Below are 144,179 nucleotides of genomic sequence, written 5' to 3' on the forward strand. Positions count from 1 at the left end.
TGACCATCTGCTATAGTTTTGCAATATCTTTCCTAAAATAAAGTACCCAATACTGACACAACCCTTTAGATGAAGAGCACAGAGAACTATGACCTTTTTTTCTGGACACTACGCTTCTATAAATTTGTTGGCTTCCATCAGTGATGAATTATATAGAGCTTACAGTATACAAAACCCTCCTCCCATCTTTTTCAGGAAAAAAGACCTGCTGCCTATCCATACCTACCCCAGTGCTAAGTTTATGATGTTGAGTTTTTTGACCCAAATATTAACTTCATTAGCGAATTCCATTAATAGATTTGGACCTAATCAATTGATATTTTCAGTTCCCATTTTGTTATCCAATATCTTCACTACCTCTCCTAGTTTTATATTACCTGCAAATATGCCTTTATCCAAGTCATAGTTTAAAAATGTTGAATGGAATAAGGCCAAGGACTCATCCTTGGGGCATTCCACTACAGAACTATAAGCTAATATTGATTTTTTTTAGTGCTTACTCTTTGGGTTCAGTTATTCAATTACATCCATACTATCTAACTATCAATGTCTGGCCCACATCATTCCATCCTGTCCCCAAAGATGGCAATAAGATGCTTTGTCAAATGCTTTCCTGAAATTCAGGTACATGAAGTTTAAAGCATTCTTCTGATCTACCCATCTAGAAATTAAAAAAAAAAATAAAACAAAACAAGAAATGAAGTTAGCATAGGATTGCCTATTCCTGATGAAGTCATGCTGGTACTTCATAATCATTGATTTCTTTCTGACTACTTACAAGGCATTTCTTTAATAATGTATTCTAGAATTTTTCCAGGCCTTTGCTTCAAGCTCAGTGGCCTGATTAAGTATTTGGGCTTCATCCGCTTCTCTCTGTCTCTCTTTGACTCTCCCTGTCTGTCTGTCTGCCTCTGTCTTTGAAAATCAGGACAATGATCCATCTTTAGTTATATGGCATATCTTCTGTCCTTGACTTTTCAAAGGTCACTGATAAATAAGCTTAGCATTTATACCAGTCAGTTCTTTCAGTATCTTAAGATGTAGTTTGCTCAGGTTTGGTAACAAACCCATTGACAAAGTTAAATAGTCTCTCACTAATCCCTGACCTGTTTTAATTTAATTTCCTTGTTAACCATTTTGTTTCTGTCTTTCTCCGTCCAAAGCCTGTTTTCCTTAATGGGGGAAGGGAGAGGGAGGATACAGAAGCAAAATAAGATATGAATAGTTTTGCCTCCCTTCTGTCATTCATCACAATCATTCATTCCCTGATGAGAGCTTTAAATATTGGTACTATCTCCTTTTAGATCTTCCTTTTGTCCCAACTTAGATTTTAAAATACATTTTGTTGTCCTTAGCGTTATTGCCAGCCACCATCTATTTGGAGGTTTTGTGCTCTTGACACTATTCTAAGAACGGACCACGTTATACTCATCCTCAGTTTCTTGTCTTTATTTCCTCCTCTCCCCCTTTAATTTATATATTTCTCTGTTCCCCTATGTGGTATCTGGCCCCAAGGAAGTTTCCTGTGAAAGACCAAGCTGCGGATTACTCAGAGTTTGGGTGCAGGGAACACCAAAGGGTTTGGTGATGAGTCTATATCATAAAGTCCGTGACAGCTAATATCCTGTGAGCCAATTCTAAGACTTTCAGGCATGTTTGTATCAGAGGTTACAGAATTCTTATTATTAAACTTAAATTATTTCAAAATATATACCTATATATCATGGAATTTTCTAGCATTCAAATAAACATATTTTTAAAAAAAATATCACAAAGCATCCCTCATTTTGACTTTTTGTGTGATATAGTCTAGGTCACTAATTGTCTAATCTTAGTCCTCATTCTACTTCTGAAAGCCCAAAGACTTCTACAGGTTGACTCAAATGTAGACTTCTCTCCATCTGATTAAAAAAGGATGAGGAGGAGATTCCCCTGAAGAGGAGGAGAATACAGAAAGGATAAGTCTCTCTGTCCACAAAGTAAATGTCTATTCATATAGATCAGTGTGTTTTCAGTAAGGTTTGTTGCAGTGTTGCCAGTCAGCTTTTTTTTTCCTTCAGACTTGGTCATCAAAGAGAGAAAACATTGGTCTATGCATTAGAATAAGATTTCAGCCTATAACATGAACACACTGAGAAACACAAGTTTCTTAGCTAGCCCTCTTGGAACCTATGTTATTGTAGGAAAGAAGAGCAGCCAAGTGATCCAAACAAATATTGTTTTTGACTCACAAATCAGGATTTTAAAATATACTATTGTGTTTCAGAATTAACTTCAGCTGGCATTAAGAAATCATGTACCAAGATCAAGTAATTTAACATTTTGATTATGAAATTAACTATTCTATTAGCTAAATACTTTTTACAAAAATTTTTGTGTGACCCTTTTTCTCCTTTTTCTCCTAAATATTATTTCATTTTGACTTTTAAAATTCTTCTTGAGCTCTTCTAAGAAGGCTTTTGGGGCTTCATACCAGTTCATATTCCCTTTTGAGGTTCCAGATATGGGTTTGTTGACAATGTTGTCCTCTTCAGAATTTCTGCCTTGATCTTCACTGTTCCCATAATATGAATCTATCGTAGGTTTCTTTTTGCTCATGGTGTTTGTTTATTTCCTGGCCTTTAAAGAGATTGAGCTCTCCTGCCGGGGAGCAGAGAGCACTGACCCAAGCTTCTTGTGTTGGAAGCCTAGGGCTTTATGTGCTGGGGCCTCCGATGTTGGCAGTTGGAGGCTATAGGGTTCTGGCAGCTTACCTGATGTTGGGCTCACTGGAACTCTAGGGTAAGGATTGAGTAGTGTGGCTCCTAGAGATTTCTTTCTCACCGGGGCCTTTCCTTCCTTTCGCTTTCTTCAACTCCTTTCAGATGGAGGTTGCAGGGTGTTTATCCACCAGGGGCCGCTTGGAGCTCTGCTTCCCTTAGTTTTGCTGTAGAATGCTGAGGCACCTGGTCATTTTGCACACTGGTTTCCACCAGTTCCCCCACCTTCACTGCGGCACGCAGGGGTCCAGGTGTTGGTATTTGCCTGTTCCACCACTTGGGTTTCAGGATCTCCTCCTGGAATGCCGAGGTGGGGCTTTCTGCTAGCTTGCTGGGATGCCTCCCATTCTGTACTGCTTCTCTTCCCCCATGGCAAGAGGGGCCTTTCTGGTTAATCCCTCAAGCTATCTGGGCTACTGGACTGCTGCACTCCATCTTTCTTCTGGTTCAGCTGTTTCAGGATTTTCCTAGGGTGATATTTTCTGGGATTTCAGAAATTAATACGATAAAAGTGACTTACTTCTTACTCCACCATCTTGGCTCCTGGAAGCGCAACTCTATTATTTCATTTTGTATGGTTAAGTTTTAAATAAAATGATAAAGCCAATGAAGATTTAAGCATTTTCAGAAAAATCCCATCTTTAGGTTTGGACAAGATCAATGATTTTAATCTGTGGAAGAAACACCCTTTACCGACACAATTTGGCACCTGCTCTGTCCTTTATAGTCTTAGAGAGCTGCCTGGTCACTGAATGGGGAAATTATTTACCCAGAGTCTCTGAGCCAGGATGTGTCAGAGCAGAGGCAGGATTTGAATCCAAGTCCTTCTTACTTTAGTGTCAACTCTCTTTCAACTTCCATCTTGAGACAGAGTTTTATTAATGTACATACTATACCTATTTTTCAATTTTTATCATTTTATAATTAAATGAGATTATTCTTTTTTAAAATTCCTTTTATATATTTATATTGCTAAAATGTATTTATAACATTTTAATTTTAAGTTATAGTTTATTACACCTAGAATAAAAACAATAATAACTATAAAATGTTCACTGTGCTGTATAAATCTAAAGTACTCTATGAAAGGTGCTGTATAAATCTAAAGTACTCTATTGTTATGGGACAGTTTACAATTATGAAAAGTAGATTCAAATATTGATTCACTAATCTATAAGATCAGTTGTGCCCTGATTTTAAAAAAATGCATGAATGTTGCTCATTCTCTCTCCTAGTCTGCTTGTACCTCTGAAAGGGAAAACATATAAGCTGGGAGAGCCTCAAGTTGAGAAATGGAATATTCATGTCAGGAAGAAAGATACCTATACAACTTTTTTTTTTCTTTAAAGGATGCTGATTATGTGTACTTATTAAACAAAGCAAGTTTGTATTTGGTAAATTAGTTCACAGCTCATCTGGCAGCAGAGAGAGAAGGATTTCTAAATCTCCAGTGAGTGGTTGGTTATGACATGGCCTGGCTAAGACTAGGGGCCTGTCAGATCTTGTTTGGAAAGACCATGAAGCTCTCCCCTCTTTTGAATGGTGCACTTTAGAGCCTCCAGGGGATGGAGAAAGCAAGATTTGCCAAATTCTCCTCTTTTTTTTTCACTCATGGTAGCAGGGAGAATATAAACAGCAATAGTCAAGGCTTAGTCCTTTTTACAGGGTTTAGCTAGAGTCGAAGGCTCTTCAAAATGTCCCATGATAAGGTGGTCTTCAAATAAGACTGGATCTGAGAGAGACATATTTTAATCAGTTCTCAATGTTCATTATGACAGAGGTCAAGGAGAACTGTAATAGATTCAATTTACACATACTCCCTGGCATTTAATCAATAGCTGCAGCATGTTTTCTCACCAAACCATTTACTAGACCTGCAATAGAACTGGTTGATTTGAATTCTTCCTCTCTCCCTTCCTTGCTGATAGGTGATGATAAATTATAAAGTGGTCAAAAGGCAAAAATCAAAAAGGAAGAGAAGCAGGGGGCATGAATAATCCAGCTAGCTATTTCTTGAATAAATGTGAGTTTATTAGATTCACAAAGAAAATTATTTTATGATAGATACTAAGTACCTAGGATTGGAATTTGTCTTTGATAATCCTCTATCATATGGATAATAATTTATATGCATCTTTTGTACATATGCTTAACTTTATTCATTTTTTCATTTTTAAGAGTTTTTTTAATCCCATTAAGATGTAACCTCCATGTAAGTCAGGGCTTGCTATTATTGTACTTACAGTTCAAATTCACATATATTTAATTCATACTTAGTATGTGCAGAGGACTCTTCTAGGTGCAGAAGGAAATAAAAAGTTCAGATAATATCCTAACTTACAGTCTAGTATGGGAAATATGACATGCATACAGATTTTTAAAGATTTTCACATTGACAAAAATGATAAGAAAAAGTACTTACTTTTTTGAACTTTCATAATTCCTACTGTTTGCTTTGTACACAAAGGATTCATAGAGGTTTATTAACTGATACATTAACAAAAGATATAGTCATTTCAAGAACATTTAGATACTTTTTAAAAAGAAACGTCCTCCCAAATGTGTGGAGTAATAGAATGAAGGCTGCTCTGAGATTTGGGCCATCTGAGTTTGCCACTACTTAGCCATGTTACTTTGAACAACTTATATCACCAAATGGGCCTCCAGCAATAGAGCTTGCAGATTTTCTTCCCTAACATTTATTAAGTGTTTACTATGTCTCTGTGTTAGGCACAAAGTGGGGAGGAGAGAGGGAGAGGGATCCTGAGAAAACAAGCACACTCCTTTGCTCAAGGAGTTTAAAATGCAGTAGGAGAGAAAAGACAAATATATTCATGAATATGATAAAAAGTAAAATATTAAAATAAGTGAGAGCTATGAATAAAGTCCTATGGAAAATTACATTTAGCCAGTCTTACAACTAGCCCTTGGCACACTATTTGTCTTGGGATATAATAGATATGATCATGGGAAAACATGTTTGGAAACATAGGGTTTAGAGATAAAAGAGGCCTTTAGAGATCATTTTGTCCAACTCTCATTTAATAAATGAGGAAACTAAAGACTAGGGAAATTAACTGATTTGCCTAAATTCAACGAGATATTAAGCAGCAGGGGCAGAACTGTAACCCAGGCCCTCAGATTCCAGATTCAGTGTCTTAATCACACACTAAATTTGAGTTCCTCCTCCCGGTTTGCCCTCTTAGATATGCATAGTCCTGGCCAAGCTTCCATTCTTGGAGATGGCAGATTTATAGTCCCCTAATGTAGCTTTGTTTCCATGGGAACAGACCAGAACTAATCGATTTTGTCTGTAAAAATAATAATAAAAATACCCACGTGGAAAGAGAATATTGACTCTAATACATAATAGATTGAATCCACTACATTTGTGCATTTCTATATGCTCTGTCGGGAAGAGTTCTTTCATGTCCTGTGGTCAATGGGAGAAAGGGGTCTCCTACCCTTCACCTCAGCAATGTGCAAAATATCCAGGACTGCATTTTGTCAGATTCAGAATTGGTCTAACATTAATTAACCAAATATATTCATTTCTATTAGCATAATCATTTAATACACATTAAAATGATGCAATACATTATACTATTTGACTTATAATATGATATCACAGTGCCATCTAAGAATGGCAAAATGAAAGGAGACATTAAATCTATCTATCAGTGGTTATCAGCATACAGCACAGATGCTTTTTTAATGACAAATCAGAGTCTCAGTACAGTACAAAATGTCAACTATAGCCAGGAAAGGCAGGCAAAAATAGAATGTACTGAGTATCTTCCATCAAAACCTGTCTCATTTTCAGTCTGTAGTGATACATCAAAGACCCTGAAATACCCAGATGAAATCTTCATATCCAATGAATATAAGGTGCCTAATTGAAATAAAATGTTAAACAAGAATATTAAACTCAAACTAAACTTCTGCTGGGCAGATGGTGCACCAGACAGAGCGCTGGACCTGGAGTCAGGAAGAAGTGAATTCAAATTCATTCTCAGACACCTACTAGATGTGTGACCCTGAGCAAGTCACTTAACCCCATATGCCTCAGTTTCCTCATCGGAAAAGGAAGCTAAAGAAGGAAATGGAAAACCACTCCAGTATCTCTGCCAAGAAAACCCCAAATGGGGTCATGAAGAGTCAGATATGACCGAAATGACTGAACAACAACAGCAACAAATTTCTGCTAGCAAAATCAACCTTTTAAAGATACAGTGGTGAGCTAGAGGACAAAAGTGTTTATCCAATAATAGTAATACACTTGGTAAACCCTCAGATGGAATATATAATGGTGCTTTTAAATGTATTTTATATATTAAATATTTAAATATAAATTTGATTTATATCCATGAAACTTGTTTTGTAGCTAATAAATATGTTATATGATAGATTCTCACAAAATATTCTACGATGGTCTCATTTAAAAATGACGTACTATATACCCCATTCATCTCCTCTGGTAAGAGTACATTTCCATCTTCTTTTGATGGGGAAACTTAAGTTACTAAGTTACTAAGAGCTAAATGATCAGATTATGCAATTAAGATCTCCATTGGGGTAGTAGCACGTCTGATTTCATATTTCTATCTTACCCAATGCCAAGCACAGTGCTCAGTATACCTTGAAACTGAAATTAGACAAAGAATTACATCAAATTTGTTATATTTAATAAATTATAATGTATATTTGTTCATTTATAAATGGATGATATACCTATACATATGGATAATATGTATGTATATATGTTAGCAAAATGATTTTTACAAGTCTTAATGTTTCTCCAAAGAAAAAAGTAAATGAAAAGAGATTTTACAAAATGTCTAGTCATAGATATCAAATTTTGTTTTTCAGTCATTTCAGTGGTATCTACTCTTAATGACCCTTCCCAATTTGTGGTTTCTTGGCAAAGACACTGGAGTAGTTTGCCATTTCCTTCTCCAGCTCATTTAACAGATGAGGAACTGAGGCAAACAGGGTTAAATGACTTGCCCACAGTCACTCATCTAGTAAGTGTCTGAAGCCACATTTGAACTCAGAAGGATGAATCTTCCTGACTCTAGGCCCTGCACTCTATCCACTGTGCCACCTAGCTGTTCTCAAATGTCTTAATGCCACATCAGTGAACCCAACATGGGTAAAATTTATTACATTGTACCCTAGAAATCAAAAGAACTTGCTGTGGGGTGAAATCTACCTCTAAAAACAAACTGGAATTTAAAAATAAAACCAAAAATACTTCATGGCTACTTCAAAATGAACATCAAGAAGATACTTGCTGGTCACTAATTTTAGTGTGTGTGTCTCCCATTTAGTTTCCACGTCTTAGCAATCATTTCATTGTTCTGATAAGATTGTGCTCGTGCTCTTCTTTTGGAGAATCTAGCCATTCACTTTTACAGACTGACTGTTTTTTGGTCCTGAATGTACAAAGTTCCAATCCACTGGACTGAGCACCTGTTGAGTATTCTTATGTGCCCAGTATGGGTTAATAATTAATGTATGGAAGTCTAGTCCAACAAGGAAAAGTGCAAGGTATGGATGAGCCAGACTGTTATTTAGGTCATTCCAGTGCCAAAAAAGCACCCACCACATGTGGTAAGTAAAAAAACATGCATTCATGAATAAATACCTTTTTCATTAATGCTATGTGATGCAACAGACAGAATGCTAGGCCCGGAATCAGGAGGACTTGAATTCAAATCTGGTCTCAGACATTTACTATCTGTGTCACTGTGAGCAAGTTACTTAACCTCTATTTGCCTCAGTTTCCTCATCTCTAAAATGAGGATAATAATAGCACCTATCTCGTAGGGTCATTATGAGGATCAAATGAGATAACAGCTGGGAAGTGCTTAACACAGTGCCTGGCCCATAGCAAGCATTATATAAATGTGAGCTAATATTACTGTTGTTGTTTTCCTTTGAATGTATGATGCTGAATAAGAACAGGAGTTATGTTTACCATGCGAGTTTTGCAATGCAAACGATACTTTGAAAATTACAAACCTTTGTGTCAATCTCTCTATAAAAAGAGCCTTAAAAGAAACATTTTTTATATCAAATTCTCTAACCCCACAAAACTGGCTAGGTGCAATGACACACATGACTACTTATAAAAACAAACTCAAATAACCCAGATACTTCGATATGACCAGGAAAGTAAAGGTACATTTCCATGTTAATCAAGTTGCTTGGGTGGCACATAAAGCATGAGTCTACTCTCTTATTAATCATTGAGAGCTTTCCAAATTGGATCCTTATTTTATGAATATTCTAGGAGATCCTGGTTCAGTGAAGAATGATATTTATTGGGAAGAATTATTGTGAATGAATATTCTAGGAGATCCTGGTTCAATACTCTTGTCAGAATACTTTTACGTACATTTTCTCATTAGATCCTTACAAAAGCCTGTTAGCCAGAAAGGGCAACTATCATAATACATATTTTAAATATAAGGAAACAAAGGTTCAGATTTGTTTTAGTTTTCAGCCAAGGTCATATAGCTAGTTAGCCATGACCTAGTATTAGATCTCCCAATTAAAATACGTGGATAGTTGAAATGTGTAGATCACACCCAAACTTCATTTTAGCTTCTGGTACTAAAAATACCCCCTAATTAAAAATATGAAAGCCGTGTGTGTGTGTGTGTGTGTGTGTGTGTGTGTGTGTGTGTATGTATATGTATATGTATATGTATATGTATATGTACATATGTATAATATATGTATACATATGTAGCACAACTGCCAATTTGGGTCTGTTATGTGTCAATTTGGTTTGAATGCTAGTGACTAAAAAAAATAACAACATTCATTTCATGAATGCTGTGCCCAAGGCATGTCAGAGTTATAATAAGGATTTGCTAAATTCCTGATTGGTTTTTGAATGATCTAGACCAGTGGTCATCAAACTCTTCTGTTTCATCAGCCATTTTGCTAAGACAAAAACCTCTATTTCAATCATAGAACAAAAATTCCTTATTGGAATTAATGTAGCATATGATATTATTTTTGACATGGTGATATCTGGTTTTTAGCAAAAAATATATATGAAACATATACTCAGGCCAGAAACTAAAGACAATGACTTAATATAAATAGAAATTTTAAAAGAAATCAGCTTGCTGACCCTTGGCCTCTCAGAGAAATCACATTGATCTCAGCATCAGCCCAATCAATTCAGTGAGTAAATTCACCCATATAATTTAAATTTCACCTGTTTTCTTTCTTGTGGGGAACTATTGATCAGTGCGGGAAATAATAATGATAGTAGTTATAATAATAGCTCATATTTAATATAGTACTTTCTGGTTACAAAGCAGACTACAGGAGTTAAAGCTAGAAGAGATTTCACAAGTTATTGACTCAAACCCTCTTATTTTGCAGATGCAGAAATTGAGTCTCTAAAAGATGAAGGGGCTTGCCCAAAGAAAGACAGGGGATAAGCAGCAGGGATTGGAAACCAGTTCTTCTGATTCCAAATCTAGTGTACTCTGTGTTACACATATGACCTAATGTGAACAGAAGGTGAAGAACAGGGGAGAAAGGGAGAGATACAGGGTTGACAAAAATCAAGAATTGGCTCTATTTATAAGGTTTATGAGCACATATCCTTTACCAGAAGTAAATAACCATATTTCTGTATTTCTTGGCTCAAAAGCCAAGAACAGATGTCTTATGAAGTTGATTTATGGAGAATCAGATTGAACAGTAATAATGTTTACAAGTTAAAATTGTGGCACAGCACTAAATGCTCTACTTAATGTTTATAGTGACTATTTTTTTATTTACTGGCAAAACCAGATGAAGCATTAAATACCATCTTGGTTGATTTTTTTCCCTCCCTTTTTCATTACTTTTCTCCTAATTGGTATCTATTTTTCCCTTTTTATCCCCATAGGAGATTCTCATGCGAGAGGCTAAACGAAATTAAATTTGCAGGATGAAAAGATGGCACAGGCACTGCTGGTACCCCCAGGACCTGACAGCTTCCGCTATTTTACTAGAGAATCTCTCGCTGCTATTGAAAAACGCTCTGCAGAAGAGAAAGCTAAGAAAGCTAAAAGAGAACTCAAAGAGGATGATGATGAGAACAAACCAAAGCCAAATAGTGACTTGGAAGCAGGAAAATCTCTCCCATTTATTTATGGAGACATTCCACCTGGGATGGTGTCAGAGCCCTTGGAGGACCTTGACCCATACTATATCAATAAAAAAGTGAGTCATTGGGAAGGTTATCCTTGCTAACTCTTGCAGTTCATACTGCCTATAATGTTCACTTACACTGAGTACTTATTTTATTCCTGCATTTCTCAGCTTTGCAAATGCACCATAAGCATTTTTTTATGTTAAAGACTAGCATATAAGCAAATGGAACATTCATCAGAAGATTCTAGAAACAAAGTATAATCAGAATAATGATTTGTATAAAATGCATTATGAGTCAATGATTTTGTTACAATAACACCTATAGACAGGTATAAAATTCCCCCAAAATGCACTGACATGTCTGTATCTATATGAAATCATAATAATTTTAAATAAGTGGTTAAAAGAGGTTCATATCAGTGGAAATAGCAAAATGCATTTATTGGTATACTTACTAAGTTAACTCTGGAATACTTAAGTAACTCAAGCAAAATGCTGGATAACATCTCCAACTCTAAATATTTCTAAAAATATATGTTTCACATTTTAGAGTTTGAGGTTTATATTTTTAATGATTTCTTTGCAGTAGAAAACTACTTAACATTATAATAAAAAATTCACAATTTATACCTTCCTATATGAAAATTGGATGAATTTGGACTTAATTTTTCTCAAAGGTATTTTTTTTAACCTTGGATATATATTAAGGCCTACACTCACCCTAAGCCAACAACTGGTCAGTCTTTAATAACACTTTAAATTGAAAGGTCAAGGAAAAATAAACTAGAAAAAGCCCCCTGCCCCCACCCAAGGACTTTAAACTCTATTTAAACAATAATTATTTCTGTATTTACATAATGCCAAAACAACCACATAATTTATCAAAAACAGTCAATTAAAAGAAGAAAAAAGGTCAAAATAGCAATTTGGCATTTTGTAAGAAAAAAAATGACCAAGTGAATTTTTCATTTTTCACTTTGAAATGTTATTTATTATATTATTCAAATGCAATTTACATTTTACATGCATTTTCATAAGTACAAAAACAAATCTGGTCATAAGATGAAGACAAAAGAATAACTACAATACACTGTCAAAGGTCTGACCCTTGAATGCCTGGAAAATAATGGTAGCCATCCTGTTTTCAACACTTATGAGAGAGGAATTCACTATAAATACATATATAATTTAACCTCATGAGATTAAAATGACTAAAAGATGTAAAAGTCACACATATAAATAAAAGTATAGATATAGATATAGATTATAAATATATACCAGTGTTGGTGCTCATACCTCATCATTCAGTATGTTCTAGCCCTATGATTGGAGTGCTGGCATACTGGAATACTAGAGTGTGTAGTAAAGAAGTTGGTCCAAACTGGTCCAATCTGGTCTAAAACCAGTCTAAATTGGTTCAATCTGGTTTCAAACCAGATTAGTCCAGGCCGCTCCAATCACTGATTCAACTCATCACTACCTTAGTACACTTTGGCCATCTGATTAGAGGGCTGAGGGGGAAAAACATCCTTCTAAAGGTTACATTCAAAGAGGACTCTGAGGTCACTCCTTTTACTCAATTCCATCATTGCCCCAAGAAAAGTCATCAGGAAATATCCTTGGAAATTATGCCTGACTTTTTCCCCAGACATTAAATTGCCATTCGCCTTAGAAACTTTCAATTTAGCTTCATGGGGGGGAGGGGCAGAGGGAGGTGTGATTATATAATATAGTTTTCAAACATTTTCATTATATTGCATTGGGGAGGAGGAAAGGATAGTGCAGAAAAGAGTTGCTGGGAGCACTGAGAAATCATATGACTTGACCATGTTCCCACAGCCAGCATGCATCAGAGAATTAAACCTAGATCTTACTGATACCATTCTTATGTACCACACCAATGTCATTCTCTCCACTACCTCCCAGTAATAAGGGATGTCCTCCAGTTTTCATTAGAACTTAAGAAGTCATTCTCTCTACCTTCCCCCTTTCTTGTCTCCTGAAAATGCCTAATATTGTGAACTAGTAAAGCCCAAAAATCTATCTGGGAATTATTTCTTTTTTAAAATGTAACAAAATTCTATTTCCTTTCATAGACCCAGGAGTTGTTTGGTTTGTTAAAGTCTTGGGTTTATAAAGTTTGGTCAACAGAAGGAGCTTATAAAGTCCAGTAAAAGTGTCATTGGCCCATCAAATTCAATTCCACTGGTGACTCAGCAGATATTGGAAAAAGAACAAGAATAGAGACCATAAAGGGGGGAGTATTTCACAATCTATTCTTCCTTATCTTTTTCTTTCCTTTTTTTGGGGGGGGGAGTTAGGTAGGAGGTATACTGGGCTTCATTGTCTAAATCCTTTCCTGATGAGGTGAATGGCAACTAATTAGTAGATTAAACTAGTTCTTAATAGCCATTTATATTCTTACTCTAAACTCAACTTGATTAACAATGAATTTTATATTCAAATGTCCTAATTAAAATACAGAAAAACTGATTTAGATATTTGACTGTTAATACTAAATTGTTAATATTATGGATTTTGGGAAATCATTTAGCTGATTCTCAATTATAGTATCCTTTAGAGTTCTGTTACCTTAGTAAAGTTAATAAATGCCTCTTGGATAATCTCTTCATTATTGGAGAATAGTTTATTTACCCTTGTTACATAATTGGTCAAATTTGCTACGTGGAATTCATAGAGAACAATTTATTAGGCACTTTGCCAAAAAGTATGGTCTTTAAACACAATAGGACAATTAACAGAGAAACTGTTTTCTCAGCCCATTGGATTTGCAATGTAAATATTTCTATTTTAATAGTGCTTGTTGCCATAGAAAATGAATATATGGAACATAGCACTAAGAATCTTTAGTTAAAAGGTAGAAATATATTTTTAACTCATCCTAAAGATTTAAGCAGATGGATATGAATCTAAGCAGATTCTAATCTATTAGATCAAAATAGATGTGAAATAATGAAATCTTGAAGAAAAACTGCAATTGAATTCATACGCGTGTATGAGTGTGTGTATATAAATACATAGATATTCATTAACATATATATTTATACTGAGTTTAGAGAATTGCATTAAGTACTGTGGGTGAATAGGAAACAAAATTTCAAAATCTCTGCCCTGGAGGACCTTATAATTCAGGTCGACAAAAATATATATTTGAAATTATTTGATAAAAATTATATGTGTGATAACACACACACACATATGGAGTTCAGAGCACCAGGTATTATGAGTGAATAGGAAGCAGAATTTCAATATCTCTGCCCTGAAGAACCTTATAATTCAGGTAGACAAAAATATAAATTTGAAATGATTTAAGAAAAACTACAAAGCTCCATATCAACAAGTGCAAAATAATTTACTACAAACTGATGCTCCAATGCTGAAGAGACACATGTAGTGATTGTTTTAATCTGGGAAGGTTTCCTGGAGGCAGAACCTTTGTATTGACAGCATTCACTGTAGTCCCTTGCACAAAGTAGATGCTAAATTAATGTCTGTTTGGTTGCATTAGATTACTTGTAGGTGTTTTTCAAGGAGATGATGGTCAGGTAGTAGCAGACAGCCTGCTGGTCTGTTCTTGATGGAAGATATTGTTAAGTATATTATAGGAAGCTACTAGGAAAATGAATATCACACTTAAGGCAATGGAGAGGTACCTGGAGGGTGTGAGTAGAATATTACATAACAAATTAAGAACTTCTAAGAAAAACAGCAGTAAAAGATGCCATCAGGGAAGTATATGATAGAAAAAGAGTGTGAATGGGTCATGAGCTGAGGGAAAGGAAAAGATGTTGATATAGATAATCTAAGATATGATCTATTAGATTGTTAAGTCATTATTTGTAAATAAAGTTTCAAACTACAATGAAAATGTAAATTGGCTAACATAAATTGACTATATAATTTTTTCTTATGCATGCCTGTCTTCAACTGTTTATTATTATAATCCTTACATTTTCTTTTTTTATTTTTCAGACTTTTATAGTATTGAATAAAGGAAAGGCAATCTTTCGATTCAGTGCCACATCTGCCTTGTATATTTTAACTCCTCTCAACCCTGTTAGAAAAATTGCTATTAAGATTTTGGTACATTCATATCCTTTCAGAATGGCTGTTTTGGATTTTTATTTCTAAAAATGTGTTTGGTTTTTTTAAATGCATTTCTACATTAAATATATAGAGAGTGCCCTTTAAGTCAATGGTAATTAATTGATTTAATTTGTACTTGAACTCTTTGTTTTTTCTGCTGTTGATACATAGAGATGTTGACTGCTGAGACTATTATTGAATCATTTTTACAGTTACCCAAGTAAACAGTGTTATTCTTCATTTTCTCTCATCCCACATATCCAATAAGTTGCCAAGTCTTATCTCATCTACCTCCACAACATCTCTACCATCCATTGCCTTCTCTTTACCTCTTGGCTATAATCCTAGTTAGGTAGGATCACCTGTAATTAGGTCCTACTTGGTCTCCCTACCCCAAGGCTACTCCTCCAATTCGTCTTCCATACAACTGCCAAAGTGATTTTGTTTTTTAAACATGGATATGACCATGTGAGCTTAATGTTCAGTAAAAGCCAATGGCCCCCCATTACCTCCAGGGTCAAATATAAACTTTTATATTTGGCACTTAAAGCCCTTCACAAACTAACTTCACCCTATCTTTCCATACCTATTATATATTACTTCCCTTGACTCACTCTTTGAGTCAACCAAACTGGCCTTGTTAGAGTTCCCCATATTTAACCTTCATCTTCTGATTCTGTGCCCTTGCACATGATGGAGGGAGGGAGGGAGGGTGGGGGAGAGAGAGAGAGGAAGGGAGAGAGAGAGAGAGAGAGAGAGAGAGAGAGAGAGACAGAGATACATGTATAAGCATACGTATGTATAAGTATGTATACATACACACACATACATACAACTACCTATATGTGTGTATGTGCACATATTTATGTAGGCAGTGTGTATACCATCCAAGTTATGTGATATCCATATGAGTTTATCTAAAAGTGATTCATGGGGAGGCTTCATAGATATCCTTGGAATTTTTCCGACCTCTCTCCAAGGGAGACTTTGCTCCCTTTCAGGAAAGGAGTAGTAGAAGGGATTATAAAGCTGAATGCTCTGTTGTCCTAAGGACTAGAACCAAATCTATCTATCCCTCTAAATACTGCTAACAGATTCAAGCTGCTTTACTGGTCACTATCCCTTAAAGAGAAAGGCTCATAATAAACTTATAGGCTTGGCCCGTTAGCACTAAATGCTAGTTACACAAAGACTATCACAAAGAGTGACTAAGGAGTAAAGCCATTTATTTAAGCAGAAAGCAAATGGAAATCTAAGAAGTTATGCAGATTAGAATGTATGAGACAACTCTTTCTTTGGAAGCAGGATGTCTCAGATCAATCATGAGAGAAAAGCCTTGATCATATGCGGAAATTCCCAGAAGTCTCTAAGGAGGCAATCTGGGCATTAGGGACATGTTAAAGATAAAGCTTTCCCCTCTCTGTTCATGGTTTTCTTTCTTAGGAGAGAGTGGAACTGTAGGTGCCCCTTCTAAAAGTAGGAAAGAATTAGAATTCTCCCCTTTCTTAATCTGTTACACCAACTTTGCCCCTCACACTGGTATATGGCGGCATTAAGTCATCATTCTTGCCACCAATGAGGAGAGTCTTATGCACAAGTTTGAAGTCAATTTTACACCCATATGTTTATACATTGTCTCCCCTTACTGAATGCAAGCTCCTTGAAGGCAAGAACTGTTGTTTTTTGTCTTTATATCTCCAGCATCAATCCCAGTACCTGGCACATAAATAAGTAATTAATAAATACTTATTGAATAACTAGAAGTCATTTACTACCCTCCCCTCACTCAGTGATGTTGCTACATTGACCTGTTTCTCTTTTACAATAGGCCATCTCTAAATCTAGTAAATCCAGAGGTTAAAAAACAAGAGTTAGTTGATACTGGGTTATATAAATGAAACACATCACGTAAGAACAATACTAGTCTGTTTATACCTTTTATTACCTACAATAAGACCCTTAATGAAGTATTATTAACAAAACAATAGGTCAATTAATGAACATGCATTTATTAAGCACTTAGTAAGTGCCAGGCACTGGGTTAAGTACTGAGGATTCAAAGAAAGGCAGAAACAGCTCCTGCCCTTGGTATGGATTCTAATGGGGGAAATAACATGTAAATAACTAGATGCGTACAAGATATATACCCAATAGAGGGAAGGTAGACTCAGAGGGAAAGGCACTGGCAGGTAAGAGAACCAGTCCAGGCCTCCTGCTGAAGGTGAAATTTGAGTTCAGTCTTGAAGGAAATCAGAGAAACTAAAAGGTAGAGGAGAGGCACAAGAGCTTTGCAGTCCTGGGGGAGAGTCCGTACAACGGCAAGAAGATGAGACAGGTATGTTGTAAAAGAGAAACAACAATCAGGCCAATGTAGCAACATCACTGAGTAGAGGGGAGTAAAGTATAAGTATGCTGGAAAGGTAGGAAGAGTCAGGTTATGAAGAACCAAACAGAGGATTTTATATTTCATCTTAAAGGTAATAGGGACCCCCTGGAGTTCATTGAATTGAGGGGAGAATGAAGGTGGCATAGTCAGGCATATACTTTAGAAAAATCACTTGGGCAGCTAAGTGGAGAATGGACTGGAGTAGGGAGAGACTTGGCGTAGAGAGATCAACCAGAAGGCCAAAGAAATGATCCAGGCAAGAGGTGATAAGGGCCTGAACAAGACTAGTAGCTCCAGAATTGGAAAGAAGAGTGAAAGATGTCATGAAGGAAAAACAAGATTTAGCAACTGATTCAGTTTGTGGTATAAGTGAGTATGAGGAGCACAGTATTACTCCAGGTTTGTGAGTCTGGGTGATAGACAGGATAGGGATTCCCTTAGTACTAATAGGGTACTTTGGAAGATAAGATGGTTTGGGAGAGGAAGAAGAAAATAAATTCCATCTTGGACATATTTCATTTGAGATACCTATGGCACATCCAGTTTGAAGTGTCCAAAAGGCAGTTGCTGATGTGTGTCTGTAGCTCGGGATGGAGACTAAGGTTGCATATATAGCTTTACATATCATCTGCTCAGACTTACTGATTAAATACATGGAAGCTGATGAATTCAAGCGATGTCATGGATGTAGCCCATAGTGCTACTATGACTATTGTCAAAACATTCAATATTCAACAGTTGTCAACTGTGGATTCAACACCATGCTTTGGTTCTTTGTGGGGCACCAAACAGCCTTTCCAGAGAACATCTTACAGTTTAGTTGGAGGCAAAGCAAGAAGTAACAACCTGAAGCAACCAGAGAACAAGAAATGCTTTTGTGAGTGTAGTGTCATAAAATAAAAACTATTTATACAAATGTATAAGCTGCTATCTAGTGTACAGATTTCAGAATTGAGTTGAGTGAGTTTGAAAAAAATGTGCAGTTACATACCATAGTATTCAAGAGTAACACTGAAAAAGTTTCATTGTAACATGAAGTTTCAAGAGAAAGACACAAGTGAAGAGGTTTCAGAATAGACAGGAACAACTTATCTTGGAGGCAGTGGTGATGGATCTGATGACTTTTAGAAGTCTCTTATGCTGTGACTGGAGGGTCGGATATGATTTAAATTTCAGCATAAGGGATTTAGGTTAAACCTGAGAAGGAGATTTCTTGTAGAGAGTCCAAGATTGAAATCTTCTCTGAAAGGATTTAAAGAAGGGTAAGTAGGTGTCAATCCAGGCAGCTAGATGACATAGTGGATAGAGAACTGGGCCTAGAGTCAGGAAGACTCATCTTCTTGAGTTCAAATCTGGCCTCAGACACTTACTAGTTGTGTGACCCTAGGCAAGTCACTTAACCCTGTTTGACTCAGTTTCTTCATCTGTAAAATGATCTGGGGAAGAAAATGGCAAACCACTCCAGTATCTTTGCCCAAAAAAATGCCAAATGGTGTCATGAAAGAGTTAGACACAACTGAATAACAGGTGTCAAAATGTAGAAGAAGGTCATAATCACCTCATTTTAGGCAAAGATCTTAAGAATTCTCTTTAAACAATGACCAGAGTAATGGGAAATTTCAAATTTCCGATGAATCTTTTCCTCATTTGATTCCACATTTCATCTTGTCCAATATGTCCATTTACCAGTATTGGTAATACATGCGGTAAAACATCACATTTTTATGTCCAGAACAAATCCATCACCCTTCTTCTACTCTCCCACCTTTGGGGGGGGGGGAGTTGGCAGAATGACACAATAATCCTTTGCACATATAAGACAGTATAAAAAGTAACCAGCTATTGGTTCTGGCTTCTGATACTCCTATTTTTTTAAGGTGGAAAATAACTAGTTGCATTGGTACAGAGCTACAACAGCATTTATTTATGACATATTCATTATTTAATTCTTAATTGCACAGAATAAATCAATATATTTATTATCCAAACACTCTCAACTTTCTATATTGCAATCATTAATCTTTGTATGGAAATAAAGAATTAAATTATGCCCACTGTTCAACTTACATATTTAAACAGTATTTTATACTCACTAAAAGGGTCTCTTCCTCTGATAGAGCCATCTGGCACAGTTTACTTGAATGAAGAATTTCCACTGAATTTTAAAAGGGGTGTAGATAATCCAATGTTGTGGAGAAAAAAATGAGATTACCTTTCAAGAATTTGTTCTGGGAAGTATTTTTTGAGATTAACATTAAAATAGGAAATGCATATAATTTTTTGGGCAGTTAATTTTTTTTTTTAGTATTATACATAGGCAATTTGTCAGCATCCACATAGTTATTATTGTCCTTATTTTATTAAAGCTACTCATATTTATTCCTTAACTATAATCTACTTTATTCAGCATGCTGATTATGTGCACTATTCTGACCAACTGTGTATTTATGACCATGAGTAACCCTCCAGACTGGACAAAGAATGTAGAGTAAGTAGAAATGATTCTTGGAATATGAAACTGACTTAAAAATGTTCTTACATATATCTCTTTGTCTCTGTCCTCACTTATGGTTCCACTTTCTGAGGCAGGTTGAACATCCTTCCTCATAATTCCTTATCTGCAAAGGGAAGTTCCTTTGATATGTAAGAAGATATGGGGGTCATTAGGGAAATGTTCATTTATATGAGGTTGGGCTTTTTTTTCAGGACATTGAATTTTGGTGCTGAATCAATATTTGGTATGCTAAAAAATTAATGTAAATAAATATATATGTTTTTTAGACCAATAATATGTACAGATATAAAGTAAAGAGATATAAGAAGCAGTATGTAGGCTTGAACATGGGGTTTGGAGGGCAGTTTATCAATTTAGGTAAAGCAAGGTCTAAAGCTTCATGCATTTTAATGATAAGAAGTATTTTTCCTTATGGAGGTTCCTGTTAATGTCATGTTTTTAAAGGGAACATAAAAACAAAGAGAAAGCCTTTCCAAATACTGCAATGCCCCTTTTTAAGGTGTTTTTCCTGAGTTTTATTAGTCATTGACTACATCATTATGGTTAGAATTTATAAAATGTTTTATGGTTTGCAAAGTGATTTTATATATTTTTATCCTCACAATATCCCTGGAAGGTAAGTGGTACTATTACCCCCATTTTACAAATAAGGAAATTGAGACAGACAGAGGTTAAATAATTTGGCCAGGGTCACACAGTTATTAAGTGTCTAAGGCTGGACTTGAACTCAGGTCTTCCTGACTCCAGGTCCAGTATTCTATCCATGGTGCTTACCTAGCTATTTTATTTTTTAAATACTTTCTTTTCTCCCAATTACATGTAAAAACAATTTTTAACATTTGTAGGGTTTTTTTTAAGTTTTAAGTTCCAAATTCTATCCCTTTCTATCTCTCCTCCCCACCCCCTGAGACAGCAAGCAATCAGCTATATTACCTAAGTATTTTAAAGTGTTCCTATGTCTTATTCACAGTTCCTCATGCCATTAGATAGAGACTCCAAGATCACCTGAGCTGTTGATTTGTGCAATTTGTGTATATATATATATACACATATATGTATATATATATGTGTGTGTGTGTGTATATATATATATATATATATATACACACATACACACACACACACATATATGTTGTCAAGTCAGAAACCTTATGTGTAGGACTTGCCAGAAGATCAAACAAGAATTAGGCCAGCTGGTCTAATCTCCAACAAAACAACCCTAAACTAGAACTTCTCATTAGTAACAAACACATCTCCTTAAGTTCATTTAGCAGCAAAGCCCAGTATCTATTTTATAAGAGTAGTGTCAGAAAGAAAACAGGGGTCAGTTTAAAAGAAATGATAAAGCTATGTACAAATATAAAGTAAAGAGATATAAGAAGCAGCATGTAGGCTTGACCATGGGGTTTGGAGGGCAATGACACAAAATAAATGATTTAATGTGATGTGGAAAAGATAATAGAGCCACTTAGAGGAAGAAAGGGGGTAAGACCTTAACATTACAAGATACTTAACCTTTGTTTTCACAAAGGTGAGGCAAGTTTACCTAGATGTAAAAGCCCAGATCAGTTTAAGAAATTGTGCTGTCAACTCCACCAATACTCAAAGGTGCCCAACAGCTCATTCTTTTGTGGTTTCCTGGATATCAGGAACTCCTAAGCCTTGATCTATACATTTCTAGTCATAAATTCTGTTTCATTAGTCTGGACAGCAATGGCCTGAGTAGCAATTCTTTTTAAACGATTCCCTACTTTAACTGAGTCAATGCCCCAGCCCTTTCATTTAGGGTATAATGGGGAAAAGAATGTGTATCCTGAATATGGTATTTTTCCATTCAAAAACTCAAAGCATTTTCTCATCTACTGTTTTGTCATCCCTAAGACAAGTGAGAAGTTACTTAGAGGTGACTCATGCTTTAAGAAAACACAATATAAACTCATAAAAATAGATAAAATGTGAGTTATGGTCATTTTTCCCATTAAGAAAGGATCTTAGCTTCTCAAAAGGATACAACTTTCAGTCACTCAATAAACATTGATAAAGCACCTATTATGAGTAAGGTTGCAGTTCTAGGCAATAAGGAAAACAAAAATAAATCAAGACTATCCTTGCCCCCAAACAATCTGATAAAAGAGACTTCACATACACAAATAAACATAACACAAAGCAAAATAGGCTAATTGCAAAGGCTAAGTGAAAACAAAGAACAATAAGGGATTTAGCAATAACTTCAAGTGGGGAAATCAGGAAAGTATTCATGAAAGAGGTGGGGCCTAAACTGGACATTAAAAGGGAAGGATCTAAACAGATGGAAATGGAGACAGTATAAGAGGAAAACCCCTCCAGACATAGAAGACTGCTTGAGAAATACCATGTTGACTGGGATGGTGAAAATGGGGGAATCCAGTTTGGTTAAAAGTGTAGACTACATGAATAGGAGTATACAAGATAAGGCTGAAAAGGTAAGCTAGAACTAGATTGTAGATGAATTTAAATAATGGAAAGATAAATGGATTTGGAAAGACCTGCATTCAAATTTCACCCTTGCTATTTCTGTCCTTCCCTATCTGTAAAATGAGGAGGTTAGACTAAATGAGCTACTAGAGGTGACTCTAAATTTATTTTAGCTCTAAATCTATGGTCCTATGATTTTATGGTGTATGACTTGATCTGATATTGAATGGGAAGTCATTGAAATCCTGCAAGTTTACTTGAAGTAAAAGTAAGTGGTTGTTTACAGATCACTCTAGCTACTTAATAAGAGAGGGTTTAGAGACAGAAAAAATGTCAAAGTCAAGTGTTAATGGCATCTGCTAGTTGAAGTTTAATCAGTAAAGGAGATAAATGACCTCTGAAATGACCATGCTGAGGTTTAGAGGTTTAAGAGTGCTGGGACCCCAAAATCATGACATGTGGTTCCTGTCCGAATGAATTCGAAAAAAAAATATGCACCCCGAATGAATTGGACCCAAGCCTTCTTTCAGCCAAAGACAGGATTTATTAAAGACCCACCATATTGGCCAGACTCTTAAGGAATTTAAGCATTTGTATTGCTAATGCAAGCACGCTAGATTTTAAGAATCTGAGCCCTTGGCTAGATTTTAAGAATCTGAGCACCTTAATAAAGACAAAATGGACCTTATATACAGAAAGACTGTGGGAGGGATCTAGGAGTAGCCAAGTAGTTTGGGGTGACTGGAGGAGGCACCTAAGGATGATCTGGATGGGAGTGGCCAGTAACCTGGGGTGAACTGAAAGCCAGGGACCTGGACCGCATGGCCAAGGGAGAATGGAGTCTAGATAGGATTAAGGGTGAGAAGTGGCCAGGTGCAAGTGGGAGGTAAGAGAATAGAATTGAGAGATTGGGCTCAGCCACAAAGAAAGGCCAGTTGATAGGATTATAGCCTCAGGTGAAAGGCAGAGATTTGGCCTGGTAGAAGAGTCCAGAGTTTTTCCTTTTTGGGATCCAGATCCCAAAGACATGGTCTTTTCCTTTTAGGGATTCAGATCCCATCCTCATCAATCATGCAAGTGAACCATAAAATGATTCAATTTTTTAAAAAATCAGCTTAAATAAAACATTTTTGTCCCCATTTCAGTTCTTAAGAAAACGTGGCACAGGAAGTCTAAGTGATGTGTTTTGGGTCATATTGTTAGGGTTTGAACAAAAAAAAGTCTGAGTGTTTTGTTTCCCACCTAAGTGTTCAATTCCATTAATTTAACAAGCACTGTTTGAGTACTTCCTCTGTATGTATCAAGAACTGTAACAAGTCACATCAGGTAGTTTTTGTTATTGGGTTCGTTCACTAGAAACTCACAGTGTGCCCCGGGGACTGTCCCAGAGATGTCCTTAATCATTTATTCACCAAGTAACAGGAAAAGCATGGCATCTTCATTCATAGATTCAGTCATGTAGGAATGATGCAGGAACCTTAATATCATATTGATCTTTACCAAGCACAGCTTAAAGGTTTAGTCTCAGTTTATTCGATTCCATTCATTAAACAATTACTAAACATTCGTTATGTACAAAGCGCTGTACCAAGCAATTGACACAAAAAGAAAACTGACTCTTCTTCAAGTTACTTACATTCTAATAGGGACAAATCCATATCTAATTTACATTACAAGTAAGTGTAATGCAGCTAGGTCTCAATTAATGAAAATAATGATCCCCTGAAGTGGCAGCACTTATTTAAATTCACAATATTCAAATTTATAATTATGTAAAATATGGTACTGTATTGCAGCCCAACTGAAATATGTAATGGAAATTTAAATAATGCTACCATTTCAGGGAGGGAATTCTTACTCGCACCAATCAGGATCTAAAATAAATTGATGTTAGAAAAAACAATAGCAATTGGAAAGGGTAGAGGGGAGGGAAGGAATCAGGGAAGACTTTGTAGAGTAAGTACCACCTCCTTCCAGAATGTCCTGGTAGTTACAAACATCTTTAATAGCAGATCACAGAAATAATGACTCACTCAGCAAAGTCAGAAAGGAAATACACTTTACAAAATAAAAGATAAATTTTAGCCTATCTAGATCCTTTCTCTTGAATTGCATAAAATTACAGCTGTTAGAAATGTTCTCCATGAAAATGACAGTCTATTGAGAAGAAATATATTCATATATATACCTCCTATTCGCATGGGAAAAAAATAGAACAGTTTAAACAGTTGGAATTTCTCAATTCTTTCACACATTTTTTCTGAGCTCTTGTAAGAGCGAAAAACATAGAAATAAAATATTTTTGAGAATACTATCTTAACTACCATAGTTTTTCCATGTGTCAAGTAGAAATATAAGCAAAGGTGGTGTATATTTAAAAGTAATAAATCAAACTATTGGTAGGGTAATATATCTTCCTAATAGCTCACTAAACCAATGAAAAAACACATTCAGTTTTTAGGAAATCAAACCATTGTGATCTGGGGACATGGATAGACTGGGGACAAGAAATATAGTTGTTTTTCTATCTGTTTATTTGTTTTGTTTTTAAACAATATCATACTTAACAACAGGAAGTTTAGTATACTTGCTGTTTCTCCAATGTAACATTCCACGTCCTTTTCTTTCTACCTTGTGCTTTTGCACTGGCTGTCATTCATGCGATGAACATAGTGGCCCTTCACCACTGGCTCTTAATTCCCCTGGCTTCCTCAAGATTCAGCTCACATCCCATCTTCTACAAGAGGCCTTATCCCACCCCCAAATCCCAGCAGCTACTACCTTGACTCAGATAACCTCTCATCTATTCTGTACATATCTTATTTACATATTGTCTGTCCCATTAGAAGTGAGGGAATGGACTGTTTTTGTTTTTCTTTGTATTCTCAGGGGTTAGCACAGTGCTTAGCAAAAAGTGAGCATTTAATAAATATTTGTTGACTCACAGACTGGCTTTCTCAAATACCCCCATGAGAAGAAAAGCAAAAGAAAAATGTGGACAGTGCATAAAGGACAATTAGATGCTAAAATAAAGCATCAGTGGGAGAATATCAAGCCACTTGATAGGCAAAGAAAATAAATCGCAGGAAAGTTAAGCAAGTGCCTCCACAAGGATAGCAGCTGACCTCAAATAGTTAGGTTCCATCATAAGCTTATCTCAAAATGACAAAGCAGTCATCAGAAACTGTGCAATTTCAGACATTCACAAGCACTTAATAATTAGCTAATAGTGACTGTATTATTGAGTATTGCTTGCATACATTGAGTTTAAAGGAAGAAGGGATTGAAGGAGAATATTTGAAATGACATGAGATAAAAAAACAAAAAAAATGCTTTGAAAAGCTAACGGTGAGAAGGAGAAAGCAAAAACTGAAATCATTCTTAGATTGATCCTTGTGCTATGACAATTGGAGTTTTCCTTAATTATTCCCAATATATCTCAAAGCATTAATCAAAAACCCAGAACAATTTTAGTCAATGTTTCCACTCTAAAAAACATGTGTTTTACTTGATTTGTAAGGCCCAAAACATCATCTTTCTTTCACTTAATTGAGAAGCAGCTGTAAAGTCTTAATTAATGCCCTGACTCTTAATGATCAAAGAAAGTAGACTTTTTTCCCACAAGCATGGAATGTGCCTGATAAAAAAGCATAAAATTCAAGAAATTCTTAGGGAATTTCTCTCACAGGAAAAATTAGTATTAGAGAATCAATCTTTTTTTTTGCTGCATATTAAATTAAGGTGATATCTTTAAAAAATAAAAACCCTTCTAATTAAATTCAATGAGAATCATTTTTCCTAGGGACTATCCCATATTGAAGATATCTAAAAATAAGTCACCTTGACTTAAACTTATACTCATGCAAAATTGTTGGAGGGATGAAGAGATATGTTTTAAAAAGATAAAAACAATTTTTCTATAGAAATAAGGGGCAAGGGGTTTTTCATTGACTTTGATAACTATATAACTATAAATAATAAAATATTTTTTTGAAAAGAATGAATCATAGAATTTTAAGAGTTGGATAGAACCATAGCATTGATCTAGCTTGGCCTTTAATCTAGTGTAGCAATGAATTCTGTAACCCCCTGTCTGTAACCTGACAGCTTATCATCTAACCTCTACTTGAATAAATCCAATGACAGCGAACTCATAGACTTCATTAGGCAACTCATATCTCTGTTGGATAGCTTTAATTATTAGAAAGCATCTATTTATATTGAGCTAAACCCATTTTTGAAAATTGATGCTGATTAATCTCAGTTCTACTCTTGGGAGGAACATAGAACAAGCCTACTATTTCTTCCACATGGAAAACATCTAAAATATTAGAAAAAAATATTATATTTATCCTTAGTCTTATCTATTCTAGTCTAAACATCATCATCATTATAGCTAGCATTTATATAGCACAACAGTATTACACATTTTATCTCATTTTTTTCTCACAACAACCCTGGGATAATTGGTATTATTATTCTCACTGTACAGATGAGGAAACTGAGGCTGAGTGGTTCGGTTAAGTCACTTGCCCAGGATTCCATAACTAATAAGTATATGAGATTGGATTTGAACTTAGGTCTTCCTGATTCCAGGTTCAGTGCCCTATCTACTAAACACCTTCAGTTCTACCAGCAGGCCCTATGTGACAAGGATTGCAAACTCCTTTACAATCTAGGTTTCCTCTCTCATAAGGCATTATAGTTTGTACTTGTTCCTCTTGAAATATGAGCTCCAAAATTGAAGACAGTATTCCAGATGTAGCCTGAGCATTACAGAATAAAGTGAAGTTACTATTCTCTATTAGCAAAACACTATAATTCTATTAGGGCAGCTAGGTGGCACAATGGATAGAGTCCCTGGCCCGGAGTCAGGAAGACTTATCTTTCTGAGTTCAAATCTGGCCTTAGACATTTAACTAGTTATGTCACCCTAAGCAAGTCACTTAGCCCTTTTTGCCTCAGTTTCCTCATCTGTAAAATGAGTTGGAGAAGGAAATGGTAAACCACTCCAGTATCTCTGCCAAGAAAACCACAAATGGGGTCATGAAAAGTCAATTCTATTAATACAACAAAATTTAATTAGCTTTTTTAGCGCTATATGGTAACATGGACCTTATGATCAAATAAAACTCCTATATCTTTTATTCTTAAACTTCATAATTTTCCATACTGTACTCATGCAACAAAATACTTCAGTCAGTGACAGATTTAATATTTATTCTTGTTAAATTTCATCTTGTTGATTTTAGTCTATTGTTCTAACCCATCAAGGTAGTTTTGACTCCTGATCTTGTCATCTACCATAAAGAAATTAATCATTCATCAGATATTTGTTGATTTCCTACCACTCAAAGCCCTCTTCTAGGTGTCATATTAGGCATTTTCCCTCCAAGATTTATATTATTTGCAGCTGTGATAAACAGGCCTTTCATTTCTTCATCCAAAAATACTGAACAAGATAGGGCTAAGGTTCAGAGAGAGCCCTGGAATGCTCCATTAAGAGGCATTTCTTTAGATGGATGTCAACCTATCAGTCAACTCTTTTTCGAATAAGGTTGTTCAACTATCTTCAAAGGTCAACATTATTATCATCTGGCCCACATTTCATTATTTTATCCACAAGGATATCATTAGAGACTTTGTCAGATGTTTTCATGAAAGCAGGATATATTACGTGCATGGCATTTTTCTGATCTATTAACCTGGTAAGCATACTTTAAAAAGGAAATTGTCACTTTGTCATGACATTTTTAGTGACCCCTTGTTGATGCTCATGTATTTTCACATTCTCTTCTAAATGCTCACAAATCAACTTTAATAATCCTTTGTAGAATTTTTCCTGGAAAAGAGGCACTGCCAATGGTATATTGGGAACAGACTGTAGAAATCAGCATAATAGCTATGACATGTAACCCTTTCTTCAAATATGCCATGGGTGGCTCCCATCTGGGCAAGAATTATTTTCATTTCTCATTATTTGTGACTATTCACACTTCATAGGGGCTGTGTAATTAAAGGTCATAAGTTGCTGTGACTGCCTTGGCTTTCTTCTCTCAATTCAGGCATAAAAACTCTTTAGAGATTTGGGGGAGAATAACATATAACTTCCTGACTGTAACCTAAAGGACCCAAAAGAAAGAGTAGAGTCCTGTAATTGTTTTTTGGGTTCTTACATTCAAGTCTAGACTTGTTCCCTCCCTCTCAGAGTTTAAGGTGTAGGTTCAAAAGATCTTTCATAAGAGAAAGATGGCACATCAGAAAGTCAGTTGATCTGTTCACATCAGCTGACTGAATTGAAACATGTTGACTGTTTGGACTGGTATAGAAGAATAAACAGATAAAATTATGGGTAAGAAGTACATTTTTTTTCAAATTCAACTTTGTATTTAAAATTCTGTCTCCTAATTTGAAAAAAATCTATTGTAATAGTAAATGTCCAGAATTCATGTAATCAAGTCCTTATAAAATTCTTTGTGAACTTAAAACAACAGCAACAACAACCTGCTTAACACAACATTGACTTGTGTCCTCTAATGCTCAGGGAAACTCCTTATAGTGTCAATAACTAAATTCCCTTGAATAGAGCCAAAAAGAGACCTATAATTTCATTCTCTAATGAAAAGTATTAGTGTGATTTTGGTTTTTTTAAAAAATCTTATATTTAAAAACCATTATATAGCATTAAATTTTTCTTTGATGCTTCTCCTAGGTACACTTTCACAGGAATTTATACCTTTGAATCACTTATTAAAATTTTGGCAAGAGGTTTCTGCTTAGAAGGCTTTACTTTTCTTCGTGATCCATGGAACTGGCTGGATTTCAGTGTCATTTTGATGGCGTAAGTGTATGAAATGCTCACATAAACAGAGGCATGAAATTAATTTCTACATAAAACATACCAAGCATAGTTTTATCATCATAGGGATTTCTTTTTAGTTGATGTGACTGTGTATCTGTTGCATGCATTTTTGGAACACGTTCTGTATTTCAAAAACAAAATCTACTATGGAAGTTGGCATTATGTATCAGTTCCAAGAGTAACTGTAAGGAAGGGGCATTAACTAATATCCTAAATTCTTTCTACTCAACCATGTTAAAGTTATTTGTTGACTTCACCCTGTCCCAGTGCCACCAGCTAAATTTAGGGAAATAAGTTTGTTTCTTTAAGTTCTTCAAGTATAGGTTGAAATGAAAGGTAACTTCAAATGCTAGCAATTTCATTAGACTCCTTTGGCAAAGTGGTCTATGAGCCAAATGCAGCATTAATTACTTAGTATAAATTCTGCAAAAACCCTCAATAACTCTGATTTAATTCTACAGGTATGTAACAGAATTTGTAAACCTAGGCAATGTTTCAGCTCTTCGAACTTTCAGAGTATTGAGAGCTCTGAAAACTATTTCTGTAATCCCAGGTAAGAAGTTAACTGGTGTAAGGGATTAGGTCCCTTATATATCCAATTATTTCTTGCGTGTTATTGTGTTTGTGTGTGAACTCCCTTATACAGATATGTGACAGAGTTTGTGGACCTGGGCAATGTCTCAGCATTGAGAACATTCAGAGTTCTCCAAGCATTGAAAACTATTTCGGTTATTCCAGGTGAGAGCAAGGTTAAACACCGAGGCTGATTTTAAATATATCTAAGTTGAAAGTACAACTTTACAGCAATAAGCCTTTAAAAAAATCATATTAACAAAATGCAGTAAATGCAATGCAGAGTTTTAATTATAATGATTGCTTACATTTTTATATTTGTATTTATAAAGTCAGCCCCTGAGTTTAACAAAGTATTGCATGAGACAGCTATTTTTAAACCACTTTTCATTTATGGTATGAAGCTTTATCTTAAAACATTTAGAAAAAGCTTCAATGCTGTATGACTTAATTATTTTTTTTAAAACTTTATCATTTATTGAAAATGTTTAGGATTGAAAATAGAAATCTGTTTTTTAAAAAAGTTATCTTAAAAGTAGAAGAGATAATTTTTTTTAAAAAATTGCTTCAACATAACATTGGATTTTTAAAATGTTAATTTTTTTTTCCTCTAAACCACTGCCAGATAAAAAAATAATATATGGCAATGTTTAAGGGAAAGAAAACATAATAAAAAAAGAAGAGCTGAAATATAAAGAAAGAACAGAAAGATTTTCTTTATATGGTCCTGTGGGCATATAACCCATAGTAAACAAAATTTCCTGTTTTAAAATAAAAAGTCATAGTGAGGAGCCAGTAAGCGCAGTACTTAAAAATAGAAATTTGTTCTTCATTCATTTCCCAAACCTATAGATTGTTTGCTGGGCTTTATTGTCTCATAAGCTAAACAATCACTTGTGGAATGAAAGGGAAGGGATGCTCATGCATGATTAATAAGAAATTGTGATTTGTGGTGGTATTAATACGTTGTTCTATCATCCTCTCTTTGCAGGATTGAAGACTATTGTGGGGGCCCTGATCCAGTCAGTGAAGAAGCTTTCTGATGTCATGATCCTGACTGTCTTTTGTCTGAGTGTATTTGCTCTCATTGGGCTGCAGCTGTTCATGGGCAACCTCAGGAATAAATGTTTGCAATGGCCCCCAGGCAATTCTACCTTTGAAACAAACATTACTTCCTACTTTAATAGTACAATAGATATAAATGGGACATCTGTTAATACAACAATGAGCACATTTAACTGGAAGGAATACATTGAAGATAAAAGTAAGATGTGCTGCTATATATTAACCTATTTGTTGCCAAAAATTTTTACAAATGTCAATAGATGAAAAAGTGATGGTGGTTTTTAAAAAAAAAATCTGATGCCAATAACTTGAGAAATTTAGTGCCTATTCTAATGGAAAGCAAAGAGTATTGTAGAACAATGGAATGAGTATAAATGCATATCGTTGTTATTAGATAGCATAAAACTGACTTATGAATTAATCTATAAATATCTTATTCTTTTCATTAACAGGTCATTTTTATTATTTGAATGGACAAAGTGATGCTTTACTTTGTGGAAATAGCTCAGATGCAGGGTAAGGAACATTATTAAGAAGATTTTTTTATATAATAGAAAGCAAAAGAGACCAAAAATTACAAGGCTAGCTCTACACAAATGGAACTCCAAGTGTTTTTTTTCTGTCAAAGTCCCTAAAATTAACACCAGAAAGTCATTCCGTTGGCTTAAACCAGTGTCTCCAGAAGATTACAATAAACTGCATCTGTGGAATGGGAGTCTCTCCTTTCATTCATTAAAACCTTATATTAGTACATCTTGGGATTCACTACTTTCTACTTTGGAAAGCAGAGAATAAGGCCCTGAATGAGTATAGGGTATAGGATAGTCAGGTTTTAGAGAGATCTGTATGTGTTCATATGTGGTACAGTTGGGGCAGGTGGCAGAAGCCGGCAGTTGGCAAAGGCCTTCATCACCTAGCCCTTTCCTATCTTTCCAGTCTCCTTACTCCCCAATATGTACTTTTTGATCCAGTGACACTGGCCTCCTGACTGTTCTATGACAAGACATTCCATCTCCAGGCTTTCTTTCTGGCTATCCCTCATGCCTGGAATACTCTCTCTCCTCCACTTGAATTCTGACCTCCCTGGATTCCCTCAAGTCCTGCCTTCTACAAGAAGCCTTCCCTAACCTTGCTAATTCCAGTGCTTTATCTCTTTTGATTACTTCCTGTTTATGCTGTATATAGCTTGCTTTGTATGTGTATATATATATGTACATATATATATACATACATATATGTGTGTATATGTGTGTGTGTACATATATATATATATATACATATATATATATATATTGCCTGTTGTCTCCCTCATTAAAAATGTAGGTTCCTTGAGGGCATGGACTGTCTTTTGCTTCTTTTTGTACTCCCAGCACTTAGCACAGTGCCAGTCACATAGTAAGCCCTTAATAAATGTTTACTGAGTTGAATTGAAAATTAGGAAATGTCTTCAGCAGAAAAGATGACTTAAGCTACAGACCACAGCCAAAATACCAGAGTAGTAGGATTTGGACCAGCTTAATTCCCTGTGTAATAACAGTAGGGCAAAGGTTATAGAGCTGGAGCTGGAGGGAACCTCAAAAGTAATCTACTTATGAAATGAAGAGCCCTTCATTTTATAGCTCAGGCAACTGGGCTGCAAAACCTTCCAGTGAGCAGAGAGGTGACTTGACTTGACCACTAGATTAAAAAAACCAAAACACTCAATAAATTGAAAACAATTTTATTGTTAAACTTCAGCATCACAGCAGGGGCCATCTAGAAGCCAACTAATATATTTCATACCTGAATAAAAGTTTCCCTACAAAATACCTTTCCTTTCTATGTGTAGAGCTAACCTTGTATCTATTTGTTTGAACAGCTGTAGTAATGTTGGAATCTGTTCCCTCTGAAGGCAGCCCATTCCACTTGTGGACAGCTCTCAAGCTAGACTCCTATCGAAGTAACTAAGCTATCAACCCATGAGTAATAATGAGTTATTCTTAAAGCTTTGATTATTTATCACCCATTCTGACTTATTTGAAAGTAGCCTCAGTGTGCTCTTTATGAGAAGTCATGTTGACTATAAAAGAAAAAAGTGGATTAGTTTCTCCATGCTTCCATCTTTGAATAGAAGCTAAGTTTTATAATAACTTTTGCCAAAGAAAATTCATGTGATGAACATTTCACTATAACAATGGTTGAAAATGTTTTATGAGAGTAAAGGGGAGCAAATCCGTTATGAAAGGATACTCAGATTATTGAATACTTACATAATCCATTGAGGTTACACATCAATCAATTGAGGTTATCATACTAACCGTATCATACTAACTATTTCTCTCTATCATTTGTAGTCACTGTCCAGAAGGATATATATGTGTGAAAGCTGGTATAAATCCCAATTATGGCTACACTAGTTTTGACACCTTCAGTTGGGCTTTCTTGTCTTTGTTCCGACTAATGACGCAAGATTACTGGGAAAACCTTTATCAGCTGGTGAGGCTTGAGTAATAGATTTTTAAAATTTTATGATCACATAAAAGATGATATGTAACTGAAACTTTAATGTAACACTATTTGCCATAGAGTAGAATTTGGTATAAGGTGAGTCTGTTTTTCCCAATGTCAAGCCCAAATGTGTCTCTTTGAAATTTCTACCTGCTGCTCCTTTTCCTACCCTCTAGGACCGAGCAAAAGGCTAGTCCTTCTTCCATATGACAATACTTTAAATACTTGAAAACAGCTATTGTGTTCTTAGTCAATTAAATATTTGTACTCCAGTCAGTCAACTGATCTTCATATGGCATCTTCTCAAAGTCCTTCACTTTCCTAGTTGCCTTCCTTTGGAATCTCTCCAAAGAACAGCTTATCAGTAAATATCCCTAAAATGTCATGGCAAAAACTGAATATAATATTTCAGATTTGGTTTGGCCAGGTCAGAGTTAAATGGGGCTATTGACATCCATTTTGGATATTATGCCTTTCATTATTTCGTCTAAGATCACATTAACTTTTTTGAGAGCCAAATCATGATATTGACTCATATCGAGCTTTTAGGCCACTAAATCCCCAGATCCTTTTTTAAAAATATTAATTGCTATTCAGCCATACCTCCCCTATCTCAGACTGATAAGTTGATTTTTTGAATCCACCTTCCCCCATTTTTATATTATTTTTCAATTAATACACAATTATTTTCTTTCCTTCCTTCTCCCTGATTAAAAATAAAAAATCCATGTTAACAAATAATCAAGCAAAACTAATTTCCATGTTGTCTATGTCCAAAAATATATGTCTCATTCTGCCTTTTTAAGTCCATTACTTCTTTATAAGGAAGTGAAATTTAAGTTAAAGAAAGATTACAATTATCACCATCACCTTTCTTTTTATTAGACTAAGCCCAATAGCCTCATTTGTTCCAGAATAAAGTCTTATGAATAAATTGGCTGCTGACCTCCTAACGTATGAAAAGCAGTCTCCTATCTTTTATCATGACATTAAGACACTGTTTTATTTTTCCTCCTCTAGACACTACGTGCTGCAGGAAAAACATACATGATATTTTTTGTTCTGGTGATTTTCTTGGGTTCATTCTATTTGGTGAACTTGATCCTGGCTGTGGTTGCCATGGCCTATGAGGAGCAGAATCAGGCCACTTTGGAAGAGGCAGAGCAAAAAGAGGCTGAGTTTCAGCAAATGCTGGAACAACTTAAGAAGCAACAAGAAGAAGCTCAGGTATAGTTAGAGTTTTAAAATGCTTTATTTTAGTTCTTATATTCCTAAATGTGATTTTTGCCATACTAGACAGGTAAAATTAGAACATGACATCCTCTAATGTCCAAGAATTTTCATTAGAAAGCAACTGAATCCTCTTTAAAACATGAATAGCTTCTGAATTAAATTGGATTAAATTAATTTTGATGAAAATATTTACATATCTAAGGAAACTGGCTGAAAGTAATAATAAGTAAATTCAGTTAAGCTTTATTTTATGATGCCAAATGTTCTTACTGTCACTGATAGTGACAGTATCACTATCTGATTTTTAATTGAAAAAGAAATACAGCAAATATAAAAAGATACTGTACTGACTCTAGGGCAGGGGTTTTTTAACCAGGGATCCACAGACAACCCCTTCCTCATCAAGGAGTATGCTGGTAAATAAGTTTAATCTGGCTCTTAACTAGCCCATAAAAGCTAACTCTAGCACACACCTGGGTCCATAGATAGATTTCAAGGTGGAGGGAGGGGGTTTGTAAACTTGGATGGGGGGACAATTTTATTTTTCATTTCATTAATCTTTAACCGAAGTTTAGCATTCCCTTTAACAATTTAAAAACATTGATCTTAGAAGGGTTTTGTTGTCTTCACCACACTGCCAAAGGGATCTATGACATAAAATAGGTTAAAACACTGGCCTAGGGCCTAGATTAAACCAAAGTAGATTGGTTAAACATACAGTTTGAGAAAGGATGTTGGACTACATCTTATAAAGTTCTATAACCAATTTCTAGTCTTAGGTCAGTTCATTAAAATGAAAATAAAGCAGGCTAGGTTATAGGGGAAATAGTGAGGATAATATGACTCCAGGAAAAAAAAGTTAAGATATATACCAAAAATAAATTTCAGCTCAATGAACTACTGTTAGTCAATAAGCATGTATTAAGCACCTACTATATGCCAAGCACTGTGCTGTGTTGGGGATATAAAGAAAGGCAAAAGCCAGTCCCTGACCTCAAGGAGCTCACAATCTAATTGTTCTTTCATTCTCTACTTAACAGTATTCAAACAGATCATGTATAATGCTCACATCCCAGTGAATAATACTTCAACTCAAATAATTTTTCTAAAAGGTGTTTCAAGGGAAATTCAGTTATTACGTCTCCAAAGTACTGTCCAGGACTATATGCAGTTGTCTATTCCTTTAACAGTGCTGTTCTTGTATAGACAGAATTTGTCAGGCCTTTGAATGAATAATTTCATCTTCCTTTTCCTAACATCTTCACCAATAAATAAGGACAGTCCTGCCCCCTCTCCCTTCTATTGCTTCTTTGAGATTCTCAGAGAAAAATATGCTGTGTAATAGGAAACTTGGAAACAGCATAATTGAGTGGAAAGTGCCAATTTCCTTAGATTTGGACTTAGAAGGCCTGGATTCAAATACCAGATCTGTTTCTTGCCATCTGTGTCATTAGCAAATCAGTTAACCTCTAGGGGTGGTGTTGGTTGTAGTATCGAATATATTTTAATTATTTATAAATTTTACTTTAGCTCACTAAATGAGAACAAAATAATATGCACCCAAACAAACTGACACCGACACAGGATAGAGGTCACTTTATTCAAACTCTTTGGGGTCGCTCTATGGTATTTATATATGCATCTAATAATATGTAATAATATCAACATTTTGCATGTGATCTATAGTCTTAAATTATTGAGTGACACTATTACAAAATATGCAATAAAACATGGCGAGATTTACAATGTTGACAAACTTTATAAGTTAACATTTTGTTTCTGAAATACAGTCATTTTGAGGGTAAAACGTGGCACCATTCAAATATGTACAATCTTTAGAAACAGGAGCCTGCTATATCTAGTTGAAGGTGAAATGAAATTTAGACAAGCAGAATGTAAATAGTCAAATTACAATTTGGCAAGCAAAATTAAAGTTTGCATCTTCACAATTAACAAAAGAATGCCATTGGATTCCAGTACTTAATTAATAAAAAATGGATGGGCTTTCACTTTGTACATGCAAAAGTTTAAACAACCAGAAAATTCCTAGTAGTTTTTATGACCATACCACTACACACACTTTATTCTGAATTTTTAAAAGTTTCTTATTTTTCAAGTAAGAAGAGCAGAGTTCTGCTGCAATCCAACCAAACAGAAGTAGCCGATGAAAAAATCAGAGGTGTGTGACATATGAGATCATTTGAGATCCCAATTTGTCTTGCTGAATTATCATGTCTCACCACCTACAATACAGCACAATGTACCATCCAACCAATGATTTAACGTATCTCAGTTTCTCTTTAACATCTGCTGAGGGACAGCCATGTATTCATCATTGTTTAGACATGGAGGAAGACCTGGTATCAGCCCAGTGGATTCACATACTAAGTGCAATTTAAATAGATAAGGAAATGCAAAACCACAAAAGGAGAATAGGTAGTTATGTCCTGGGCAATTATATTTAGCCATTCAATATATGGTCTTTGAACACTTAGCATCATGCAACCCATTATCTCACATGTTCAGCAGCTTATATTGTTCTCAGAGGAAAAACATCTCATAAGAAGACTTTTTTTTTAATGGAAAAAGGTAGCTTATGAGACCTAAATATAAACCTACATGTAGGAAAGGGTCAGATGCTGTAATACATAGGGGAAATTTTAATAGCTGGATTTTACTCTGATTGGGAATTAATGGACTTATACTGTAATGATGTCAGAATTTTTAGAACATGAGGAAATTGTGAGAATAAATATTTTTTCTTTCATGATTATATATATAGTTGTTATATGTTATAAGAGCTAGAATTTAGCAAGTCAGCTAGGAAAGTAATAATATTCTAATCAAGATAGTACATTGACAGTGTTGCAATGTTAGCTATGAACAGATTATATAGATATGAGTGAATAAAAAAAATTAATTCAATGCTAATCACAAATCACTAGAACAATAGTTATAAGTAAGAGAGAGAAAAACAAGGGGAAAAGTATTATGTTGGAAGGGACCTCAGTGTTAATGTTGCCAGAGAAGCAATGCAGTCAGTCATTAATACAGAAATAGAACTGAAAAAAAGTTTGGCCAATGTGTTTTGCAGATTTCAATTAGTTTCCATATCTGTAAGCAAGAGTTTATTACTTCCTAAATTGCTTGCTTGTTGCCATTTAACTCTAGTGTCTTACACATTCTCTGCCTTTCATGTGGTCTAAAATAAGATTGTTTCCCTTCCTTATACATTTTGCGACAAAATATTTTCTATTCATATTACATTACATTAACATAGCCCTAATGCTAGGCTACAAATAAACCATGTCCTAGGACCTTTCCATTAATAATACAATACAAGCTAACAGTGCTTTTTTGCTCTTGTGAGATTGATGCTCTACCATCCACCTTCTGTTTGTTTTACTCTCTCCTGTAGTCATAGTTAAATAAATCACACTCATCTTTCCATGCTGAAAATATTTATCCTTGAAGTGAAATCATAGAATGGTTGCCATTTTTTCCCTAAGACCTGGCTGACTTTCAGAGGTGGGTGAGCTAGTCTTGGTTAAAAGAATCTGCCAAATTGCTTTGGGGTGCTTTGAACTGAAAGCTTAAGAGAGGGAAATATTATGGTTTCTTATAACAGAAGGAATTTATCTTAAGACACTGTTCTATTTTATCCTTTTATTAACTGCTAAATGTTTCAGAACTTGAACATTAATTGGAAACATTTGAAATACAATAAATAAACATGACCTAAATCCAATTTTTACTCAAGATTATGAAGACATAATTTAATCCAAATAAAGAACTAAGGATATCTCAGCAAACTGAGCAAAATGTATCCTTTCCTATACTTAAGGGCAATAATGCCATTCAGCTATTCACAACACTCAAAAAAGACAGTTATAGGAAGGGGCAGAACTATAAGTTCCATCTATCAGTGTTTATGACTATGGAAATCTCCCATTTGTGCTAGGCTGCCATCATGACTCCACCCAAATTCCCAGAGATACTTGTGAAATATCATAGGAAATTCATACTGTCAATGGCAATGGATGTAATAAGGGAGCATTTTCCCCATGAACTAGTCAGTAAAAAATAAATGACTGATTCAGGAAATATAGACATGAGACCCCCAAATCATATTACCTTGTATCTCACCAAACTCAAAAAGGAAAAATAAGGTTCACTATTGGATATGGTCAATTTATATAGAAAATTAAATATATAGAAATATTTTCAAATACAACTCATGAACTATTACAAATACTTGTTTTGATATGTCATAGAGTTTGTAAGTTAATTTTGTTATGTTTTAAAGTACTGCATGCTAAAGTGTATGATTTTGTGGTACAATAGGCAGTAGCAGCAGCATCAGCTGCATCAAGAGATTTCAGTGGAATAGGTGGGCTAGGGGAGCTCTTGGAAAGTTCTTCAGAAGCATCAAAATTGAGCTCAAAAAGTGCTAAAGAAAGAAGAAACAGAAGGAAGAAAAGAAAACAGAAGGAGCAGCCTGGAGGAGGTCAAGGACAGAGTGATAAGTTTCCCAAATCTGAATCTGAAGATAGTGTCAGAAGAAGTTTCCACATATCTGTGGATGGAAGCCGACTGAATTATGAAAAGAGATTCTCTTCTCCTCATCAGGTATTTACTCTTGTTAATTCCACTGTATGGGAAACTATAGCAATATATAATTGTGATTTCACTGTGTGGAAAAGTGAAAAAATGGATGAACCTACATTTTAATTTACTCATCAGTGTTTTTAATTCACAAAATAGCCATTTATTTTTTTTCCATTTGTTTAGCTATGACTGTTCCCATATTTTGAGAAAATTCAGTTCACAGGTATGAAGCAATTTGTCAGAAATGTCTACTTTGTAAGACAATTTGGTATCTCTTGACTTTTCTACTATTGTCATTTTGAAAATTGTAATCAAGATGTCCAAGTTGCCATAAAAATTCTACATTTGTCAAAAGTTGTAATTGTGAGATGAACGTGGAGCTGGAAGAAAAGTGTTTCTATGGATCTACCCTGTACCTTTAGAGAGAGGATAAATGAAAGCTGTGCTACTGTGCATTTCCATTATACCATTATCACATCAAGATGCAATGTACAGCTGCAATGTACCTATGCTTAGGAAGCCTTAGAGGGGAAAATGAAAATGAAAGATGTTTCCATTTTCCCTCTGATTTAATTGCTATCTACCAAAGCAACCAGTGCTGTAGGATATAAGATCAGTCTTAGAGGCAAAATAAAACATAGTAAATGTATGTCTGTGAAACTAGAATAATAAGTACTATTTGGGCTTTGAACTATTTGTGATGCTGTAGCAGGACTACATATCACATTGTTATGAAATAACATTCTATAACATTCATCTGCACCATGAAAATACCCATTACAGGGCTAAATTTAAAAAAAAAAAACAACAACGCAACACATGATCCTGCTCTGTCTACACATAGTACAAAAAATTCTTCTCCCTAAAATACAAGGAGATTGAGAATATATACAGATAGAGCCAAAGAAAATCAAACATTTTGCAACAATTGAATTAAAGTTGTCTTTTTATTCTTCTCTAAGTCCATAGTTATGGACTAGATTTTCTTGGTCTGAGTTTCTACAGGTTTTATTGGTTTGACAATATTAGGGATGAGAATATTTGGAAAAGCCTCATATTGAGTTTAATAATCGAGAGATGAGCAAATCGAGCTTGAATGAAGTTAAAAACCTTTTAAATATTTCCATATACAGGTACATATATGCCACAGAGTTGAAGGTTTACACATATGCATGTTTGTGTATATTTGCTCATACAACTCATATTTAAGTAAACAATTATTTCCATAATTGCTCCATTGTTAGGCAAGTAGTTAACTGATTTTTTTCATGTAATATTGAATTATGATTTAGTCAGTATAGGAAACTCTAAGAGTAGAAAGTTTTCGTCCAGTTATATCAGTTATTTGATAATGAATTTTATTATTGAAAGACATCATGTCAACTTCAAATAGTCTACCCTACTAGTTATTTCCACAGCTTAGAGGAAATGGGGTTCAAATAAGGCTGTGGATATACCTCACATAGCAGAGTCCATTACCAGGAATGTGCCTACAGCAAGCTTTAAATCAGTGAATTAAAAACCCTGAATAATCAAAAAGAATGCCTATATTGAAAAGAGTAGTAGAGAAGTGAGAATGAAATAGAAAAAAGTGAGACTGGCTGTTCAGATGGTTTGAAAACTATAATTTAGTCAGGAAATAATAGCTGATTAAAAACCTTATTTAAATTTTCCCACAACTTATCATTTATTTCTCTATTTCTATGACGGGATTTTTATTTAAAGATTGTATTCCTATGTTTAACTATCCTTGAGAAATTATTGGTCACAGCATTATCCTATGTCTACTTTTATCCCCTTCTTAAAATTCTTAAATTTCCACAACATTATCCTGAAATCACATGATGATTTATTTCTCATACGTTTTGCTATGTTAAAACAGTCTAATGTTTAAAGAGTAAATGATCTCCATAATTATTTGATAATCAGAATTTTAATACAGATATTGGTTCTGCTACCAACTACTTGTATGGTATTAGTTAAATCATTTAAAGCTTGTTTAGCCTTCATTTCCACATCTGTACAATAAGGCAAAGTGAGACTGATGGTATATGGTCTCTAGGATGATAAACCTAAACATCAAACAGGCATTTTGCTCATTCAAATTTAACTTCCTAGCATGTTTCTACCCACCTGGAAAAAAAAAACCTACTAGGCTTGAGATCTCATAATTCATGACTAATCAAAGAATTGCAAAAATACTTGTGCTATATTGGATCTTAGAAATAATCTAGTTCAACACTTTTATTTTACAAATAAGGAAACTGATGCTCCAAAGGTGAAGTGACTTGTCCAAAGTCACATTATTAATAAGGATCAGAGTGAGGACAATAAGTGAGGTCATCTGATTACAAGACAAGTCCTCTTTCCACATAATACTATTCTTCTATGACCCCTGGTACTTAAGCTGGATCATGAAGCAGTATAGAATATTGGAAAGAGTGTGGAGCTTGAAGACAAATGGGTTCAAATCCTGGCTCTGACACTGACTAGTTATATGATAAATTATTAGGCATTGACAAATTACTTAACCTCTCTGAGCCCCAGTTTCCTCATCTGTAAAATAGAGATAATAATGCATATAGTACTTAGCAAAGCTGTTGTGAGAAAATATGTGTAAAGTACTTTGGAAACCTTAAAACACTACATAATGGCAGTTATTATTAGATATCCAAAGAGTCTCAAGAAAAATAGCAGGAACTGAACTAAGACACAGAATTATAAAGATCTACATTTCTCAGTCTAATTTTAAAATACTTTTGCAATTGCAAGCTAGAGTTTTATATAAATCATATTTATTTTTTTTTGTCTCAATGATTAAGATTTAAAAACATGCTAGTTCTTAGCAGCAAAAAGAATGACTGGTGCAATTAAATAAGGAAAAGCTGCATGATAGTTTTACCACTTCATGATCACCTCTGTGAGTCTCAGGATTGAACACAATATTCCAGACAGTGTTCTGACAAGGGGAGAGCACAGCAATACTATCTATCACCTTTCTTTTATTTTTTCTTCCTTTTTTTCTTTCTCTCTTTTTCTTTCTCTTCCTTTCTCTCTCTTTCTTTCTTGATTACCTACACTGCTAATTTTCAGTATGTGTTCTAGTTGTCATTCAGTTCTTGGTTCAACGAAAGGAGAGCAATGAATGGGAAAAGGGTTATGAAAAACAGCAGTGAAATGGAATTTTTCTTCTCCCTCCCCTACCCCCCAATATTAGAGCCAATACTATGGGAATAGTGAAGACCAGAGAAAGGGGCAAGGATAGGAGAGTAAGGAGCCCTGAGGCAAAGATGAAAAATGCATCTGGGAAAGGAAGTGAAATGACAGAGAGCTCTTGGGGGGTGGGGATGGGAAGAAGAAGGGAAGATAGAAAGGAAAGGAAATTCCTTACAGCAGTGGCGAGTTCTAGTAGGGACAGGGATTCCTGTCCAGTGCGTAAGTGGGGCAAATATTAGTTACTGCCCATACAGTAATATGTTATGTGTTGCTCATAACATAAATTATTGAGTGATTAGGTGGAAAAGAGATATCATCATTTGTAGCAAGTGGAGTAAACAAAGATTTTGCATTGATTTATTTTTGAAATGTTGCAATAACACCATTTATTTGGGTGTTGCTAATGAGTGCATTTCATGAGCTCTAAAAATGATTGATTTAAAAAAAGAAAGTTCATAAAAGTAACAGGACAGACTCAATGCTAAATTGCAACCATTACCTCCAGAGCTAGTATTTGTTATTTATTTGTGAACATAGGTGATTGATGACATTCCCTGAATCACAGTTTCTTGTACTGTAATTAAAGAGATAACAGAAGAGACTGGTTACCTTTTTTTTCCTCTCTTTGCTAGAATCTATCTTTGTATTCTTTGTTTATATATCTATCTGCTTTACTTTTTCTTATCAATCTTAGAATTTTTAATGTATTTGATAAAGACAAAGCCTGGTTAGTCTTTTGTCTGCTATACCAGCCAATGTTTCTACAGAACAAGCAACACAGAAATACTACCTGGTTAATCAAATGATGAAAAAATAATAAATGGTGGTGGTGGTGGTGGTGGTGATGATGATGATGATGATGATAGAATTTACATAGCACTTTATGGTTTGGAAATAATTTTGCATATGTTATTTCATTTGATCCTCGCAACAACTGTAAGGTAGGTGCTATAATTATTCTCATTAAAGTGGAGTGACATTATGTGACTTGCCCAGGGTCACACAGTAAGTTATCTGAGACAGATTTTGAAAAGTCTTCCTGACTCCAACTACTAACTTTTTTCATGGAGTAGGATATACTGAATGGAGTTGACCATTACCCAGCTATCAGAAAAGTTGTATGTAGCTGTGGAAAGGATCTGATGTTCTAAATTCATAGATGGTCAGTCAGATATGGATAATCTTATGCACTTACTTTCTGTGTTTTCCCAGGTACACGAGAGTAAAATTAATTTCCATCTATATTCATAAAAGGAGAAAAGAAAAGAGAATAGTTCCTTACCAGGATATATGAAGGAGAGAGGGAAACCTTTAATAATTTCTAATTCAAAACAACTTATTAATGTTGTTTGGGGGTCAGGGAGCAGAAAGAATTATTTTCCAAGTTGCATTCATTCCTAGCCACAATACCTTCCAATTCAGAAAGAACTTTTTGCATCTAACTTTAGGTATGTTCCTCAACAGAATTTACCCCAAAAGGTGGCTTGTGTTTTAAATAAAATTGAGTACTCTACTCTATAATATGGCCACCCTGACCCAAAAGAAATGTAATTGAATAATTTTAAGAATTTAACATAGGTAGCATGATACAGAGCAAAGAGAACCCAGCTCTGGGACTTAACTATCTGTGTGACTATGGGCATGTCACATAACCTTATTAAGCCTCAGTTTCCTTGTGTGTAAAATGAGGGGCATGGATGAAATGATAACTAAGGCACCTTCTGCATCCAGAGTCTATGCATTCAATTTATTTTTGCTTTCCTTTTTTTTTTTTCCTGCTGTGTTCAGTCTCTGCTGAGCATCCGTGGCTCCCTGTTTTCCCCAAGGCGCAATAGCAAAACGAGCATTTTCAGCTTCAGAGGTCGAGCAAAGGATGTCGGCTCTGAAAATGATTTTGCTGATGATGAGCACAGCACATTTGAAGACAATGAGAGCAGGAGAGATTCATTCTTTGTGCCGCACAGACATGGAGAACGACGCCACAGTAACGTTAGTCAGGCCAGTATGTCATCCAGGATGGTGGTGCCAGTGCTTCCAGCCAATGGGAAGATGCACAGCACTGTGGATTGCAATGGTGTGGTTTCCTTGGTGGGTGGATCTTCAACACTTACGTCACCTACTGGACATCTTCCACCAGAGGTGATAATAGATAAACCCACTACTATTGACATGATACGCAAATCTGACATAGGTCAAGCCTGGGTAGTATTTTTTTCCTCTCTTTCTTTTTTTCTTCCATGTCGGCTTGTGATTCTACACAGCAAGAAAAACAAAAACACTGCCTGGCTAATCAAGTGGTGAACCACAGAATCCAAGGAATTCGTTGTGTTCTTTTTGTTCTCTAAAACATTAAACTAAATAGGAAACTCATTTTGCATATAGATTTACCAATAATTAATAATTTTGATACTGAATCTTTATAGTATATTTATTCATTCTAAAAGTGTACAGCCACATACTGCTATATTCTACAATATTTCAAGTAATTATAAAACCAAGCTCTGAATTTTGGGTCATGGATATTAACTTATAATTTTTTTTGAGCACTACCTTTAATTAGAGAATCTATCATTGCTAACAGTGCTATGTTCAAAGGGCTAGAAGTTGAAAATTATTTCTTTTTTTGACTCAACTTACGAGACCTCTAATGTGACTCTTCAGGGTAGAAACCCAAATTCAAAGTAATTAACAATGGCATAGGAAAGCACACACATTTCAGTGCACATTTGTGTTCGTGCATGGAGAGAAAAAAATTAGCCCATGAATGTCAGTGTTGTAATGTAGCATTAAAGAAAATGAATCAATCTAAAGAATATTTAATTCAAATATTTTTCTTTTGGGAGAAAAATAATGTTCATATGAAACTGAACATTATTACTCTGAATAAGCAAAACATTTTTATGTTTTAATGAAAGTAGGAACATTTCAAATAGGACTGGGAATATATGGCTTTTATTTAAAGAAAAAACCTTTATCACTGAAAATCACAATGATACCTTTATCACTGAAAATTTGGAGACGGATAATAACATAATAATGTTATTAGGATTTTCCAATATTGATTACTCACTAAACAATTGAATCCCTTGTAAAAGTTATCAAATTTAGATAGTTAAAGAAATCTCCTTCACAAATTAATGATGAATTGCATAACCTATACTACATTATACACAAACCTGCATGAAGCATGACTTTCTAAAAGTCCTCTGCGTTGCTTTGTTCTGCTTTAGCATCCAATTTAAGATAATGGTTTGAGCCATCAGTATTTTATTTGCAGGGCACCACTACAGAAACTGAAGTGAGAAAAAGGCGGTTAAGTTCTTACCAGATTTCTATGGAGATGCTAGAAGATTCCTCTGGGCGGCAAAGAGCTATGAGTATAGCCAGCATATTAACCAACACCATGGAAGGTATGTAGGAGATGGCACAAAACTTAGACTTTGTTATGGGACAGGCTGGTCTTCACTAGTGCTTTCTTTAAATGAACATCTGTGATATAATTTGTCCATACTTGTCTGAATTTGATCTTAGAAATTCATCTGTAGAAAATTCATTCGAAGAAAAGTTAGAATACTGAGATTCATTTTGTAACACGTGAGATCAGAACAATCTGACTGATGGGACTTCACATGGATCATACTAAATATAGTGCTGTCTTACTGATAAGAAAGACAGTTCCTAAACTTTTCCTCTCTGGTTCTTGCTTTGTCTCTGATCTACAGTGGCTGCATCTCATAACACCAAAGTACTGCACTATTATAAGTTTCTTGTTATGATGTTCTCTTATGAATTCAAAAATATATCAAATCATAAACATTTTTTTTAAAACAACTCTTTTTAATCCTGTTATAGATTAGAGACATACTATACAATGGGCTTCAAGAAAAAAAATAAGCTTGATTTTCTTCTCCATCCCAAGGAACCAATATTCTACAGTAATGGAGAGGAAAGCAGTAAATTAATTGGACATTTCAGGAATTCCATCACACTTAGTCATGATGATTGATTAAAAGTTACTTCCCCTCATGTAGCAGACACATTAAAAAAATTAGTTTTCATACTGGTCACTATCATGTGACCAGAAAAATATCTATTCATGTCTTTCAAGTAGGTCAAGGAAGCATAAACTGTGGAACTATTTCCCATACTCCTTCTGAATTTGTCAGAAAGAATATATATATACATATATATATATACATATATATCTGTGTGTATATATATGTATTTGTGTATATATACACACATGTGTGTATATATGTGTATATATACATATATGTGTGTGTGTGTGTGTGTGTGTATATATATATATATACTGTAGCATTTATCATAGTTTATTTTCTCTCTGTCTCCCAAGGAAAGTAAGATGTCATGCGACTGATGTCATGTTATATGTTAAATAATTCTAACATACCACAGTCTGTAGAAAATCCTAATCATATTAATCATCTTGACCTTTTGGAAGCATATTTATGTGTGTGTTTGTATGATGTTATTTAATGACATACTGTCCTGGTATAGGTTTCTTACGACTCTAGTTCCTTAAACTAAAGGTCTAAGAATAAATTTAACAATCCAAAGCTTATACTTTTGCATGGTCACTGAGGTACATTATTTTTATAGTTATACTTGAGGGTTCTGCAAATTCTTAGATACTTCCATGAATCTATGATTTAACTGGCACTGCCTCCACTGGTGCATGTTGCAACCTATCAGTGCCTTCTCATCACATGTAATTCTCGTCAATATTCTTCCACACGTCCTACACAGAAGATATGCCCAAAATTCTGGACGCCATTTTCTAGGTTTTAAAAAATATTTTGTGGATACCAATCCCAAACTTGGTTACCCATTTATTATTCATTGCCCTGGTTAATCCATCCGCCTACTTCCTTTTCCAGCTATATCTTTCTTTGATGATATCTTTTATAGCATTCTTTGCACTGAACTCATTATAAGTAATATACTCTAATCTATTTATACTCATGATGCATCTCCTTATGGTCTTTTGTGACAATTAAAATTTAATTCTTTGGCTATCACAGTATTCTATGAATTGTCATTATTTAGTGTTTCTGGGAAAATACTGTTGAATATATGGGCATTTGTGCACGGGTAGCAGCATGGGATGTTTGAAAGTACTATATAAATTTCCAAATGTAATTCAACACATATGTTTTCCTCCTATTCTAATTCTGGGCCTAGCTCACTGTTCATATGGAGTGTGTGTGTGTGTGTGTGTGTGTGTGTGTGTGTGTGTGTGAAAGCTGTAAATACTGATGATCGACTCAATAGAAGGGCTATGCAATTGCATGTCATAATCTAGGCAATAGGCATTCTTCATCTACTTGATTTTGACGTGTGGATTGCTAGGCAAATTTGTTTAGAATACCCATTGGCCAAATTTAGTAAGCCCTCTAGTATTCTAAGGCTTGCTGCAATGTGTACATTATCAACCACAAACAAAGAATCCCTCTTCAATATGTAGTTCAACATGGAACATCTTCTGTGATGCCAATGAACTACTTTGGTGAGCATGTCTCTCTGTTTTAAGTCTCATTTAATATTGATAATCAAAGGAGTATTGAAGAAAGTTATCTGTTATTGCATCTATCAGGAAAGCTTATATGATTTTAAAACACACATCAAAAACATTGAAGGAAAGCCTTGAAAACTGCATTTTGCTCTATTTAAAAATGTTTTATAATCAATAAAGCATAGACATAGTGGGATCTTGTATTCTTTATTGTTCAGTCAATTGTGAAAGTATGTTATGTTGTAGAAAATCATCTATGAAAACCTGCCTATTCCCATCTTATATTTTCATCAAGCATACTTTCAATACAGATAAGAAATTAGACACATATGGATTGAAAACTACTAAGGCCTTCTGAGTCACTTTTTCGGGTAATAATGTCATCCTGGGTTATTTCTATTCTTTGAAACTTGACCCCCCCAAATTTTGAAAATCAATCCATAAGTGCCTTGAAAATTAAAATCAATCCTAATACAGATTTCCTATCTTGTGAGGTTCAGCCACTCTTACCTATTTATTTTTCTTAAGTGAAGTATGTTTCCTCTCCAAGCATATTAAGTAATTAATGTTAGACTCTAATTGGGGCAGTTCCACTGTCAGTGACGATAAAAATAGATCTCTGTTGAAATGCTGACAAATCTGTTCCATTTTGCTTCTATTTGTTGTCTTCCTATCACTTTAGTCCCTTGGAGTCTTTAGTCTCTGTCTTAGTTTGGATCTCACATCAAACTTTTTATAGCTTGTTTCTTCTTCCACTGGACTTTTTCAGCGATGTGAGATAATAGTAGTCCTAATGTTTTATCATCCTCTTGCATAATGTTTTAGCATAATCTTGAATTCAAAAATAATGTTGCCCTTGGATGCCAAGTCTCTTGTTTAGGTAAAGGGATCATGCTTGTTGCCAAAGGTGGTTTCTGAGGTTTTTTTGCCCCAGGAGTTCGTGTTTCAATTGTTTAAACTTTTCTAAGAAGTTGATTTTCATTAATGTCAGTATCTTTAGTTCTATCCATTTCTCTCTTTAAAAAAAAAAGTAAACAGCATACTCAAATAGGTGAGGTCAGAACTCTTGTAATCATGAAGTATCTTTTCATCTTTATCCTTCTATTTTGGTGTTAATTTTGATCTTTGAGCTAACTAGTTAATGATTTGGTTATACAGAGAAAACTGTTCTGAAATGATTTTATCTTTATCAGCAACCTGCTGGTTCTTGTCTGTTAAGAAATGATTGGTTTCAATTTTTTTTGGTGCCATTTCTCATATCCATCAATTTTGGTCTCTCTTCTTGAATAAAGTATTCATGATATACAGGTATGAAATTAGTAAGTAATTTATAACCCTTTGGTCTTTTTTACATTTTGTTTATAAATATAAACCAGAAAATATTCTTTTTAAATTCATTTTCAATAGATTTTTTGAACACTGACTTCTTATAATTAAAAAAAAATTCTCAGAAATAGCCTAGGTGAAGTAGAAAATGATAAATGTGTTCAGGCTGTATGTACACATTCTCATGATGTGTGAAGGGAATTAACCTAAAGATCCTGCTCTCTAGAGACAATAAAGATAGGTGCACACTTGTATGAATAAAGACAGGAACACTAGAAAATGTCAAAGGTAAGATATTATCAAGTGAAATCAGAATGTGGCTGTAACTTTAGAAAATATACTTATTAAGCTAGACAAACAGTTCTGCTTTGATAAATAGCACATACAGTTTTTTTTGCCTAAATAAGCCCAGTCACTTAATCAGAATTAAATTATTACATTACTGTAGAAATCTTCCTGAATTGGATTAAAGCCAAGGACAGCATATATAAATGAAATTCCTATTAATAAGCATCCATGAAAATAGATAATGGATTTGTTTTCTAAAGTGAGTTAAATTTAGTGTCATGAATATTTATTTGTTCTTTAAATTTCTGAACCAATCTTAGCTAAAAAATATAATCTTGATCTATTAGCAATAATAAAAAGGAACTATGTTTATAGTCCTTTACAATTCCTCCTCTTTCCCCCTAGAACTTGAAGAATCCAGGCAGAAATGCCCACCATGTTGGTATAGATTTGCTAATACTTTCCTCATCTGGGACTGCTGGGATCCATGGTTAAAAGTGAAACGCATTGTTAATCTGATTGTGATGGATCCATTTGTTGATCTTGCCATCACCATCTGCATTGTCTTAAACACTCTATTTATGGCCATGGAACACTACCCTATGACTCAGCAATTCAACAGTGTGCTGTCTGTAGGAAACCTGGTAAGTCCATCTAAATACACAAAGTGATATGCAAATATATTTCATCAGGAAAATCCATGTATACTAGTCAGAATATAATCCAGTTTGTTTCCATTCAGCATTTATTAAGTGCCTACTGCACTAGGCTAGGCACTCTGGAACACAGAGGCATAAATGAAATCATCACTACTCTCAAGTTTATAATCTACTGGGGAAATGCAACATGTACAAAATATAAAAGTTATACACAGTACTTACAGTAGGGGAACAATGTTGATAGCAATATCTGGAAAGACTCTAGTGGCACCTAAGATGGGTTTTAAAGGAGGCTAGGGATTCTATGAGGGGGAAATGAAGCGGGACTCAGATAAAGAGGATCATTCAAGCAAAAGCACAGCATACCAGGCCACAATGATGCCCTGATGTCTCTAAGGGAGTGAAGAACTTTCCTTACAAATGCATCAAAAGTGAAAACTTCCAGATGTAATGATTGTATAAAAGCCTGTAATGCAGTGCATACTTTGTGGCCCTCTAAGGCTGATTACAACAGTTTTGTAGAATCACTGGTGTAATCCCCCAAACACAGAGAAGCTATGGAGAAGGAAATCACCTGGTCTGAGTGGTAGGAGTTCTGACTTCCATCTTCCTTTAAAAAAGAGTGAGACTCCCGTGTGGTGTCAACCTTAGGGTTGCCTCCCTAAAAACCCCAAGAACGTGATTTCTGGAATAGAGCCTTATAGTAAAAGATGAAGGATATTTCCTGCAATCTAGCTTTTTAGTGAAGATAGTGCAGCTCAGCTTTGGGACTTGCTTCTCCAAAATACAGCCTTATATCAGAGAAGGGGTACTTCCAAGTTTATGAGTAGTACCTACCTCTTGGGGAGAAAATTATGCATGATGAACAAGATGAACAACAAGGGAATAAAGTTAACATATTAGGTAATAAGAGACCTGGATTGTGTACTTCCTTTTCCAAAGGGTTATTTGAATAGTGTAAGTTCAGTGGGAAGGGAGTTGCCTTTCTATCAGCCCCAAGTCTGTTTCCCTGACAAGGAAAAAACAAATCACAAGACATTTCTGTAAATTTAGGAGACTGAATATGCTGCTCTGGAAAGTGGGAGTCATGAGTGGGAGGAGAATTGTATTTACTGTTTATGAACCCTAATGAGTCCATTATGTGTTTTGTGCATTGTTTATGGCATCTTGTGAATCTGTATTTTCTACGGGGTAGAGTAATGACAATCCTAAACTGATGCATTTTTATTCTGATAATTTCTATGGAATTGGGACACATTTTGATCCACACATGTGAAAACTTAGATAAAAGGCACATCCAGAAATTTTCCCAGAGTAAACTCTTGCTGGAGGCATAACAGTTCAAAAAGAGTGGGGTTTGATGGGTAGCTTCCAAGATTGGACTTAGTAGCCCTGCAAGTATGGTGTGTTAGACCACAATTTATAGAAATAAAGCCAGAAAGTCAGTTTGGAGCCAGCTGGTGGAGAACTTAAAATATTTGGATTTTGTATTTCATTCTATTTGCAATAAGGCTTCACTAAAGTTTTTTTGTTTATTTGTTTGTTTTTGTTGTGGTGGTTTTTAGCACAGGTCTGACCTGTGCAATAGCAAGAATAATTTGTCAACTTTGAAAATCTGGATTGGGGAGGGGAAAGACCAAAAGTCAGGGAGCCTACCATAATAATCTTGTGATAAGGGCCTACAACAGGATGGTAGAAGCGTGAGTGGAGACAGAATAGATGAAGAGACTCTTTGGAGGGAAGATAGGGTACAGGGGATGAGCTACAGGGTATGGCAACTTACTGAATGTCAGAGTGATGGGAAAGTCAAAGATTTATTCTGACATTTTGAAGCTAGGTGACTGGAAGCACACTGATCAATACAGTAGGAAACTACCAGGAGTGGCCCAGGTCCCTTCAGGGGTGGACTCAGGGATTCATTTCTGTTCAGAAGTGACATAGGTGACACACATTTTACTTGAAATACCACATTAAAAAAAAGACTCTGTGTCCACAGACAGAACATGATGACTACAATCAAATATAACTATGCTGTATTATTTATCACAATAATTATATGCAAGTGTTTTCACTTTAATCTACCCAAGAAAAATGAGAAAGAAGATAACTTAAACTGGTGACTTACTCTTCTAGTAATTCACTGTCAGTCAAACAACAAATATTTAACAAGTGCTTACTACATGGCAAGCTTTACATGAAGCACTAGGGATACAAAGAAAGGAAAAAACATGGTTCCTGCTCTAAAAGTGTTCATATTCTATTTGGAAAGACATGTAAATATAAAATGGATATAGATATATGAGCATTTATACATATCTATATACATTTATGTGTATACACACATATATATAGACATTGCAATATTCATGTATATGTAGATAGAATGTGTATGTATATATACACACAAATATGTCTACCTATATCTATCTTTACATAATAGCTGTCTTTCCAATTAGAATTTTAACCCTTAAGGGAAGGAACCATGTTTTTTCCCTTTCTTTGTATCTTTAGTGCTTAGCACTTAATAAATATTTGTTGACTAACAGCATAATATTAGAAGAGTAAATCAACTTTGTAAACTGTTTTCTTTCTTGCTTATGTATATATGTATACATATATGTTTATATGCACATATGCAAACATACATACACACATACGCACATCAGAAGGAAGACACTAGCAATGAGGGGGAACAGGAAAAGGCCATCTCAAGAAGGTAGGATTTGACCTGAGTCTTGACAGAAGTCAGGAAAACCAAGAGACAGGGGTATACAGGTGGAACATTCCAGGCATGTGTCATCTGCAAGGAACATCAAGAAAACCATTGTTGCTAGGTTGTAGGGTACATAGAAGGGAGTAAAGTTCAAGAAGACTGAAAAGGCAGGAAGGGGCTAGTTTTTGATGGGCTTTAAAAACCAGATTGAGGATTCTATATTTGATACTGGAGATAACAGGAAGCCCTTGGAGTTCAGCTGCGTGCAAGATGGAACAGAATGGGGAAAGACTTACGGCGGGGAGACCAAGCAGAAGGCCATTGCAATAATCTAAGCATGAAATTATGAGGGTCTGCACTATGAGGGTGATGCTGTGAGTAATAACAAAACTTGATAACAGCTGCCCTGAACAGTAACAGGGTTAAATAACTCTTTTTAAGTTTCCATGACACTAGAACTTACTGAATCTCTTATGACCCCTATTCTTTTATTTGTTTTGCTGCCTTCTCTTCTTCCTCCCATCCTAAAATGTAGAACTCCCTTAAAATTCTATCCTTGATTAAATGATTTTCTTTTTCTACCCTTGGCTCATCTGTGAGTTGATCTATACTCATGGCTTTCTAGCCCTAAATTTTTAACAGCCTACATCTCCAGGTCAATTGCTTACCATAATATCAAATCTAATAGGTCAAAAATTAAACTCATTATTCTCTCCCTCAAACATACTCTCTTTCTAAACAAATCCATTTTATTTGGAGGTACCACCATTCACCTAATATCCAAGATAGAAGCCTTGGAGTCATCTTTGAGTTTTCCCTTTATGTTATTCCTCATATCCAATTTGGCACCCATTTTGTTATTTTCTTTTTTTTTTTCAAAATTTCTCTCAGTTTCAAACTTTCCCCCATCCATTTCATCTTACATATCACTTTTTTTTTCTTTTGCGAGGCAACTGAGGTTAAGTGACTTGCCCAAAGTCACATGGTTAGTGAGATGTTATGTGTCTGAGGTCAGATTTGAACTCAGGTCTTCCTGATTCCAGGGCCTGTGCTCTATCCACTGCACCACCTAGCTGCCCCTTACATACCACTTCTACAGCAATGTTCCTACCCTATCATTTCTCTATTAAAGAACAAAAATGATTCCCTATTGTAACAGGTTCAAACTCTTTTGACTGGTTTTTAAGACTACCACAATCTGGTAGTCTTAAAAATAAGGCTACTTTTGCAGCCTTATTTCCCACCGTTCTCCATGGTTTAGAGTCCCAAAACAGAACTGGTTAACTTCCTCCAAATATAAAAGATTGTCAATGCCCTTCCTAAAACTTGTGCTCATGACTGAAAACATTTCTCCCAATATGTTTTGACCAGGACACAATACAGTGGGATCATTTCTTCTCTTATTCAGACCCTAGACTTCTCCTAATGTAGTCCAAAAGCATACCAGCCTTTTGTCATATCATACTGACTGATGTTGAGTTTATAATTAACTAAAACCCTAAGGTCTTTTTCACATGAACTGTGTTCTAGTCACCTCACCTCCATCTTATACATGGGCAGTTGATTTTTTTGAACCTGTACACAGGACTCTACCATTATCCCTATTCTATTAGATTTGGACCAGTTTCCAGACTGTTGTTATTTGTATTCTACCATTCAATATATCCCTTAAAGCTTCAAAGAAATCCCTCTTATAAACTACAGAATTGTAGACCTGAGAGGAAACTCAGAGATTATCTTGTTCAACTCCTTTTTACAAATAAAGGAATTGGGGAATCAGGGAAGATGACTTGCCCAAGTTTACATATGCAGAGCCCATATTTCCTAATTCTCAGACCAATGTTAAAAATGAAGTGGAATCATTAAAAATATTTCATATAGTATTATGGAACGTTATTTTCCTCTTAAGTCAACTTTGATGTTTATGTTAATGCTTAAACTTCTCTAACACTTTTGCACAAATGCAATAATCATAAATCTAGTCCTTTCAACTGGATCCTGCTTGCTAAGCAATTTTGTTTGAATTTTAAACAGCATTGTATTGTCAGGACCACATTTTACAGCAGTAATCTTTGCTTTCAGAAAGCAAGTTAACATTTAATGAGAAGTTTCTATTAGAGTTCTAATTTCCCTTCTACTGCAAGATGAAAATGAAGTCCACACTGACTGTTGTCACATAGCTTCAAAGACCTTTAAGCTGACTTCTGCCTATGAAGAAATGCTAGTGCTTCTGCCTACTTCTTTTTGTTTCTTTCCCCTAGAAAGAATTTAGTCACACAAGTTTCCATATTTATGTTTTATACCATGCAGATTCCATCAGGGTTTTAAACAACATGTAAATAAAATCATAGATGCTTTCAGATTATTTACATTAAAGAATGTGAGGTCTTTGAAGACACACTATTATTTACCTCTTTGTATTCCCAGCACTTAGCACAGTGCCTGGCAAATAATAGGTGCTCAATAAATGCATAGTGATTAACTGATTAAGAGATTAAGCAATGTAGAAAAATATTTCTCTAATGTAGAGGGTTCTTTGAAAAGGTTTTTCAGTTCTTCTGGGTGATCAAACATTAAAATTATGGATATAAATTTATGGACTAGTATGTGTATCTTGTGGCCCAGGGGTTCCACCATGAGGGCCTCTGGCCCCATGCAGACCAAGCTCATAAAACTCCAGGAAAATCTCTAAAATAAAGTTTAGGTATGGCTCCCATTTAGTAGGTAACAGGCTTTACTCCCTCCAAAGTATTCTACACAGAATATGGTCATCTAATAGAGGAGAGCTTTTTATTTCCTCCACTACAGAAAATACATAGGATGCAATAGACTCACAGGTATTCCTGAACAAGTACATTTAAAATGTGAAAAGAAGAAACAACTACCACTTAACCCATTACATTTATTATAGTGTCCTGGAAGGCAAATATCCTTTGTGAGAATGCTGTTTAGTTATTTCCCATTCACCTCAATTCTGCACTGTCCAAGCTAGTCACCGCTGCTGTTATCATGAAGGGCTGGCGTGGTCCAGGTCTCCTCTGCTAGGCTTTAGTCCTTCATCTACAGAATTCTCTTATCAATGGTCCTTTTCTCTTCTAAAAAACATTCTACTATGAAAACCTTCTACCTCAGGATAGCTGGTACACAAATCCCAAACTCAGGAATCCTTCCAATCAGGATTATCCATCAGTTAAGCCTTGAGCTTGGAAACTTCCATTTCTCAGATCCCTAGGAACTGACTTGTAAAGGAAAAAGAAACAGGCAGAAAAAGGCAGCCAGGAATTCAGAAGTCCTAGAACTCCAGTCCCAGGTTTGTCTGGGCAAGTACATGTTTCCCACTGCTATGTGGGAAAGGAATATTTACCCCAAAAGTTGCGATTGCTACTAGGGACGAGAGGAGGGAGAGGGAAGAGGAAGAAAGGAGATAGGACAAATCCTTACCTTGTGGCATTCTAGACTGGAAGTCCAAGGGAAAAAGGGTTTTAGAAGAGCAAAGCTTTTCACAGTTCAATATGGGGAGAGATGAGAGGTTGCTCTGACAACAGTCAAGAGTTCCAGGGGCAGCTAGATGGTGCAGCAGATAGAGTACTGGCACTGAAGTCAGGAGGACATGAGTTCAAATCCGGCCTCAGACCAAACACTTGACACTAGCTGTGCGACCTTGGGCAAGTCACTTAACCCCAACTGCCAAAAAAAAAAAAAAAAAGAGTCAAGAGTTCCCCCGACTGACAATTGCCATTCATCTTTGAATCAGCTAGATAAATCATTAGGGACCAATTAGGGGAGTTCCTTGTGTCCTTTTAGCAAGGTCTAGGGGCATATGTCTCTCAGCAAAGAGCTAAGGTATCCATCTTAATCTGTAGTAGGTACTCTCTTCTAACAAAGGTCTAGCAATCCCATCAAGTTGATGGGAAGGGAGATGCTCATCAAGTTGAACAGCACTCTCCTGATCAAATTACCCTTCCCACTCCCAACATTACAGCAACAATAAGACATTTATATATAGCCTTAAGGTTTGCAAATCACCTTCTTCATGAACAGTATTTTTCAGGTAGTTCAAGTATTATTATTTACATTTTACATTTGTGGACCCTAAGGTGAAGAAAAACTCAATAACTCATCCAAGTCACATTCAATAAGTGTCTGAGATGGCAAATAAACCCAGGTGTCCAAGACCAGCAGCCTCAGTAGCCACAATCACCATGCTGGAGTACACTCAACTAGAATGAAAGCTACTTCCTGGAAACTCTTATCTGACAGAGATAACTAAACTTACAGGAAAATAATGAAAAAGAAACCCACTCTTTTTCAGTTCTTAAAGCGAGAAGAATTTTAAACTATATATTGGAAGAATAATATTTCTACCATCTATAATACATCTCATTCCTAATACCGAGGCAATATGAATAGTTGTGATTTTAAACTGAACAATTTTAAAGCAATAAGCTGCTTTTGTAAATGCTATTATGATACTTATAGAAGATTTCAGAGGAAAACAGTATGTTTTCAAAACACTTATATAACTGTTATAGCGCTTGAATGGGTAATCATCAAAAATTCTGAAAAATATTATCTTATAGTTTTTCCTTATTTTAGTCATAAGCAGAGGTTTGTAGATTAGCAACCAGGATTCACCACAGTTTTCTTGGTCATTTTATCTGAAGTATCTTTCTGTTTCTGATAGCTGTCTTTCTTTCCATTCATCCATCCATCCATCCATCCATCTATCTATCATTTATCTATTATCTATCACTGGTATCTTAAATAATAGGTTTATTCCTGAAAAGTACTGAGGTAGTAATGAGGTGGTCCAGTGGATAGAGCACTGGGTCTGAAGTCAGGAAGACCTGAGATGTATTTTTATCTCAGATACTTACTAGCTATGTGACCTTGGACAAGTCATATAATCTGTTTCCCTTAGTTTTCTCAACTGTAAAACAGGGATAAAAGAAGTATCTATCTCCCGGGGTTGTTGTGAGGATCAGATAAGATAATATTTATAAAATGCTTAGCATGTTAGTACTTAGCCTTACACATAATGAGCACTATATAAATACATATGTTATTATTTCATTATTATTATTACTATATAAGAAATTTACTTAAATAAAGTAATATTGCACAAGTATTAGAGGTAATCACATATTTAAGGGATCCTATGATGAGTTTTTCTTCAAAAGTAAAGAATTCTGCTGAAAATGAAGACTACGTTCTTAATATATGCATTAAATAAATTAGATTTATGTATGTATATGTGTGTATATTATATATATATGTATATAAGCTTTCACAAAGTAAAATATTCTGATGCTTTAGTGAATGGGTAACATCATTTCATGTGCCAATCATTGAATTCACCTATGTCTAGCACTTTCTCTGTAGTTTGGGAAATTTGGGGCTTTATCAACACTGACACATTTAGAAAGGCTGATTGTTTTCTTTGTATTAAAGTTGTACTTTAGGAGACGACATGTTTTGGAGCTTATTCACTTTTACAATGTTCCTTTAAAGCACAGTAGACCACTAAACAGATGGTAAGCTTGACTGTACCTTTTTAAAATACAGTCTTCAACTACTCCAAGTTAATGTAATTTATTTAACAATTTTCTGGAAGCATAATTTGATAGGCCTCTTTCCAACTTCTTGTTCATTTTAACCTCTCTTTTTCAGCTAATACAAACTATGAATTTGTTTCATTGTTTTCTTTTCTTGTTCCAATGAGTATTTTAGCTATTTACTCATTTTAGCTATTAACTCGTTAATTTTAATTAGGGGTGTTTGAATACTAAGGATGTTTTCCAGTGATTTTAATTAAATCTTTGATTCCTTGCTCTATGAATCCATTAACCTTAATCTAGAGGCATGCATGTACCCAGAGGTCACTAATTTACAACATTTGTGAAAACATGTTCTTAATGTTTAGGGAATGTCTGTAATATTACAATCAGAATGCTAAAAAAAAATCATGAAAAATATTACTATTCTATTGCATTATCAGCATTTATAAAAGTGATTGATTTTTCCAAATAAATGGTATATTATTATTCCTTTCAAAAAAGTGAAAATAAAATTATTTAATTTGGCAATGAAAGAGGTGATGATGGAGGGGAAAAAGATTTCATCCTTACAGTATTTCAGAAATCATTCAACCACAGATAAGAAATTGGGAATGACGAAATTAAAAATAAAATTGGCATTTGTCTGGTAATCTAAAATATAAATTGTTTTATAATTGGTGAAAAAGTTCAATGCTTTAAGATACATTTTTAAAATTTTCCTAAACTTTCGTAGACATGTTCCACCATTAAATTACTTTCTTATCTAGAGTAATATTAAGAACTACCACATTACCTTTTAAAATCTTTGAATTGCAAATAATTGTATCAGCATTTTTTAAAGTTATGAGAGTAATCATTTGTATTTTACATTAGGTATTTACTGGAATCTTCACAGCTGAAATGGTTCTCAAGATAATTGCCATGGATCCATATTATTATTTCCAAGAGGGTTGGAATATCTTTGACGGCATTATTGTCAGCCTTAGTTTAATGGAGCTTGGCCTGGCCAACGTGGAAGGATTGTCAGTTCTCCGATCATTTAGACTGGTAGATGCAGAATCACTATCTTTATATTCTGCCTTTGTTATTCTGATGTTTATTTTAAACTGTAATCATTATGTTTCTCTGATCAGGAACTTTTAAGAAGTATTAATATGTGAGGTGATGAAATTGCCAGTAAAGGCTTTGATATAAATGCCTATGCACCAAGAACCAAGAGGATTACTGGTATTTACAACAAAATGTTAACCTTCTATAGATATCTTTAAAGGATCAGTAAATGTACTTTTGAAACTTGAAAAAAATTAAGCAAACAGGGGCAGCTAGGTAGCACAGAGGACAGAGCATGGGCCCTGAAGTCAGGAGGACTTGAGTTCAAATCCGGCCTCACACCTGACACTTACTAGCTGTGTAGCCCTGGCCAAGTCACTTAACCCACCCCCCCCAAAAATTAAGCAAACAGTTCATTTTTGTTATTGTTTTATATTTAGTATAATTAAATTTACAACTCATTCATTACTCTAAGCAAAACTACCAAAAACTAAAATTTTACAAATTTTTTTTAGTATGAGCCTTTTCAATAAATATTTAGCAAAATCTATATTGGTTTTATGATTGAAAAATTTGAGGGAAAAGATATTCTGTTTTTTAAAATATCAACCTTTTTTTTCCTTATTTAATTTAAAAATAGTTTAAAAATCACTTTTTTTCAAATTAATTCCATTTTTCTTCCCTAAATTATAGTAAGTTTCAGTTACCTAAATTCATTAGTAATCCCTTAACAAGGTTTTAACTATTCTCTTTTGTCAGTCTATAAGGCAAGGATAGAGACTTGATCTGTGATTTTCATTGGTACAGAGAGCTCTCAAGTAAGGAAACACCCTCTACTCATGAAAGTTAGTACCTTCTCTGTAATTTAAAGTCTTAGAAAATTGCCTAGAGCAGGGGTGGAGAACCTACAGCCTTGAGGCTACATATGGCCTTCTAGATCCTTAAGAGCAGCCTTTTGACCCAATCCAAAGTTTGGCCCAGAGAATGGAAAAGTGAAGTTGCTTGGCCAGGGTCATACAGAAAATACGTGTCAGAGGTAGGACCTGAGTCATTCTTGGCTTTTAGGACAGCTTTCTATTCGATTCACTACTTTGACAATCTAAGTGCTTCAACAATTTTGGTTTCATTAACAAAAGCTAAGTATTTATTCTTTCTTTACTATTTTACAGGAATTTCATGTAATATAAAATTATGTGACATGAATACTTTCATAATAATATAATTTCTTAGTTTGGGGTGCCGATAATATGAATTTTCTATTAAATTATCAAAACAGAACTGGCTTAGCATATACTGACTTTAACCATCATTTAGAGGTGTACCTACAACATTTCAGACAAAATAAAAAACTTCCAAACCTTCATTATAATTAATACTGACAGCATCTTTCTCCTTGTTTCCAGCTCCGGGTTTTCAAGTTGGCAAAATCTTGGCCCACGTTGAACATGCTGATAAAGATCATTGGCAACTCAGTAGGGGCTCTGGGAAACCTGACCTTGGTGTTGGCCATCATTGTCTTCATCTTTGCTGTGGTTGGCATGCAGCTCTTTGGCAAGAGCTACAAAGAATGTGTCTGCAAGATCAACACTGATTGCACACTGCCACGCTGGCACATGCATGACTTCTTCCACTCCTTCCTGATTGTGTTCCGGGTGCTGTGTGGAGAATGGATAGAGACCATGTGGGACTGTATGGAGGTGGCAGGCCAAACCATGTGCCTTATTGTTTTCATGCTGGTCATGGTGATTGGGAACCTAGTGGTATGTTTTAATTCCAAATGATTCAAACACATGTTTGTCATAAATTATATACATGTCCACATATATATGAATGTAGGAAATATCTGGTTCTGACAGAATTATTTCTACAATTTACTCTGTCTTTATACCCCAATAATATTCTTCAAAAATGAGGAGGCATGTCACATGACTATCAAACTTTTGAGAGAATTAGAACTCTGATTCTATTTTATTTTACTATATTAAAATCAGGTATAATTATTGATATACTTCAGACAAAAACTCAAAAAATTACAGAATAATTGCTGAGTTTACTGAATTCTTTTACTGAATAATTCATTCCTTAAACAAATATTTATTGAATCCTTATTAATCACAAAACACTGTGTTGTCTTATGAGTGCAAAGACATAAACAGAAACAAGGTATAGTGCTTTCCCTCATCAGTTTCAATTACCTAGAAAGGGGAAAAAAGAAAATTAGGGACTTGAATCTAAGTTATAGAAATTATTTAGATTTCCCAAATTTGTAGGCAGTTTCCAAGCCTCAGCTAATTTTGAGCTGTATCCTGAGAGGGGATAATTGAGTATAAGTGTTGGAACTGTGGCTTTATGTTGCTTAATGTTAAAATGTCTCAGTTGTCTTTGAATGAATCAAAAGCACTTCTTGGTAGTATTGGGTTAGACTGCGCTCTTAGAAGGAACTGAAGCACTTGCATTCTTGAGAGAACTGCAGCAGTGATATGATAGATCTATATATCTACACAGATAGGCATATGCATATATGTATGAAATTATTCTTTTTAGATTGCAAAATTGAGAGGCTTTAGGTTAAGAAGAAAATCTAGAGGAGAGCTAAGAGACAAACCAGTATGTTATCCTCTAACCACATAGATAGTGAATTTATGGAGATACCTTATGCCACTGAAATATCTCTAAATAAATATCCCTTTACATCAGCAACAGTAGACTACAACTGTATCAATCATAGCTTATTAGTTTATCATTTAATTGCTTCCACATTTCCTGCTGCTGTTGCTGGAATTTCAGTTAGATTCTCAACTCATATCATATTCTATTGGTGGAAACGATAAGAGACAAAGGCAATTTGTATACACAATTATGGTTCAAAGTATCTGCACACACTTCTCTTTTAAATTATATGCACACACAAATTGTGAAGTATATTTATGAGGAGACCAGTTAAAGCCTTGTGCAAATGTACAATTTGCTCTTTAGAAATTTTTATTTAAAATAATCTGCTCTATTCTAACAGCCCTTTATCTGAAGCAGTTTTTATTTGAGGCAGTCTACATTTGAAGCCACTAACGGTGGCCAAACTCTTGTTGTTACACATTGTTTAATAATTAGGCTAAGAGCATCCTTGTGAAAGTCAATGAAAAGGGGAAGCTAAAACCAGTAAAGTGGAAAAACTCCTTCTTCTGGCTTGGAGGAAAGGGAGGGACAGAACAAAGGCTTTTACATGTGTCATGGCAGCACTAGGTAATGCCAACATTTACCACAGTTCAAATATAATAATAAAGGCTCCACAGAATTATAATCTATTCGCTGGTCATTCTGCCCTACCATGATTGTTATCCAGTGTTGATCTATATAACTAGAAATGCTTTAATTGGGTGGGGGGGGGGGGGAGAAGAGGATGGGTGGGAAGTTTGTGATGTTTCATTATCCTTTTGGTAACATTAAAAAGATTCATTTTTGTTTTGTCTTAGTATTACACATAGGATCTCAGAGCTCACCCATTTTTAATGCTTTATTTTACTGTGTGTATCTTGCTCTCATCACATGCCTACTCCATCTTTTCTTTTAGTCATGTATTTCTTTAATAATATCCCTTGGTACAGTTCTTCATAATTCCTAATTTGTTATGTGTTGCAGCCTATTCATAATCACCATGTACCTCTCCATTATCCTGTACTTTCTACTGAATTTTAATTATTTGGAGACTTTAGTGTTTGAAGATTTCAAACACATATAAAAATGAATGCAGTTACATTTATCTCCTATTTTCCTTTAGGTACTGAATCTGTTTCTGGCCTTGCTGCTGAGCTCATTTAGTTCAGACAATCTTGCTGCTACTGATGATGATAATGAAATGAACAATCTCCAGATTGCTGTGGGGAGAATGCAAAAGGGGATAGATTATGTGAAAAAAGAAATACGGGAATGTGTCCAAAAAGCCTTTGTTGGAAAGCCAAAAGCTATAGAAATCAAAGTCCTTGAAGGCAATAAGATAGAAAGCTGCATTTCCAATAATACTCCAGTTGAAATAAGCAAAGACCTTAATTATCTTAAAGATGGTAATGGAACTACCAGTGGTGTAGGTACAGGAAGCAGCGTGGAAAAATATATAATTGATGAAAATGATTACATGTCATTCATAAACAACCCCAGCCTTACTGTAACAGTACCAATTGCAGTTGGTGAATCTGATTTTGAAAACTTAAATACTGAAGATTTCAGCAGTGAGTCAGAACTGGAAGAAAGCAAAGAGGTATGAATTTTTTTAAAGTTGTAATTTGCAAAACTTCTGATAGTGATGTGCTTTATTTAATGTTCCTTAATTTCATATCAGTAGAGTATTAGATATTACAGTTCTGATAAGTGTATAAACCATGTAGCATTGAACCCAATTTTAGGAAACCACACAATTTTCTACAGTAAAGTGATGTCTCTGAAAGATCTACAAATTGATTTTCTCAAAAAAATTTTTTTCTTTAAATTCTATGTTAAAAACAAAAAGTCTTTCCAATAAACTCCATTTGGCTTTCCAAAAATGGTTGTCCCCCATACACCCACAGCACTGCATCATTTCTTCTTTGGGAAATTCTATGTATTCTATTTCAATTACTCCAAGTATGCACTTAATGGCATACATTTGGTGGTAAAGATTATTTTAATATTGTCTTAGATGTACATCTGAACCTACATAAATAAACCATAAATATAATGATACTTAGATAACTAGCTGAAATTTTACTGTCTGCACATATTTGGAAAGTGGATGGGTTACTTGCTGTGTGTTACATGTTTATGGTATAAATAAGCTGATATTTTAAATCCAGTGGAAAAGAATATTGGAATGAATTTGTCTTCTTGCCTTCTTGCTATCAGTTCTAAAAAAAACTGTTCAGGTATTCATGGGACACAGCGTTTTATATGTAGGACCTTGATGTTTAACTTTAGATATGACGTGTGTGTGTGTGTGTGTGTGTATACACACATAAATACATATATATGTATATGTATGTATATATAATGCTTTGATTTTTAAGAAAAATAGAAATTGTGATGGTTGTCTTTTTGCCAATTAGAACAAGAAATCAGAACTCTGAAAAAGTACTAGTCTGAGACCTGATAACTCAAACCAATCTTAATTTTTTATTTCATACATATACATTCTTGCCTTTTTACTTGCCTTTTTACTTTTTATTTATTCAGAATACACACTATCTTCATTGGTAAGACCAACTGATAATACGATTAATTCTGCCAATCCCGCACCTCAATATTTGTTGTGTGGACAAGGATTAGAGGTTATTATACATTCTTCAAATCCTTCTTCAAGATACACTAGCATGCCAATAGAAAATGTCATAACACTTGAAGATTTGCTACGCAGGCTTAGTATTGCCAGTAAAGTAATCAGATCCATGATGCTGTCTAATTCTATTTTGGGACCAGGCTTTTTTTTAGTGTGAATATAGGATTTTTATCCCAAATTACATAACATCTGAATCCCTACCATAGTGAGTAACCAAGTTACAACTCATACTATCCTAGCCATTTTGTAGAAATTTCACAGTTGCCAACACATCATAGCTAATGTGGAAGTGTTTTGTAAATCTTAAAGCATTATACAAAAGTATTTGATTATTCCTATCCTTTCTTATCAGAACCCATTCCATAAGACTCTACTTAATGAAATTAAGTCTAGTTGCTCATACTTGAAGACTAATTTGCTCCTTAACTTAGATTTCTTGAAAAAAGAAAAACATCAATCCAAAATTATTTATTTAGCATAGAGAAGCACAGTCCTAGGCTTAGTTGATACAGAGGAATATGATGTTTCCACTGCTCTCAAGAAACTTCTATCTGTCTAGGGAAAGAAAACCCATGCATGTGAAATGATCAGAGAAAAATGTGTTAAATATACAGGTACTGACTTTTAAGGGCAAGAGAAATTCAGAGAAAGAAAAGTTCAGTACAAACTATACTAGTATGCAAATGCTTCATTGGCAAGGTGGGACTTGAAGGATGGGTAAGATATAAATAACATGAGAGAGGAAAGCAAATCATTTTAAGAAGAAGGAGCAGCATAAGCAAAAACACAGAGATAAAAGAAATTATAGTATGTGTGGAGGACGGTGATGAGACTGACCTCGCTGAAATAGAAAGGGCTTAGTATAAAAGAGTAGTGAAGTCAGATCATGGATGGCCTTGAAATCCAGGCAAAAGGCTTTGGACCTGATATTGTAGACAACAAAGAAAATTTATATGTTCTTGAGCATAGGAATATTATGAAAATGGCACTCTAGGAAGTTAGCTTGACAGCAGTATGTAGGTCGAGTTAAAGTAGAAAAAAACTGGGGGCATAGAGACCAGCTATGAAATTATTATAATAATCCAATAATGAATGACATGATGAAGACCTGAACTATAGTGGTATCAATAGGAATTTAAAGGAAGTGTTAAATTTCACAGACATCTTTGATTTTGTAGTAGAAAGGAGATGAAGGAAAAGAAAGATGACTACAAGTTATCTACCCTGGGAGACTGAAAGTATGGTAATACCACTGGAAATAATGTCTTTAAGCTAAGGACCCAAATTTTGAATAAAAGATGTTTCAATTTTAGATATGTTGAGTTTAAAGTGACATTTGTGACACAGTTAAGTAGAATTGTGGGATTACTTGAATAAGAGATCAAGGCAGCAAATGTATATTGATGAATCATCAACATAAAGTTGATAATGGAAACTATGAATTGTATGAATAATTAGCCCACCAAAGGAATAACTATAGTTGGTGAAGAGATGAGGATTAAAGACAGAACCTTAGAGAGCATCCAAATCTAGAAACAGAAGGCAAAAAAGGAACCTTTAAAAACAGACAAACAAAAAACCTAACACGTAGCAACCACGTTAGTCATAGCTTTTGCTATATTAGTGCTATGGAAGTGGGGTATATACCTTAATAGTTTTCCAAAAAAAAAGTGTGTGTAGTCTTAGAATATATCAAAGCCTGCTTAAAGTACACAGTTATTGTTATATGTCTACTCAAGAGGGTTCTACCCCACTTAGAGAGAACCTTTTATAGTTTATGTAGAATATCAATGGTAGGATTCAATAATTCTCGTCATCAAACTTTGCCCTCTTTTCATTCCCATTTATAAAATGTCATACATGGTGATTTTCTTATCTTATACCACTCTATACTTTTTCAAGATGACATTGAATAAGTTCAGTCAACCTGCAGAATATAGTTTAATTGATCATCAATGTATGTGGAGAAATTAATGGAAAAATAAATAATATGAGTAACACAATTAAAAACTTTTTAAATGATTTTAGTGTTGAACATCAGTATATCTTGAAATAATAATCAGATATTTACTGTAGGTAATCATATGAAATTAAGGGGGGAAAAGCTCTTGTACTTGGCATTCTTAATCTATCAAATATCAGTAGGAATTAAGAAGAAAGGTTTAAAACTGAAAAACATCTTGAAAGAAGAAATGACAAGATGTGGTGGTAGCTAGGAAATGAAGGAGAAGAAAGATTCAAATATAACTTCAAGACTTCTAGCTTGGGAGACTGAAACATTGATAGTGTCATGGATAGAAATGACATATTTTGGAAAGGGTGCTATTTTTTATGATAAGGACAACAAGCTCAAGGAAGGCCAATATCTGCATTCACAAAAGTAAAAAGTACAATGTTTTTAGACTGCTGAGATTTATTTATTTCCCTATGAAATGCACATTTGACCTGAAATACTCAGAAATTGCTCATTTATTAATTCAATTCTACTCAGACAGAAGGGACAGGCCTTTAAACGATTACTTTATTATTATTATTATTATTATTATTATTCATATCTGCCATGTGTATGTAAAGGACAAAAATTCTATTCTTTTTTAAAAAAGATTTTGAGAGAGTCAAAGAATGCTTGGATCTGATTTAGAAAGTAAATCATTCGTTTTGGCTTGTGTGTTAAGTAAACAATTCATACACCAATGTTGACATATCTAATAAAACTTTGGAACATATTTTGACTTTGGATGAGGCAATAAATAATGGCAAATTTAGAAGGCATTTGAAAAGTTTAACATTCACTTTTTATTATTATTATTATTGTTATTAATAAAATTTAACTAATTAATAGTGCAGCTAGGCAAAGATGAGTCCTGAAACCTTAGAGGAAAAATATGAATCCTTGCTATAATTTTCAGATAAATCGGTTGGTATATGAATAAGCAAAAAATTTTAAGAACAAAATGGAAGAGATCTCAAAAATTAAATTTAAAAGTGGTGATTTTTAGTCTTCTTTGTATTTAGCCTATTATAAGTCTTATGGCTAAGTTATTATGTGGAGTTTTGCTAATTATACTTTCTGATCTAGATATAAAAGTTCCGATCCGAATTTTCTCATTTGTTGGTTTCGTTTACTGCCCTGACTGTAAAAGGGGGATAAAAAAGGTGAAATGTTTCTTTTCTTTAAAAATCATATTTGAAGTAGAGTTTCCAGAGGAAAATCTAGCAATATCCTATCATGAACTTCACTGCTTACCATTCTTACTTCTCACAGGGGTAAAATCGAGCTGGAGCAGTCAAGAATGCAGCTCTGGTGCTTATTAACCAGACAGAGGCACGTGCCACCTCATTCACCCAGGTTACCTAAGCAAGTTCTACATATATAATAACTTTTAAAATGGATATTGATTGGCCTGCATGCTTCTCAGCTATGTTCCTCCCTTCTCCATCGCAAAACAGTAGATACATGCACAGCTGCTCTCTGCTGAATCGTGTGACTCACATCACAGCATGGTCAGGCAAGATGGGCAGTCCCAACATTATACACGATTTTGCTACTGAGGTTATTAAGCTACATTCTGTGTCATCCTTAAGATTAATGACTGCATGCTCAGTAGGCTTTAAAATAAACATTTAAGCTAGACAGGAGTGTTAAGTGTAATACAGGTGAGAGGACAAATTGAGCATGTACTTCCTGTTTATTTGCTTTTATTTTACAAAAATGAAACCACTACTCTTTTTTGATTCAGCCCTTGTAAGTTGAACATATCTAAAACAGAACCACTAACAACCTAGCAGGTGTTATTAAACAGCTATATTCAATATGCCTTAGTCATGTAATATATAGTCCCCTCAAACCACATGTTCCAAATATTAACAAGTTTGTTTTCATTTATATTGGGAAAGACTTTATGAGATGAGAGGTAATCTGAGTTTTTGAGATTTGAAGGGCCATAGTCTGTATTCCTTTGGGCACCACATATCTTGGGCTTTCATGAAATTTTATGTAGTAAATGTCATGTTACATGGTTATATCAGAAAAGTGATTAAGTATCATGTTTTGGATATACAGGAAATGGTGATCATCCCAGAATAATTAAAAGAGGTTGGGAGAGTATCATCAGCCTTTGTGTAATTGGCGCTTTACACTCACCTTTTGTTTTAGACTCTCCATGATTCACATTAATTTCACTACATTTTCTTCCTAAATTCTGTACTTTAGAATTGAGGAGGCAAAATGGAGCTTGGGGACTTTATGGTCTTTATTATTTTTCATTATTTGATAAATAAAGTCAACTCCCAAGTCAAGTATATATTTGTGGATTTTTCGGATGCTTGGATTATTTTCTTGACTAATGTTCTTCTGCCCTGCTGCTCATCTTTCATTCATTTAACTGCTTTTTTTTTTTGTTTGTTTTTTTGATCTCCACTAGAGTGAAGGCAGTGGGAGGGAGATTCTGATTCACAAGTCAATAGAATGCTATCCTGGCTATTGCAAAATCCTGTCAGGGAAGGAAATATAAGCTAATTGCTAAAACAGAGATTAGGGTTGTCTGTGGAATTAATCTATTTCTACTCTACTTATAATCAGTAATAATTGAGTTTGTTATGTTGTGGTACAAATTCAGAAATAATGGTGTAGTGTGGGACAGAGGACACAGAATGCCTGTTGATTTACTCAGTGTTTTTTCACTAAGTGCTGACTTTTTTGAGATGAATATTTATTTTGAAAAATCACAGTACAGAAAATCTGATAACTCCTTTCAATAACATAAGCGATAATAATTTAACATTTTCAGAATGTAAATAACATGCTTATAACAAGAAGGCCTTTTCTTCTGAATTTCAGAATAAAAAAATTTCCAGAAGCCCTGAAATACCTGCCTAAATCTGAAGACATATGCTTGTACTGTGCAGAGTTTTGGGTTTCCTATAGTCCTTTCAGAGTATAAGGAACCATAGGATGACAAAACCTCACATTTGGAAGGGATCTTAGAGGTCATCTAGCTTAACCCTTAACACAAATCTAAATATGAATCCCTTCTATACCATCCCTGAAATATAATCATCTGGCATCAACCTAAAGAGAACTCCAGTGATAGGGCACCCATCACTTTCAAAGGCCATCTATTCTACTTTTGGAAAAAGCTAATAATTAGAAAGTTTTTCCTTGGATGAAGATGAAATGTACCTCTCTGTAACTTCCATTCATTGGTTCTAGTTTTTCCCCTTGGGAAATAAAACATACCTCATACTTCTTACCCACAGCTCCAGTGAGTCCCCTTTAGGCTTTATTTTCTACATCAATAGTATTTTCCTGCAATAGATACCCATATCACATGACTTCTAGATTAACTCTGGCTTATGAATATCTTTCCTAAAATGTGGTACTCAAAACTGAATATCATGGTCCAGATGACGCCTGACCATCTATAGCAAGAGTATAATCTTCCCTGAGATAATGGTGATGATGATGATGATGATATTTATATAGTGCTTACTATGTGCCAGACCTGTGCTAAGCATTTTACAATTATTATCTCACTTGATCCTCAACAACCCTGGGAGGTAGGTGCTATTATCTCCATTTTTAAGATGAAGAAACTGAGGTAAAGAGAGGTGTTAAGTGACTTGCCCAGGGTCACAGAGCTAGGCTGTATCTGAACTCAGGTCAAATTGACTTCAGGCTTGGCACTCCATGCACTATGGAGTCCCTTAGCTGTCTTATGCCTGTGTTAATACAGCCTAAAATATCATCAGTTTTTTTGGCCACCATGTCATTCTATTGATTCAGATTGAGTTGTTTACATCTCTTTAGTCCACTAAAACACTTTGCTCTTTTCACATGAATTTTCTAATCATTTGTTTTGTCATTTATGAAAATCACATCCAGCTCCAATTTTCTCCCTCTCCTTATGTGGCCCCAAGTTCTTCTAGTTAACATCTCTAGAAACTCATATGGAGACAACATATCCATGGGCAAAGATGACAGTTGGAATGACAAATGTATATGACCTAACACTCCAGGGAATTGTCATGTATCTTCAATTTATTGTGCCTAAAAAAAGGCTAGTGTGGATGAAAGTGTGTGTATCTGTGTACAAGATGAATATCGCAAGCATATGTTTCGTCTCTTGGCTTTTTTTGTGCTCATATCTCCTGCTCTTCAAAACGCTGAGGGAGTATGCTGTGCACACTGTTTTCAGGCCTCAGCAATTCCAGCTAAAAACTTTAAAAGCTTTATTTGCCTATCACCTCCATTGCTTCCTAACCTGAAATCAGTTCAAAGAAGTTCACTGGGGAAGGCATATTTGAAACCTCAGATGGTGAGACCTGGCTTCAGTAGCTTTCTTCCTGTATTTAATAGGGTCAGAATGACCACAGGTGGTGCAGAAAGCTATTTGCTTATCTCTGGTCTAACTGCCTGGGGCCAGAAGGGAAGCAGCTCTCCACCCACCACTGGCTGTACCTCATGTGACAATATTTAAAGTCAAGATATGCATAAACAAATCCAAAAGATCAGACTAAGGCCCTACTGGAAGTGTATGTGTAAAAGTTTTTTTTTTTTTTTCTATTTGCAAGACAAAGCACATAAGGTTGAAGAGTAATGTCATTATTTAATTTAAGACAATCTGTAATGGCTGAATCTTTTTTTTTTTTTTAATTTTGTCTCATAAACCATAAGATAGTTCACTAAACTCAAACATTTAGTAGCTAATTGAAAAAAAATGAACTGTGAGGCACTTCAGTGGAAGTAGGCCACTGCTCTCTCTTATGTATTATTAAATTTCATCATTTAATTGGTTAAAAAGCAAGAGATATTTCATCATTAAAGGGGAATTCCTATATATGACAATATATTAGTTGAAAATAAGTCTGATTGTTTTTGATGCTTTTGTGGCCCATTTTAGTGCCAATTATGTCATTGTATATCTAGGATTAGTCTATTCCTCCAGGTAGTACTTAAATTTAACTTTCTGGATTATTCCATGTATTGGAATCTTGATGTTGAGAACATGGTTCTTTGTTCAGTATGCAGCTTCCACAGAATTGCAATGGGCTTCTGCTCGAGCTGGGCATGTTTTCCATGGCTGAATCAGGCCTTGAGAATGTTGCATCCTAAAAAAATTAAAAATAAAAACAACATGCTTTCTAATATGTATCTGGAGAGTATAAGTCATCATCTCTCTGTAGGACCAGACTAAAGTCTACAAGGGATGAAAATCTAAATTCAGCCATAAGATTTAAAAAAAAAAAAACAGTCTAAGAAAACAAGTTTGAACTTGCACTTTGTTATGTTATACTTGATTTTCCTATTACATCATGCCCATTACCTGTTATTCTTTTCCAAGTACTTCAGAAATTATATTTATTTCAGTTACTTGGTAAAGTTATTTCATCAGAAGAATCTGAGTTTCTCAGTACATGGGCTTATTTCAGTGTCTTCACTCAGCAATGAGTTATTTGTCATGTTTATCAATCACTGTACTGTATTTTGCTTTTAAATTAGATGAGCAACTATGTTGATAGGATTATTACAATATGTGCCATAAAGAGGAACTATCCTTTGTGAGAGTGAAAATTTGATCATGGTTAAATGAATATCATTCTACCAAATTTAACTTATTTTAAAGATCTTTTAGACTTTAATTTACTGCTACTTTCCAAAAGAGGAGAATGACCCACGTTTCCAGTGACTTGAAGCTCTTTGTGGCATACTCTAGTTACTAATGTCTAGAAAATTGATGTATCTTCATAATAAAAACAAAATTTTAAAACAAGAAAGTCATATAAATCAATGGTTTAGAAAATTATTATATTAGATAGGAGTAATTATTCCAGAAGTTAGAGGCTACTGATTATAACATTTAAGGGATCTACATTACAAATTCATGAAATAGAAATGGATATTATTTTACCCAGAATAATGCAGGAATGTAAGTCCCAACATGTAGTCATGGTCATAAATACTCTCATCCTGTAATTCAACAGCAGCAGCTCTATGCCTGTTCCATTCCTTAAGTCGCGTTGCAGAGCTTAAGATGCTGTCAAAGTTGTAAATCTCATAGGCTACAGGATTTTTACAGGTCCTTACTATAAATGGATTTGTACTCATTTGGGGCAGAGAATCATGGAGTGGGGTGGGAATGGAGGATTCTCCCCCCCTTTCATTCACAAAAAACAAGGTATGTCACTTTGAAAACAATAAGACAGAATTGAGTAAAATGAATACCATCCCTTTATGAACTTTGAATTAATGCCTTTTCAAACTCCCAGAAAATCAAATGCTTGCACTTAATGCTAAGGTATCAATGAATTATATGGCAGGTAGCTGTAGAGTAAAAAAGATGATCACTATGCAATGTGATTGAAATGAGTGATACATGAAAGAGCAAAGGATAAATGGACCTTAGAAGTCAGAAAGCCCTCTCATTTTATAGATGAGCTGAGAGAAGTTAAGTGACTTGCCCAAGGTCACACAGGTAATAAGTAGCATAGCCAGGTTTACAAGTTTTATATTAGGAATTTGATAGTCATATATGAAAAGGATAGCTAAAGCCATTATGTAATATTACAGTCAATAGGTACTTAGTAGTACCTCCAATCCATTGTTCTCCAATCCATTGTAAACTCTCTAGGAGATGCAAAATAAGTAGGAAATATGATTTTTACCCTCTAAAAGATTAATCATATTAGATAATTAAAAGCTATGGAATGAAATTAAAAAGCATTAACTTATAATGCAAAAATAAAAAATACATACTATAAATGCCATAGGGATCCTGGAAGGAAAGTGGGGATGACTAGGAAAGTTTTTCTATAAATTCCAAAGGTTAACAGCTCTAATTCTCAGCCATCAAAACAGGGTTGGACAAAGCCTGAGCTGGAAGACACCATTAGCATTAGCTATGCTCAAAAACAGTTTTCCCAGTTGCACCATAACTGCTGTTATTAAGCACTTTCCTTTATCTCTTAAAAATAGAAATAGGAGACTTCTGCTTATCATCCCCTTGACAATTGGTAGTGAAAGAGTTCTAGGAAAATGGGAGGCTTTTCCCCTCTAGCCTGGGCAAAAATACATTGGTTAGTAGGTCAGAACCAAGACCATTGTAGAAATTCCTTTACTGTAATCACCTACTGAAGCTCGTTTCCATGCCCATCAGCAATAATGATGTCTCATCTTCCCATTTCATGGTGCTTCAATTAATGTGGATTTCATAATAATGATCCAAGGAAACCAAGGTCTTATAATAATTATATTCTGCCCTAAGTTAATAATCAGAATATATTTTTTTAGATATGGCTACTGTTACCTAGCCAGAAGTACCACAAAAAGAATAACCTACATACTTGGTCCAAATTCGTGATTTTCCTTAATAGGTAGAAATTCTCAGTGTGGCTATTTTCTGCACCAACAATGATCATCTGTAAGTCACAGAGGTGATGGCTGGGACATTAAGAGATTACGTGACTTGTCTGCCCATGATCCCACAGTTAGTACATGTCAGAGGCAGTCCTGGACCCCAGGTCTTCCCGACTTCAATACTATGCTAAAGATTCCCTTTATTGCTCTACTTTCAACCTGCCTGCTACGTTTAACGTATATGTACTCTGAAGTATGAAAGTGCATTTGCATTATAATTCTAATGAGCTATGCATGTGGCACCCAGTGTTTCCATTACTTAGGCTACATCTGGGAAATAATTCAGGCACTTATGTAAGCTATATTAACCCTCTTAGGCTTTTTTAATCCTACTGAAGTTGTGGGAGAATTTAGCATGATTAATATTTCCAGACAATATATATTCATTGATAAAAGCTTTGCATTTCCAACTACCTATTCTGCTTCATGTGTTTGCATCAATTTATGTAATATGTTGCACTTTATAATATGTTCAACAGGGTGATCTCAAAGCACCTAATAAACTGTAATATTAAATATGGTTTTTCTAGCCACATAGCACATCACAGTAATTTGAAGTAAGTGTTCCTAATCTGGCTACATGTTGAACTCAGAATGTTCTCCTGATTGGATTCAGCGTAATTTTTTGAAACTTAGATGAAATGTCAATTTCATTCAAAATTCTTTGGTAATTATTCAGCTTTTCAAAACAAAATTCATTAACCATTTTAAAGTAAAAGGAAAAATAAGCGAGCCAGTAAAAGAAATAATTCAAAGATGAAATATAATGATGATGACTCATATGAATAGGCTGCTCTTCCTTTCTGAAATTGTAGATATATGGACAGTGCTTAGTAGCAACTGGTCACACTCTTTTTCCCCAACTATCTGCAATTTCAAAGGTAGAAATTGACTTGATATGATACATATTTAATAAATGCAATCAGTAATGGTAGTAGCATGCCAAATCTTTATCAGACAGTACTTGATTTAGTCTTTCTAATAGAACATTTTGATGTAAATTCACAATGAAGCCTAATACAAGTAAAGTTTCAGAAAATAATTGGTACTTCTTTTCCATATTGCCCACACCTAAGAGAAATCATCTTCAATTTCTCACAACATATATGGATCAGGTCAGTAGCCACTTTATTAGGACCTTAGTTATCTTAGAGTTCACAGTATATATTTATTGGTTGTCGTAATAAAGACTTGTAGACTACCAATGTAATTTGTCTTATAATATGACAAGAATGTTCCAGATACACTAAGCAAAGAGAAAAAACTTTGCTTATGGGGTTTTGTTTTCAGAAGTTAAATGCATCCAGTTCATCTGAAGGCAGCACAGTCGATGTTGCTCCTCCCAGAGAAGGTGAACAAGCAGAAATTGAACCAGAAGAAGATCTTGAACCAGAAGACTGTTTTACTGAAGGTGAGGTGTTTTGTTTAATACAATCCATTAAAATTTTAAGTGTTCAAGAGAGAGCCACATTTACAAGAAATACTTAGAGGAGATGAAGAAGGCACTTTCATTGCAAGTGTCTCTTAATTAGAAAGGTTCATGTGTTCTTTTCCAAGAAGTCTGTCTAGATATGCTATTTGAATAGTATGAAAGAATGCCCTAAAATCCTAGCAGTGGTCACGAAGGAAAGCATTAAGTTATTCAGAATTGATTTACTTATGAAGTACTTTGTATGTGCAGAACACCGGCCTAGGCCTTAAGAGGGATACAAAAATAATGAAGACATCATTCTTTCCTTCATGGATATTTTTACATATACATACATATGTAGTAGTGGAGTGAAGTCAGTACATGAACTGATATGTGCAACATATGAATAATGAATATAGAATAACTAAAATATAGAATAGAATATAACAGGAATTCAAAACTAGAGGAAGGATCATTGTCTTTTTTTCTTCTCCTTACTGATTTTCCTTAACTTTGTGATAAGCAGAAAATGATATGTATTATATATTTGGTTCTACTCTTAAGACTTGAATAATGCAATTTGCTTTGTAAATGCTTTAGCAAGTCTTTTTTTTTTCTTTCTTTGCAAGTAAGGGGTATTTTAGGCACTCATTTTTGTTGATATGGGTAAACATCTATTTTATTTTGTGTATAGGGACAGAACCTGTGATTTCCTTGGTGTAGGGAACTCTCAAGTGAGAAAACTCTCTCTAGGACTGCATATCGGCTCCTCAATAACTTATATTTTAATAGAGTTGCCTATGAGCACTGAGAGATTAAGTGACTTGTCTAGATTCACATAGACAGTATGAGTCAATGGTGGAATTTGAACCCAGGTCATCCCAGCTTCAACGCCAACTTTTCATCCACTATTCCCTGCGAATGACTTATGAGAAATAATTTGTAATGGGCCAGAAGTCTAATTGACAGGAACAAAAATAATCATGCTGCTAGTAATACTTTTCACAGTGCACTTAGTAGGTGATTAAAACATATTTCTTAATTTAATTAAACAAGTAGCATCATAGGTAGTGGCATAGGAATGTGTAAGATAAATATCTGTGGAGAAAGGACAAAACATGAACACAGGAAGCTGACGGTGATAATTACTCATTGGTGTAATCAAATCAAAAGGATGACCTGGAAAGGAAGATGCTTAGGGAAGTTGATAATAGGCTGTACACTTTTTCAGAAGAACCAATAGAGAAAGATTTCTGGGCACAGATATCAGAAAAAAACAGAACAAATAATTTGGAAGAGCATCTTTGACATGAACATATAAGTTGTACCAAGGTTATCAGCCAGAGAGAACATCTTTATTCATCAGCCATTACACATCAAGCATTTTTAAGCACTTACTAGTTTCCAGGCACTGAGATAAGTGTGAGGATACAAAGAAATGTAGAAGACAGTTCATGTTCTAAAGCAGCTTACAGTCTAATACATCAAGGGCCTGAGGCCTAAGACAAAACTGGCCATAGAGCTAACATTTTTATACCAGGGCAAAGTTGAACTTTGTAACTACACTGTGTACCCATAGACTGTTTGCTTCTGTATATAGTACTATAGCACATAGACATACTCCATACACAAATTGCATATCACGGTATGCTGCTGTAAAGAGACCTGGCTGAAGACATGGGTTCAAGTCCCTCCTCTGACATTCATTTCTGTGTATAAACTGGTATGGTCATACATAGATATGTTATTAACTCCTTAAAAAAACTAGTAAGAATATGAAATTGTCCCTTTTTAATTTGTCATACTCAAATAACATGTTTTCAGGCTGCATCAAGAAGTTCCCATTTTGTCAAGTAAGTATAGAAGAAGGCAAAGGAAAAATCTGGTGGAATCTTAGGAAAACCTGCTATAGCATTGTTGAACACAATTGGTTCGAGACATTTATTGTCTTCATGATCCTACTCAGCAGTGGTGCTCTGGTAAGTGAAACACATGTCACTGTGAACAAATAGGTTTTGATTAAATTCATTTTTCTGCTAAAATGCTGTGTCTATGATGCATTTCTAAATCAAAGTAGAGGAAACAACCATATCCTGCAGAATTTGCCATTTAAGGGATGAAATGTTGGAGAATTTATTACAGAACAAATCGGATGGCGAGATGGAATTTCTCATCTTGTGTTTATCTAACAGATGTTTAGACAGACTACTTTTTCTCATTTTTTTAAAAAGAGATAGCCCAGTAGGATGTTCATTCAACATAAACTATCATTCCATCTTCTCCAAATAATCATGCTTACAGTATCATAAATTCTGGTCAATTTTTTTAATGTTTAATCAATTTAATCTTTGCAAAAAAAAAATCCCAAACCAGATATTCATATAATCATAGAATACCTCCATTCCTAATAAGTAAAGTTCCTGATCAAACTATAAGCTTAATTCTCTTTACTTCAATCACATTTTATCCGGACAATTTGAAATATAATAAGAGCTATATTAGAACTAAGTAAACAAAAGGAAATGTACTCAGAGTAACTGGTGGAGGGACTGAAATCCCTCTGTTCATTTTTTCCCCTGGTTTATCTATTATGTCCTTTTGAATCATAAGGTTAGTTTTCATCATTATCCAGTGTCTATCAAGTTCCATTTTGGGGATAGCAGTGTACTGAACAGTCTTGCATAATACTTAGAGAATATAAATAGCCAGAAAATCTTATGATTCACAGGCTTTTGAAGACATTTACATTGAACAACGAAAGACCATTAAGACAATGTTGGAATATGCTGACAAGGTCTTCACCTATATCTTCATTTTGGAAATGCTTCTAAAATGGGTGGCTTATGGTTTTCAAACATATTTCACGAATGCCTGGTGCTGGTTGGATTTCTTGATTGTTGATGTAAGTAATTTGAATTTTTTTAATTCTGTTTACAAAAAAAAGTCATGGCTGATATTAAGTCAATTTATACTGTACTATTCAAGTGAAAATGTGGTGTGTGTGCCTAAGTCCATTTGTGTCAACACATTTGTTCAATTATTTAAAAATGAGTAAGTTGCAACAATTAAGGAGTGCTGGGAACATGGAGAGAATAGCAGAGTATGTAAGATAGGTAATTCTACAATGAAACAACTACTGTTCATCTATTATGAAGGGACAGTGATATAGGTTTGGTATCATGGGTTTTTAATGAAAATACTGACTACTACATCCATATTCTTATTTTAGAAATACTTCGATCAACCAAATAGTAAAGGTACTTTGAGAGAAATGATAGATTCTTAGGAGTGGAGGGTGGTGAGAAAAGGTAGAACATGGGGGACTGCAATGGTAAATACAAGATCTTTTTTTAAGAAACAGTAAGGCCAGACTATCTAAACCAAAGATTGCATGAAAGGGAATGATATACAGTAAAGACAGAAAGATAGGTTGGAATCACATTGTGAAGAGCTTTAAATGCCAAACAGAGGTGTTCATATTTGAGGAGAAAGATTTTAAGATGGTAAAATCAGAAATGATTGCAGATCAGCAATGATGTAAACTTCATTTAAAATTTTATTACAGTCTACCTAAAGCATAAACACAGTAGAGTCAAACTTTTACTTCATTCATTTATTGAAACATTCATTCATACACATGCATATACCTTCAGAGAAGGTACACAGTTTATTTCTGTTCTTATATCATTATACATTGCTAAGAAGACATATATTTTGTGAAAAGGCAGGTATAGAGATGTCCTCTGCACTCTGGTTACTCCACAGTGTGATCACTGATATATTGCCAATTATGTAAGCTGCAGGGCTAATAGACTCTTTTCTGCTTTCCTCCTGAGGAAGTGATACTGCCAATATCTAACATGGGTGTCTAGTTGTACACAGTCTTCCATGTTTCATTGTGTGACACTGTAAAGTAACCCAACTAAACAAGACATATATAACATTGTCTTCAAGGGTTAATAATTAATTACTCATGGTCACTTTATCATCTACCTTAACACACACCAACATAAATCAAAGGTTGTAATGTATATATATCCATTCCCTTTGTCATCATATGCCATCTCTGGTCCTCTGTTTCAAGACTGAACATTCCTTAATATATGCATCTCTCACCTCTATAATAATAATATTTACTTAATCTATTTTTTAAACAAATCTGCTTCACACTAGCTCTCACCTAAGCAAGTAACTGCTTTCCATTTTCTCAATGTAATATGATTAAATATCAACATGACAACCTCAATATCGAAAACAGAGACATTTCTAATAAATTTTCCATAATGGGAAAATTTATATCACAAAATTATAAATTATTCAGAGATGGAAGAAACTTTAGGGTTATTGTCTAGTCCAAACCCATCACTTTACAGATACAGGAAAATGAGGCCCAGAAAAGTTAATTAATTCTTACAAGCTTACATAGCTATATGGTGACATGACTATAACCTAGATCTCCTAGTTCCAGACTTGTGTTCTTTTTGCTCCTTTTCTTCTATAATATAATTGGAGAAGGATTCTCGTGAGGAATATCGATGCCAAGACATAATCAAACAACATATAATATTAGCACAAAAGTTATACTGAAACAAAAGGGCTATTTCCATTGCATAATTTTGTTCATGCCAACTGGAGTTTGGGGAATGGGAAGACTTTTTTTTTTGTCTTTAAACATATGTGGGAGAAAGAACAACAAATAACTAAGGGAGATTAAAAAAAGATCCAACAGCCACTAGAAATCATGAATGTTATTGCCCAGTAACCATACACAAGAGCCCAATAGTGAAAGTCAATAAAAGACACATACTGTCACGCCACCAAGAGTCCGGGAGACAGTTAATTGGCAATACTAAGAGAAAACACAGCAATTGGTCATTATCATTCAAGAAATTCAAAAATTCTAAATTCTACTAATTTGACTCTAATGTAACATATAGTAGACAGGTTTAATTTTATTGGCTATGTTAAACCAATTCTATTTATTGAGTTGACATATTAAAGGGAAATACTTTCTTGGAGCAATATAATAATGAATTACTATCTTACCAAGAATAATAGTAACCTACATTTATATAGCACTTTAAAATCTGTTCAACATTTTAAATACATTATCTAATTTAAACTTCACCAAGACTCTGTGAGGTACATGCTGCCTGCATTATTATTACCATCTTACAAATGAATTAACTGAAGTTCAGTGAAGTTAAAATACTTACCCATGGTAACAGAGCTGTTAAGTGTCAGAGGTCAAATTTGAAACCAGTATTTTCTAACTTCAGGTCCAGTATTCCCCTCTACTGTGCCATGCTGTGTCTCTGAATGAGTGTGTAATCATATTGTTTAGAGTTTAAAAAAACTTTGGGTGAACTGAACACAAAATCTATTTTTAAAATAAGTTGCAGTGCCACCCATGACAATATTTTGTTATGGAGAGAAAATTAAAGATAGGAAACGCAAAAGAGGGATATATGGTTATTTTTCTGTGCTGTTTTATTTCATATTTTTTATAAATGATCCAGATCTCCAAATGCATAGAAAACACTATGCTCTTTTGTAGAATGCCAACTTAATAACAATAAACTATGGGAAGATCTAGTGAGGCTCTGTCAATTACAGTAACATAACCAATGACTCTCAACATGGGCAAGACTGTCTTGAGGAAAGTAATCTAAAAAATACTTACATAATTCAATTCAACAAATATCATTAAGTGCCTGTTGTATGCAAAGATGGGGCTATAACTAGAGTCAGGTGACTGGGTTTTGCTTCGTGGCATGAAATTTAAAGGACAATGAGAATACTGGTTCTGCTTTGACAACATAGACAACTAAGCTTAGCACCCAGTTAACAAGATTCATTGATTAAAATAAGCTACTAGATGGCAGGCTACCTCCACCAGTGACTCCACACTAATCGAACTAACCACCCTGTTCTTATCCTGGTCTCTCCTCCAGAGGTGGCCTCCACAGTAACATAATCATGATCTCTATCTCCTGATCTCAGGATCTCTTCCTTCACTGGGCCTGGTTTCCTAGGTTCTGAAATTCTTCCTGAGATTCCATTTCCCTAACTCAGTTTGTCTTTAAAAGTTGATTTAAAAGCACTTCTCTAGGTGCTTGTCCTACACTGTTGTTTAGATGATCTTGTGCCAGGCACCAGCTAGTCACCATTCTTGCATAGCACTATACTAATGGCCTTCAAGTTATTAGTACCTACCCAAGGAAAAAGGCATAGAAGTCATTGTAGACTGCTCTCAGAAGACACTGGTCTTAAATTTAACAAATTTTTAAAATTTGTTAAATTTAACAAATATTTATTAAAAATGTTTTAAATTTGCTAAATTTAACCAATATTTATTAAAAACATACTCTGTAAGTCTAATGTGCTGCTATGTCTTAAAAGCCCAGCAGAATGTTGTACATTACCAAACAGGGTATTGAGTACAAAATTAAAAAAAAACAAAAACCTTTTATTGCTTTTCTAAACAACCAGATCTAAATCTGCCCCTAAAATACTATGTTCACCGGTTTCCATATGTCTAAAGAAGGCATATCAGTGCTGGTAAAGGTCCACTCCACAGGTAAGGAGTATCAATAAAATGACGGAGTGGGCATGGGTGCTATCCTTAGGGATAGGTATTAGATCTGTAATTTCATTCATATAGGATGAGGAGACCCTCTACCAGTGCAGGCCAGCATCTTCTCTACAACTTACTGTGTTAGAGAATTGCCCACAGGACTGCAAAGTCACACAGTCAAGATATGTCAGAGGTGGGACCAGCTAGGCCAGGCTGTCTTGGCTCCAAGGACAACTCTTTACCTATTACATCTCACTGCCTCTTATGGGCTGTTTAGAATTGGAAGACAAAAGCTATAAAAGGGACAAGATTAAAGTTTACAAAACCAGTCTTGTTCATCAAATCCTGAAATAAACTTTATGTAATTCATTACATATAGGGTTGTATCAGCCACAAACAAAAGTAGCTCAAAGGAGATTTAAACAAATGCACGGAGAAGACAAGCAACAATGGGTTATTAAGGGAAACCAAGATGTTTGGGGATTAAAACTAACATTTTAAGACTTAAATAGTAGAAAATAGCTGTGCCATCTCAACATTCTATGGTGCTAGCTGCTAGACAGAATACTAAACTAGCTGGACTATGGCTTTGACTCAGTATGACCGTCTTTTCTTATTTTGAACTCAGTAAGTTAACCTGATCATAGGATGAGTTGGAAGATACCTCAGAAGCCATTTAGTCTAACCCTTTCATTTGACAGATGAGAAAACATTATCAGAGAACTGCCTTTATAATTTTAGGAGTTAGACATTTTGGAGCTGGTAATTCAGTAAAACGATGTAAGGTGACCCTGAACTGCACTGCTTCTTGTGGTCATAATGGATTTTTGTTGGTCCTATTCTGGTTGTCTATCATGGAAGCTTGATTATGCATTAAAGAAGGAATAGTGTGCACTCTACCTGGATCTGACCATACCTAGAATATGGTGTTCTGTTCAGAATGGCACCTTGTAGAAAGGACATTGAAATGCTGGAAAATGGAATGAGTATGACCTGATCTCACTTCCTCTTGAGGTTCCAGAGGGACTCCTGAGAAGCTAGGGGAATCTCTTTATTAATGCCACACCCCACCTTTGGGAGTGGTTCCTCCTGCTTTCATTTACCAGTGAATAGCACTGTCTTTCTTCTCTCACTTGAATGCTGACAACAGGAAGAAGTCAGTCAAAGAAGAGAAGTCAAACCAAGCAGGGAGAGGAGGCTAAGGAGAGCCTTTTGAACACCCTTCCAGTTCTGGCTCCCTGGTTGCAGTCAATCTTTGATTGACTCCTGCCAAGCCCCTGGTTAACAGAACAGACTCAGTTATAGAATATCTGTGCCTACTCCAAATCTCTCCAAGGCACTTCCATTAAACCCGTCATGACTTGGATGCCTCTTCCCTGTGGGGAACTCTTATCATGGCACTTTGCACACGCTCATAAGCACTGGGTTCAGCAGCATTCCCCTGTTAAAAAATACGTAGATAGGAGTCCATGATGTTGAGGGACTTCACAGGATGTGGCTATGTAGAGATTAGTTAAGGGAACTAGAGTTGTTGACCCTGAAGAAAAGAATATTAAGAGAGAAGACGATAGTTGTATTCAAGTATTTGAAAAACACTCATATGGAAGAGGAATTAAACTTGTTCTGCCTGACCACAGAAGGCATAATTGGGAGTAGAGGGCATGAGGGACAGGGAGAGTTGTGTTTTTTAGAAAACATTCTATAGAACATAAATCTGCTTGATGATAAGATCAAGAAATGTTTACTTATTTTAAAGAAAATGTTACCAATCAATTAGCAAATATGTGTTCTGCCACACCTAGCCTATCATGCTCTTCCACTCCTGTGCAGCCGCAGCCCTGTTCGGCAACCTTCCCCAGAGTATTTGGGGGTTGGGGTGAGGTGGGGGAAGGAATAAGGAAAGAAGAAGAGTGAGAAGGAGGGGATGGGACGGGAAACCCTGAGTGGGCCAAAGCAGGTGCCCAGGCCCAGGCTGAGGTAGCCCTGCAGAGCCCTAAGCGGGGGGACCCAGCCAGCCCTGGCCTGCTAGCAATCAATTACCCTGAAAGATGTCCTTCTGGACTATAAGAAGGAGTGGAAACAACTGGATTAGGCTCACAAAGATTTTTTCCCATTTAATTGTTTTCCCTTTTAATCTTAGCTTTACATTTTTAATATTAAGTAATCAAAACTATCCATTTATATTCTGTGATCCTCTCTATTACTTGTTTGGTCATGAACTTTTCTCCTTTCCATAGATTTGATATGTAATTTTTTTCCATATTTCTCTAATTTGTTTATAATGTGACCTTTTATATCTATTTTTGGAGGTTTCCTTTGTAGAAGGTGTGAGATGTAGATTTGACTCTAATTTCTTCCAAATTATTGTCTAACTTTCTCAGCAGTTTTTGTCAAATAGAGAGTCCTTAATCCAGAAGTTGGTTATTTGATACTTTTGCTTCCGTAGACTGCATACTTAATCTGTTCCACTGGTTAACCTCTCTATTTTTTAGCCAGTATAAAATTGTTTTAATAATTACTATTCCGAAGTACAGTCTGAGATCTGGCACTGCTAGGCTCCCTTCATTTCCATTTTTTTTTTATTATTTCTCTTAAAATTCTTAACCTTTTTTCCCCCTCCATATGAATTTTGTTATTTTTCTAGTTCTATAAGGTAATCCTTTGATGATTTGATAGGCATTGCATTGAATAAATTAGGCAGTATTGTCATTTTTATTACATTGGCTCATCCTACCCATGAGCAATTAATATTTTTGAGCATTCAGTTGGTACAAAATTCTATATCAAATAATAAAAGAATAGGCTGAAATTTATTACCTTTTGCATTACGAGTCTCTATGTATTAATTTATAATAATCTATCTACAAGTAATCCTTATAAACAAAAGATTCTAGTAAATGATATAATGTCAATAATATGTGAGATTTTTATCATTTCTTAATAATGCTAATATTTATGTCTGCCTGACACCATTTTACATGAAACAAGCTAGTGACTTCTGTAATATAATTAATAACCTAAAAAGATGCAAAAATAGATGAACATGAGAAATGCTAAAAGGTACACATTGAATTGTTCCTTCCTTGACTATTATCAGAAAGCAACTAGGTCTTGCAGTGGAGTGAGCAATGGACCTGGAGTCAGGAAGAACAGAGTTCAAATCCTGCCTCAGACACTTACCAGCTCTGTGGCTCTGGGCAATTCACTAATCTTTATTGCCTCAATTTCTTTATCTGTAAAAATGGGGATAATAATAGCACCTACTTCCTGGTATGAGGATAAAATGAGATAATATTTGCAAAGCACTTCAGAGATTAAAATGCTTTAAAATGCTTTTAAAATGCCTGTTTATTATTTTTTCTAGTCTTATAGAATCTTTTGATGGTTTGGTATTACATTGAAAAAAACAAATTTGGTAGTATTGTCATTTTTATTACATCAGTTCATCTTTGTCTATATGTTTCTTCCTCCTAACCAAGCTTAAATTCTGGAGGTGGTTGGAATTTGAGTGAAATGAGTTAGGTATGTGCATTGGTGTTAAAATTAAAGTAAGCTCTAAGGAACTCAGGTCCCAAGAGAGAAGAGTATTTAAGATTAAGCTACCGCTAGTATTATAGTTTATAGGTCTATAATATTAGAATAGAAGTAAAACCTTATGGGAAAACATTAAATTTGAATAATAAATTTACTTTAATTTTGTTTAGTAGTCATTGCCAACAATATAAATTGCTCCAAAATTTCTGAGTAAAAAATGTCTATGTACAAGGAAGTCATCTCATATTTTCATATCAAGATCAATCTGGAAATCACTTCAGGAAAGTACTTCTGCAGGGAATATCAGAAATGGAGCTTAATTTTTTCCTTAAGCTTTTTAATGTCTGAAAATTTTAAGTGTAATATCTACTGTGGGTTACCTCCAATCTGTACTCATAGTTTGGAGACAATTACCCAGAGTTTAAGCTCCATGGATCTACAGTCCTAAAACTATAGCTGATGAACTCTTAACATTACGTTTACCTTTAATAGTCAGAGCTCTAAACAAAGGCATTTACTCAGATGGCATCATATAAACAATAGCTACAAAACATTCCCTCTATAAATCTGGATCACAATTTCCCACATTTGTGAGTATTTATAAATTTGTGTATTTACACACAGCATCAGTAGGAAGAATGGTCACAAACAAAGAGTACACTAGTGGAGAGGCACACATGTAGGGAACACACATGGCCCAGGTAATTCATAGCTCTGGTATTTTAGGGCCCCAATGTCCTTTCTCTTTTAATGGTATCTCCAAGCTGCTCACCCTGAATACATCATCCCTGCTGGAAAGTTTTCTAAGCTGGGATCTTTATACCAGTTCATCTTTGCAATTCAACTGCTGACAGCCAGGGCTTGGACCTTTCTCATCTTATAAAGCTCACACTCCTAAGAAATGCTTCTTGCCTCAACTGACTGGGCCTACTACCTACAAAGTGTGGTATCTGCTGGTACAATGGAAAGTGCAATGGATTTGAATTCAGATAGCCTAGGTTCAAATCCTACCCCTGACTCTTATTACCATTATGAACTTTGTAAGTTCACTTCACTTCTTTGACCCTCAGTTTCCTCATCTGTAAAATAATGGAGTTTGACTAGATGGCCTTTAAGGTCATACAATGATCCTATTATATAAAAAGGTCTGCTGCAAGGTTCCATGACGGAAGAGGCACTTCCCCCGAAAAGCAATAAATATTTCCTTTTGAAGGGCTGGGTCCTTCTTCCAGAACTATTTCTCCTTTCACTTGTTAGGTCTCACACCCCTTAACACTATATTTTGCCTTGACTGATCTTTAAGAGTGTATCTTACTTTCTAAAGGACTTATAGAGGCATAAGTGATCTTTTTATTTAAGACCTTAACACCATTGTCTCTGTACCTACCTACCCCCTTATATTCTGTAATTAAATCAAATAGTTGGGGAATCAATTGATCATGGGTTCTTTTAATCAATTCTCCCCTCTCACTATATAAGAATAAGTATGCTCATCAAACGCATTGTTTCCTGACAAAAAAATTAAGATTGTTTGAATAAGTATTAGAAAAATAGCCTTTCCAATATTCATTTGTTAAATGTATCCTATATTCATGGAGAAGAGATGAGAATTCATTAATGTTTCTTCTACAGGATATAAGAAAACTAACTTCCTTTTTTCCAGTTTGGGATTTTGTACTTTCAATATGCCCTTGAAAACACCATGTTCAAAAGGTAGATGCCCTTTTCCAATGAGTTTCTTTGTTTTAAGTAAAAACAAACAAAAAGCCAAGCGGGGGGCCTTTTGAAAAATTGTATATGTGGTCATGTAGTTTTATAAAAGACTATATTATATATACAAAGGTGATGCTACTGTGATGAGGACCTGTACTTCCAGTTTCATTGTTCAGTCATTTTTCAGTTGTATCCAACTCTTCATGACCTCATTTGGGTTTGTTTCTTTTTTGTTTTGTTTTGCTTTTTTTTTTTTGGTTTGTGTTTTGTAAAAATATTGGAGTAGGATGTCCTTTCCTAGCTCATTTTACAGATGCGGAAACTGAGGCAAACAAGGTTAAGAGACTTGTCTAGGGTCACACAGTTAATAAGTATCTGAGTTCACATTTGAACTCAGAGCCTCCTAACTCCAGGCTACCCCATACTTCCAATACATTTTCCAATAGTGAGAGATTAAAATAGAATTACTTAGGCTATCACCAGTTGTATTCCTTTTGACTTAATTTAGTGTCATTTTCTGTTAATCTTCTTAGAATCCTAGAACCAGGAAATCAATCAAAAATAAATTTTTTTTATTTAAAAAGTTAAAAAAGTAAATTTAAAGGTGAAAAAATATTAGAAATAATTTACTTAGTCTAATCCTTCATTTTATACCTGAGGAAACAAAAGCCCAAGGAAATTAAATGTTTTGCTCAAGATTACACAGCTAGTAAGTAATAGAACCCAGGTATTTTGCCTTCCTGTCCAGTGGTTTCTTTTTTCATTACATCCAGAAAAGAATTAATAATAACAACAAACTATATCTACAACAGAAACAGCAACAAGATTCCAAAACCATTTTACATCTGTCTCCTAAAGGTGGTATTGAAATTTCCATATTTGTATACATGCTGTAGTAAATAATCAGCCTTAATTTGTAACAAATGGTATCTTTTTTTTTTGCTTACAGAGAATTGGTGAAAATGAAAAAATTGATCTTTATAGTGAAAATTTACATTTAAATGTTGTATGTGCATTGGGGGTTAGAAAACACATCCAAATTTTTTTTCCAATTTTATGATGCAGCCATGATTAAAACAACAACAATAACAGAACAGGGTTTTTTTTTTTCCTATCTATAAAATGATTTCAGAAATTTCCTGAAAAGAAAAAAATCAGGAACATGTACTGAGAGTACTTGCTATATAAACCGAACAGAACAGAGCTGCATCTATATACAAAATATGTATGTCTTTTTTGTTTATGAATATAAGAAACATTTGTTTATAAATACAATTTGTGGAGTATATAGACCACGTGTCTTTTAATTAATCAGATCAGTCAAACTAAAAAATATTTATTCAGGACCTAGTATGTGGAAATCATTATTCTGGGTCTCAAGCTCCTGGGTAGTCTCCATCAGGATCTAAGGGGAGATGGTAGTCAAGGTGGTGGCAGTGATTTGACTTGCCTAGAACATTCTGCCTCCTTTCTCTCCCTTAGGACGCTCTACTGTTTCAGCTTGGTTAGCTTCAAGCCCTATATGCAGCAGTTGGTTGGAATGGCTTGTCCCTTCTCCACAGTAGTTGCTTTCTTAGATGATGGCTGTGAGGGACAGGCTGGAAGCAGGATCTGCGGTCAAGGGGGGTGGAGGGGTGGGGAAAGGTGGTGGTTGTGCTGGACATTATGCTTTTGTTAATATAGCCTAAGATAATATGCTTTTCTTTTTGCTGGAACTATTGACTCATTTTGAATTTATGGTCCATTAGAAACTCCAGATCTTATTTTATGAACTACCATACAACCATAGCTCCCCCTTCTAATATCCCTCCCTACTCTGTGTCATTCACAAATTTGATAAGCCTTTGCCTTAATCCAAGTCACTAATAATAAATGTTGAATAAAACAAGGGCATGAACAGATCCTTAAGGCACTCTAGTAGGGGCATGTTTATGGTTTAGTGTATACTAGGGAAATATATTTACTCTTCTTTGCACTCATTAGATACATCCCTATGCCCAGAAATCAAAATCATTTTTTCTAACACTTATCTTTTTAAACCAGCAATTCATTTCCTGTATCTTCCCTTTTAAAAATTCCCTATTTTCAAACAGTAGCAGTGATTAAAAAAATACCACTTGTTTCCTAGAGATTCTTTCCAAGTACCTTTTGGCAGTACTTATTAATCACCAAAAATAGGGAGTAGTCATTAGGTTTGAAAAATCTCAGGAGGCTCTTTCTCACTTCAATATACGCTGTTGGAAAATAGCATACAGGTGACCACCATTCAATAAACGTCAGCAGCTCATGATTACCTATGGGATCAAGTATAAAATCCTCTGTTTGGTTTTTAAAGCTTGTCATATCCTGACCCATTCCTAGTTTTCCAGACTTCTTATATGTTACCTCCTTCCATGTACTCTATCATTCAGTAACATTGACCTCTTTACTGTTCTTGGAATGCAGCACTCCAAATCCTCACTCCATGATTTCTGACTAGCTGTGCACCAAGCCTTGAATGTTCTCCCTTGTTTCTGCTACCTGGTTTCCTTTAAGTATCAGCTGAAATCCCAATTTCTGAAAAAAGCCTCCCACACTCCTCCTTTAGGATAGTGCCTTCCCTCTGAGATTATCTCCAATTTATCCTGTTTACATCATTTGTATACAGTAGATTGTGAGCCCCTTGAGGGTAGAGCCTTTCTTATATCTCTGATGCTAAGCATAGTGCCTGATACTTAGTAGGTACTTAATAAACGTTGTTTTCCTTGAACAATATACAAATTGTATCATAATTGCTATGGAGCAATTCTCCTGTTAGAGAGCTGAAAATTGGAGGAAAAAATTTCCCTTGACGTGTTAGCAATAGACTTTATAAACTCTTTGAAATGCTATATTTGTTTCATTTTTAAATGAAATTAATTTCATTTTGTAAAAAATAATTGTGGTTAAGTTTCTAATATATTTAAATCTATGGGGAGTTTATTTCTGTAAATCATATGTAGACAAATAAGTATCACAAACTATTTACAAAGAATTACAGATATGCACATATTATATATAGAGAGAGAGAGTAATTTTTGACAGCTCTAATTCAAAGAGATCTCAAGAGAAACTATAGTAGACAAGTATGCATAAGTGTATAATGCCATTGTATTTTTTTTCTTTCTTTCTTTTGTCATTATGTTTAAAATAACAGAATAATACAAGAAAAGGACAGGCAAGGTAAAGCAACAAAGATTATTAAAGATCTACTATGTGTGAGTAACTACGCTAGGTGCTAGGGATAGAAAGACAAAAATGAAAAGAGTTCCTGCCCTCAAAGATCTTATATTCTATTCAGGAAAACAACATGTTCATATGCAATGATATACAGGGAATATGCAAAGACATAAGATATGGGGTAACACAATATAATACACGTGTAACATATATATGATATATGTTATATGTGTTATATGTTATATTACATATACACACATATATATGTTATACAGGAAACATACAAAGACACTAGGCATAAGGTAATCTTGGAAAGGAAGGCACCAGGAGCTAAGAGAATTGGGGAAAGGCCTTCTGCTGAAGCTGGATCAAGGGACTCTGTGAGGTAGAGGTATGGAGGGAGTACCTTCCAGGCATAAAGGAGAGCCAGTGTAATGTCATGGGGATGGGAGATAAAATGTCCTGTGGAGTCACAGCAATTAGACCAATTAGACTAGACCACAGTGTATGTGGGCAGGCATTATATGTAAGCAAGTCAGGGAGGTAAGAAAGGGCCAGGTTATATAGAGCTTTAAATATCGATCAGGAAAGTTTATATTTTATCCTAAAGGCAACATGGAGCCTCTGGAGTTTTTTGAGCAGGGGAGGATGACATGGTCAGATCTGTGCTTTAGGAAAAATACTTTGGCTGCTGAGTGTCAGATTATCTGGAGTTCCAGGGACAGTCTTGAGTCAGGGAGACCAATTAGGAACTTTTAAAATAATCCAGGTAAGACGTGATAAGGGCCTCAATTGTGGCAGTGGTTGTCTGAGTTAAGAAAAAGAAATATATGCTAGAGATGTCATAGAAATAGAAACAACAAGATTGGATAACTGCTTGAATATATCAGGTGAGTAAGAATAAGTAGTTGAAGATGATATCAAGGTTGTGAATTTGGGTGACTTGAAGGATGATGGTGCCATTGGAAGTAATAGGGAAGTTCAGAAGAAGTGTGGGATTAGAGGTAAAGATGAGTCTTTTTTGGACATATTTAGTTTGAGATGTCTATGGTACATTTCAAAATTTCCAAAAAGCAGTTGGTAATGTGGTTCTAGAGGTCAGGAAAGCATCCAGGGCTGAGTTTCTGCCTTAAGTAGAAATACATCTTTCACAAGTAATAAAATAAAGGCACTGTGATTGAACAAATTATAAAATTTCTTTTAGAGTAATTTGGATAGCAAAAGTAATCATTTTAGAATTACTTTTTTTCTATCTTCTATTTCACGGTCTATCCTGAATTACCAATAAATGATGGTAGCCATTTGATTTTTGGATCTCTATACACAATTTTCAGTCAAATTATGAGGTGGGATTCAAGCCTTCATATTTTTTGCACATTTATAAGCTACTGATCAGCTGATCAGCTGAGCCCCCAAGCAATGGAGAAGGAGTAGTATGGTTACCAAATTTCATGATTCTCACAGTCCCCAAACTCTGTGACATCCAAATACCTAACTGGAAGATAGCTACTCTAGACTTTTCCCCTGCAACAGCATTTGCCAACTCTGACCCCATAAACAGTGGTGGCAGTTATGGTAGGAACGTGCCCCAGAAATAGTTCTGAGGTTTATAATCATTTTTAAAATGGAGCCAGGAACTCCATGAGGAAAGGGACTGTGTGTTATGTTAGAGATGGCATGATGGAGTAGCTAAAGACCTAACCATTGAGTCATGAAGACCTGGATTCAGTCCCTACCTCTAACACCTACTGGCTTCACAACCCTGCACTTACTTACTTCTCAGTACCCCAGCTGACTCTCTCTTGCAGTCTGTAAATTGCAGGGTCAATACTGATCTGCATTTACAAAGTTTCCCCATTGGGAATTTCTGACACCAAAGAAATCCCAGGTGCAGTCAGAAAGAGGGAGAAATCTCCCCTAGTACTTAACAGCATTTTGCACATCATTCAGTATGCTAAGGACCTGGGATTCTGTTGGTGTGGGAGATATTTCCACTAAGGCATATTATAAACAAGTAACTCCTATATAATTTATAGTCTTTGAGTTGTGTGAAACTCAGGGAGATTAAGTGACCTGCCCACAGTCACAAAACTAGTAAGTACCAGATGCAGTACTTGAACCTAGGTCTTCCTAAATCTAAGTACATGCAGCACTCTAGCCTACACCATCATCCAATTGAACAGGACATGTCTTTCAGGATTACTGTTCTTCTCTCCCCATCTCTGGGAATCTTGCCTCTTTACTTTTCATGTTTGAATGCTTTCTAATCTATCTATGCACACACAAACACACACACACACACACGTGCGCGCGCACGCGCACACACACACACACGTATATATTGTTTTCAATTACTGATGCTTGAACTCTGCTCTGTCCCAGGTCAGCTGTAGAGAACTATCAAGCTCGAGTATTTAAAGTTGCTCAGGCTAAAGTCCCATGGGGATTTGCTCTTAGCTACTTCTTCTTGAAGAGTTCCTGGAATGGTTTCTGGTTTTAGGTTGTAATTCTCAGGCTATAAATTTATTTGAGAACTATAGTACTCAGATAATTTAAAACAGTCAGGGAAGATTCACCATAACTATACAAAGATAATTAATTTCAAGCTATCTTAACAAGAACTATCTGACTGAGTGAAATAAGGTCTGTTTTAACTCAATCACTGAGCACTTTGTGTTTGCCTATTTGTTCCACAATAAGTTTTATAGGTTGTGGGCTGATTTTGGCTAAATTTGATACACTACTATAAGGTATTTCAAATGTTTATGATTTGTAATTCAGTAAAACATCTTGAAACATAGTGAAGGCAAATATATTTTGAAGGGCATATCTTTATCAATTTTTACTGTATTAAAATGAAAGAGAATGCAAATAATGGAATACCATTGTCCTGAAGAAGTAAAATTGCAGTTCACCATAAAGACAATGGAGAAATACATGGTAGGTTTCAGTGTATTTGCAAAAATGAATTTCATGAAAGAAATAGCACAAATGACAACATCAAAGAGATGTGTGACCAGAAAGAATGAGGCTCCATGGTTATGTAGTAACAAAAAGTAGTAACATATACATATCATACATGCTGCACTGGTACTTGTGTTAAAAGACTTACATAAAGACCCTTGCACATTGGGTGGATCCTCTGTAGAGGATTTATGGGAGGATGTGGAAAAGAAGAAGCCAGGATGAAAAAATATGTGGTCTGCATATCGGAAGGAGTACACTTGTCAACAAAATCAGATTCATAGAAATACTTAAGTATTCAATTAAAATTTTTATGGAATTAGAGATTATAGAGATGTAGGGCTATGTCAAGTGGAATCTATAGCTCATCCAACTGATTAAATAGTGAAGCTTGATATAATACTAATAAAATAGCTGACATTTACAAAGCAATTCACATAAATATGTGCATCTGACCTACACAAAAAACCTTATGAGGGAGGTATGTTTTAGAAATATTATCATCATTTTACAGATGAGGAAACTGAGGCTCCAAAAGGTTAAATAAATTAACTCTACATGATTTTACAGTCAGTTAAAAAAGCATTAACTAAGTGATTATGGTGTGATAAAAATTTTTTCAAGTACATATATTTCCCTGGTTAATATATGGCCATTTATATCCTTGGCCATTTGTGGTAGAACTGCTTAATTAAAGTTCCTGTTTTTTTGGTTTCTGATATGCATAGGTATCGCTGGTTAGCTTGGTAGCCAATGCTCTGGGCTACTCAGAACTTGGTGCCATCAAATCTCTTCGAACACTAAGAGCTTTAAGACCTCTGAGAGCATTGTCCCGGTTTGAAGGAATGAGGGTAAGAAATATATGAAAATTCCTCAAATGATACTTAACTAAATAAGCATGGAAATGAGCATTTTACACAGATGTGCTTAATTCATCCCTCCTATATTTCAAAGAATCATAAAAATCACAGAATCTAATTCAAATTCTTCTTGGAGCACCGAAATCAGAAAGAGATCATATGAACCAGCAAAATCATACGGTTAATTAGTGAAAGAACTAAGACTAGAAATCAGGTTTTTGATTCCCAGCCATCGGCCTTTCCACTGCACCAAAATCACACTGCTTAGCATATAAAAGGCTATGTGCAACCACACATATCACATTAACTCATTTTGGCATATACTTCCTATTCAAATTAATAATAAGAGTTTAGGGTTTAGTTGGTAAGAATTATCTAATTTAACCCCATTCACCTTACAAACTAGGAAACCGAGGCACAGAAAGGGGAAACGGTTTTTCCAAGATCACACGGCTAGTAAATAAATAGTAAAGCTTTAGCAAGTTACTTTTTTCCTCTCCACAAATATTATTCTGATTTCTCAAAAAGTTATTAGTAGTTAAAGGTAAATAATTTCTATCCACTAATAATATATATAATTCTTAAAATGTAAAAGAAAAAAGCCTAACATTTCAGTCTTGATAATAGTTTTAAAATCAAAGCAAAAAAGGAAGTTAGAATAATTAGTCAAACACTAAAGGCAAAACTGGCTTTGGGGAAACATATTTTTTTTTTTGCGTTAACTACCTGTGTAATTGTAGGTTATATTCTTGGCCTCTGACTGAACAATTAATCTAGTTTACTTTCTTCTTGTTACTCGTATTCTAATCTAAAAAGTATGTGTGCACCCTTTTAATTCCCAACTGTGATAAAACACCTCTGGTCTATATTTGAAACTGTACAAAATTAAGCATACATATTGTGAAAGTAATTTCAGCAAAAAATTTTTGGATGAGGATAAATGACTTCTTTGTATTACAGTTTTCAATTTGTACATAAGTAAAATGAAAAAAATGAAATAGTTTTAGTTTGCATGTTTTGCCTAATTGATTTGAAATAATAATAAAAATAGATGACACATTTTACTTTAACTTTTTTTATGAACTGTTATACACAGTACCTCATTTGGCCTTCACAAGTCTTGTGAGTTATTATTCATTCCAATTTTACATAGGAGATTCAGGTTGATTTGCCCATGGTCACACAGCCAGTAAGTGCTGGGGAGGAGGGGTGAAGATTCAAACCCATATGTTGCCTGAATCGATTTTAATGATGATAATGATGACGGTTGTTGAGTGATTTTTCAGTAATATCTGCCTCTTTGTGACCCCATGTGGGGTTTTCTTGGCAAAGATACTGAAGTGCTTTGTCATTTTCCCCTCCAGTTCATTTTACAGGAAACTGAGGCAACAGGTGAAGTGAAGTGCCCAGGGCCACACAGCTAATAAGTGTCTGAGGTCAGATTTAAACACATCTTTCTGACTCTAGGTCTGGTGCTGTATTCACTGTGCCACATAGCTGCCCATTTATATAATATTTATAGACTGCTTTAAGGTTTGTGAAGTGATTTACAAATTTTTTTTTCAATTTATCCTTACAACAATCCTAAGAGGGTTGTTGTTATTGTTCAGTAGTTTTAATCATGTCCAACTCTTCATGATCCTATTTGAGATTTCTTGGCAGATAATGGAGTGGTTTGCCATTTCCTTCTCTAGCTCATTTTACAGATGAGGAAACTGAAGCAAACATGGTTACATAACTTACCCACGGTCACACGGTTAGTAAGTGTCTGAGGCCAGATTTGAACTTAGGAAGATGAGTCTTCCTAACTCTAGACCCAATGTTCTATCCACTACACCACCTAGCTGCCCTGCTAGGAGATAGGATTGTTATTATTATCATGCCCATTTTACAGGTGTAGAAACTGAAGAAGACAAATTGCATAACTTTCCAGGGTCACTCAGCTAGCAAGCATCTAAGTCTGGATTTGAAGTCTAGTCTTTCTGACTCCAAATCCTATGCTCTATCCACTAAGCCACCTAGGCTCTTCAATTAAATTAAGAGTTTATTAAAGACATTGAGAAAGTGATCTGATTAAATGGAAAATTATGTGCTCAGCATAAATCTTCTTCAAAATTCCGAATATCTTAGTCTTAGGTTAACCCTGCTTTTATCAGATAAAAGCTAAATTATTTTCCTTCGTCACTAGAACAGTCTTACTTAAGAAAGTTGAAGTAAAATGTACCTTAATCTAAATGTTTGAACATCTCAAATTCTACCATTACACTTAGGTAAATGTGGAGCAGTAGTGTTATGTCTTCAGAAGAAAATTCACTTTTGTTGCAATATACTTTTTTAGAAACTACGAACAACCAAGTAGAATGAAAACAAATTCTTATTAATGTTTCTCAGATTCTGAACATTTTAAAATCTGAAAATATAGACTGAAGGCATATAAAACACCTATTTCATTTGTAAAGTTCTTTGCATAACCATCGTCTCATATATTCATTAACTTCATGTATTAACTTTTTGCATATTAATTTGTATTGCTTGTTAATTTTAATTTCTTTTGTTGGTATTTAATGTGTCTCTTTCTCTTTTTTTCTCTAGCATACAAACATTTTATGACTCCATCTTACTACCAGGTTTTCCTTTATTTCTTTTTCATACTTTGGCATACTTTTGCTTTCCAAATATATTACTGATCTTAAGTTCTGTCACTTTTTTTTACCTTTACCAAATATTTATTTTAAGCATTGAATATGGAAGATACAATTCTTTTATGTATGTCTTTACTAAAAAATATGCACAATGCTATTTTAGTAGGAAATAAAATAGAACGTAAGTAAAAAGTTGTGTTTTTTTTTTTAATGCATGGTTTCCTTTCTCTGAGCTAGGTGGTTGTGAATGCTCTGGTTGGAGCCATTCCCTCCATCATGAATGTCCTGTTGGTTTGTCTCATATTCTGGCTCATCTTCAGCATCATGGGAGTGAATTTATTTGCTGGCAAATTCTACCATTGTGTTAATGTCACAACTGGTGTCATGTTCGAAGTTAAGGAAGTCAACAATTTTACTGACTGTCAGGCTCTTGGAAATCAGGCTCGGTGGAAAAATGTGAAAGTAAACTTTGATAATGTTGGGGCTGGATATCTTGCCCTGCTTCAAGTGGTAAGTGCCTAATAGTCTGCTTGCCTGGTTATGATTAGCAGTACCAAAGTGAATAATGGCTTATAATTTTTCAATAAGTATAATACTTCCTCTGTTGTGATGGCCTTCATGACTGTTAAAAATTTATGATGGAAAATATGTGATGTTAACTCAGTTTGTATTGCTCACACTCGGAAAATCTTTTGAAAACTAAGCTTTGAGAAGAAAATGGCTCATGTAGTTACTTTAAAACGTTCTATGTGCTTCAATTCATTTTTGATGATGAGAATTTAATTTTATAGTGTTTATTTCACAGCTTTATTGCATCATTTAATGGGCTTGTAGCATTCCTAGGTTCTACTTATTATCCTCAGTTTCCTAAGGAGAATAAACATATTTGCAGAGTTTGATTATGATGTAAGGTAAAACTTATGTGATCTCACAGGCTTTGCCTATGTGTTCAAATAGTTTAGACATTTTGAGTAAAAACTGAAATTCCTCATTTAGATTGCAACCTCTTTTTCTTTCATCTCTTCCCTTACTTTTCTTAAGCCTATTCTTTGTCTTCATCATGATTTCCAGTCACTCCATACCTCCCTTGCTGTTTTCTTAGTCCATTACTTCTGTGTTGATCACATTTACTTTCTTTTATAGCTTTCATCCATACTTAAGCAATGCATCATTCTTCACATCTTGCCAAACCTTTACTTCATAATTTTCCACAACTATTATGTGTGGTAGTGAATACAACTGTAGGAAACCACATGACCATGCTGACTGAATCCACTACAAATGTTTGTTATGTAATGTCAATTGGATCCTCATTGCTGCAAGCTAATCCTTTTTCTTAATTTACTCTCAACTACACTACCCATAGTATCTATTCAAAACATTCTCTTCTTTCCTTAAATACCCCCCCTTTCCTTTCCCTCTTAGAAAAGGATCTTTCCTGAGACTTTACGAAAAGGCCACCTCTCATGACCTTCTTTTTCTCCCCAATGCCATACCTAAAATCCCTTGATTTCTGCTTTCTCCAAGGTTATCAGTATCTTGATAATTCCTAATTACTATGGTATGTTCTTTTCTCAGTCCTTATCTTTTTACCAATCTGTAGTATTTGACACTGTAAACCACCCCCTCTTCCTAGATACTTTCCCCTTCTTGACTTTTCATGACACTGTTCTCTTCTAGTTCTTTTCCTTCCTGTATTACTACCCCTCAGTCTCCTTTGCTAAATCATCATCTGTATCACAGCCCTTAACAATGATCATGCTTCAGAGCTCTCTCCTGGGACCTCTTTTCTTTCAGTGATCTCATCTGCTCCCCTGGGCTTAATTATTAACTCTCTGCAGTTAACTCTCAATATATACATATGTGTGTATACACATACACAAATATATTAAAGTATATATTTTTATATTTATTATATGTTATATATTTATATATTATATATGTATACATACATACACATATAAAGAAGTGCATCCTTTATCTTTCCATCCTTACATCACCAACTGCCTATTAGTTATCTCAAACTCAATGTGTCCCAAAATGAATACTTTTCTTTCCTCCCAAACACATTCCTCTTTCAATCATCCCCATTTTTGTCTAGAATAACACCATTCTTCCAGTCACCTCGGTTCACAACCTTGGGGTAATCCTTGACTCTAAACTCCCCCTCACATTTCCATATTCAATCAGCTGTCCAGGTCTTGTTGACTGTACCTCACAATACTATCTACCTCCATAATTCTATCTCCACAATACCTCCCCTTCTCTCCACATACTACAATCACCCTAGTTCAGTCCCTCATCCACATTTCTTCTGTCTTATAATAATTTCCTGTTTGGTCTCCCTACAATCTCTCCCCACTCCAATCTATCCTCTACGGAGATGCCAGGTTGACATTCCTAAAATACAGGTTTAATCATGTCATTGTTCTGCTCAACAAGCTTCAGTGAATCCTTATGTCTCTAGGATCAAAAGCAAATTTCTCTGTTTGATGTGTAAAGCCCTTCACAATATTAATCCAACCTGCATTTCCAGACTCATGCTGTTTTATTTACCCCTGCTGCACTCCATATTGTAGCCAAACTGACCTCTTTGCTGTTGTTCTTCATTCAACACATTTCATCCCTGGCTCCCTTCAGGTGTCCACTCAGACACCACCTTCTCCATATGGCCTTCCCCCATTTTCGCAATTCTTAGTCTTCTCTCCCTCTTAAAGCTACTTTGCAATAGTTTGCATATGGTAGTACTTTATGTTCATATCCTATATCCACCTCCTTGTCTCCCAGGAGAATATATCGTAGGTATTGTTTACTTTTGTTAATTGTATATTCAGCCTGAGTATACTCTTTTGCACACAGGAAAGCACTTAATAATTACCTTTGTTATTGAGCTTACTGTTTATTATTTGCTTTAATAACATTATATAGTAGAGTCAGTCATGAGTGTAGACATAGAAACTGTCTTAGCACTTAACAATTCGATTTGGTATTAATGATTTAAACCTTTTGGATGGTTGTATGCATTAAGCAAAATGCATGTATCATTACTGGATTTGCAGTTTTTAGAACAGAAATGGAAAATGTTTCCAAGAATAAATAAAAGAAGGCAAAAACCTGGCTATATCTGCAAATCTTGTTTTATAACAGCACCTTAAAATAATGGATGAAAATAGTTATCTAAAATAAGACTATCAAGTAATTGTCTGGGAAAGTGCCATTTATTTTCTTGAAGCAGGTTTTCTTGTAGAATTTAAATATGTCTTGTTTATAGGCTACGTTTAAAGGATGGATGGATATTATGTATGCAGCTGTTGATTCACGAGAAGTAAGTATCATTTATTTACTATTTATATCTGCTAGATTTTTCTATAATAAACATGTGCTAAAATTACAATTTCTAAATTGGGTGCTCAGAATATTATAAATTATAAGATCACAGTTGTTTTACACATTATATCTTGAAAAGTAAAATATTCTAAATGTGCATAAACTTGATGTGAGAGAATTTCTGACTAAATGGGTAATAAGATACTGAATTGTCCAATCTAGAAAGATTATTCATAATAGGAAAAGAACTTGAGAGTAGTGGGGGAGAGGGACATATATTCAACATCTTCTCCTGGCTCTGTAAGGATAAACTAGGTAATTTATGAAGTGACTTCAGGATGAAATGTAAAAGCAAGCAACTTCCAATTTACCTAAATAAAATGAGAAAATTTAAGTGCCATATCAGAATTTGTCTTAAATATTCTCTTAAAATTAAAGTTATAACAGTATAGTTCAGTTTTCTGCTGACAACATCTATACCATGCTGACCCCAAACATTTTGTCCTCTCTTATAATATTTATGCATTTATCTTTAAAGACCTTACTGCATATAAGCCAAGTTGAGAAAAAATTGTGTACTTTGGACCAGTCAGAAAACTTGGTGTCTGAATTCTCAGTAAGGTACAGGGCAGTAATTTGAAACAAATACTCCAGATAAACATTTTGCAAGACAGAAATTGTTCTTATGTTAAATAATTTGCCCCAAACCCAAAACATGCTTGCTTCATATAAATATGGACTGAATGCTTATTGTATGTTTGCTTATTATTTAGGTAAAACAACAACCTGAATATGAAGTCAATTTATACATGTATTTATACTTTGTCATCTTTATCATTTTTGGGTCATTTTTCACTCTGAACCTATTTATTGGTGTCATCATAGATAACTTCAACCAGCAAAAAAAGAAGATAAGTATTCCATATGTTTTACCTCCCTATAGTATATAGTATCCTTATAGTGTACACACAGTATTGTATCTCTATAAGACTCCTGTAACTACCAGATCACATTTGTTATAACCAAATGGTGATCATTTTAGGACTCCAACTAGATGTAGGCATGGTGCAGTTAGCTGTAATGCATCCACCTAGACTGTCCATCACAATAAAATTAACTGACTGGCTCTTCCATGTTTTGGCCCAACTGTATATGACATTTAGAAACTGGCTTAGTGATGAAGAAAAACATTTTCTAGATTCAGTTTCCCACCTTAAAGAAAGAGCTTTCCATTACTTCCCCCATTGTACAATCAAGTCAAAATCCTGGATTTGAAAGAACTGGTATCAAACAGGTGTTTGAAAGAACAGGTAAAAATTCACACGATTTCAGGAGGGGAACCTGCTGGCTTCATTTTAGGATTATACAAAAAAAACACACAAATTGCTTAAAGAATTATTTAAAGGCAAATCTCGGGAAAGATTACAGAATAAAATAGAACTGTTCTACTGCATGGAGTGCATGCTTATGCCAAAGCAAAAGGATGATTTCATTATGATATTACTCTTAAAGCTTGCCTAACAAAGAATTTAAATCATAACTTAATCAGTTAATCAATCAATCAATAGGTTTTTATTAAGTGCCTACTACTATATACCAGGTACTTTGCTGGGCACTGAGTATACAAAGACAAAAATGAAACAGTCCTGCTCTCAAGAAACTGGTTGGCATTCTGTAAGATAAAAGCATATACAGAATTGATATAAAATTAAATTTGGGAAGTTTATGAAAGAAGGGCTTCAGTAGCTAGAAGAATCAGGAGGGGTTTTATGTAGAAGACAGTGCTTGAACTGAGAATTATAAGGAAGCAAAGGATTCTACAAGGAGGAGGTAAGGAGAGAGTATAGTGTGTGAGAAACAGCAAGGCCAATTTGGCTAGACTACAGAGTGCAAGGAGAATAATATGTAATGAGTCCCAGAAGGTAAGACGAGGCCAGGTTGTGAAGAGCTTGAAAAGCTTATATTTGCATGGGCTCTCCAATATGTTTTAAACAGAAAAAACTTAGTTCTCTCCTACTCTGTAAGTTTACCTGATGCAAAGGTGCTACAAAAGAATGTGAATTGTTATTATTTCCTATTTATAACATAATAACTCATATGTAAGTATCACTTTAAATTTTACAAAGCAATCTCCTCACAACAATCCTATGAAGGATCATATTGTTATTCCCACCTTACAAAAAAGGAAATTGAAGAAATCATTGATCCATGGTCACACAATTAGTGGCAAAACCAGGATTTACACCTAGATTTCTTGACTTGAAGGCCAGCAATCACTCTATTATTTATTCCACAAATGTACCATATGCTTGAACTTTCACACCTTTTAAATTTATGGAGCATTAAACTTAGATTAGTATCTCAGAATGGAAACTCGAAAATTTCAAAACCCACTCAAGTTGACCTAATACTTCAGAGGTATTTTATGAAAATAATTTCAGTAACATATTGAACATGTCAATGGTTGTAACCAGTTTTCATAATATTTCTTTACTTTGGAGGTCAAGACATTTTTATGACAGAGGAACAGAAAAAATATTATAATGCAATGAAGAAACTAGGATCGAAGAAACCCCAGAAACCTATCCCTAGACCAGCAGTAAGAATAATCCTTTATATTATGGACATATTGACATGGTGAATTTGATGTAAATCAAGCAAATTTTGTGGCATCACCTCTTTGTAGCTCCTCTTGCAAGGTTTATTAAAGAGTGAAGAATTTGCTCTTACTCTGAATGTGACTAAGAATTATCAGGTTCCAAATATGAGGCAAACTGAAATTAACCATTTGTAATCTAGGTCCAGTGATGTCAAAAGTTTACACATCCCTAGATAAAATATCACTAGTCTTCATATAAACTCAAATGTTTAAAGAGTTTGGGAAGAAGGTATATGATTGCAAGATAAGTGTTTAACTCTCCTTTGCCTCATTTTTTACTTCCTTTCCCCCATCCTAACTGTAGCGCTGGCCATATCATGAAAATTTTATGTGATTCTCCCATCATGTAGCCAGTTTTTTATCTCCTGACTGACTTCCATACCACCTTCTGTCTGGGAGCTTCTCCCTTTTCAGCATCTTTATATAATCCTTTTCTATTGGTTTATTTTGTCTTTCTCTGTTTGCCAATTTGGACAGGAAATATTCTTCCTTTAAAGAGCAAGAAGCTAGAACTGTTTACTGAAACAACTCAGCAGTTCATCTAACATTTCAGAAAAGAATCAGTAAATGTTGTTAACATATTTGATTCCAAAGTCCCATGGGGATAGTCATACAGAAGTGTAAATGGCACCTACATAGCAATCATAAAAAGGTCCATAAAAGAGTAACTTCTGCCTTCCCCATCTTCCACTTCTAGTGCAGACATGTGCATCTCAGAATTTAACAAAGAGCAATTCATTTCAGATGTATATATATATATATATATGCAGAATCATTATGTGAATGGCACTACGCTAGGTGCTAGAGATCCTAAGATAGAATCAGATTCAGTTAATTGCTCAGTTTCTGACCTACTCAATTCATTGTTTCTCATAAGACCAAAGTAAGCTCATGAAGGCTAAAGAAGCTCTGATTTTTATCATTATTATATTTTTCTATATGCTCTGTTACTGGATTACTTTGTTTCTCAAGTAACACACCAACAGAGAGGGAGAAGGAAATGGAGAAAAAGGGAAAGACCTCAAGGAAGTGTATGTATAAAAGGAACAATGATAATTTAGGAAGAGCTGCTTTTGTCTACCAGTTCTGCCACTCAAATGCAGAGGGGCCATTTTTTTGTCATTATACTGCATTCAGAATTCTTTAATTTTCCTTTTGGAGAAAAAGAAAATGAATGACAACATTCTATATTTTGCAGAATAAATTCCAGGGAATGGTCTTTGACTTTGTAACCAGACAAGTCTTTGATATCAGCATCATGATTCTCATCTGCCTCAACATGGTCACCATGATGGTGGAGACTGATGACCAGAGTGATGATATGACTAGCATTCTGTCCCGGATTAACCTCGTATTCATTGTCCTCTTCACTGGAGAATGTGTGCTGAAGATGATCTCCCTCCGCCATTACTACTTCACCATAGGATGGAACATTTTTGATTTTGTAGTGGTCATTCTTTCCATTGTGGGTAAGATATGCTTTCTCTTGGGAGACACCAAATGGAGGTGAAAATTAAGCTTAATTTGAATTGTCTTGCTGTGTATGTGTGTGTGTGTGAATGTGTATTCGCTGGATGTGCAGTATGTACCAAAATATCTTAAGTATATACTACAAATATGTTAAGTTTAGGAACTCCTCACACAAAAAGTTTCCCAGATACGATGGCAGGTCATCAGCACTTTGTGAGTTAGCACTCATTCAAACCCATAATTCATGAACCCCAATTGTGTTTGCTTTTATTAGCCAACCAGAGGATACATTAATTCACAACCAAATAAATATAATCAAATAACTTAGAAAATTAAGTGAAAAGAAAATTTATCTCAAAACATACACTGGGGTATACTTTTCCCACAAGTTACCATATCCCAAATGACTGAAAGCACATGTGGAAAGAACACACATGACCAAGAAACACTCATGGAGTACACATACATGAAGAGGGAACAAAAGAGAAGGGGCAGATAAACCAGAAACACATATGAATAGAGCAAACAGATGGAGGGCATATACATGTGGCCAGGGCAAACCACACTTCTGCCATTCTCATAATTCTCCATTACACATTTGTTATGTCTTCTGAGTATGAAGTCTTTGATTTTTGTCACATTGGGTCCTCTGGCCTCATGATTACTGAGACAGTCTCTGTGCCTCTGAACAGCTGGTCCCTCTCCTGGCCAGCACAACAGGGCTAAAACTTTTTTAGTGCATAACCACTGAGAACTATGAGCCACCACTACCAAGCCAGAAAACTAGCAAAAATCCCCAGGCTATGATTGTCTGTTCTTTTGACTCCCTTTATACTGGTACTAACTCATAATCCCAGACCACACACAACCATCTGATTTAGAGTAAGAAAATTTATTTTAACTCCAGTTAAATCCCTGAAGGTCTGTATTCCTGAAACTTATTTACAAATTGAAACCAAAAAAACTCCACATGAACTGTGTGTTGCCTAATGAAATAAGGTTGCCCAAGTCTCTCAAGGTGCCTTTAATTGTTACACAAATGCATTTAAAGATAAGAACAAAATGATTGAGTGATAGGGACAGTGTTTTTTCTCTCTCTCAATGAAAACTTTGTTTGCCTCCCATTAATAACCCCCTAGCTGTAGGGATCACATCTCTAATGTTTTTTAAAGAACTTTGCCTGGATCTTTCTGTTTTTCTCATTACATACTTCCTTCTGTCATTTTTATTTATTCACACCTTTATCCCTTGTGTTAGATTATAAATTCCCTGAGGCCAGGGATCACATCATACTTCATCTAGATATCCTTAGCATCTAATAGAGACTTTGCACATGGTAGGTGCTTAAATCTTAGATTTAATAAGATTATGTTGTCAGAGAGATGAGATTATTTGTGCAAGATTTAATATTTATAGATTTATAACTGGAAGGGGCCTTAGTGACACATGTAATTTTGTTCTGTAAAACTTTGAAACTATTTATTAAAACTTAATGATATTATTTATTAAAACTTAACTTGCTTACTTTAGACCACGAGCTCATGACACTTAGTAGAAGTCTATAATTTGTAGAGTTCTAAAATAAAATGTCCATACTCAACATCTGGCTTAATATTTGATACATTGTCATCTTAGTTGAGATTAAAGAACTGTTATGAAAAGATGAACTTTCCTTAGTGAAGAGATTATTCTTTTTCCCCACAGGTATGTTTCTAGCTGAAATGATAGAAAAATATTTCGTGTCCCCTACCCTGTTTCGAGTGATCCGTCTTGCCAGGATTGGACGAATCCTTCGTCTCATCAAAGGGGCAAAGGGGATTCGCACACTGCTCTTTGCTTTGATGATGTCCCTCCCTGCTCTGTTTAACATCGGGCTCCTGCTCTTCCTGGTCATGTTCATCTATGCTATCTTTGGAATGTCCAATTTTGCTTATGTTAAGAAAGAATATGGAATTGATGACATGTTTAACTTTGAAACCTTTGGCAACAGCATGATCTGCCTCTTCCAAATTACCACATCTGCTGGTTGGGATGGTTTGCTGGCACCCATTCTTAACAGTGGACCACCAGACTGTGACCCTGACACAATTCACCCTGGAAGCTCAGTCAAAGGAGATTGCGGCAACCCATCTGTTGGGATTTTCTTTTTTGTCAGTTACATCATCATCTCATTCCTGGTGGTTGTAAACATGTACATCGCTGTTATCCTGGAGAACTTCAGTGTTGCTACTGAAGAGAGTGCAGAGCCACTAAGTGAGGATGACTTTGAGATGTTCTACGAGGTTTGGGAGAAGTTTGATCCTGATGCCACCCAGTTCATAGAATACAGTAAACTCTCTGATTTTGCAGCTGCCCTAGATCCACCTCTTCTTATAGCAAAACCAAACAAAGTCCAGCTCATAGCCATGGACCTGCCCATGGTAAGTGGGGACAGAATTCACTGTCTTGACATCTTATTTGCATTCACAAAGCGCGTTTTGGGAGAGAGTGGAGAGATGGATGCTCTCAGAATACAGATGGAAGATCGGTTTATGGCATCTAATCCTTCCAAAGTCTCCTATGAGCCAATTACAACTACTTTGAAACGGAAACAAGAAGAGGTTTCTGCTGCTATCATTCAGCGTAATTTCAAATGCTATCTTTTTAGACAAAGGCTTAAAAAGATACCAAATGACTATAATAACGATAATGGTAAAGGTAGGGTAGACCTACCTATTAAAGAACACTTAATTATTGATAAACTAAATGGTAACACCACTCCAGAAAAAACAGATGAAAGTTCCTCTACAACCTCTCCACCTTCATATGATAGTGTAACAAAACCAGACAAAGAAAAGTTTGAAATGGACAGACTAGAAAATGGAAGTAAAGGGAAAGATGTCAGGGAAAATAAAAAGTAAAAAGAAACAAAGAACTCTCTTTGTGGTCAATTGTTTACAGCCTGTGAAGGTGATGTGTTTGTGTCAACTGCACTCCTTTAGGAGGTCTATGCCAAACTGACTGTTTTTTTTTTCAAACATACCTAAGGTCAGTGCCTCTCACAAGACAGTGACCCCTCTCTGTCACTGTAACTCTGTAAAACAGGGTAACAACACTGACAGGGGTTTGCTGTTCTCACTACCATCTGACACTGCTGAAGAGAAGAGACAAAGTGGCTACTTAGTCTGTAGGGACCAGTTGAGTTCTGCAAAGTGATCGATACAATTACATAAACACCAAACTGTTTTAGTACAGTAATTGTATCCACTGTATTTCACATGCAACATTTGCCATGTTTTTTTTTAAACAAAATTTGACCTAATTATTTTATCATTTCCATAATTCACAAGTTGTTCACTACTCTTTGTGACTCTGTAAATGAGTTTAAAATTTTAGGAAAATGTAGAGAACCAAGAGGTCTGCTCTATGGTTTCCTCAATTATACAGACAGAAGTTATTTGCTATCATGATAGCTACAATCCTAGCTTACGCCCAGGGAGGGAAATAATACATAATATTGATAATATTTTCAACCCTTCTATTTCTTAGATGCCCCTAAATCTGGGAGTGTTTCAGCTTGTTATGTGTATCTCATTGTAAACACTTTTATGTGCCTGTAAAGTCTCCTCTAATTTTTAATGGATTATTTTTATGAAAATAATTCTGTTTCAGCAAGTGCAAATTTTCTTCCAAGTATCAAAGTCCTATATTTTGTTTTGGTTAAATGTTACTTTCTAGAAAGCAGATGAAGGAATCTGCTTCGGCAAAGTAACAGACAAAACATATCACATGAGAATAGTTGTTCCACATTGTTCTGCAGTATTGCTTAGCCATCTTCTGCTCTCAACAAAGCTGACATTTTTGTCAATGAAACAGCCTCTGTTATGTAAATAGTTATTTTATCCTGTGGTGCATGTTTGAGCAAATATATATGGCCAGACAAATAACTTTTATGAATCAAATATGTACCACAGTATGTGTATTTTTTGCAAGTGTGCAGCAACAAATATGATGTATCCTGTACCATTCATTATACATAGTTTGGAGGCTCTCACTAACGCATGTTAATATTGCCTGTGCTGCTGCTATAGCTTCTTACTCCTTCCATTTTTCATGTCTATTATAGAAAGCCATATGTTGGTGGTAAAGTGAAAACAAATATTCAACCAGACCTCTGTCTGCTATGTCATGAGTAATAGTTTACAGTTCTTTAACAGCTTCTTTAGTTTTGCTTTTCAAATTTTAAATGACTATCATATGGTGTCTATCAAAATTTTAAGAAAACACCTTGCAAACTGCCTATTGTGCTAAAAAAAACCTTTACTTCTTTTTTTGTTTTAAAAGATCTGTTAAAATGCTTAAATATACATATTGTAAAAATATTGTTTTATTTGTCAGCATTCTGTACATAAGAAAATTATTTTCAGGTTGGTGTCATGGCAAGTTTATTTTATTTTATGCTTTCACTTTTTTAAAAACAATTAACAACTATAGACTTTTGAATCCATGATACTTTTCCATGAAGAACTTCTCAAAATAAAAGTAAGAGAAAGGGTATTTGTGGGTTCCTTTGTTTTGATACAATTATTTCTAATCATTTCATAGTGCAAAACACATTGTTAGGGAAAAAACCAGACCCAGTTCATTTGTTTCTAACTATACTCACTGCAACATAATCCATTTTCATAATCATCTTATCTCTTTTAGTATTTATTTACACAGATAATTCTTATTTTCTTTAATTCATGCTGCTCTAGACTTGTTGCAGAAATTATGTGGGATCCATGCTCTTGATTCACAAAAGCAAAGTAGCAAAGTTGTATAATTACCCAGCATAAAACAATTTGGTTTTCTTACACAAGCAAAATTTTAACGTAGAGTACTTTTATAAAACTATTGACTTGTAGTAAGTGTATTGGTGACTTGCATGCACGAAATTGCTATTCCCTTTAAGAATGGTGAGATACATTATTATTGAGCCAAAAGAATAAATATTTCATTTTTTATTATATTTAATTTCTCGGCCTCTGCTCCTTTATTGTTGAAATGTAAAAAGATGGACTGGTGTTAAGGGAATTTCATACTGATTTTCACAGCTAAACGTGTAAAAATTCATGTTATTTTTACAAGAATATATAGTACATGATTTCAAGAGGAAAAGAAAAACTCATTAGAATTTTTTGTGTGTGTGAACATGGTTGTACATAATAGACACCCTGTTCTTATTTGTCCCCAAATGTGAATTTTTCCCCAAATCATAAATCGCAAGGCTGCTATCCAGCTATAATATTCAGAAATAGTACTTACTAATTATGATTACCATTTCCCAGTGACTACTATCCTGGCACCCAGAATTCTGGTCCCAACTCTTTTCGAAGTAATTGAGACCTTTCTCTAGCTTCTTGTTAACATGTAATTGTTTTGTTGATGCCTTTGGTGAATTCATACAAATGATGTATTATGTACTGATTATTTACTGAGGGAGAAATTAAATTTCTTTTAGATAATCACATAATATTTACAATCATATAATCAGATCATTTTAAAGCTAGATCTTATAAGATCTCCCCTCTTCTCTCATTTTACAAATGAAAAAACTATAACAACTGGAAACCAGAGATAGGTTCAGTGATCTTCCCAAAGTCACAGCTGATTAGAAGCTAAGCCAGGACTGGAACCTGGACATTCTGACTTGTAGTCCAGTAATCTTTCTACTAGTTGATATCTAATTTAAACCCATATTTGTGAGGCTCATTGGAAAAATCTCCAATTGCCAAGTGCACATTTTTAAATGTGGCATAACTCAAAATAGAAAGTATTTTAAAATTACCCCCCCCCAATATTTGTGGTTAAGTGATATGTGATGATTGATGAAACTCTGTTGGCTTCATCTGCTTGAGGCTTTTTGTTCATCAGAGCAGATGAACAAACATCATGGAGAAGCTACACAATGCTTTGCAGCTTCCTGGTCAGCTCACTCATCATATAATGTCAGCATTAATCAATTAATTCATTAATCATTTGTATTACTACTGAATAATACATCTCAAATACTTAAAGCTTCTATAATTTCATTAGTATACTTCTACCACTGATTCATATAGAACTGAACAAATAATCTTCAAGAGTTGCTGTCACCATAAAATACACTATTCTACAGTCAGCCTGGTAATTAACCTCTTCCACTTTACTAAGCCACTCCTTTCATGACATATAGTCCATCTCCAGATTCAGACCAAAAACCTTTCCAGACTGGTAGCCCCTAGATGCTTCACTGACATCACCTCTCCCTTTGCCACAACAGAGTAGGATACTAGTGGGGAATAACTGCACTGCTTCCCATCAGGAATATGAAGTGATTTGGAGTAACTTTGAATGAAAAAATATTCAAATTTCTTTCCAATCAAAGGATAGCAACATATTTATAATCACATCAAGTTTTACAAAGCTCAAGCATCACAATGAACCTGTGAGTCAGATGGAATAAGTATAATTATTCCCACACTACAGATGAACCTGAAAAGCAGGGGTTAAATTTTATTTAACCTATGATCTTGTGGTTGTTCAGTCCTATCCTACTTTTCATGACCCCATGTACCACACTGTCCATAGAGTTTTCATGGCAAAGATACTGGAGTGGTTTACTATTTCCTTCTCCAGTGGATTAAGGCAAACAGAGGTTAGGTGACTTGCCTAGGGTCCTATAGCTAGTAAGTGGCAGAGGCTAAATTTAAACTCAGGTCTTCTTGAGTCCATGCCCAGCGCTCTATCCACTGAGCCACTTAGCTGCCTCTAACCTATGGTCTTAGGGTCATACAAATATCAGAGTTGGAATTTAAACCTAGGCAAGGTTTTGTGTCTGGTGCCCTTTTCATTCCTCTTATATATTGCTTCCTAAAATATGGACTTGAACTTAAACCTAGACTAGGTTTCATGGTCTGGTGCCCTTTTCACTCCTCTATATACCTCTTCCTAAAATACGGAACTGAAAAGAAATAAGAAGGAAGCCAACAGGATCTTATCAGTCTTTTAAAAATCACTTCCCCTTGGGGGCAGCTAGGTGGTGGAATGGATAGAGCACCAGCCCTGAAGTCAGGAGGACCTGAGTTCAAATCCAATCTCAGACCAAACACTTGACACTTATTAGCTGTGTGACCCTGGGCAAGTCACTTAACCCCAATTGCCTAACAAAAACAAAAATCACTTCCCCAAAGAAAATAATTTCTCTTAGAGTTTGTACATAAATCTGTTTCTCAAAGGAATTTCAGGATACTTGGTTGAGCTGGCCCTAAAAATAAAAATATGGAAATCCAATGAAAAGAATTCACATTTACAAAGAAATTCATATATGTATAGATAAATTCCTCCTTCTTAACTTGGTAAAAATAAATAAATAAATAAAGTTTTTGACTATCTGGTATGGCTAGGAAATGGGCATTTTAGTTGTTTAATATTATGGCTAAGTGAGTTTTAAGATTTCCCAAAAGTGGGGCAGCTAGGTGGTACAGTAAATGAAGCACCAACCCTGGAGTCAGGAGGACCTGAGTTCAAATCTGGCCTTAGAGACACTTATTAACTATATGACCCTGGGCAAGTCACTTAACCCTGATTGCCTTCTCACCACCAAAAAAATCTTTTTTCCAAAAGTTAGAATATATTAAAGTGCATTTAAAACTATTCTGAACATGTTCAGTCTCCGTTTGATTCTTCAGAAGGTATTTTGAGAACTTGCAGTATCCTTGGTTCAGAATGTTGAATACTGATACTTTTCCACACATAGTTCTACTTAATAACAGATAGAGTTTATATTTCAAAGCTATCATCTTTCAAGACAGAAGATATAAATTACTATGAGAAAATTGAATTTTACCACAGCATTAAGGGCTTCTGGGTAGATAAAAGGCAGTGAGTGTAACAGGAGGAAACTCATTGGACTTGCAGTTAGAAAACTAGCCCATGTTCTGACACTTAGCTACATGACCCTGTACAAGTCACTTAACATTTCTGTGAATCAACTTCCTTATCCATAAAGTTGAAAATGGTTCTACTTGTACTACCTGACTCACAGGGTTATTGTGAGAAAACTGCTTTGCAAACTTTAAGGTTGCTATGTAAATATAAACTATTATTATAACAACATGAAGATTTTTTAAAAATGAAATCCTTGTATTTGATAGCTAAAGTAGTTGGTGCTACAGATTTAAATATAAATTATAGTTAACTAGTTTCATGTGACTTGTAATTATACAGATTCAACTATACTTTGGATCAAATACTGCCTCCAAAGCATAATTACAGCTTCCCTATCTATGAGAGGCAGTGAAAGAAGCACCAAATGGAGTCAAAGTATCTTGAGTTCAAATCCTGGCTCAGTTACTCACTATTTCTGTAACCTTGGACAAGCCCACTTGTCTTTTTCGTCTGTAGAGTGAAGAAATTGGACTATATGATTTCTAAAGTCCATTTAACTCCACAAACCTATGATATTCCATTGCTGAGTTTATCACACCAGAGTTGACACTACCCTGACACAAGCATTTTAAAGAAATTTTGCAATTATTCATCCTTGAAAGTTTTTATTCTGAATATTGAATTAACACCTCACAATTTCACCATTAGTAACAAAAGTGCAGAAAATTTATGTTAACTAGCATGTTGTATTTGAAAACAGCAGACTGAGAATCAGGAGAACAAAAAAATACTCCTGTTTCTAACATGGGTGATATGAACTGAAGTAAGTCATCCTATTTTTCTGGGTAGGCCTCAGTTTCATCATTTATAAAATAAATGCTTTGATTTAGATATGCCCAATTTCTTTCAAGTGCTAACATTTTATGATTTCTCATATGAATCTATTCCATTATTTAGCAAAGAAGTTAAGCTTATTATTATCATTCATTGTAGTAACAATTGCAAAAAACAAAGAGACATTATTTGTGAACCCTATGATACTATCTTTAACATTGTTTTCTTCCTGCAGAAAACAGTAGGAATAATTTAACTTGGATACTACACTCTTTATTATCACCAACCTGCTATAGTAGCAAATTAAATCTGTGGAAGTTAGACCCCTTTCAAAAAGGAAAAACCAGGTCACAAAGCTGTTCCATCCCTCCCCCCTTACTGATGATACATTACTAATTTATCACTTCTAGATTTATATCAGCTGTTGCTGAGGCAAAAGTAGAATCAATGGAGAATAGTGCAAAATGTGAAAATATCAAATGTCATATGGCTGTGATTAGCAATTAACGTCTATTGCTTTATAGAAAAATTTCATTGCACCAATTATGTCAACAAAAGCTCATTTTATTTAGTTATGTAAAGTTGGAAGTTAAAAATTAAAGTATAGTTAAAGTTTACTTTTGCATTCTACTGATATAACCATTGTTAAGAAGCAACACAGATTTTCCTTCTATATTTTACTTCATTTGCATATAATCATTAGATTTCAAGGAAGCATTTTATTCAAAGCTTTTAAATTAGCATATGTATTTATCTCACATTAAATCACAACAGTACAAGATGACAGTGCTGTTTAAAATCTTATTTCATTTTTAGGACTTTTAAGGGGGGAAAATGACCTACCACTTTTAATTTGGCCACTGTTGGACATCAGAGACATCCTACTGATAGAATCCTTAGCAGAAAGTGAATGAATTGTGAAGGGAAAGCATGCTAGAAAAGAAAACATGCTATTCACCTTTTTAAAAATTCCATCTATCCAAAGCAGCCTAATTTATCAAACAAAACAAAAGCATGTGAATTACTTAAGTTGGGAAGATATGTTCATTCAAACTGTGGCTTAATTATTTATTCTAAGCATAAAGAATCTTAATATGTTGAAATTATCTTCAGAGGCAGTGTTGTGCATACAATGTCTTAGACAACCTTAGAACCAGGAAGTATTTGGATCATGTCCTATGTCTGAGACATACTAACTGTGTGACCACAGATAAGTCAGCCTCTTGGGCAGCTAGGTGGTACAATATAGAGAACATTGGGCACAGAGTCAGGAAGACCTGATTTCAAATCCTGACTCAGATACCTACAAGCTATGTGATGCCAGGCAAGTCACTTAATTTCTGTCGCCTTAGTTTTCTCATTTATAAAATGGGGATAATAACAGAACCTACCTCCCAGAGTTGTTGTGAGGATCAAATGAGATAATATTGGTAAAGTGATTAACACAGTGCCTTGCACAGAGTAGATTCTATATAAATACTTATTGCCTTCCTTTGGTACCCTACATAACTCTTTAAAACTATACTCTTCAAGAACTATGACCAAAATTCTATGACCAAAAATTTTGAAATTTCTTTATCATTACATCTGTCCATATGTTCCACTCCTCTTAAATTTATTCATCATCCCCAACTTGAGTTTAAGTCCTTCCATTCCTCAATACTTCCCCTCATTCCCAATTATTGCCTCTACTCTAGTTTCATTTCCTTCCTTCCCAATCTTGGCCCTGTGATTAAGCAATATGGTAAACTGTCCTCTATTCTAGAATTCCTTGATCCCTGCACTTGGCTTGCCAAACTCCAATCCTTGCTTATGTGAACTATTAGCCTTCTCCACTTGTATTTACTTGCTGCTAAACTGTGTTGGATGAAGTCATGAAACTATTCTGAATGAGTCCAACATAAATTTGTTTTATCTAATCTCAACTGAGCCCTCACGGCAGCAAGGGAATCCATTTACTCCTCCTTTAAATGATTCGCTATGACACTCCCTACAACAACTGTTCCGAAACTTCTTCTCAAGCTCCTTTGTCTGTTTTAACTGATGTTTCCTTGTCTGGACAATTCTATGCTTCAATCGTGCTTGAGCTACTGTCAGGCTTCCATCCAGCCTTCCCTTCAAATACTACAGTGGACACTATCATAGAGGGCAATTTGCCAGTCAGGCAACAGACCTCCCCAATTTAAAGCACCCAGGGAATATATTTTTAGAGGCCCACTCATGGAAATTCTAGGACAACTAAGCCAAAGGATGGTTTCGCAATCTTGTGGCTGACACAGCTGGCTGCCCACTGCACGGACAGCATAATACATTACTAGTTAAAGATATTCTTATGGGAACTTCAAGCTACATTTGATGACACCTTAAAAACACATATAGGCAGTCACCATATCCTACTCTGCCTTTAGGAGAATTTTGTAATCCTTTTTCAGTCCTGACTTATAACTTGCTCTGGAACCCATGGGTACTTATGGCCCAGTTTGTTTGATCCTTCTTAGGACAAACTAGAATAAGCAGACATAGCCAAGATCCTACCTTGCCTGACCAGGCAATGTATTCAGACTGATTCTACTCTACTCCTCTCACACTCAGGACTATTTCAGCCTTTCTTGGTTATTCCAATTACCACCATCAACACTAGCCTCAGTATCTCACCCATACAGACTAGAAAACTCAATCCTGATCCTCAGTATATAGTGGGCCACTGCTGACTTGCTTGTTGCTGACTCTTAAACTAAAGCTCTGAAGCCATTGGTTAATCTAGATTTAGGAACTTTCAGGAAGCACCAAGTCTTGAGCCTGGGTCAGTAGAGGCAAGTGCCTATTCAATCCTATGAATCACAGAAAGGTGCAAAAATGGGTGGCTCCTGAGGTGAGGAGGTTCTGTTTTTTTCCAGGCCTGGTTAAGGGAGCACTACAAGCTCATCACTGCAAGGTGCCACAGGGTATAGAAAGCTAGACCTGCAGTCAGGAGGGCCTGAGTTCAAATTTAATCTCAGACAATTACTTTGTCACTTAACCTCTGTTTGCCTCAGTTTCCTCAACAGTAAAATAGAGGTAATAAAAGCATTTTCTCCTAGTGTTGCTGTGAGGATCAAATGAGACAATATTTGTAAAGTGTTTAGCACAGGGCCTGGCATATAGTAGGTGCTACATAAATGCTTATTTTATACCCCTTCCCTTCACTGATTCACCTCCATTTTCCATAATACCAGGGTTTAGGTGTTTGGCTTAACATTGCCCAGACATTGCTTATGATTATTGAGGTTTGGGAAGTATTATCTCTCTCTGTTTCTAAAAAACTGCTGGACAAAACAAACAAACAAACCAGGTTACCACCCTTGCTCCCATCCCCTGCTTCTTTGCAAAGATGAGGGACTATGAGTGTGCCTTTTAAAATATTAAATACTAAACTGCTTTTCTCCCTCTTATTCCTTGTAATTTTTCAAAGTATTTTTAATATTTTATTAATGTATTTTGTTTTTATATTACAAACATTTCCAGATCACCCTTCCCATGACAGCTCTCTTGTAACAAAGTAAAGCAATTAAACAAAACCAATAATATAGTGACCTTATCTGAAAGTGCATACAACAATCCAAATTTGTAGCACCCCCACAACCTATTTTAAAGTGTTTTTTTTTTAATTAATAGACATCTATTTTTCTCTTCCCAACCCCCTTAAAAAAAGAAAATAAATTCCTTGTAACAAATACTGATAATCAAGCAAAACAAATTCCATCATTGGCTGTATACAAATGTATAAATAGATATATACAGCTCTATCTATCTAGCTATGTCTCATTCTGTACCCTAAATCCATCAACTGTCAGGAGGTAGGAAGCATATTTCTCCATTGGTTCTCAGCAATCATGAATGGTTATTGTATTGATCAAATATAGTTCTTAGAGCTTTCGAAGTTGTTTATCTTTACAATGCTGCTGTTATATACACTTTTCTCTTGGTTCTTCTCATTTCATTCTTCATCAATTTATAAAAATCTTCAAATTGTTCTTTTTTATAATATTGTTGTTATAGAATTGTCGTCTTCTACTCACTTGAGTCAGCTTCAGTTCAAATGTCATTCCATGCCTCTTTGAAATGATCTATCTCCTCATTTTTTATATCACAATAGTTTTTCATCACAGATACCATAATTTATTCACTCATTCCTCAATAGATGGATATCCCTTTAGTTTCTAGTTTTTGCCACCTCAAAAAAAAGCTGCTATAAATTTTTGTGCATATAAGTCCTTTTCTTCTTTCTTTAATCTCTTTTGAGTATAGGCCTGATAGTGGCATAGCTGGGTCAAAGGACCTGCATTGTTTAGTTACTTGTCTAATTCCAAATTACTTTCCAGAATTGCACCCATTAATAATCCACCAACAAGTGCATAAATGTTTCTGTTTTCCCACAGGGCCTCATATTTGATATTTTTTTCTTTTTTTTGTCATTTTTGTCAATCTGATGGGTGTAAAGTGTAATTCTCTGTTAAGAATTGAGGTTCTTAATCTTTGTTTTGTATATCATAGACCCCTTTGGCATTCTGGTGAAACTTATGGGTGCCTTCTCAGTATAATGGTTTGTTATCTAAATTCATAATTGCCAGAAATGCTCAATTTCAGTGAGAGGTTAGTTCCCATCTAATTTCATGGACTCCCATAAATCGATCCATGGGGACGTGGATCCATGTTAAGAATTCTTGTCATGAGGGATGGTATTCTGGATGATAAGGGATAAAGTGGGAGACTTAATGACATAAAAGCAAAAAATGTCAATAAAATTTTATTTAAAAAATAAAACAGGCTGCTTCCAGGAGCCAAGAGGGCGGAGTAAAAAGGTAGTGGCTTTCAACCTCTGAAAACCCAGAAAATATCACCCCAGAAAAAACCCTGAAACAGCTGAACCAGAAGAAAGACAGGGTGCAGCAGTGCAGTAGCCCAGGTAGCCAGAGGGATTAACGGGAAAGGCCCCTCTTACCCTGGGGGAAGGGGAGAAGTACGAAACAGGAGTTGCCCAGTAGTGGAAAGACCCACTTTAGCACACCAGGGGGAGACTCTGGTGCCTCGGCATTCTACAGCAAATGGGTCTCCCAGTGCCTCAGCAAAAAGAAGGGAAGCAGCACTACAAAGGGCCCCAGGTGGATAAGCACGCGGCAGCATTCATCTGAAAGGAGCTGAAGAAAGCAACCTAGAGGTGCCAAAAAGTCCCAGCCTTGTTGATTCCAGCCCAACACCAGGTAAGCTGTCAGAACCCTACAGCCTCCAACTGCCAACCAGGAGGAGATCCCGAAGCCCAGGTGGTCAAGCAGGCAAATGCCAACAGCTGTACCTCTAAGTGCCTCAGTGAGGGTGGGGTAACTGGTGGAAACCAGCTCAGAAAACCACCAGGTGCCTTGGCATTCTACAGCAAAGAAGTCTCCCAGTATCTCAACAGAAATAAGGGAGGCATCACTGCAAGGGACCCCAGGCAGATAAACACCTGGCAGCACTTACCTAAAAGGAGCTAAACAAAGCTAAAGGAAAGGAAAAGCAAGCAACCTAGATTTACCTGAAAAGTTCCAGCCTTGCTGACTCCAGCCCAACACTAGATAAGCTGCCGGAACCCTACAGCCTCCAATTGCCAACATAAGAGGTCCCAGTTCCCAAAGCCAGTGACCAAGACCTAGGCTCCCAACACAATAAGCTTGGGTCAGTGCCCTCTGCTCCCCAGAAGGAGAGCTTAATCTCTGTAAAGGCCAGGGAATAAAGAAACACCATGAGTAAAAAGAAACGTACAATAGATTCTTATTATGAGAACAGTGAAGATCAAGACAGAAACACTGTCATCAAACCCACATCTGCAACATCAAAAGGGAATATGAACTGGTCTGAAGCCCAAAAAGCCTTCTTAGAAGAACTCAAGAAGGATTTTAAAAGTCAAATGAGAGAGGTAGAGGAGTCCTTTAAAAGTACAATTGGCCAACTGGGGAAAAAGTACACTGAAGAAAACAAGTCCCTAAAACACACAATTGACCAATTGGAAAAAAAGTACAATGAAGAAAATAAATCCCTTAAAAATACAATTGACCAACTGGAGAAGAAAGTACAAAATCTAACAGAAAAAAACCATGTTAAAAATTAGAATTGAACAAATGGAAACTAATGACTCTATGAAAGAGCAAGAATCAGTCAACCAGAAACAAAAAAAAATGAAAAAATAGATGAAAACGTAAAATACCTCATGGGTAAACAGATGACCTGGAAAATCAATCCAGGAGAGACAATTTAAAAATTATAGGCCTACCTGAAAGTCATGATGAAAAAAAATCCTGGACAATATCATTCAGGAAATCATAAAGGAAAACTGCCCTGAAGTCCTAGAACCTGAAGATAAAATGACTCTAGAAAGAATCCATCGCTGCCCACCTGAAAGAGATCCCAAATTGAAAACGCCAAGGAATATAATAGCTAAATTCCAAAATTACCAGATTAAAGAGAAATTACTGCAAGCAGCCAGAAAGAAACAATTTAAATATCATGGAACCACAGTCAGGATTACACAGGACCTTGCAGCCTCTACATTAAAAGACTGTAGGGCATGGAACATGATATTCCGTAAGGCAAAGGAGCTTGGAATGCAGCCAAGGATTAACTACCCAGAGAAAATAAGCGTGATTTTTCAGGGAAGGAGATGGATATTCAACGAAATAGGGGACTTCCAAATATTCCTGATAGAAAGACCAGAGCTCAACAAAAAATTTGATCTTCAAGTATAAGATTCAAGAGAAACATGACAAGGTAAATGGGACAGAAAGATACAATATGTTGTTAATAAGGGCAAAATGTTTACATCCCTGCAAGGGAAGATGACACTTGCAACTCTTGAGAACTGTATTGATATTATACCATGTTAAAGGAGGATACATAAAGGGGGTGGATATAAGTTGACTTTGATGTAATGAGAACAAAAAAATTGAATCAAGTGGGTTAAATGGATCCAAGTAAGTGGATTAGTCTGAGCTAAGAAAATGTACTGAGAAAGGAGGAAGCAGACAAGGGTAAATTACATTACAGGAAAAAACACAAAAGCTATTAGAGCAGAGGTAAAGAAGGGAGGGGGATGAGCATTTTCTGAACCTTACTCTCATCAGATTTGGCTCAAGAAGGGAATAACATAATCAGTTAGGTATAGAAATCTAACTTGCACTATAGGTAGTAGGAGGCAAAAGGGGAAAGAAAAGGGAGGGGGGATAGAAGGGAGGGAAGAAGCAATAAGGGTAAAGGGGAAGAAAAGGGAAAGGGATAATAGAAGGGAGGTGGGACCGAAGGAGGCGCTGGTCAAAAGCAAAACACTAGTGAAGGGGGGAAAGGAGAAGGGAGAAAGAAAAGCATAAATGGGGGAAAAAGGATGGAGAAAAAGACACAGATAGTAATTATAGCTGTAAATGTGAATGGGATGAACTCTCCCATAAAACAGAAGCATATAGCAGATTGGATTAAAAACCATAATCCTACAATAGGTTGTTTACAGGAAATACATTTGAAAAAGAGTGACACATACAGGGTAAAGGTAAAAGGCTGGAGCAAAATATATTATGCTTCAGCTGAAGTAAAAAAAGCAGGGGTAGCAATCCTGATCTCAGACAAAGCAAAAGCAAAAATAGATCTTATCAAAAGAGATAAGGAAGGAAACTACATCCTGCTAAAAGGCACCATAGACAATGAAGTAATATCATTACTAAACATATATGCACCAAATGGTATAGCATCCAAATTCTTAGAGGAGAAGTCCAGGGAGTTACAGGAAGAAATAGACAGCAAAATTATACTAGTGGGGGACCTCAACCTCCCCCTCTCTGAACTAGATAAATCTAACCACAAAATAAACAAGAAAGAAGGAGGTAAATAGAACATTAGAAAAGTTAGGTATGATAGACCTCTGGAGAAAACTGAATGGGGATAGAAAGGAATACACTTTTTTCTCGGCAGTACATGGCACATACACAAAAATTGACCATGTACTAGGGCATAAAAACCTCACAATCCAATGCAGAAAGGCAGAAATAATAAATGCATCCTTTTCAGATCATGATGCAATAAAAATTATATGTAATAAAGGGCCATGGAAAGATAGACTAAAAAATAATTGGAAACTAAATAATCTAATCCTAAAAAATGATTGGGTCAAACAATCAATAATTTCATTCAAGAGAATGACAATAATGAGACAACATACCAAAATTTATGGGATGCAGCAAAAGCAGTTCTTAGGGGAAGTTTCATATCTCTAAATGCTTACATAAATAAAATAGAAAAAGAGGAGATCAATGAATTGGGCATACAACTAAAAAAACTAGAAAAAGAACAAATTAAAAATCCTCAATTAAATACCAAATTAGAAATATTGAAAACCAAAGGAAAAATTAATAAAATTGAAATTAAGAAAACTATTGAATTAATAAATAAAACTAAGAGCTGGTTTTATGAAAAAACCAATCAAACAGATAAACCTTTGGTTAATCTAATTTAAAAAAAGAAAGAAGAAAACCAAATTACTAGTATCAAGAATGAAAAGGGTGAAACTACCACCAAGGAAGAGGAAATTAAAACAACAATTAGGAATTATTTTGCCCAACTATATGCCAACAAATTGGACAATCTTAGTGAAATGGATATATATTTACAAAAATATAAATTGCCCAGATTAACAGAAGAGGAAGTAAAATACTTAAATAACCCCATCTCAGAAAAAGAAATTGAACAAGGCATTGATGAACTCCCTAGGAAAAAATCTCCAGGGCCGGATGGATTTACATGAGAATTCTATCAAACATTTAAAGAACAATTAATTCCAATACTATATAAACTATTTGGTAAAACAGGTAAAGAAGGAATCTTACCAAATTCTTTTTATGATACAAATATGGTGCTGATACCTAAACCAGGAAGAGTCAAAACAGAAAAAGAAAATTATAGACCAATTTCTCTAATGACTATAGATGCAAAAATCTTAAACAAAATATTAGCAAATAGATTACAGCAACTTATCACACGAATAATACACTATGACCAGGTAGGATTTATACCAGGAATGCAGGGCTGGTTCAATATAAGGAAAACTATCAGCATAATCCATCATAGCAACACCAAAACTAACAGAAACCACATGATCATTCAATAGATGCAGAAAAAGCTTTTGACAAAATACAATACCCATTCCTATTAAAAACACTAGAGAGCATAGGTAAAAATGGACTCTTCCTTAAAATAATAAATAGCATCTATCTAAAACGTTCAGCAAGCATAATATGTAACGGGGACAAGCTAGAACATTTCCAATAAGATTGGGGGTGAAATAAGGATGTTCATTATCACCACTGTTAATCAACATCATACTGGAAACGTTAGCTTTAGCAATAAGAGAAGAAAAAGACATTGAAGGCATTAGAATAGGCAAAGAAGAAACAAAGCTATCACTCTTTGCAGATGGCATGATGTTATACTTAGAGAATCCCAGAGAATCAAGTAAAAAACTACCTGAAATAATAAACAACTTCAGCAAAGTTGCAGGCTATAAAATAAACCCACATAAATCATCGGCATTTCTATATATTACCAACAAAGCCCAACAGCAAGAGATAGAAAGAGAAATTCCATTTAAACTTACTGTAGACATTATAAAATATTTAGGAGTCTAACTCCCGAAACAAACCCAGGAACTCTATGAACACAATTACAAAACACTTTTCACGCAAATAAAATCAGATCTAAATAACTGGAAAACATCAGTTGCTCATGGGTAGGCCGAACTAATATAATAAAAATGACCATTCTACCTAAGCTAATTTACTTATTCAGTGCCATACCAACCAAACTACCAAAAATTATTTTATAGAGTTAGAAAAAATAATAACAAGATTCATTTGGAAGAACAAAAGGTCCAGAAGATCAAGAGAACTAATGAAAAGAAATGCAGGGGAAGGTGGTCTAGCCATTCCAGATTTTAAATTGTATTATAAAGCAGCAATCATCAAAACTGCTTGGTACTGGCTAAGAAATAGAGTGGTGGATCAGTGGAATAGGTTAAGTATGCAAGACACAGTAGTCAATGACTATAGTAATATATTATTTGATAAACCCAAAGACCCCAGCTTCTGGGATAAGAACCCACTCTTTGAAAAAAACTGCTGGGAAAACTGGAAAAGAGTATGGCAGAAACTAGGCATAGACCAAAATCTCACACCATATACCAAAATAAAGTCAAAATGGGTACATGATTTATATATAAAGGCTGATACTATAAGCAAACTGAGAGAGCAAGGAATAGTTTACCTGTCAGATCTATGGAGAACAGAAAAATTCATGACCAAACAGGAGACAGAGAATATTACAAAAAGCAAAATAGATAATTTTGATTACATTAAATTGAAAAGTTTTTGCACAAACAAAGCCAATGCAACTAAGATTAGAAGGAAGGTAGAAAATTGGGAAAGAATTTTTACAACCAGTCTCTCTGATAAGGGCCTCATTTCTAAAATATATAGAGAATTAAGTCAAATTTATAAGAATACGAGCCATTCCCCAATTGATAAGTGGTCAAAGGATATGAACAGACAGTTCTCAGATGAAGAAATTAAAGCCATTTACGGTCATATGAAAAAATGCTCTAAATCACTATTGATGCAAATCAAAATAACTCTGAGGTACCACATCACACCATCAGAATGGCCAACATGACAAAACAGCAAAATGATAAATGTTGGAGAAGATGTGGGAAAATTGGAACACTAATGCATTGTTGGTGGAGTTGTGAAATGATCCAACCATTTTGGAGAGCAATTTGGAACTATGCCCAAAGGGCTATAAAAATGTGCATACCCTTTGACCAAGCAATAGCACTTCTAGGGCTATATTCCAAAGAGATCACACAAATGGGAAAAGGACCTATATGTACAAAAATATTCATAGCAGCTCTTTTTGTGGTGGCAAAGAATTGGAAATTGAGAGGATGCCCACCAACTGGGGAATGGCTGAGCAAGTTGTGGTATATGAATGTGATGTGATACTATTGTGCTATAAGAAATGATAAGCAAATGGAGTTCAGAAAAATCTGGAAAGACTTATATGGTCTGATGCTGAGTGAAGTGAGCAGAACCAAGAGAATGTTGTACACAATAACAGCCACATTGTGCGATGACTAATATTGATAAACTTAACCCATCCTGGCAATACAAGGATCTAAGACATCTCCAGAGGCCTTGTGATGGAAAATGCTATCCACACCCAAAGAAAGAACTATGGAAGCCAAATTGTTATTTTTTTCTCTTCTGTTGAGTTTTGTTTCCTCTTTCTGATGGTTCCTCCTACTGATTTTAATTTCTACTTACAACATCACTAATGTGAAAATATGTTTAATGTGAATGTAAATGTATAGCCTATATGAGATTGTGCGCCATCTTGGGGAGTGTGGTGGGGAGGAAGGGGGAGAAAAATTTTAAACTCAAAAGCATGTGGAAGTGATTATTGATAAATCAAAAAAATTAATAAAATAAAATAAAATAAAATTTTAAAAAAAGGTCACCGAGCTAATAAATATCTGTATAAAAAAATAAAATGCAGAAGACAAGTCAAAAAAAAATAAAAAATAAAAAATAAAAAATAAATAAAAAATAAAACAAGCTGCCACAAGCCACCAACTCCAATCAGAGCCTTTCATCTCAATATCAACAACTTCATAATGTTTTTAGTACCAGAAAGGTAGAAGTTTTGCCCAGCACTGATAATAAGATGTTCATAAAACTGAATTTCTGACTTCTTTTTGTCCTGGGCAAGCAGATATATTCTTTGAGTGCACATGAGACTAAAATGATTCAATAATTACTACAACAGAATGTCCTCATTGCACACAGGAGTCATAGTTCTGTCCTTTGAAAAGAACAGAGCAGGAAAATGAGGATCTTTCATGATTAACTAGAGGCATCTAAGTGGTACAGTGAATAGAACACAAGACTGAAAGTCAGAAGAACTTGAATTCAAATCAGTCATTTAACATATCTGCCTTGGTTTCCTCATCTGTAAAATGGAGATAATATCATTAATAATACCACCAACCTCCCAGGGTTATTGTGAGGATAAAATGAGATATTTGTAAAGTGTCTTGAAAGCCTTGAAATGCTGTATAAGTATTAGCTATTTTTGTTGTTGTTGTTGTTGTTGTTGTTATTATTACTGGTTGTTCACTGCTCTAACTCCTTGTAGCTAGTACCCTAATCACTAATTCTGGAACTGCTAGGTCAACTAAATTAGGTGGTAATTTTTACCTAGATAGGTACTACAACTTCATTTTCACCTGAAGGGTATGAGTATAAGATAGTATTTCAGATAAACTTCGATCAGTATGAAAACAAGAGCATGCCAGTGGGGCTTTTAAATGCTCTTGAAATTTTGAACAGTTCCTAAACTCTATTTTTCATTACTTTCCAGAAAACAGTATGATCATCTATTGTAATGATATCTGAATTCATTCTGAAAGAATCGAATAGTTTAACAATCTAGTTTTCAACAACTATGTCAGAACAATTGCTTTGTCAACCTGGGAAAATTCCAGTTTGAGTAGGAATATGCCACAAGTTCCTTGGCTAGCACAGATTATGGATGGAACTATGCATGATTGAGAACATATTTAGTGGGAAAAGGTGTATCCCCATCTCAGTCAAAGACTTGCAACAGTTTGTAGAATTTGTAAGGTACTATCACTTTTTTTAGGTGGCATGGCATATTGGATAGAACGCTATCAGAGTCAGGAGTTACGAGGACCTAAGTTTTGAGTATCACCTCTGACAAATACTGACTGAGTGAATCTGGTCAAATTTCTTAACGTTTGAGGGCCCCAACCAACTAAGACAATAAATTGCAAACACAGCAAGTGCCCTCATGCTTTATTTTTTTCATTTTATTTTCATTTGCAGTTGCAAATTCTTTCCCTTCCTCTACCTCCTTCCACACCAACTGAGAAGGCAAAAAGTGATACCCATTATACATGGAAGTCATGAAAAATATATTTCTTCATTAGTCATGTTTTGAAAAAAAAACAGAAAAAAATATGCTTCAATATGCACTCTGAGTCTATCAGTTCTCTGAGTGGAGGTGAACATCATTTTTCAACATGAGTCTTTGGAACTGTCATATAGATCACTGTATTAATCAGATTTAATAAGTCTTTCACAGTTGATTATCTTTACAATATTGTGTTACTAAGTAAATTATTCTCCTGGTTCTGCTCTATTCATTTTGCATTGGTTCACATAAGTCTTCCCAGATTTTTTTCTGAAATCAATCACTTCACCATTTCTGATAGCTCAATAGTATTCCATCACAATCATATACCACAACTTGGTCAGCCTTCCCCAATTAATGGGCATGCCTTCAATTGCCAATTCTTTGCCACCACAAAAAGAGCTCCTATAAATATTTTTGTACATATAGATGCTTTTCTTTTTTCTTTTATCTTTTTGGGGCATACAGTTACTAAAGGTATTTCTGGGTCAAAGGTTATGTAGTTTTATAACATTTTGGGCAGAGTTCCAAAGTGTTCTCCAGAATGATAGGACAAATCTGCAGTTCGACCAACAGTGTACTTATTTTTCCATATCCCCTCCAGCATTTATCATCTTCCTTTTTTGTAATCTTAACCAATCTGATGTATGTAAAGTGGTACCTGAGAGTTGTTTTAAATCTGTATTTCTCTAATTATTACTGATTTAGAGAATATTTCCATAAGAATATTAGCAGCTTTGATTTCTTCCTTTAAAAACTGTCTGTTCATATCCCTTGACCACTTAGCAATTGGGGAAAGGTTCTTATTTTTAAAGATGTAGCTCAGTTTCACATATATTTGAGAAATGAGACCTTTATCAGAAAACTTGCTATAAATTTTCCCCATGTTTCTGCTTTTCTTCTAATTTTGTAGCAATGACTTTGTTTCTGCAAAAGCTTTTTATTTAATATAAGCAAAATTATTCATCTTACCTCCTGTAATCCTCTCTATCTTCACTTGACGATGAACTCTTCCCCTATCCAAAGATCTGACAGGTAATTTTTTCCATGTTCCCCTAATTTACAATATCACTATTTCTAAATCATGTATCAATTTTGAGCTTAGGTGAGATGTTGGTTTACGCTTAGTTTCTGCCAGACCACTTTCCAATTTTCCCAGGTTTTTGTTTCTGTTTCTTTGTAAATAATGAGTTCTTGCTCCAGTAGCTGGGCTCTTTGGGTTTATCAAACACTAGGTTACTGTGCTCATTTGTTTCTGAATATTGTGTACCTAATCTATTCCATTGACCAAGCACTCTATTTCTTATCCAGTATCAAATTGTATTGATGTGTAGTATAGTATATAATATAGCATAGTATATATAGTATAGTCTGAGATCTGTTATGGCTAGGCTCCCTTCCTTCACATTTTTCTCATTGATTCCCTTGGTATTTATGAACTTTTGTTCCACCAGATGAAGTGTTATTTTCTAGCTCTAAAAAGTAATTTTTTAGTAGTTTCATTGGTATGGCACTGAATAAATTAATTTAGATAGTACTGTTATTTTATTTTATTGGTTCAGCCTACCCATGAGCAATGAAGTGCTGAAGTGAATGAATGTCAACTCACACCTTGCAAAATGTCAAAAATGAAAAAAAAAATGGCAAAGTCAATTTTGGAGAGAGTGTGGGAAGATAGGCACCCTTATACATTGTGGAGCTGTGAAATAGTACGTTGGAAAGCAATTTGGAATTATGTGAATAAAATGACTAATATGTTCATAACCTTTGAACCAGATACTCCATTTCTGGGCTTATTCCCCAAGGAAGCCCCCATGTATTCCCAAAAATCCCCCATATACTCCAAAATATTTATAATAGTATCTTTTGTGATGGCTAAGAATTAGAAACAAAGTAGATGGCCACCAACTGGAGAATGGCTAAAGAAGTTGTGCTGCATGAATGTAATGAAATGTTACTTTACTATGAGAAGTTAGGTGTGTGTTTCATTTGATCTTTATAATTTTGTTACATTTGCTTTTGGTTTTTTGGTGTGTCATTTTATTTCCATATGCATTGTTATAGTTTCTATGTATATTGTTTTCTTGGCACTACTTATTTCACTTTGCATCAGTTCGTATAGATCTTTCCATACCACACACACCTAACTTCTCATAGTAAAGTAACATTTCATTACATTCATGCAGCACAACTTCTTTAGCCATTCTCCAGTTGGTGGCCATCTACTTTGTTTCTAATTCTTAGCTATCACAAAAGATACTATTATAAATATTTTGGAGTATATGGGGGACTTTTGGGAATATATGGGGGCTTCCTTGGGGAATAAGCCCAGAAATGGAGTATCTGGTTCAAAGGTTATGGACATATTAGTCATTTTATTCACATAATTCCAAATTGCTTTCCAACGTACTATTTCACAGCTCCACAATGTATAAGGGTGCCTATCTTCCCACACTCTCTCCAAAATTGACTTTGCCATTTTTTTTTCATTTTTGACATTTTGCAAGGTGTGAGTTGACACTTCAGCATTGCTTTGATTTGCATTTCTTTGACTAACGATTGGGAGCATTTTTTTTCACATGGCAATGAATACTTTAGAGTTCTTTTGAGAACTGTTTATGTCCTTTGCCCATTTGTCTATTGAGGAATGGAATATATATATATATATATGTATGTATGCATATATGTACATGTATTCATACATATATGCATATATTTTATATATCTTGGTATCTTTATGTATATATGTATATATATACATATGCATATATTTTACATATCTTGGATACCAAACCCTTATGAGAGATTGATATAAAGATTTTTTCCCATTCAACCACTTTCTTCCTTATCTTAGATTCTTTAATGTTATCTATGTAAAAACTTTTCAGTTTCAAGTAATCAATCTTCTATTTTATTTTTTGTAAATGCCTCTTGTTTGGTTAAGAATCTCTTACCCATAGCTGTGAGAAGCATATGATCTGTTTCTCTTCTAATTTTGTTATACTATGATCTTTAACACTAAGGTCATGTGTCCATTTAGAATGCATTGTGGTGCAGGGTGCTGTTCTAAGCTTAATTTCTGCCAGAGTGCTTTCTAATTTTCCCAGTAGCATTTATCAAGCAGGAAGTTTTTCCCTAGGTAACTTATGTTTTCCATTTTATCAAACACTAGTTTACTGAATTCTTTTGTTTCTGAATCTCTCTTGTCTAGGCTGTTTTAGTGATCTATCTTTCTAGTCTTTTCCCAATACCAGATGGTTTCGATGAATGCTGCTTTATAATATAATTTGAGATCTGGAAGTGCTATCCTCCTTTGTTCTTACATCTTTTCATCATTTCCCCTGATAGTCTAGATCTTTCGTTTTCCCAAATGAATTTTTTATAAGGCTCTGTGAAGTACCCCATTCATAATTTGATAGGTACAGCATTAAAAGTATGAATTAAATTTGGAAGTATTATCATTTTTATTACATTAGCACAGCCTAGGCATTTGATTGTTCTTTATTTCTTTAAGGAACACTTTATTATTTAATCTATATGTCTTTTGTGTGCCTTTGGAAATTGATTCCCAGATATTTTATGCATCTTACAGTTATCTGGAATGGGATTTCCCTTTCTATTATTTCTTCTTGTTTTCTGTTACTATATAGAAATGCTATTGATTTTTAAGGATCTATTTTGCAGCTTGCAACTCTGCTGAAGCTTTTGTTTCAAATGGTATGTTTATTGATTCTTTGATGGCTCTGCCAGTAAACCATCACAGCAAATAAGGATAATTTTATCTTCTCTTTACCCATCATTATTCTTTTAATTCCTTTATTTTGTATTTGCTGGCCTAGAGAGGAAAATGAGTCAGCACACAGTTAGCAACAGTGGAGCAAAAAAGGAGTGGGCAACTTTGAGAAACAGCATATAGCACTACATTTGCTCATCTGTGCCAAAGCACTCACAAACATCAGGACTGGTTTGGCAAAAATTATGGAGAAATTCAGAAGCTGCTAACTGAAAAACAAGAACTTCAAAGAGTTTACCAGGAGGATAATCCATTGGTCTCTAAGAAGGTCATGTTTGACTCCATTAAAAGTAAAGTGTAAGTGAAGCTTAGAGAGATGCTGGATTCTTGACTCAGAAAGAAGGCCAATGGGATTCAGTTTTACAGCAATAGCAACAATCCAAAGTCCTTCTACAATGTCCTGAAGACTATTGTTGGGCAAAGACCTCTGGTGCCTCTCAACTACTCAGTGCTGCTGGAACCACACTGATCAGTAATAAAGACATGATCCTAGAGAGATGGGTTAAACACTTCCATAGTGTTCTCAACAGACTATCACCAACTAATACTAAAGCCATTGATCATATACCTCAGGTTGAAGTCAATCCCTCTCTAACCAAGCTTCCAACTAAGAAGAGATATTTAATGCCATTAGGCTCCTCTTGTATGGCAAAGCACCTGGTGCTGATTCCATCCCAGCAGAGATCTACAAGGCAGGAGGTCCACTGCTCATAGAAATTGACTGAAATCTTCTGGGTTAAATGGCAAAAAAGGAGGTTATTACCTCAGGAGACCAAGGATGCCTCCATCTGTATAAAAGAAAAGGAAACAAGTTGTCTTGTGACAATCCAGAGGAGTGCCTCTCTCTTAGTTACTGCTGACAAGATTCTTTCCAGAATACACCTTAACCGGTTGATCCTTCACCTGGAAGATCATTATTATTGCTATAGCTAGCATTTCTAGAACTATAGCAAATAATAAAGGGAAGAACGGGCATCCTTGTTTCATAGGATTTTGTTTAAAATTTTTTAATCAATGTCTGTTAAAGATACTGGTCTATAGTTTTCTTTCTGTGTAAGACAGTTAATATTAATTTTCCCAAAATATAGCTACGGAGGTAAATCTGCTGTGGAAGAAAGCACATAAAATGGTGAAATATAAGTAATCATAAGATTTTTTTGCCGTGTACATTTTTTCCACTCATTTCCTCCATCAGTGCATGTAATTGAGAGTTGGTTATATTTAAAACATCATAATGAGGAAAATTATCCTGTTACACAGAATTCTTTAAGCAAACATTTTTACTCTATTAATTTTTCAATGATTTTGTAACTTACTTCTCATCAACTGACTGATGTGTGTGTGAGAGATCTGCCTCATTCAGTCTATCTATTTTATAAACAGACATCAGTTGCTATTTACACATTCTGAAAGGCCACCCTATGTTTCTTATAAAAGAACATTTAAAACTGACTGCTTCATATAACCTGATACGGAATTGTTGCTCATTTGAATTTCTATAAGTAAAAATATTTTTAAAAAATAACAATTCATTTTCTATTTAGTATTTCAATAAAGTTGTTCCCAATTTAACACCCAGAAAGAGCTTAGGAAATACCATAAGACTGTGAAAGAATGAAAAACAAGCCTATGAAAAGAATGGGTTAAGCCTTGAAGAGAAGCTTCCTTTTGCAGAAAGGAAACCAAAGAAATCCAAAGAAAAGAAATGTGTGAATATCAGATGCAAATACAATATAAATGACTATATATACATATATATGTATATACATCCTAATCACTTTCTTACTAATCAGTTCTCTCCTAATAAGTCTCTAAATAGATACACACATACTCTAAAACTTTTATAGAATGAAAATACACCTACCCAAAATAATAATAATACTGAAGCAAAGAAAAATTCTCACCTTTTCAACATTATTTTATGTACATAGAAGGAAAAATGAGTTGTTTACCACCTTAGAGTAAATAAATGAAACACACTACCAAGTTATTGTCAATGAAAAAATAAAGACAAATAAATAACTAGTCACTGTCCAAAATACATTTTTTCTTTTAACTTCTTTGTGTTTGATCCATTCATATTCCTTTTATTGTTTTGTATACAATGTTTTGAAAAACATGACTGTCTTTTCATTATTTTTTGGCCATTTTAACTTTCTGAAACCTGTAAGCATTTGAACTAAAAATCTGTTACGCTATTCCTGAAATTAATTTTTTATTTTAATTTTCTCTTCATTGTGGTAATTTTCAATATTGAGCTGAATTAAAAATGTTACTACAAAATGTTGTTTTAATGTAATCTACCTTTGTCCTGTGTTCCCAAGCAATCCTACCTCATTATTTAGCTCTAAGACATTAGAAGGTAAGTTCTATATTAATTAACAAGCTAATTTCTCATTAGCTCTCAAGCCTAGTGCAAATCCACAGCCAATACCGCACAAGGGCCACAAAACACAAGATAAAAAATCAATATGAAATTATATTGTTAGAGAAGAAAAAGCATGATGAGATGCTGTTTGATAGGTCTTATTCCTCCAATCACCATCAATCTTAGTTCTTCTCTTATATCCAATTTAAATGCTTTCTCATTTTTTCATCTTTTCAATATAAGTGAGATAAACCACAAACAAATATTAATTATAGGTACAATTCAATACACTTAAACAACAATTAAACAAATTTATTTTACTTCCATTACTTCAGTAAAGAAATACAACTAGTATTTATTATACCCCTAATGGAGATCATTTTGCAGAAAACCAAAATTGCCATTATCCAATTCTTCCTAGAGATGACTCAGAAATAATTCTAATCTCAACATATTAATTTTAGAACATATCCTTCATACAAGTGTATATTTCTGAATTTTATTTATCATATTTTGTGGTCCTCTTCACAACTTTTTCTAACTGGAAAACAATTTTCCTTTCACACCAAAGGCAAATGTAGCAAATCATCAGAAAGTGTAATTTATGGGAAATTAAGGAATCAACTAAATTACTCCTTGTTATAAATTTGTAGCGATAACAATAATAAAATATGTTGTAAATTCTAGGTGAAGCAGTCATTAAAGCCAGTCCTTAGGCATTCCAAAGAAGCCAACAGCTTTTTTCTAGAGGCATATTATCATAGTCCTTTCCTATCAAGTGGTCTAATTTAGAGATGCCTAAGATAACATCTGTGAATGCTTCCACTTCACTTTGTAATGTTCCTGTAGCCCCTAATTGGGTAAATGAGACACTGGCTGGGGAAAATGTTCATATGTCTGGCATTCATTAACTTAAGGGTCCCTATATTTTTAATCAGAGGTTCTTAACCATTTTTTGTGTCATGAACTCCTTTGGAAACCTGCTGAAGCCTTCTGAGTGTGCTGAAGACTCCTCAGAATGATGTTTCTAAATGCATAACATAAAATACATAGCATTGCCAAGGAAATCAGTTATATTGAAATATTGTTATCAAAATATATTAAAGAAAACAAGTCAACAGACCTCATGCTAAGAACTCCTGTTGTATATGTACATCATTTTTCTGTATTTAAAATAAGGCTAGTCAAGTGTCACATTCATTTTCAAAAGTTTCACAGACATTATTTGATCCTCAAAATAACTGACATAGAAGCAGAGTTGGTAGCCTTATCTCCATTCACAGATGACAAATTTGCAGAACGGTGCAATGGGAAAAGCACTGGTTTTGGAATCAGAAAAAATCTGTTTCTGATCTTGACTATGCAACTCAATAATTTTTTTTTAAATTTAAACAAGTTACTTTACTTATCTGGGTCTCCTCCAGTTCTAAATCTATAATCGTATGAGACTCTAACAGATCAAATGATTTGTCCAAAGTCACATGAGTGTTAAATCCAAGAATGGAATTCAAATCTGGTTCTTCTGACCCTCAGTACAATGATCTTTCTATTATTTGGTACTGCGAATAAACAGTTTAATGTGTTATACTTCCTATTTTATGATACCAGAATTATTTGTAAGCAAAGTCTTCCTATCATGCTAAAATAATCAAATGACTATTATTATACACATCATGTTAAGCAATTTTTTATCTGAAAAACACCACTTCCAGAATTTTTGATAAATTACAAGAGTACCACTTAATTTTAAGCAAAAAAAAAGCTCCTGAAAAATTAAGTTTAAATCAAATTTTGTAAGTTAGTTAATTTTCTAATTGAGAATTCTAATAAAATAATTGTACGGTGAATCAATAGCGAAAGATTCCTTCGGTAGATCAAATTCAAATTAATACCATCTAATTTATTTGTCAATTTTCATAGATTTTCATAGATCAGGCACAAATATATTTTTTCATATAGCAGCATTTTTCCTTCTTTCCAAAGAACACAATCTTTTTAAATATATCACTTTTATTGCTGATGTCATGACTGAAATAAAAAGAAGAAATCCTCAGAAACAAAAAGAGATCTCAAAACATTCAATGATTCATTTGAGTAATTCTCCCAGGATGCAGCTTCCAGGAATCAGAAGAATTTCTTAATTTAAAATGATCCTGATTGTTTAAATCCTGCCCTGGCTCTGGCAGCCTAAAGGCTGCTAAAACAAAGGGAGGGGTCAAATTATCAGCAGGTGACCAAACCGTGGGAAAGCCCCAGGGTGGGAGCATCAGTTTCTGACGCAAAGCATTGTCTGGGTGACTTCTGGATAAAAGTCTGTGAAGGAAAGGCCCCTAGAAGGACAGACACAATTCATCAAATCACACAGAAAAGAGAAATGATGTGAGACCAGCTTCAGAAACTTGCCCTTCCCCCAGCTTCGAGAAGCTCAGCTAGGAGCTGCCTCCCTGAGGACATATCGTAGTCATGGTGACAGGACATGGCCTCATGCCTCCGCCTTCCGAGATACCAGAGTCTGCAGGGTTTGCTAGGAAGTACGCTTGGCAACATAGTGGTGTTTTCTCTTTTGCTGCCTGCCTTAGACTCCCAAGGAAATGACCAAGAACTTTAATAAGGAATAAAACGTGTCATCACAATGATATTTTGGAAAATCAATAACTCCATTTGATCAGCTATTTAATTGTAAATTAAAGTGGAGCAGCCAAATGATTATTTATAAATGGAAGGATGTTCCCTAGAGTTCACTAAATGTAATTCTATTCTAACAAAATCCTATAGTTCTGTGTAATTATAAAAAACTAAACAGACTATCAATATGAATAGAGAAATACCTTTGTTACAAGAGACATATAGATGTTTCCTAATCCGGGCCAATGAAGTTAATGAACTATTTCAAAAAGGTTTCAAAGAGAAACAGTGATGGTAGAGAGATGATCAAGTACACACTTATACTGAATATCATGACATTTATGAACCTGATGATTATACACAGCTCCATAACAAACTGAACAAAAATTGATGTGACAATACATTAGTTCTTATAACCATTTAATTCTTGGACTTAAAAAAAAGCTGAGAAAATAATCTAACAACTGGCACAGAAAATGAAAAAAAATTATTATTTAAGGCAGAATGGTATTTTCAATAATAACTTCACAGATCATTTGGTGTGTGCCTTGGAAACATAAATATAAATAACATTTTCCCCCTTCAGCTTAATACATAATATTGTAGCTTCATTAGAAACAAGCAACCAGAAACACACCCCTACTTTGGATAGAAAATCTGTGTTGACATTCTGCATTGAAGTGGCCATCCTGTATCCTATGACAGGGAATGCAGACAGGAAAGGAGCTATGTAAATTAGCAAAACAAACCATAAAACAATCCATACATTTACATCTGCCCATCTTATTTTATCAATGCATATATCTTAACAAGTTAAGACATAAGTCTTTACACTACTGATTACCTTAGAAAGCAGTCACACTTTTTTTCTTGCTTTAAAATGATCTAAAGCCCCTAAGTGTCTATTACTCAAGAAGATTGAATGTGAACAGTGAAGTGATTTTTACATATTCCAAAAGAAAACGAAGATGCCAAATAATCTTGAAAAAAATTGTGAGTTCCTTATGACAAAAAAAAGAACAAAGAAAAATATTCTGAAACGTTTATTCCTAGAGTTGCTGTGACACCACAGACACTGAGATGAAGAAAACACAGGATAAAACTGTATCTTCATTTGCATGCAAAGTTAAACACACACACACACACACACACACACACACACACACCTTTTTAGAGAGTACCCTACCCTACCCACCCATGGCTTATTTATCAAAGGCAATGTCCTACATTAACATTTTCAAAGTGTTTCAGATCTTTCAGATGACAGATGATGTTCACACAGCATGATCCATAACAATAAAAACATTCATAGAAGAAAAAAAGAACCGAGATAAAAAGTAATGGAAGCAAGTAGTTTGTGTTTCAGCAAAACAGTCACGGTGAGCCTTTCATGTTATATTCCAGCAGCCTGGACATTAACATTATTTTCCCTCAATCTCATTTTCTCTAGCTCTCCCTCACAAAATATCAACAGACTAGAGCAACTGGACACTGTTTGATAATCCAGTTGCCAGTAGATTAACTAGATTCTAAGGGTCAATGATGGCGGCCTTAGGAATCACTCAGACACTAAAACAGCAGTATTTAATCAAGACTCCTATAATTATTTAAACAAGATTTTGAAATGTTATTTTTTCCACAAGGTATTCCTCTGAATAAATTCTGGAAAATGGCATAACACAGACAACTCCCAGATCGGGATCAAACTGACTGTCATGTGCAAAACTAGTTAGATTAATTATTAGGATAAAGGTCTCTATACTTTGCCTCTCTTGTGTTTTTTTTTCCTTTTTTCAGTTGAAGGAATATCAGATAGAGCTTTGAATTTGTGAGCTTCTATTTTTAAGTAATTTTTATTGATTTTTTTGGTTTTTTGACATCAATTATAGCTCCTACGAGTATATCTCCCCTCCCTTTAATCTCATACAATAAATACTATTTTTAAGACAAAGAAAAAAAAAGAAAAAGAAAATGAAGAGAAAAAAATCAGCATAACTTTAAATATTTGCAATGTACAACGCTTGTGGACCTCCCACTTCTGCAAAGGAGTGAGGTAGGAATGTCTTCTCACATCTCTTCTTCTACACCACTGCTTGTTCTTTATAATTTTACAATATTCAATTTAATTTTTGTTTGGATGTTCTTTCCATTTATATTATTGTAGTCAATGTATATATTGTTTTCTTGGCTTTGCTTACTTCATTCTACATCAATTAATAATAATAATAACAATAGCTAACATTTATATAATTCTTACTACATTTCAGGCACTATACCAAGTGCTTTATAACTATTATGTCATTTGATCCTCACAACCCTGGCATATGGGTGCTATTATTAACATCCTCATTATAAAGATAAGAAAACTGAGGTAAACAGAGATTAAATGCCCAAGGTCACATATCTGAAGCCAGATTTAAACTCAGGTCATCCTGACTCCAGGCCCAGCACTCAGTCCATGTTGATCTTTTCATGCTTCTCTGTAATCATCACATTTGTCATTTTTTATAACAAAGTAATATTCCATTACACTCATGTACCATAGTTTGGTTAGCTATTCCCCATGGGTATCTACTTTGTTTCCAATCACCAAAAGTGCTATTATAAATATTTTGGTGCATATGTAGATTTTTTTCTTATCAATGCCTTCCTTGTAGTAATGGAGTTTTTTTTCACTTAACCTTTTTTTAAAGTATTTTACTATTTTATTTTTTTCCCAATTACATGTAAAAGCAATTTTCAACATTCATTTTTAAAATTTTTAGTTCCAAATTCTCTCCTTCCCTCCCTGCACCCCCTCACTGAGAAGGCAAGCAATTTGATATAGGTCATACATGTGTAGTCATGCCAAACATATTTCCATATTTGTTACATTGAAAAAGAAAACACAGACCAAAATTAAAAAAAAAAGAAAAATAAAGAAAGTTTAAAAAAAAGTACACTTCAATCTGTATTCAGATTCCATCAGTTCTTTCTCTGGGGATGGATAGCATTTTTCATCATAAGTCATTCAGAGCTGTCTTCAATCACTGTATTGCTAAGGCATTCTCAGCAGATCATCTTATAATATTACTGTTACTGTGTACAATTTTCTCCCGATTCTATCATTTCACTTTGCATTGGTTCATGTAAATCTTTCCAGGTTCTTCTGAGAGCATCACTCATCATTTCTTATGACACAACAGTATTCCTTCAAGATCACATGCCACTACTTGTTCAGCCATTCCCCAATTGATGGGCATTCCCTCAATTTCCAATTCTTGGCCTCCAGAAAAGAGATGTTATAAATATTTTTGTACATATACGTCCTTTTACTGTTTCTTTTATATCTATTTTGTGACACCGACCTAGTAGTAGTGGTATTGCTAGGTCAAAGGGTATGCATGGTTTTATAGGTCCAAGCTTCAGGGGTTTTGTATAGCTGTTTTCAGTTATACTTCTACGGACCTGTAAGTTTTCAGTTCTTCCAAAGGGGTATGATCTAAGGAGAGCTGTGTTTACTACTCTCCTGGCTTGTGTTCTGGTCTGTGACTGACCACAAGCCCTCTTTTCAGCCCTGGAATTGTGGCCAGCAGCCCTGCTCCATTGTAGCCATAAGCTCTGTTCAGCTAGTACTCCTCCTCACTCTGAGGCTGCCACAACCCGGATACAAGTCTGGTCAAAGAAACAGAGTCCTGCTCCTAGTACCAGAAAAGAGACCCTGTAATCTCCTTCTGACCAGTTGTTCGACGCCCTTTCCTTGTGGGCTGAGAGCTCTGGAAGCAGCCACTGCCACTGCTGCTATCACTGTTGATTCGGTCGCCCCCAAGGCCTGCTCCTAGTTTGCTGAAGCCTGGTCTGCGCTAGTGCAGCCTGCACTGGACTGTGCTCCACTCTCACCTTGGTGAAACAGACCTTTCCTGCCAACTTTCTAAGTTGTCTTGGGCTGGAAAATTGTTTTACCCTGTCCTTGTATGGGTTCTGCCACTCCAGAATTTGTTTTGGGGCATTATTTAAAGGTGTTCAGAAGGGTTTAGGGGAGAGCTCAGGTGAGTCCCTGCCTTTTCTCTGCCATCTTCCAGTAATGGAGTTTTAAGAATAACAATTTGAACACAGATTCAGAGATACTGGCCTGAGGAATAGTGAATAAATCATATATAGGAGCAAAGAATGGAGCCTGGTTGTGTGAATTCTCTCTTATGAAACTGTCACCAGCCTGGTACAAGTATTCATCACCTCATGCCTAGACTATTGCAATAACTAGCTGTTTTGTCTTCCTGTGGCAAGCTTCTCCTCACTCCAGAACATCCTTTGCTGAGCTGTCAAAGTGATATTCCTAAAGTGCAGGTCTGACCATGTCACCACCTCTCCCCACCCACTAATTATACACCAGTGGCTCACCACCACCTCCACAATTAAATATAAAATCCTCTATTTTGTATTCAAAGCCCTTCATAACTTGACCTCCCCCTACCTTTCTAGTTAGATAGCACAATGGATAGTGCTAGGGCTGGAGTCAAAAAGAGTCTTCCTGAGTTCAAATCTTTTCCCAGACACTAGCTGTGTGACCCTAGGCAAGTCACTTTACCCTGTGTACCTCAGTTCCTCGTCTGCAAAATGAACTGGAAAAGGAAATACCAAGAAAACCCTAAATGGGGTCATGAAGAGTCAGACACGACCAGAATGACTGAACAACTACCCTTCTAGTCTTCTTACACCTTACTCACCTTCTTGTACTCTTTGATCCAGTGACTCTGGCCTCTTTGCAGCTCTCCTCACACAAGACACTCCATATCCAGATTCCAGGCATTTTCACAGCTGTCCTCTCTTGTTAGCTGCTGCTACCCATGAACTAGTTGCTAGACCCTGCTGGAGAAAGTCATAGACCCATCATGACTTGATCCACGGGTACATTAAAAATTTATGTTATCTTACCTCAACTGGTTACTCTTCCTTGATTAATTTCCTATCCCCCCCTTAACCCCCCACTTCATTTGTTTCAAAAGTTCCTCATGACACTTACATAACCTCTCCTCTCACATCTCTCTGTAGAGAGCTTCAAATGACGCTTTACCAGAAAATTGTACCCATGTACCATGAGCTCCCTCTTCTCCCCAACTACACACTGCAAGTCTACTCAACTTCATCCCCTCTCTCTCCTCTTTTGTTACACTTTAGTATAGGAGGCATTCTTTTTCCTTCGTAAATCTATACCCCCTACTTGTACCTTGACCACATTTCCATCTAATTTTCTTCTGGAACTTGTTCCTTTGGTGATTCCCTCCTTTTTTCTAATCTTTTATTTGTCTTTATCCAGAGTTTCCTTTCTTGTAGCCCAGAAATAGGCCCTGACTTCCCTCAGCTTTAAAACCCCTTGCTTAATCCTGCATCCTCTCAAAGTACTGTTCTGTATCTCTCCTCCTGTTTCAGAAGCTTCAGATGCTTATTGCCATGTCTGAAGCTCCTATATTCCTTTTTGGACTTACTTAATATTATTCCCCTTCACAAGCTCTTTATTCCAGCCAAAATCACATGTCCTAGTTGTTCCCCAAACTCCAAATGCTCTATCATGCCTCGTTTGAACACAAGGACTATACCCTGGGCCTGTAACTAATCCCTTTCTATTTTCTTGCCTGTTAGAACCCTTAGCTAACTTCAAGATATAGTTCTGGTGCCACCTCCTCAAAGCCTTCCCTGATCCCCCTAGTGGTTAGTTATGAAATAATTTTGTATTTACTTGTCTATGAGCATGCTGTGTCTCTCCAGTAGAATTTAGGCTCACTGGGGACACTGACTATTTTTCTTTTCTTTTTAAATTAATTTATTAACATTTAAAAAAATTATGAGTTCCAAATTCTCTTCCTTCAGCCCCTCCACCACCCACTGAGAAGGCAAAAACTATGATACCCATTATACATATAAAATCATGCAAAACATACTTCCCTATTAGCCATGTCACAAAAAAGCAAGAAAAATAAAGAAAGAGAGAAAATTACATTTAAATTTGCACTCAGAGTTCATCAGTTCTCTCTGTAGAAGTTGGTAGCATTTTCATCATGTGTCCTTCAGAATCATTTGGGCCATTGTACTGATTACAGTAGTTAAGTCTTTCAGAATAAATCATCATTATAATATCACAGTTATTGTGCACATTGATCTCCTAGTTCTGTTCACTTCACTTTACATCAGTTCATAAAAGTCTTCTCATATATTTCTGAAACCATCTCTGTCATCATTTCTTACAGCACAATAGAGTTCCATCATTCCCCAAGTGATGGGCATCCCCTCAATATCCCTCTTTGCCAACACAAAAAGGACTGCTATCAATATTTTTGTACATATAGGTCCTTTTTCCTTTTTCTTTGATCTCTTTGGGATACAGGCCTAGTAACAGTATTGCTGGGTCAAAGAATAGGCAGTTTTATGGCCCTTTTGGCACAGTTGCAAATTGTTCTCCATTCTGGTTGGACCAGTTCACAACTATACCAACAATATTTTAGTATACCTATTTTCCCATATTACTTCAAGCATCTGTCATTTCTGATGGGTATGAGGTGGCATCTCAGTTGTTTTAATTTGCATTTCTCTAATCAACAGTGATTTAGAGCATTTTTTTGTGACTATAGTTTTGATTTCTTTCTCTCAAAGTTGCTCCTATTCTGACCAGCTCATTTTCTGAACAACTAAAAGGTATTCATATTCTTTGACCATTTATCATTTGGGGAATGGCTCTCGTATGTTCAAATTTGACTTAATTTCCTACATATTTGAGAAATGAGACCTTTAGCAGAGAAACTTGTAAAAATTTCTAATATTAGTTCATTTTTATGGTACCTTTTAGCAAAATGTAGTTTCCCTAAATATCTCTTTTAATTAGATCTATTTTTACTTTTGCTTTGTCTAAGATCCTGACTGCTACACCTGCTTTTTTTTTTTTTACTTCAGCTGAAGCTTAATAGATTCTTTTCCAATCCCTTATTTTAACTTTGTGTCTTTCTGTTTCAAGTGTGTCTCTTGTAAACAATGTATTTCTGGATTCTAGTTTCTAATACATTCTGCTATCTGCTTCCATTTTATGGGTGAGTTCATCCCATTCACGTTCACAGTTATGATTATTGTGTATTTTCCTTCATCTATTTTCTTCTATTTATCCTTCTCTCTTTTTAACCTTGTCCCTTTACAAGAGTCTGTTTTGCTTCTGACCACTGCCTCCATTAACCTGGCCTCCTTTTTATCACTCTCCCTTTCTTTTTGTACCCTTCCCTTCCTACTTCCCTGTTGGGTAAGATAGATTTCTATACCCAACTGAGTGTACACACACACTCACACACACACACACACACACACACACACACACACACGTTCTTATGTTATTCCTTCTTCGAACCAATTCAGATGAGAGTGAGGTTCAAGAGCTGCCCACCATTCACTCTACCCCCACTTTCCCCTCCACTGTAAAAGCTTTTCCTTGCAGGCCTCTTTTTGTTTTGCTTGACCATACATGTTTGTTATAGGAGTTCAGTTTTTCTTGCTTTCTCAATAGGGAGGTGTTAGACAGGAGCTCCTCAGCTCCCTGCAGGTTCACTCGGGATCCTGGCAGACTTGAGAAGGGCAATAGTGCAGACCATAAATAAAGGTGTCATATTACTGTTCTTGTCTCAAGGTAGCCAGCGAGACAAGGGGGTGGGGTCATCTGCTCCTAAACAGCAACCCCAGCATTTCCCATTCCTCTCGTGAATCTGCACTTATTAACCAGTCCTCATTTGATTCATAGAGAAGGAAAGCTGGCAACATGCCAACAATAAGCTCATAAGTTTACACTAACTTTGGTTATATCATAATTGTTATCAGCATAGAGCAGACGCAGTGTGCGGTTTACAGGTTAAGCGCAAATGTTTATATTATCTATGGTTATTTAATAATGTACAAGCACAGTGGGCCTGTTTATAGGCCATGATCCAGGGAACTTGTATCTTTAAAAAAAAAACAGATTCAATTCACCTTACACACAGGAGGAAAGGAAAGGTAGGAAAGATAGAAGGTAGTCTTCACTTGGTAATAAAATAAAAGGTAAAAAAAAGTAAAAAAAGGAGCATATAAACAATAGCCAATAAATGGAAAAATATAAGAATAGATTGGAAAAGGATAGAACTAAGAATGAGCAAAAAGTAAATGAAAAATGAAATAACTTGGAGAAGAGGACCAGCAAGGAATATTACCTAAGCTTAGCGATTGAAGGAAAGGGAGGATGAAGGATTTTGAATGGAAAAAAACTTGGTGACCAATTAGATAAAGGAAATGAAAGAGATTAACAGGTCAAGAATCATTCCAACCTTACAAACCTGCTGACTGGAAGAATGGTGATGCCTCAACAGACACAAGAAAGTCTGGCAAAGAGATAGATTTGTGGAGAAAGAAATTGTTTTGAATATGTTAAATTTTAGAAGCGTATGGCATATACAAGTAGAAATGTCCAGCAGAAAACTGGCAAAGTAGGAATGGCACTCAGGAAAAGAGACGTAAGTAAGACATATAGTCTTGGGGAATAAATTTCACTAAACTCTGTCTTCGACACAACTAGAATACTATCTTCAGTTTGGGGCACCAACTTCCCTTTGCTAATGAAATCACAGATTTAGACCAAAAGAAAACCAATACTTAGGAAAATGCTTTTCATATTGTAGATTTTTAATACGTTTGTTGGTTTGTAATTTGCTGATATTGAAAGTGGGAGATATTTCACTTGGACAATAGAAATCCCAGTAGAAATATGGTAGCTGTTATTTGAAAGGTTGTCACATGTTGAAAGGAAAAGCATTTGTTCTATTTGGTCCCAGAAGACAGAACTAGAACCAGTGAAGCTGGAGATTATGGAAGGAGGCGAAACAGTTGGGGGATGTGATTAATTTTCCAATTACTTTACTAAACAACATAATTTACTCTTCAGTTTTCTGATAGTGCTTCAAATAATCTGAAAGAAAGCAAAATCATTTCTTTGAAATGTATGATATGTATTTTCTCA

The 144,179-nt window shown here is 35.1% G+C and overlaps 1 protein-coding gene across 13 annotated transcripts; it reads left to right on the top strand.

Moving 5' to 3' along the window:
- The first annotated feature begins 10,727 nt into the window (after positions 1–10,727).
- SCN3A (sodium voltage-gated channel alpha subunit 3) lies at positions 10,728–107,530 on the top strand. 13 transcript variants are annotated; one of them, XM_027865781.1, is made up of 26 exons: positions 10,728–10,994; positions 14,919–15,037; positions 19,817–19,906; positions 29,100–29,228; positions 29,711–29,802; positions 30,814–31,086; positions 31,340–31,403; positions 33,221–33,362; positions 34,395–34,601; positions 38,952–39,236; positions 44,220–44,570; positions 45,709–45,841; positions 49,984–50,222; positions 59,382–59,555; positions 60,962–61,318; positions 63,334–63,810; positions 75,566–75,686; positions 77,511–77,665; positions 78,415–78,588; positions 94,401–94,523; positions 97,412–97,684; positions 100,446–100,499; positions 101,275–101,412; positions 102,996–103,100; positions 104,359–104,629; positions 106,335–107,530. In XM_027865781.1, the coding sequence occupies exons 1-26, from the start codon at positions 10,728–10,730 to the stop codon at positions 107,528–107,530; spliced, it is 6,009 nt and encodes a 2,002-aa protein (XP_027721582.1). The 13 variants fall into 13 exon arrangements, with proteins under 13 accessions (XP_027721582.1, XP_027721588.1, XP_027721591.1 ...); XM_027865787.1 differs by having other exon boundaries at positions 44,220–44,429; XM_027865790.1 differs by having other exon boundaries at positions 44,220–44,420.
- The last annotated feature ends 36,649 nt before the right edge of the window (positions 107,531–144,179 follow it).

This window comes from Vombatus ursinus, unplaced genomic scaffold (assembly GCF_900497805.2).
Source record: "Vombatus ursinus unplaced genomic scaffold, bare-nosed wombat genome assembly UNPS02014779.1, whole genome shotgun sequence".
In the NCBI taxonomy this organism is placed as follows: domain Eukaryota; kingdom Metazoa; phylum Chordata; class Mammalia; order Diprotodontia; family Vombatidae; genus Vombatus; species Vombatus ursinus.

Coding starts and splice junctions, on each gene's coding strand:
- SCN3A (XM_027865778.1), top strand. CDS start 10,728: ATGGCACAGGCACTGCTGGTACCCCCAGGACCTGACAGCTTCCGCTAT. Junction 19,907..29,099: donor GACTGGACAAAGAATGTAGA/GTAAGTAGAAAT, acceptor TGCTTCTCCTAG/GTACACTTTCACAGGAATTT. Junction 75,687..77,510: donor AGAAGACTGTTTTACTGAAG/GTGAGGTGTTTT, acceptor ACATGTTTTCAG/GCTGCATCAAGAAGTTCCCA.